The sequence below is a fragment of the Nelumbo lutea genome, chromosome 1 (genome assembly GCF_056320005.1).
Source record: "Nelumbo lutea isolate HS-2025 chromosome 1, American lotus-T2T, whole genome shotgun sequence".
In the NCBI taxonomy this organism is placed as follows: Eukaryota; Viridiplantae; Streptophyta; class Magnoliopsida; order Proteales; family Nelumbonaceae; genus Nelumbo; species Nelumbo lutea.
Genome location: NC_142684.1, coordinates 166,714,936 through 166,841,015, shown reverse-complemented (window position 1 = coordinate 166,841,015; position 126,080 = coordinate 166,714,936). Strand labels below are relative to the sequence as shown.

Genomic DNA, 126,080 nt, shown 5'->3' with positions numbered 1-126,080 from the left:
TTGAGTGCCTACACTATCTCTACGTAGGGGTGAGCAATGGGTTGGTTCTACTCAGAACCGATCAGTTCTCGAGCAGGGTCCAGTTCCAAATTCTTGGAACTGACCCCCACCCAGGCTGGTTCCAAGGTCTAGGGGTCTACCCTACTTGGAGAACCGACCTTGATTAGCCTTAGGATGATTTGAACTTAGCATATATGTGATCATGTATTGATTATGATGTATTGTTTGGGTTGATTGTTGATTATATTCTATTTGCATTGTGATTGCATTAAACTAAATTGCTGAATATGTGTGAAGTTGGATTATGGATTGGTAATAATCATGTAATATTATTTAGGTTGTTTATGGATATGTTTTATTTTCTTTGAGATTGATTGACCATATGGATTTGAAATGTGGAGTGTTTATGATAGATTGTTATCCAAGGCCAGAGCTTTGAAAGGGAAAACAATAAAAAAACAACATATTATTAATTTTTTTAAAGAACAAGTTCCATGGGTAGACCCTGGAAGGCTGGAACCGATCTTGACAGGGTTGGTTCTAGTTCCAAAAACCTGTAACTGACCCCTACAGGGTAGGTTCCAGGTCCTGCCTTGGAAATGAACCAAATTGATCCCTTCTCACCCCTAATCTCTAGTACAGATTCAAGTTTCTAGTGGTGTTTGTAACTTTGAGGAGCAGCTCCTATTTCCTCAAGGCACTTTTTCATAATGAAGATCTGGTGATCTTCAATCAATCACTTCATGGGTCCTTATTTCTCAGCAACTTTGGATGCTTGTTTCAGAATCTATGGGTTTAGACATCTTAGCTTATGTTGATGCTGACACAAAAGTAGTCATTTGGTGATTGAAAAGAACCCCTAAAGTGGCTACCATATATTTCAGAAAGAGTAATAATTTAGCCAAAAGTCTTCCATCTTGTCACTGTTGGCTCTGAAACTCATAAATCATATCCATTAGAGTTCTATTATATCACTTTTTCAAAGAAGGATAAAGTGATTATTGGAACCCTGAACTTACCAACTGGTTAGCTGTGTTCTTCAAAGACGAAGTTAGCAATCTTGTTTTCCAGCTTTCAGCCTGGTAAATCCAATTTGATTTAAACTGGATTTAGATTGTACCACTTGAAAATGAACCCATTTTTTTCATTGACTGATCTTGAGTCAGCTAAAGTTTTGTTCATAAGAAGGTTTTTCTATTTCAATCTGCTCCATTCTAACTTGCCATGTGTTCCATGTTCAAAGGATGATGATTCACCATCTGACAAGGGGCTTTCTCCTTTGTGGTTGTTCCCTGTTTTCTTCATTGCAATTGTTTTCAACAATGAATTTTCACCACAAACTATAGAAACAAGTTTTGTAATCAGGGTTTTAAGGAACACAGACACTGTATAAAATTTCGAAAGATCCTTATCAAAGCACTATGGTAGCAATAGCACACTCCATGAAACTCAGAGCCAATAAGCCTGTTACAGTAGAACAAAACACGAATATACATGGGCAATGGAGACATCTTAATTAAAGGAGAACTAACAAAACCAGAAGAAGATTTAAGGTGAATGGATCAGAGAGTAGTTAGGGTTTTCTTGTCACAAGATCTGAGACGTTTTAGGTTTACTTGAGAAAAAGCCATGGATGAAATGAGATACCGATTAAAGCTTTAAACATGAAAATTCAACATAAAACTATTGTAGAGAACACTGATGTGGACCCCACTGCTGTGGTCCCCACTGTGTTAGTTGGTAGTTATTTCAATTTGTTGTTATAGCTTGTTAGTTCAGCTTTATTATTTGTTTATTTGCCATGTAAGCAATAAGGGCAATTCAGCCTTTTACAATTAGTCAACATATATAAATATTAAGAGTGGGTCGGCAGATCATTCTGATCAACCCTCTTTCTCTTTTCTAAAACCCTTCGTGTGCTTCTTCTTTTCTTCTGAAATCTTTCTTTTTTGCTTTCGAATTCAAGACTGATTGTAGTCTTGATCGAATACTTGGTATCAGAGCAAGGATTAGGGTTTCTCATGTGAGTCTGGTCCAGCCAACCATATGAGAGTTGCCTAGGGCTGGAAGATTAAGAGGATCCCTTTTTCGGCTGATTCTCGGAGGTTATTAGAGACTGTAGCAGTTGTCCAAAGAGTGGATTGTGTTCTTGATAATTAGGAAGAATTAGAGGAAGATAAAGAGTCCAAGATCAATTTCTTTATCAGACTGAAGGTGGCGACTAGAATTTATGTTCAAAACTTAAAACTGGTTGCAGAGAAGGAGGTCTTATGTTAGTATAACTAGATTGACTACATGAGAAATTCCTAGGTTTAGAAGTTTTTCAACAAAGGAGGATCGACTGATTCTTAGAGGCTACGGGTAGTGTGCGGCTACTACTAAGAAGATTGTAGAAGGTTGGGAGAGTTCTAGTAGTTAGGAAGAATTAGAAAAGGCTTTGGATCCCCAAGATTAGGGTCTTGCATCAGACAGAAGGTGGCGGCCAGAGATTTTCTTTCATAAAGTAAGTTTTTTTTGCTTGAGAATAACCTTGAAAGAATCATCTTGGTTTATTCTGAGAGGTGTGGCTGGAAAACCTCATTTTCCTTTCTAGGTTTTGAGAGAAAACCCTAAAATTCAGAATTGTTGTTGGTTTCAGATAAGATTTGAACTGGTTTCATACAAAATTTTGTTTTTCCTTGTTTTTGGAAGACCTAGGTCGGTTGTTATCAGTTGTTTAGGTGTTGTTTTCTATTACAGTAGCTTCAAAAGTTTTTATTGCTAATTCTTGACCAAGAATGGAGTTCAAGAATCAGGGGGAAGGTATTTTTGAGACTAGCAATTCTGGTAACATGTCTGAGAATGCCTTTTAGATTACAACTGTGAAGTTTGATGGATCCAGCTACTTATAATGGGCCCAATCGGCCATGATGGCCATTGGGGGTAGAGGAAAACTTAATTACCTATTAGGAGATGTGAAAGAACCATCTAAGGAGGACTAAATGTATACTAAATGGGTTCAGGAAGACTATTTGGTTATGACATGATTGTGCAACTCTATGTAGCCACATATCGACTGAAACTATTTGTGGGCAAAAACAATCAAGGAAATCTGAGATATCATGAAAGAGACTTACTCCCAACCCCTTAATGTTGCTAGGGCCTATGAATTGAAGTGTGAGGTTAATAATAAGCAAAGAGAGAAACCAGTATCCGTTTATTTCTCTACTTTGAAATCTTTGTGGCATAAAATTGACCACCTAGAAACACTTGAGTGGGAAAGTTAGAAGGATGCGCAGACTCATAGAAAGCAAGTTGAAACTAATAGGGTACAAAAGGTTGTTAATATCGATTATGCATCATCATCGGGCACAAAAGGCACGCCTCTAAACACCTTAGTTGTTGTTCAGGCTACCCTAGCTCGGTTGGAAAAGGAAGTTGGGAATTCAGCTCAATCATCTCAGTCATCATCAATTCCTTCCACATCAGCCTTTGCTCATTCAGGTACTCGGGCCTCATCTTACCATGCTTCAGCTCCAGGTAACACTGAACATTGTTGGGTAATAGACTCAGGTGCATCTGACCATATGACTAGTTTGTCATCACTGTTCACTACCTATCACTTATCTTCAAATAAAGATAAAGTGTCCATTGTTGATGGTTCCCTTGTTCCCATTTCTGGCAAGGGAGACATCAAGTTGTCTAATACCATTTTCTTATCTTCAGTTCTGCATGTTCCTAAGCTTGATACTAACTTGCTTTCAGTCAGTAGTATTACGAAACATCATAATTGTTCAATAACTTTTTTCCCTGACCGATGTATTTTTTAGGACTTGGAGACAAGGTGATTGGGACTGGTCGTGAGACAAATGGGATCTATCTGCTTGGAAAGAATTCTCATTGGAAAGATTATGAAGATAGGAAGTCTTTTGTTTCTCAGTCTGTTAGTCCGGTTATGCTTTGGCATAATCGGTTAGGTTATTTATCCTTTCGGTCTTTGAAGAGTTTGTTTCCAAATTTGTTTGAGTCTGTTCAGATGTCAAATTTGAGATGTGAGAGTTGTGAGCTTGCAAAGCATTGTAGAACATCTTATTCCTTAAGTAATAAAAAAAGTAGTAATTCTTTTGATGTTGTGCACATCGATGTTTGGGGCCCGTATCACATCCCTTCTATGGGGGGATACAGATCTTTCTTGTTGTTTGTTTATAATTATACCCATTTTTCTTGGGTTTACCTTATGCGTTCTCGAGATGAGGTTCATGCTCTGACTTTCACTAGATGATTTTAACCCAGTTTGGGGTCAAAATCAAAATCTTCAGATCCGATAATGCGAAATAATACTTTACCAAGCCATTGGCCTCTTATCTACTTGATTATGGGATTATTCACCAGAGCACTTGTCCTTATACACCACAGCAGAATGAGGTTGCTGAGAGGAAGAATAGGCACATATCGGAGGTGGCTAGAAGCATTATGTTTAACTCCAATGTGCCTATCCGTTTCTAGGGCGATGCTATTTTTACAGCAGTGTATCTCATTAATTAAGTTCTTTCATAGGCTCTTGACATGAAGCCTCCCTTTATCCTTCTATACCCTGATAGAGAATTATTTACTGTTCCCCTTAAAACCTTTGGTTGCACTTGCTTTATTCAAATTCTTGGACCTCATCATTCCAAATTTGATCCTAAGGCCTCCAAATGCATTTTTCTCGGTTATGTACAAACTCAAAAGGGTTATTGCTGCTATGAACCTACTTTTGGGAGGAGATTTGTCTTGATGGATGTTACTTTCTTTGAGGTGGTACCCTATTACCCTAGGGTTTCTCCTCAGGGGGAGAGTAGTGAGAGTGGGGTTAATTCATCAGAAGTTCATTTACCTGTTCCATTGAGTGATGAGGGATGTAATGGGGAGGGTTGTCAAATGTGTCAGGATTTGAGAGTCTATCACAGGTGGTGGAGGCAGGTTGATTTCTGTCATCAGCAGTCCAGGCCAGCCCCAGTTCCTTTTGCGGATCCAGATTCAAGAACCACAGTCCCTTTATCAGATTCAGGTTCCCCTGAGATACCTTCCACTGTTGCTACTTTACCTTCTTTGGATGACCTTGACCTCTCCATTACAGTTCATAAAGGCAAACGGCGTTGCACCACATCCATAACTTACTGCATTTTCCAATTTCTGTCCTATGATCCTCTTTCCCCCTCTTATAGGTCCTTTCTCACATCCATTGTTGATATTCCTATTCCCAAAACAGTGCAGGAAGCCTTGTCAATTCCTGAGTGGAAAGATGCAATGAAGGTTGAAATGGATGCCCTTCTAAGGGATAACACTTGGGAGCTAGTTGACTAGCCTAAAAGAAAGAAACCGGTTGGATGTAGATGGATATTTACTGTGAAACATAATGTTGATGGTTTCATTGAAAGGTATAAGTCCCGGTTAGTTGCAAAGGGATTTACTCAGACTTATGGTATAGACTAGTTGGAGACTTTTGCTCTAGTAGCAAAGATGACCACTATTCGAGTTCTACTGTCCCTTGTAGCCAGTTATTCTTGACTCTTGTTCCAAATGGATGTTAAAAATGCTTTCCTCAATGGAGACTTATAGGCAGAAGTCTACATGTAGTTACCTCCTGGACTTTATGATGCAGAAACAGGTAAGAAGGTTTATCGGTTGAATAAAGTCTTGTATGGACTAAAGTAGTCCCCCATAGCCTGATTTGATAGATTCAGACAAGCCCTTGAAAAATTAGGCTATGTACAGGCCCAGTCAGACCATGCATTATTCATTAAAAGAGTTGACTATTCCTTGACTTTGCTTGTTGTATATGTGGATATTATTGTAGTGACAGGGAATGATAACAGTGAGATTGAGTCTCTTAAACAACTCCATCAAGAATTTGAGGTGAAAGATCTGGGAGAGCTACGATACTTCTTGGGTATTGAAGTTGCTAGATCTAAACATGGGATTTTTATTTCTCAAAGGAAGTATGTTCTAGATCTATTAGCAGAAACTGGAAAGTTGGGTGTTAAGCCTGCAGATACACCTATTGAACAGAATCACAAGATCAGTGCAGAGGGTGGAGAGCCTTTTGATGACAAAGCTATGTTCCAACGGCTGGTTGGAAAACTCCTCTATCTTTGTCTCACACGACCGGACATCAGTTATGTAGTTAGCGTTGTCAGTCAATATATGCACCCTCCTATAACTACTCACCTCCTTACAGTTGAGAGAATATTAGCATACTTGAAGAGATGTCCAAATAGAGGTATATTATTCAAGAATAATGATCACATGAAGATAGAGGTTTATACAGATGCTGATTGGGCTGGGAGTGTTGATGACAGAAGGTCTACCTTTGGATATTGTGCCTTTGTAGGAGGTAACATTGTCTCCTAGAGGAGTAAGAAACAAAGTGTTTCTCGTTCTAGTGCTGAAGTTGAATATAGATCTATGGCTAATGGTGTGGCTGAAATCCTATGGCTGAAGTCATTATTTGAGGAGTTGGGTATTGCTTATGAGAAGCCATTAATGTTGTATTGTGATAATCAGGCTGCTATTAATATAGCTCATAATCCGGTACAGCATGACAGAACTAAGCATATCGAAGTCGACCGACATTTTGTTAGAGAAAGGGTTTCGTCTCAAGAAGTGTGTCTCTCGTATATCACCTCCAACATGCAGCTCGCAGATCTTCTCACAAGGTTGTTCCAAGGAAGAAATTAGAGGCAAACCTATGCAAGTTGGGAATGACAAATATCTATTCCCAACTTGTTGTTACAGCTTGTTATTTCGGCTTTATTATTAGTTTATTTGCCATGTAAGCAATAAGGGCAATTCATCCTTTTTACAATTAGTCAACATATATAAATATTAAGAGTGGATCGGCAGATCATTAAGATCAACCCTCTCTCTTTTCTAAAACCCTTTGTGTGTTCTTCTTTTCTCCCTCTCTTCTTCTTTTTTTCTTCTGAAATCTTACTTTTTTGCTTTCGAATTCAAGACTAATTGTAGTCTTGATCGACTACTACTATCAACCTAATTATCAATAATACATTGAACATTTGGCTTGAGAAGAACCAGATGGATGTGGTTTGTTTCATTTTAGAGCGACAGAAGATGATAGGAGGCATTGTCTTGTTTTATAGAGGCAAAGAAGACGGTTATAGTACCTGGTTTTAGGGGGAATCATTTTCATTCCTGTATAGAAAACGTGGAAATTCTAGGCTTGGGTTTAGGTTTTGAGTTCAGGCCCTGCTTGGGGTTGGGCCTGCGTCAAGCTCACAAATTTCCCAGGCCCAATGGCCTGATCCACACACTTTTAGTTGACCAAAATACCGTTATTTTTTCTAATTGTGAGGATAGAATATGGAATTTGAACTACTAATTTCTCATTTAATTCCTTCTCATTGAGTCTTACATTTTAGCTATTAACTCTCATTCCCTCTCAATGAATTCTATATATTAGCTATTTTCTCATAAATAAATGTTATCAATTAGAACCATATCTTAATGATTTAAAACCATGCTTTTTATTTTAAAAATGACCAAAAAATGAAACAATTTTTCTGTCCTGGTGGGTAAGCAATTCAGCCATTTGGGTCAAATGGATTAACAAATTATGTATAGTTAAATAATAAAAAAAATGGAAAAGTATAGATAGGCCTAATGCAATTTTCTAAATTCCACTACAAATCTATAAACATTTAAAATGTCAAAAACCTACTCTATGCACCCATACCCGCCTGTGAATTGGCATCAATTCCAAGCTGGCACCTACCCCAAATGTACTTTGACCCTACAAATTCTGACCTTGGGCTGAATCGGCATTCACCCTAAAAAAAATTAAAATAAAAATAAGGGCCATTTACTATAACACCCCTATAGTTCCACAAATTTACTTAAACATACCCTATAGTTTGCATTTTACTAAAACATCCCTTATAGTTTGCAACCTATTTACTTAATCGACCTTTCATTAAGAAATATTTGTTTTGTCATTTGAATATAGTAACATGATCACCTAAACTAAGTAGAAAATTTTCACCCATGGTTGTTTATTCCAAAAGTACCCCTAAACTGAGTGGAAAATGTTCAAGGGTACAAATCCATGGTTGTTTATTCAAAAGTACCCCTAACACTTTATAGAAAACAAAATTGACCAAATAGAGAAGAATAGAGTGGTTGTCCATGTTTTACTAGGGGAAAAAATGGTATTTTTTGTTTTTTCATTAAATTTATTTGAATGGATGTTGGGGTTAAAACTGTTATTTTACACTTTCATCTAATGGAAGGTCAGTTAAGTAAATTGATTGCAAACTATAAGGGATGTTTTAGTAAATGATCCTAAAATAAATGCAAAAATATAGAAAAATTGGCATATCTCTAATATTTTATGTAGGTCATATTAAAGGAAAATAAGTGTGATAAAGAATAAATTTCTATTGGTGTTGGAATTGAAATACAAAATTTATAATCAACCCAAAAATGAAACAATTTTCTATTTAGTGGTTGATTGCACTCCTCTTTTTGCTCTCCTTAATAAAAGTATTTACTCATTCATCAAAAAAACAGTTCAACCTTTTGGGTTAAATGTATCAAACCTTGATATCAAAATTAAGTATTAAGAATGTAAAAAGATATAACACAAAATGATATAAAAAGTGCAAAAAATTCACTAATATTTTATATCGATCAATTTAAAGAATAAGTGTGATAAATAGGAATTATTTTTATTGATGATGGAAACGAAATGCAAATTTTAAAACCAACCCAAAAATGAAATTGTTTTCCTATCTGGTGATGGGTTAACAGTTTTTATCTTTTCGGTCAAATGTGTCAATCTTTATATCATAATTAAATAAGAAAAAACAAAAAATACAGTAAATTATGAAAAAAACGTTATATAGAAATCATTTGTACACATTTTGAATATTATATATTCATCATATCAAACAAAAATGAATATAAACATTGTATGACATATGATATGACACCTATAATACATATTATATATAATATTTTATATTATATAATATATAAATTTAATTTAATATAAGCATTGTATGACATATGATATAAAATATTATATAATATCTATTATTTTATACATAATCCCTACCTGGTTTGCGGTTGTTAATCCATATAGCTATTAGTTGCCACTAGTCCTATTAGCTCTCAACTCTAATTGAAGGTGTTTTCCAATTCTCAGCCATGAACAAAACTACAAAAGTAGTTCAAAAAGAGAGCACCAGTTTATTTTTCCTCTCATATTTTTTCACTTTTCTTTATGGAAGTAGGGATGCATGTATTTGAAGGGATCCCGTTTCTCTTATATTCAAGACTTTAAATCCATTTGATTTCTTTTCTTTGCCTCAACTGAAATTATACCAATGAGGGAACATTTGGAATCTTTTTTAATATTTTAAAATTTCCTTTTCTTTCAAACCAAACAGCTTTTAATTTAGGGTGTATAAAATTGATAATAAAAGAATATGTGAAGGAGCCTTATAAATCCAATGTTTTATTTTGGGCTACATGCCGGGTGGTAGTCCATCTCCCAAAAAATGCCACTTCCGGTTGAGGGCTCACATGTTCGTTCTTTTAAACATAGCATGATGAGAATCTCAAGATGCGAGAATCATGATTCTGCAAAGTGATTTTTTTTTCACTTCTCAAAATCTTGCCTTTGGAACTGGTTTCTCATCCGATTTTGAATGAGAAACACTTTCATAGTTGTGTCCGTAAGTGTTTTTCATCCTAAGAATCTAAATTTGGAGTGATGCCAATGGGGCCTTAGCCTCAGACCCAGCCTAAGGGCCAAAAAACCCAAACCAGCCCGTGCAAAAGATCAGGTGGTGTTGGGCTGGGTTAGGATGGAACCCACCCAAGTTGCACCCCTACATACATATATATATACACACAAGTACTCACATAAATTCGTATTTTTGTAAATTCATACATATAAACATGAAATAATAACAATAACATGACATAACAATATCATTTACTCCAATAAGATATGCCAGTTTATATCTTGTCATACATATAAACATGAACCCAACATGACATTTTCGAGTTGGGTTTGAGCTTTAACCCAACCCATGTTGCAGACGTAACAATATCATTTACTCCAATAAGATATGCCAGTTTATATCTCGGGCTTGCTAGTGTGAGAACGTGGGTTTGAGTTCAGAGCAGCTTCTTTATATAAATTTATACATATAAATATGAAGTTGAAGTTGGCTTCAGTTTGACCAAGGTATCAGTACTAATCCTAACCTGTACTTCAACCCAATCCGACCTGACCTTTTTGGGTCGGGTTGTTGCAGCCCTAGGCCCCTAACAATGTCATCTACTCCAATTGGATATTGTCAGTTTATATCTCAATTCTCAAGTTTGCTGGTGTGAGAACGTGAGTCTGAGTTGAGAGCATCTACTTTATGCCTCAAAAATAAAAAAGGGTAAAATATTTAATTGCCACTAAGTTTTAAGGAAAGGGATTAAAACTTTATTGTTTGAAAAATCCCTTAAAATATTTCTATGTTTTCTGACAATTGACAATTGGTAGCACTGTTTTCAAAACCGGACCAGATTGTACGGTCGAACTGGAAAAACCGAGAACCGGCCACCTGATCGGTTTCATTTTCCTCCAAAACCATTGATTTTGGTCAGCAAACCGCTGAACTGGCCGGTTAACTGTTCGAACGGTTTTGATTGTTTTCCAAATTTTTAAATTTTTTTTATTTTTTTGTTAGAACAGGTCAGCCGTTTGGGTCAAATGGTCGGACCATTTGAATCGGTAACCGGACCCCTGATCGGTTCAGTCACCGGTTCATTTTTAAAAACCATGATTGGTAGCAAATGTTAATGGAAAGATGGAAAATATTATTTTACCTTTTATTTTTCGTCAAATTTAAAAAATGATAACATTTGAATAAACAGCTAAGGAGTGTAAGTTGACAAAATATGGAGTGAATTAAGTAGATCACCGAGGAACAAGTTGAAGGGGAAATTTCAAACGGTGAAGGTGGGAGTAGGAGGAGATGGTAGCAGAAGAAAGGGAACCGATGAAGAAATTATTACTTTATTAGTGAGGGAGAGGTTCTAAAGGGTGGGAGTGGGAATGCGGCACTTGGCTGGTTTAGGGCTGGAAATCTGGAAATCTGACCATGAATGTGAGTGTTCCATGTATAAACGTTTGATTATTAGCATGAAAAGTACCTCTATTTAAAGAAGCAGAAAAGCAATGGTGGATCCAAGGAAGTAATTGGCATCTTCTCACAAAGGATCACACGTCTCAAATTCTTAACCAGACAAGCCAAAGAGCCTTTTGAGAATCAGAGGAGTTTCCTCTACTTAACTCTCAGTCTCGTAGGTTTTGATTTTTAAATGCTTAAGCATTTTCTCTGAAATAAAATAAATAAAAAAAAAAAAGTAAAAGGGGAAATGTAGCTAGCGGCATAATCATCATCTATGCTTTTCAAAAAATAAGACGTATTTAATTATCACACTAGAAACATCACCTGAACATTGGCGTAATTGTTATATGCTTTTCCAGAAATAAGACCTGGACCTTAACAAAGGAACCGGATTTTTATGCTAGACCGGTAGAAAAGAGGTACATTGTTGCGAATGGGGCAACCATTACAGGTAGGGGTGTTAATAGTATTCCAAAATTTGATTTTGAATTTGAGATTCGACATAATTGAATTGAATTCAGATATTTTGAATATCTAATTGATTGAATTCAAATATGACCTGATTCAATTCAATAAATATTTAGTTAATTAATTGAATTCAAATTGAACCAAACATTCAAATATTCAATCAAATTCAAATTCAAATATTAATTTTCAATATCTATCGGATATCAAATCGAATTTGGATATCGAATTTTCTAATTGGATTTGAATTTGAAATATTGCCTAATTCGATTTGAACTCAATCCGTTTACACCTCTATTAGAACGCTTCAACCCCTGCACAAAATCCAAAAACAATGACCCTTCAAAGAAATCGAGACTCGAGATCAGAGCTCAATTCTATATTTCTAATTTAGCACCGGCTTCACATTCATAAGAAACACAGGCCTCCTGTGGGGTTCTATTTGTAAGACACAATAGGAAATGTCAATGAGATAGTTAATTACGGGAGAAGGGGCTTGTCCGGGCTCTACTTCTAGTTATCACCATTTGTCAAACTGGTCTTGATGCTTTCTTTTCTCAAGCCCATATCTGAGTCATTGGCAAAACCCGTTGGGTTTTATTTGAAATTTTGAAAACCCATCGGGTAGTTTTGAAATTTACAAAATTTATATGTCACATGGCATAATTACATGCAAGGGGATTATAATGGCATACTAATAGCAGAGAGGGTTTTGTTAATTGTCAGGAAACTTAGGAATACTTTAAAGGAATTTTCAACAGTTGAGTAAGTTTTAGTCCATTTATAGTTTAAGTATTTTACCCAAAATAAAAGACAAAAGGTTAAAATATCCATCATAGTTGGGACCGACATTGCAATAAAACTCGATTTTGAATTGTTTCTTACCATTTTGTTGATGAATGAAATTGTCTCGGGACGTTTATTACATATGGCCGGTGTTTTATTCCTGAAGTGATAATAAGTTATCCCCCATACTCTCTCTTGTATACACCCTCGCAACTCTCTGAATGTTGTTTGAGCTATTAGCTATACTCTTGATCACTCTGTTTAGAATAAGAACAAGTAGCAGTGTCTTTCACTCTATTAATACTATCGTTCACCTTAAGAAACATTGCTCACATTTTGGAAGAACTAGGGGTGGCAAATGGGTGGATTGGGTTGAGTAAGGGTTGAATATATTGACCCACCAATCCATCATGATCCATCATCAATGCTTTTTAGATGATCATAACCCATCCTAACCCTGGGTTACCCTAACCCACCCATATTGACCCTTACCTACCGTCACCCATACTAACCCATCTACCTTACTTATATATATAGAAACGAAAATAACATTTTTGAGAGAATCATCTCTCAAGGCTGTCATGTGACACAAATGAGTCGGCCAACTCGTATATTCGAAAATAACATTTTTGAGAAAATAATCTCTATCAAGGCCACCACGTGGCAAAAATGGGCCGAGTCGACCTGTATACCCAAAAACGTAAAAATTATGCAAAAAAAAATACCAAAAACTTTGTAGAAAATGCAAAAATTTTGCAAAAAAAATACAGAAAATACCAGAAATTTTGCAAAAATATACAAAAATATCTGAAATTGCAAAATTTTTGTAGAAAAAATCAGAAAAAGCACAAATTTGCAGAAATGATGTAGAAAAGTTGCAGCAAATTCAGAAAAAAATATATAAAAATAACAGAAAACTGCAAAAAATGAAAAAAAAAACCAGAAATTTCATAAAATAGCATAAAGTGCAAAAAAAATGCATAGATTTTGCAGAAAATACAAGAAAATGCATGAAAACACCAGAAAAAATGCATAAATTATGCAAAAAATACTGTAAATTACAAAAATGCAGAAAATTGTAGAAAATACAAAAAACGATGCAGAAAATACAATAAAGTTTCAGAAAAATACCAGGAAATTGTAGAGAATAACATTAAATAGCAAACAATTGCAAAAACTATGTAGAACATACTAGAAAATTTCAGAAATTGCAGAAAAATACTAGAAATTTGCAAAAATATGCAGAAAAATACCAAAAATTATAAAAATGCATAAAATAGAAAAAATTGCAAGAATGCAAAAAAAAAACAAAAAAAATTGTAGAAAATACATGAAAACATACCATAAAAACATGGCAAAAAAATGGTAGGAGGAAGGCTCAACATTTACTCAAAAACCTTCGAGTATCAGGTATTATATCGGATAAAACTGATATGAATACACTTTAAAAATGCATGTATACGGACAAAAATATGGAAAAGTATGGATATGCTAGGGAAATACATACAAATTTTATAAATACATTAGTAACACTAAATTTAATATCAAAATAATCACAAAATAGTATATAAATACATGGAAAATGTAAATTTTAATGATATATAAGAAGAAATATACTACAATTAGTATACTGGGATGCATAGCTATCATATAATTTTATTTATAATGGATCAATCAAGAGTCCAAGACACTAAATATATGCACGTATTATATTTTAATTATTATATCAATTATTATTTTATTTTACTATTTTAAATTTTTAAAATTAATAAAAAATCAACTCAAATTAAAATATGAATTAAAATTTATAAAAATATAATCTTAACTTAGAGTGTATAAATTTTGTTAAAATTTCTATGATACATATCATATACAAAGTATTCTTTAATACTTTTGTTTATAATATTTTTATTTTTTGTAAATAATAAATATTTTATTATCATTTATTAATGTAAATTAAAATATTAGTTAATAATTTATAAAAATATATAAAAATTTTAAGATTTATATCATGTGCGAATTTATAGATTTTAAGTATTAAAATAATTATTTTATTATTAATATTCTATTTGTATAAATTTTTTATATTATAAATCATCTTTTTATATAAATGTAGATTTAATAGATTATTTATTCTATTATTTTATAAAATAATATTTTTTATATTATTTTTAAATTTTTAGTTAGAGTTGTTAAATATAAATATTTGTTTTTTGTTTAAATTGCATGCGAACAGAAAAGCTAATAAAATCATTTTTAGTCACAAAATCGCATTTGGCTTGGTGGCTTTAAATGGAATGCGCTAGGTGGGCTCAAGTTCAAGTCTCCTCAAATGCATTTTTTATTGTGAGGCTTGGCGAAATTGTCGACTCAACCCACCTTAACTCCTTCTCATTTACCCTAATGGGTTGCTCAATCGATATTGACCCACCAATAGAATGGATGGGTTCCAAGGTGGGTGGGTTAAATGGGTTGGGGTCAAGATTGTTAGCCCTAATTCCGACCTCCATGAACGCCTCCCTAGCTCAAAACTGAAAGGCACTATTTGAAAGCCTCCCAATCTCTCTACCTTCTTCCCTCAAGCCCTATTCTATCTTCTTTTTCCTTTTCTTTACATTATAAAACTTGAGTTGAACATACAATTTGCTCATGCTCAGAATGGGCTGAGGACAACTTTGTAGCTTTGCTTCCCAGACAAGCTGGTAGATGGAAGAGTCTGTTGTGGCCGATGTCAGCTAAGTTCAAGGAGGGCCGAGCCCGAGGACCAGTGGGGTCCGAGGAGGGCCGAGGCTGAAGACTAGTGGGGTCTGGGGAGGGCCGAGGCTAAGGACCAGTGGGGTCCAAGGAGGGCCAAGGTCGAGGACCAGTGGAATCCGAGAAGTGTCGAGGCTGAGGACTAGTGAAATCTAAGGAGTGTCGAGGCCGAGGACTTATGAAGAAGGGGATGTCAGAGGCCCTGGGCACTAGCCCAAGGTGGGGACTCCGACGGTCAAGTTAGCGAGGGCGTAGCAAAGAGGGCAGGCAAGGCCTGAGTAGAGTAGCTCAGACAAGGTCGCCCAGGAACTAGAGAGCTTGGAGTAACAGGTTTCCAACTCAGGTTTTTAGATAGTTACCTTGAGGGGGGTAGTGCCTATTTATACTTGAGACCGCCATCCGAGGTCACCGCGTTTGGTCGTGCCATTGGTCCCACGTTGCGCATCGCGCTCAGCCGCGTATCGACGTGCTATTGGCCTGACTAAAGTGCCTACATCACAATTCCTAAGTAGGAATTGTGTCCAAAAGAGGTGGAGAAGGGGAGACTCAAGTACCACCACCCTTATTGAAAATCCATTCTAAAAATTGGAATAGGGAAGTCTAGAAAGAGAGCAAATCTCACTCTCTCATCATTTAATTTTGTGTTTTTCATTATCTTTTAATATTAAATTAAGTATTTTGCTCAATTTTCCATACCTTATCTTGTTGTTAATAATGGCTTTTGGGAATGTTTTTTTGATGCATATTAGCCTTATTTTGTTTAATTCTTATGCAAAGGAGAGTGTTCAAATATAGGAGGTTTACCAAAGGGTACGCTTGTTTTCCAGTAAATGGGGGTAGATAAGTTGGTGGATTCCACGAAAACGAAAGAAACCTACGTTAGTCTTTTAGTATTAGTGTATTCCACAAAAAATAATGATTCCCAAGCAATTCATTTACCTGGGTAAGTAATACCCTCTTGAAACTTGGGTAAATCATTTTTCCATCCACACTGAAAATTGCTAACACATGATGAGATAATATTGACTCTGCGATAATGACACTTTTATAGATAAAACGGTCATTATATAATTTTATCTGGAAAACAAATGAAAACCAATAATTGCATTTATCCGGGAAAGTGATTCCCAATAAATATTTGTCCGACTAAACACATTTACCCAGGTAAATGACTTACCATTTATCTAGCAAAGCCTAATATGATGAGAGAGGATCTCTTCCCTCTATCAGCCTAGAGCCCTAGAATCCTTAATTTAAATAAGTCATTCATGGAGTTATCCAAAAAATAATAATAATAATAATTGTTTTGCAAAAAAGGGACTTACCACTCTTGTCTTAGTGAGTGGCGACACCACGATCAAAGTGAGGTCAGAAACCAGGTTATTGGGAGGCCTCAAATGAGCCAAATCATTTTATCATAAACCAGCAAAAAAGTTAGGCTCAGTTTGGAAGGTGTACAAATACAAATATGTACAGTACAAATACATATAAAATAATATAAAATGTAATGTTTTGTACTATACAAATTTGTATTTGTACACCTTCCAAACTGAGCCTTAGCAAATGACTTTGCCAACACAGAAGGCCCAAGCCACAATCCAAAAAAAGAAACAAACACAGCAAGGAACTGAATGAAAACAGGCACAGTAAAACGAAACAAACACACTAAGCAAGAGATGGCAAAGATCAACTAAACAAAAACTGCAGGTCTGCTACAATCCACTCTGCAAGACAAGCATCGATCCAACAACCTTCTTCACGAATACCCCTTTGAGCTGTAGCATGAGCTACCTGATTGGCAGTTTGACACCTCTTTGAACCCAGAAAAACTGAACATTTAAGTCCCTACCCAGACAAAAACAGTCCTCAACCTGGAAGAAAAAAATCTACATAGCAGGAAAGATCCTGCTTTAAGAAACAGTTCACAAGGTTCTTACAGTCGCTTTCTAGAAAAAATCCATCGTTCCAAATGCATTACTCCTTCCTAAACGCTTTTTTTAAGGCATTTCCTAAACGCAGTTGAAAAGATTATGTATGTATTTGATTCTGTAGGTGTTTTATGGATGAAGTGTTTTCTTGCTTTAAACATTTATTTGAAAGACTTTACCTTAAATGCTTATTACTTTTGTTTGGTTGGGTGTTTCATGGGGCTCCACCTCCCCCACCCCAGTCAGGGCAGGTTTTTTAAATATTAATTGGGGTTCGGGGCAGGTTTCATGGAAACCCAAAACTCTAGGGACCGAGGAGAGGTAGGGATGGTATTTGTCCACCTCACTCTGACCCTTGTCCCAAATTCGCCCCGACTATAAGTATGTATATATATATATATATATATATATATATATTAATATATTATATTATACCATATTATATTACATAATATAGTATAGTTCTTGGTAGCTTTAAAAAAAATAAAAAATAAACTTGCAAGTATGCAAGTAGGAATTACTAGAGCAAGGTAGGACAAATTTGGGGATCCTTGTTCCATATAGAGATGGGGATGGGGTTGGGATTTCTAGCCCTGATGGGGTTTGGGGGAGAAATGGGGTGGGGCATTTGAGTTAAGGGTTAGGAATGGAACATGCAAAACCAGGAATCGCCTAGGCCTTATAGTGGAAATGTGAAACTATTAGCCTATTGCCATAAAATAAATTTGAAAATATGAAGTCAAGGCCGACATTATTACATATTTTTTTACAAGATACCCAAATAATATCTTACAATCATTATTTTCGAACTGTCATTGACCTGAACGGTCGAATAGTTTGGCTTCGGCCGGGGAACCATCCAGGCTACAGGGTTCCGTTTTACCCCAAACCCAATCCATGGCCAAACCCCATTGAATTGGTCAATGACCCATTGACCCATGTGGTTGAATTGGTGACCTATTCGACCCGTCCAATGTTTTTTTACCGTTTTTATTTTAATTATTTTAATTTTTTTTCCAAATGAGCCATCCATTTGAACTGGATGGTCGAACTATTGACCCAGAAATAGGTGGCAAAAACAGTTCCAATTCTAGGTCAGTTTTTAAAACATTGTTTGACAAGCGATCACAAAAACAAGAATTTTCAAATACATCTTCAAGTGTAATTATTTTTTCATGCCACCTAATTCATTTGGCACTATAATGCAAAATTTTGTTTTTTTTTTCTTGTTTTGCAAATATGTATTTTCGGCACGGTTAATTAAAAATAAGCAAATTATAGATGGGCTTTCTAAGTTTTTTTTTTTTTGAAAATAGATGTTAGTTAATTCGTGTTGTCCATGTGCAAGGTGACTTGCCAATAATCATTTAAAGACAGTTGTATTGGCCTTGAACTCGAATCCAGTCCTCACAAGACTGTCTCACATCGTCCTTACAGTCACTTGTAGCTATGCATTGGGAATATCCCCCCACGAATAAAAATATACAGTTAGAGAGATATTTCCAATCCACGGTTGCAAAGTGGTTGTGAAGATAATGTGACCATGGTCTTGTGAGGACTGAATTCAATCTTGTTGACCCCTACCAAAGTTTGTCATTAATGGTCATTGAAAATTGAAGAAAAAATTTTGAGTAAATTATAAACCCCTGTATTATGGGGCCAATGATAACTAATGGCCTTAAAATTCTATTTGTGATAAAGAACCCCTGAATTTTTATTTTGTAACAAATACCCCCCCCCCCTTTGTTAGGTCCAATCAGTTAACTTCAGAATAGATTCTCATTCAACAATGTAAAACTTTTTAAATCCCCAAACTATACTTTTATCATTTATTTGAACAATTTATGATTCGATTTGTTTTCTAAATATAATATTGAAGTCCTCTTGATTGCTTTAATAGATCCTTGCATAGTTCTAGTTAATTCAATATTCAAATGGAATGGTAGAAGTTTCTTTATGATAGACATAAATTTAATATTTCATTTGGTTTTTCATGGTTCATTGGAAAAATGAGTGGATGATTTTTATATTTTAAGATAAAGATAGAGATTCATATCAATGAAATGAAACAAGAATTTAAAGGATCTTGTTTTTCTATGTCATTGAAATGGTTTTTGTAATTTTAGTCGGTTTTGTTTGGAAAAAATGGATGTATTTTTTGGTCAAATAGGGTTTAACAAAAAAGAGCAAAAAAGAGAAAATAAAAAAAGTTTAGATGGATAATTTGGTAATTTAACACATTTTGTTATCTGACTTGACATCTAGGGAGGCAATTGTCATTGACCCCATAGACTAATCTATTAATTGCAAGTTTAGGGGCTAGAGCCACATTATGGAACAAAAATTATTAACATAGGACATTGCAGTAAACAAACTAAGGTGGCAAGGTAAGATTTGTATAGCTAAATCTAAATGATTGGGGACAAGGCTTTGTTGAATTACATTATCATATAACTCAATAAAATTAGTAAAAGACTCACTAGTTTTGAGTCAGATTAGTTGAGAAGAATGAACAAATTTTCCAATATTACCTTTCATTGGAATGGACTATTCCCATAGTTTGTTTGGTTCAGACATGAATCGAATCAGAACTGGAATCAATTGGAATGGAATTTCATTCACAATGGAGGAGGAAGGAATGACCATTCTCTCAAATGGGGGAATGTCATTCCACCAAGAATGGGAGTGGGATTCTGATTTTGCCCAACCAAACAATTGGAATTTGAATTAGAATGGTCCATTTTGATTCTAATTCCGAAGCCCTATTTCCATGAACAAAACAGGGCCTTAGATCGAATTCCACTCTCACACTAAAAAAAACGCCTTTTTTTCAATGAAGGTAGTTTTAGATCATTTAAATAGGTTCAAAAGTAAATGTAAGGGTGAAATATCACCCCAAAGCTCATTTTCATCATTCCTCGAATCAATAGGCCCTAAGTTTTTTACTTATTAGAATGTTTATTTTTCTAATCAAAGAGACTTTCCATTAAAGAGGGTCATAACCCTAGAAAGAGGTACAAACCAAGGATTTCAAAAGCAAACCATAAAACAAGGAGAAAACAAATTGCATCCAATGTTTTAAAAACCGACCTAGAGGTAAAACCGTTTTTACCTCCTGGTCATGGGTCACCAGTTTGATTGTTTGGGTCGAATAGGTCAAACCATGCCATGTCAACAATATGTGAATTCATACATATATGTCTATATATGTGTGTGTGTCGATATGTATAAACATGTATTTTATCAATAAATAATGTATAATTATGTTTTGCATGTAATATATGTACTATTTTATATTTAATTTAGAGAAAGTTCCCGATAGGTACCATGTACTTTAAGTCAAGTGCCAATTTAGTACCCAAACTTTAAAACGCGACAATCTAGTTCCCGAACTTTCATTTTGGGATGATTTAGTACTTGACTTAACTCTCTGTCAGTCAGTACCATCACGTGATATCAGATGCAGGTTAAATATTTTCAAAATACCAAAACTACCCTTTATGAAAATATACAGACCATTTTACCCTTTTACCTTCCTATTTCTCTAATCCCCATTTCTCTTCAATTTGAGTTGAACGAACGTTTTAGGGAAAATAACCCAAAAGCATATGTTATAATTTAGGAAAAATTCCACAAATTTTCATGGTCTCACTCGATAAAAGCAAGGAAAATCGAAACCTTGGGACTATGATTGAGGCGATGGAAAAATGTAATTCTGATAAGAAGGCTTTTTGTGAGAGGAGCTGCTTTTGAAGCCTTGTAGACTGCACGGACAATAGCTGCAGAGGGAGGTTCAAGATTTGAGGGTGACTCAAATTCAATGACATGGTCAAACTTGAGTAGAAGGGGTTATAGCATGAGGAAAAATTCATGTCATGTTGTGGCCGATCACCTATTTTTGCATCACCAAAATCACGAACTATTGATTCTTTCATTGAATATAACTCACTGGCTGAATCACCATTGTCAACCACCTAAGTTTCATGCAACTTTGAATTAGAGACTCTGGAGAAATGAGAATGGGGAGTTGATGTGTCACTCAAGGACGGTATGTACTCAAAGGAAGAAAAATGAGAGCGTCAGCAATGCAATGGACCTTTAGCGCATGAGACTCGCAATTGAAGGTGTAGAATTGGGTAGAGATGTGGGGTTCGGGGTTAATGTACATCGGCGAATGTTGATGCATGTTAAAAGGAACAACTCCAGTAGAGGTGGTGGCAGCAATGGTAGTGGTGTTGTGGTTAGGATCGTCGGTATCAGAGGAGCTAGGGCTTGAGCCTATTGCCTTTTCCTTGTCTCCGTCTTCATCTTCTTCATCTCGGAAGACCATAATTTCGGGAATTGTAGGGAGAGAAAAGGGTTGTTCTTGGTGTGCCTGCTGCGGTTGTGGTTGTAATTCTTCCCCATGCTCTATGATTTGGTGGTGGAGATGATGGTGGTGGTCGTGGAGAAGGTCCTCGGTTTCGTCAAGATTCATGATAGACGAAATGATTGTAAATGACTTCAGAATCTACGCTTCATCTCTCTGATTCGCGCTCTTTCTATCTTTCTCTCTGACATTGGGATGTTGTTTGATCAAGGGTTTGTTTCTCTATTTCTTTTTCTTGTTTTTTTTTTTTTACTCTGATTTAGGGAAGGGAAACAAGACTCTTGTTTCCGGTGCTGACAAGAAGAGTTGTCCTCTCCGACAATGATTGAATAAAATAGGGGATGCAACAATGTTCCATTGATGGCAACAAAAGTCGTCTTCTCCGGCAATGACACTGGTTTCTTCAATTTCAACTTTTATGGCATTACGTTCGAGCATCGATTTCAAATTTTCTGGTGGTGCATTTGCTTGACATCATCGGCGTAAGGAGCTGATTTTCGGAATCTCAGGTAATTGCATGCATGAGGAGCTGGGGTCATTTTCATAATTTTGATTGGGAATCCATGCATTGTTGGAAATCGCTTATGGGTAATTAAGTCTTTTTGTTTTCTAATTGATGGTGAGTTAACGTCGGGTACTAAATCGTTGCAAAATGAAAGTCCGGGTACTAGATTGTCGCGTTTTAAAGTTAGGGTACTAAATTGGCACTCGACCTAAAGTACAGGGTACCTATCGGGAATTTTCCCTTTAATCTATGTTGTTTAATTCAATTATTATTTTTTTTATTTGTAAAAATATTAAAAATTGTAATTTTAAGCAAAGGGGGTTGACGAAAATAGCGGGCAAGGTACCCTGGGACGCATAGATCTCTAAAGTTACCAAAAAAAAAAAGGATCACCTCAATCGAACCTAGTCATCGAGTCGAACGGGCCAATGGTCCAACCATCTAGGTTGGATGCTTTTTACTATTATACGGATTTTATTAAAACTGGACCCAGAATCTTAGCCCGGTGACAATTAGAATATTTTAACTGGCTAGGCCAATAATGGGTTGAAAACACCGACTACAATGACTACAAGCAACAATAGAATAACGAAAGAGATAAACTAATAGTCTAGCAATAGAAATCCTGATCCATAAGTGTCAACACATAATTTTTGTTTGGTCCTTTAACCCTATCTATTTATACCCTCTTTTTATACTCCAAAACTTGAACACTTAACAATATTAACTTGAGACTTTCCAAAACCCAAAATTCCCTCTTTTTCAGCATGATCCACATGTTAAACACCCAACTAAACTACACCGATAAACTTAACATCTATTTGATATGAACATTGAGATCAATATCTAACACTACGTAAACTTTACCACCTCGATCAAACACAATCCCTACATAGGAAACTAAAACTTAGGTACGTGTTAAATTTTATAATCAAGGATACTAAGATACGATTTACCTCCAAATCCTATCTTAAATCTACAATGTTTAACTATAAAAATGTCAACATTCAATTTTGATGATCTTAAATGAATGAAACTAAACAACCAAGATAAACAAATTCTTTTTCAAATATGAACTTTCCACCCGACTTCATCATAATTCATGCCTACATGCCAAATTTCAACTCATTTTTTTTTGTGTTTGACTCTTCAACTTTCAAAGGTTCCAATTCGACACTTGTAATTAAATCACACAAGAAATTGTAACCCAAGCAACTAAATCCCTCTCATTAAGTCCAAAATCCTCAAAATAATCCACCCGTCCAATTTTAGCCTTAAATTCCTTCACTTCCTTCTAAAACAAGTAAGATATCATTTTTAAGTCTTTTCATTAGTTAGTAAGGCATAACCTAAAACCTTAATTTTAACCAAATCTTTTGGTGCACATTTATGATTAAAGATTCATCTCTTTCATTAGATTCAAATACATTCAAAAATGCCTTGCCACCAAGCTAAGATTTTGTTTCAGCAATTATTATTAATTAGAGCTTATCAATTGTAGATCTTCATCATCAAAGCCTTATTTGACCAATCAAAACTCACCATAATGATTAGAGAACAAAAAAAAAAAAAAAATTAGAACATCAAATTTCATGACCTAATTGATTTGTTTAACCATTAAACTAGAATCTAATTCATCGAATTAAATCACTTCTTCATTTATCACAACCTGAGACTTCAAGAGAGTGGGGGCAGGTGTCAGCCCTATACTTAGCCTATTAAAACACCTGAACCAATAGAATTGAGACTATTGGACTTAAAAAAAAAAACAAAGACACACCAACTTAAAGCTGGAAAAATACAAAATGACATTTATGGTTACCTCAAATTTGTATTTTATCCCATTGAAGCACCCAAAATCAAACAAAAATATGTTGGGCATGCCCTAGGCTCTCATTAGATGCACAAAACCCCAGGACATTAACCCTAAATTGAAGAAAAATGTTGCATCTTTAAGGAAAATTGACCTCAAACCCTCTTGAAACCCAAGCCTTTTGATTGGGTGAGTTTTAGTCCTAATTTTCCTTAAAGTCTCTATAAATAGGGGCCCAAATCAAGCCCAATAGGGGAGATGACCACAAAGAATTTCCAACCTCTATAGCATTTTCTTTTTTTTTTTTTCATTAGACACTCCTAAGTTTTGAACCCTTTAGCTTCCAATCCACTCCAGAAGATTTCCTTTCATCTAAGAAACACTCCTTAACTTTGATTGACTATCAAATAACTTAAGTCCTACTTCCATTTTTCCAAGAAAAACAATTAGAAGCATCTTACAAGCTCAAATATTCCATCAAACACCATTTTCAACTAGCTTTGGTTAGTGGATATAGATAGTTAAGGCTACATCTAGAAGGTAAGTTTCTCAGTTTGTTTGTTTAACTCTTTAGTTTGTTTTAGTTCATTTGTAATTTCATTTAGGCTTGAAGAATAAGGTAGAGAGGCAAGGAATTTGGGGAAACTAGTACCCAACTTCTGATAACATCATCTTGGACTAAGTCTAAAGGAAGTTAAGAATCTTTTCCTAAGGTATTGGTGTTTTACTCTTTTCTTGATGTTGTTCATTGAAAATTAAGCCTAAGCATCTCTCATATGGGGATCCTATAACTATATAACAGCTTGGAGAGAGGGTTACCAAATACATCTTCGCTCTTAATCCATTCGGATCCTGGATTTTTTGGTTAAATTCTTTTACAATGATAAAATGGAGTCACTATTAAGAAAATGAAGTCAAATTTCGAAGCTAAAATAATGACACATTTCCTCTTAAAAATGGGGGTGATTACTTTTTCTTGAGTTAGCATGAGCTCCATAAATCTCCTTTTGCCAACCTGGGGCACTTAGAAACAAAAAACTTCCTGACCATTAAAATGTTGATTGGAACATTTTAAAATTTAAAGTTCTTTTTTTTAGTGCACTTTTAGCTTATATTTCATTTGTTTAAAAAAAAAACTAATGAAATTAACCTTAGAGCACCAATCAAAGCGCATGTAATAACCTTGGAACATTTGAAGACCTTAAGATACTACATCTTAACACCAAATTCTCTAGATCTACATTTAATTTGCCAACTTGCAATTGAACAATCTTAATCAATCATCATCTACATGCTTACCACCCAATTAGACCTAACCATCTAATTTAGGTTCGTAAAATACCCAACCATCCATTCCTATGTATCTAACCCATTAAAACATTGCAACTATACCTTGAAATAACCTATATTACCCTACCATTTTTTTACAAAAACCCATCTATTTGACCCCATGAATCAGCCTAGATTTCTTTATGAGACCCTCGATTAGTGACCATTATTGATCTTAGAATCCTTTTAGCCAGCAAATCTCTCATACTACACATCTAATTAGAGACCCATCTTTTCCATTAGACCCCAACAACCTTAAAATTTCTATCCACCAAATTCCATTCAAGATATTCACCATTTAACCACCCATCGGAATAAGACTCCAATGGAGCTTATATCATTATCAAAGATTTGCAAACTTAAGTCTACCTAGTTGACAACCCTCTAGGGCAATCAAGAACAACATTAAACCTTAAAACACCTACCCACCAAATCTCACCCCAATCCCCATATCTCTTCCATTTGACTTACGGTTAAACAATGATTCTAATTTAAACATTTGCATTGCCAAAAACATTGTAGTGTAGATTTACATATTTGATATCACTGTGCACCGACCAAATCTCGTCATTAAACCCTCCAAACACCTTAAAATGGTTGCCTATAAAATTCAACCCAAATCTCCTTGATTTGACCCTGAATTAGACCAAGATTATAATTATAGCCTTCTAACTAGCTAAAACCCTCAATTCACATAGATTCTTTGAGATATCACTAAACTAACCATGTGCCATTCATAAACTCCATATACCTCAAAATACCCTTACCTACCAAATTCCACCCAAGATCTCCACCATTTGGCCCTTCATCAAACCTATATTCCATTTTAACCCCTATCCTTGGCCAAAGTCTTCAATCCCCAAATTAGCCTCTCAACCTAACTTAGACCAATAAAAAAATACCATTAAACTTAGAAATATTAAAACTCCTATATACTCAATTTCATCCAACATTTCTATCATTTAACTACCAATTGACTAATGATTCTATTTCACTCATTCCTATTAGTTAAAACTTTTCCTTCCAAAATCCACCTATTTTAAACCACTCAAGACCAATCAAACATGATCATTAAACCTAGACATTTTAAAATACTTATCTACTAAATTTCATCCCAAATCTTCTCCATTTGATGCTCAATCAAACAAAGAAGATTTCAATTCAATATATTTTATTGGTTAAAACCTTGCATCTCTAACCCACATCTAAACCAATAAGATATTATCATTATATTTTAAACACATTGAAACTCCTATATACACAATTTCATCCAAAATCTCCTACCACTTGACCAACCATTACACCTAAATTCTATTTTTACCTTAATCATTAAATCAACCTTTTTGACCCACTTACGGATGAATCAAATAATACCAAAAGACTTAAAACCCCCATCCACCAAACTTCATCCAAAATCTTCTCCGTTTTATCGTTCATTAAACAAAGATTCCACTTTGACCCCTTTCATTGATGGAAACCATCACCCATCAAAATTTCTCACCTCCTAACTGTTAGGCAGTTGTATGCCCTTAACTCCAATAAGAATGATGTACATTATGAATTTATTGTAAATGAATAAAGTACATATTTCATTCATGTTCCTGTGGTGTATTTATGTGTAATACCCTTAAACTGAACACTTATGAGACTCGTATTAGTTTAGAATGTTCACAGCCATTGGATAAGTCTGGGGAGATTTATTTTGCCAAGGCTGACACTGGTGTGCTATGGCCTGTCTCAGCCACCAGGGTGAGACCCAAGGCACATGCAATGTAGGATTAATTGAATCTTTGAACTGGACTAGATTTCTAGTATTGCCCTGGACCTTGGAGATTGATGGGCAAAACTGAAAAGTTACACCTGACCCCTAGACTCGATTATGATACAACACTAGGTGTCGAATTGGACTGTCTTTGATATGCCAATCAGCGAGATCCTTAGCAGGGGTCAAAACCTGGGTATGTTGGGACAGTCCAAGAATTCATTTGAGTGAGTGATCATAGTGACATGATCAGCCCCTTTGTCGGACAAAGGTAATGATCGAGGTGCACTCTCTCTAATGGAAACCAAGATTGCCGGCAACCAATTTCAATTGTTGAGATTTATTTTGCAAAATATATTTTATATATGAGATATAAAAGTATATATATATTATGGTTTCAAACATTTGCAAAAGGTTTTAATTCCCGGGATCCATGTGAGTAGAGAGTGAAGCACTGTTCCTTGCAGCCGAGGGAGAGGTCCCTTCTTGTCGGGCAGTATATGATCATTATGGGCTGAGAGATTAAGTGTAAGACCATTGAGGGTAATACCTGATGGGCTAATCTTGCATTTGCCCATAGTCCCTGGGTGTTACAAGGTGGCTTGGCCCAGGGACCACTTAGGGTAAGTGATGGGCCCATAGAGCCCATGTGATGGGTTTCAGGGGGTGCACTGTCCATAACAGTGTATTCGACCAGGCCTTGTAACAAAGGCTGGGCTGAACCCATGTGGTTGATGTATAGATCAATGTTTGGGTCCCACGCCATACAAGGAAGCCCCAATTGGGCAACAGTTTGGAAGGCTAAGTGAGCACATAACCTTAATGGGCTTAAAGCCCATTTCGAACTGGGCTGATTTGATCAGTTAAATGAGGGGCAAATTCTGAGATTAGATTAGCAGATGGGATTGGGTCTTAACCCTATCCACTCAGAGAGTCTAGATCTGAATGTGATCCAGATCTGGAAACCTCCTAATAAAATTAAGAGAAGGCTGATCTAATCTGCAGATAAGATAAGGGTTTACCCTTATCACTTGAAGGGAATTCTGATCCAAATATGATTTGGATCAACATCTCCTAATGGGATTAAGAACTGATCCCTTTAAGGTTATAAAAGGAGGAGGGGGCGGCAGCCTTTTGACACACAACACATCATGTCTTCAGAGCTAAAATCACGAAAGAGAGAATTCAGCATCACTATGCTAAAACTCTTTCCGCCTCTTTCCTGCCGCCGCCATACCTGCCAGTTCGATATTCTGTTCTCAGTGGGAGTGGTCAAGATTTGATCTTGATATCAGTCCTTTGTGAAAGGGCTGATTGGAAGTAGTGTTGACGTGCCATCCTGCTGATTCTTGCGAAGGGTCTGGTTCTTTTAAAGAGCGTTGCTGATCCTGCTCAATCCTGCAATGCGCCATCTTCAGTGGGAGCAATTTTTGGTTCATTCTCTAGGCGTGAATACCTTCATTGGGAGATACTATTTCTCTGAAATAGGGAATACAATTCCCAATAGGATGAAAAAAAATTTTTGAAATTCGCTCATTCTATTCCACAAGATTCGGACGTCCATACGATAGATATCTCATCCCTTCACTAACATCTTCAAACCCATCAAACTACAACAATGTATTCAAAGATCCCTAAAACCAAAGGCCACCAAACCTCATGTGAAAATGCCCCCTTTAACTTTTTGTGAAAATTCATTAGCTCATAAATACACATATCTACCAAATTCCACCTAAGATCTCTAGTATCTGACCCTTCGTCAAACCTAAGTTCCATTTTAAGCCTTCTTATTGGTCAAATTCTTTAGCTGTCAAATCAGCCTCTCCAACCTAACTTGGACTAATTAACGTTGCCATTGAATTTAAAAACATTAAAACTATCATATACTCAATTTCATCAAATGTCTCATACGTAAGATCATCCATTCAACATTGATTTCATTTCGGTCATTCCTATTCGCTAAAACCATCTCTTCTAAAACCCACGTATTTAACTCCATTAGACCCAACCAATAAACACCTTGGTTAAACCTAGACACTTTAATTTACTTATCTATCAAATTTCACCCAAATCTCTTTTATTTGGCCCATGATCGAACAAAAATTCCAATTTAAGGTCTCTTATTGGATGAAACCTTTCATCTCTAGCACACCTCTAGACCAATCAAAATTTACCATTGTATTTCAAACACATTAAAATTCTCATATACACAATTTCATCCAAAACCTTCCACAATTTGACCACCCATTACACCCAAATTCCATTATACCCTACCCATTGGTTGAAACCCTTATCCTCAACTCTACCTTTTTGGCCCACTTATGGACCAATCAAACAATACTAAGAGACTTAAAATCCCAATCTACCAAACTTAAGCCAAAAATCTTCTTCATTTTACCATTCATTAGACAAAGATTTCATTTTGATCTTTTTCATTGATGGAAACCATCACCTGTTAAGATCTCTCTCATCCTAGCATATTCAAATCCATCAAAATGCAACATTTTATTTTGAGACCCTCAAAACTTAAGGTTGCTAAATCTCATATGAAACCCCCTTAGCTGTTAAAACAACTTAGATTCAATTTTATGAAATCCATTAGCCCACACTTAAAACCTATCTTTTAATCTAATTCTACACCCAATTACCCTGAGAAAGTAAGGTAGAGAGGAGGAAGGGCCTTCACACACACACATACACAAAGAGAGAGAGATTTTTTCTTATGTGACTACCAAACTAGCCAACTAAAGGAATAAATGATAGATTTCCTAGTCAGATTTTCCATCCAATCGGCTGTAGGAATTAGAGAAAAGAAAGGCAAGGGCAAATTAGATAAAGATTCCAATCAGGCCCTTTTCATTAGCTAAAACCTTCAATCCACATTGATTCTTTGACCATCACCAAACTAGCCATTTGCCATTCATAATCCTCAAAATGCAATTACCTACCAAATTATACCTAGGATTCCACCACTTATCCCTTCATTAAACATGGATTCCATTTTAATCCTTCCTATTGGTCAAAATCTTTAATCCCCAAACCACCAGCCAACCTAAATCAAACTAGTCAAATATAACCATTGAATTTAAGAACATCAAAACCTCCATATACTTAATTTTATCCAAAATTTCCATCATTTGACCACCCATTCACTATTGATTCAATTTCAGTCTTTCCCATTAGCTAAAATCTTTCCTTCTAAAATCCACCTATTTGACACCAATTTGGATCAATAAAAAACCACCATTAAACCTAGATACTTTGAAATACTTATCTACCAAATTTTACCCTATATCTCTTCTATTTGGTCATAAATCAAATACAAACATCAATTTAAACTCTGTTATTGGCTAAATCCTTGAATCTCTGACAGACTTCTAGACCAATCAAGCATTATCATTATATTTCAAGAACATTAAAAGCTCGCATATACACAATTTCATCCAATATCTCTCACCATTTAATGACCCATTGTACTTAAAACCTCCATTTACCAAACATCACCCAAAATCGTCTTCATTTTACTATTCATTAAACAAAGATTTCACTTTGCCCCCTTTTATTAGTGAAATCCATCACCCTTCTACATTTTCCACCTCCTAGCATCTTCAAACCCACTAAACTATAACATTGTATTCAGAGCCCTCCAAAACCCAAGGCCACCAAGTCTCGTAAGAAAACACTGCATCTAGCCCCTAAAAAAAAGATTCCATTTTGTGAAATCTCATTAGCTTACATTTAAAAACCCCATCTCTTGAGTTGATATTACACCTAATCACCCCTAGAATAGATCTAGACCCTCTAGATTTTTCACTTGAACACTCCCCTTTTGATGAGAACCTTTTTTTATAGCCCTCCAAGAAAATTACCAAAGTACCCCTAATTTTACCAAAATACCCATGCCCCTTTACATATAAATATACCATGAGGGACAAAGTAGAAGATGCTTAGGAGATAAGTAGATAATCCACTTGAGAGTCTATAAGGTGAATTAAATAGAGTGAGAGTGAGAAAAAAATGATAAGGGAGAAAATGAGGTAGAAAGGGGTAGGCCTTCAAATAGAGTGAGTGAGTGTGTGTGCGTGCGCGTGTATGTTTGTGAGAGAGAGATCAATTTCTTCTTCTTTAAGCAATTGTAAAATTGACTGAAATATTTTCTTGATAGATTTTCCATCCAATTGGTTGCAATGATGGAAGGAAGGAAAGGTGAGTGTAGACTTCTGGATTGATTGACCGGTTGCAAGGAGGGAGGGCAGGAAAGAAAAACTAACTCAACAAAGTCCAATTGACCAAAAGGAAGGTGGGTTTGCTTTCGACACCCCCTCCATTTCATAATCTACTTTTGAACACAATTGCTTATAGATCCACCTGCTGAAACTATTGTTTCTCTCTTTTTCACTCTTAAACCAAAGCACCCAGTGTCACTCTACTTGCAATATTCATCACTATCGCCATTGCCTTCTCAACATAGGTTCAAGTATAATCCTTATCCAAACACAATACCATTTGTATGGACCTCTCTAACCAATATTCAATCTTATGGTTCTCTTAACCTAGATCTTCCATGTCAAGACTAATTTGATCCATTCACTAAGCTTTATAAATTCCTCTTAGTGCTTTGTCTTGTTCAAATCCATTGGGGAGCTTAACCAATTAGTCTCTTGCTACTGAAGGGCCAGCTCGCTGTAAGTTGGGCTTGGACACGATTTTAGGTTGTGGGCTCGGAACAGGGCCTAAAACACTGACTTTTTTCGGGCCAGGCTCAGGCTTTCTCAAAAAATCCCGATCCGAGCCCGAGCCCAAGCCTGACTAGATAATATATATTATATAATAAAAACCTATTTTATTTAATAATATATATATAATAGTTTTTCTTTGTTCATCGTAATAGTGAGATCTTTTATTATTTATGGGTTTTGAGGGATTTTAATATAAATAAAGCATTTTTATTGAACAACAAAAGAAAAGAATTTGTTATCAATTTTCTGGTCAGGCTCGGGTTCGGGCCCGGGTTTCGAGCTTTATACGAGGGCCGGGCTTGGGTTTTTGCCTAAATGTATTCTATTGATACAAAGTCAAATCCTAGCCTGAACTTAGCATCAAACTCATCCAAGAAGGCTACATATAGAGGCAGTTGAGCCCTCCCAAATTACTTGAAGTTGATCTAAGATTAGATGCCAAGTTCCTCTTTGGCTTGACTTTGTTCATATTTATGCCATTGTCTTATTTGGTCCGGTGGTCTTAGTATCATTTCTGGTCTTACCTCATCTAACTTGATAGGTTTCAATATGTTGAAATCCCAATTCTCATAACTTGATCCGATGTTTATGATTGAATTGATGAACTTGGTATTTCTTATGGCATGTAATTTGATGAAGGTTACTGGTGCTACCTAATTTGACAGATTTTTTGGTAGTCATAGAATAGACTGATGCAACCAGTTTTCGGGTATCAATTTTAGTTGATTATTAATTAAACAGTTCGGGTGGTGATAATTAGAGAGTTACCAGTTCATGTGAGGTTTTTCTTTTTATTTTTGCTGTTCTGCTTGAGTGCTATAGTAATTGACAGGATTAGCTTGCTTCTAGTATTCTCTATGGCTGTCCCCCTTTCTAATGTTGAATTATATTGTTAGTCCCCTTTCCATGATATTGTTCTCTTCTTTGTTTCTCATTAAAATGAATGTTTTATATTTGATGATTTATATGATTCTCATATTAAGTTTTTAATTGTTTTTATCTTCTTGTAATAGTTTCCCTCTCATCTTCTAGGTTGGAGTCTAGCGATGAGTGTTCTTGAACTATCTCTAACCATTTAATTATTGGTCTTAATGAGTAAAGATGATAAGGACCTTGGATAAAAAGGGAGAGAGAGTGAATACTCCTACCCTTTGCTCCTCTAAGGGTGCCTATATCCAAAAAGGGAAACCATGATTAGATGACTTGAGAAGTCTCTCCTCTAAAGGGTGCCTATATCAATCTAGATCTGGATGACAAGTTTTGTGTTCACATTTTACATGCAAGTTTTATTAGCTATGAGGCTAATCTGTTTAGAATTTCTTATACAACTAATGTATTGGTTGCTATTCAACCATTACAAACACTATAAATCGACCTTGTCATAACATTGTAGTACAATTGTTGTAGCATGGAAGGAAAGCAATGAATATATATGTTTTCCCTGGATTTGACTGTGTGGAAACAACATTGCAATTCATGCTTTTATGTGGAACAATGGAATAATGATGTTTGATGTTAAAAACCCAAGTCTTGAATTATGTTTTAACACTCATTTGCATCTCACATGAATTTAAGCTCAACACACAATACCAAACCAAATTGACTATTAGGTATATAAATGGTTCCATATGATCTATAATTCTATATGGTTTTTGTTTTCAAGTCCTATACAATATATCACAAGTTGTAGCATATAGCAGATTTTATTTTTCATCTTCGCCTGTCTTTTGATTATGAATTCTATATCCAACTTTGTTCAGATTTGTGCAAATCCTATCACTGATGGTTTCATTTAACAAGCTATAGCTACCTTGGATAGTAATAAGCTGATACCAGTGCCTACAATCTTCAAGCTCCATGAATTTTTGATGGGTTCTTATGAAACCCTAAAACCCAAATAGTGTAATTTAGAAAATGATTTTCTCCCAAATGACTCAGTTTCATAATTCATGGAAATATTTTTTTGAGAGCTTAGTTCCTAACCTGCTAAATAAGAAAAAGCTTACAGCAACCCATTTCATATAGATCAGATTAAGCTCAGAGAAATTAAGGTCTGAAGCACACCCAAATTCATCCAATTCCCAATTACATATATATCCCATATCAGCTTGTTCATCTTTGGTGATCTTCTGATTCAAATTTTTATAACCATTTCTGATCCAAATTTCATGATTCTTGAACCTATGTGTTTATTTGCTAAATCACTATCTATTATGATCAAAAGAATCGAATTTAGTGCCCAACATTCTCTTAAAATGACATTAAACTGCAATAGAGTCATGCTAAACCCTAGTCCAGACCAATGCAGCTTCGGAAGTAAATTTCTCCCAGATTCCTTAACTTTAGGAGACGATTAAATACTTATTGGAAAGCTGAGCTCTCAAGCTACAAATCAAGCCAAACCCCATTAAAATTCACCCAGTAAAACTCAATTTACAGTAAATGAAATCGAGGTGAAAAGCACAACCAAAGTTACCCCAAACCTCCATTTCCTTTAGAACCCATCCGAACCTCACCGATATAGACCGTGTGAACCGTCGATAAAGATTAATCCGAAGGCCCACATTTAAACTTTCAAAGTTGGAGATCCGAGTGAAAGGTCTGTGGACCAATCATCTCTCGCCTTCTTGACTATCGCCTCGACCCGGTGCGTATTTAAACCGTTCCCATACTCGGTCACTTATCAACGAAAAAGCCAGCACAACCACCGATCTTCTCCCTCATAGATATAGATCTCCTGTTTCTCCCTCTAAACCTTAATCCTAATTTCTGAGTCTCGATTCTCTGCTTCTTACACCAGCTATGGCGCCCACTGAAGAGCCTGCTGTCGCCGCGGAAACAGCCTCCGATCCCGCCGTGACCGAGCCGGTTGAGGAGAAACCAGCGGCTAAAGCTTCGAAGCCCAAAAAGGCTAAGGCCCCGAAGGAGTCCAAAGCTAAGAAGGCGGCCAGTCCTAAGAAACCCAGGAATCCTCCCTCTCATCCTCCTTACATCGAGGTAACTTACCAAGTGCAAATGCAATCCTTCCTTCTGTTCGTTTCTGCTTGTGTTCAATTTATCTAGCTTTGTCTATTACGTTCTTTAGGTCTGATTTGTGTTGGTTTATTTGAAACCCTAGATGATCAAGGAAGCGATCGTATCACTGAAAGAGAGGACTGGTTCGAGCCAGTATGCCATCACCAAATTCATCGAGGACAAGCAGAAATCCCACCTCCCACCCAACTTCAAGAAGCTTTTGCTCTTCCACTTGAAGAAGCTTGTTGCTGCTGGGAAGCTCGTCAAGGTCAAGAATTCCTACAAGCTCCCGCCATCTCGACCTGCAGCCGCTCCCGCCGCCAAGAAGCCAGCATCCGCTCCCGCTGCCAAGAAGCCGGCAGCCGCAAAGCCCAAGGCATCAGCCAAGCCCAAGGCCGCAGCTAAGCCCAAGCCTGCTGCAAAGCCAAAGGCCGCTGCCAAACCTAAAGCCGCCCCTGCTAAACCCAAGGCCGCCGCGAAGCCGAAGGCTGCTGCCAAGCGGAAGCCGGCGGCAAAGCCGAAGCCTAAAACAGCCAGACCAGCAAAGGCTGCCAAGACATCAACAAAATCGACTCCCGGGAAGAAGGCACCAGCTGCAAAGCCTGCTGCGGCAAAGAAAACTCCCACCAAGAACGTGAAGAAGCCCAAGAGTGTTAAGTCGCCGGCCAAGAAGGCTCCGGCGAGAAAAGCCAAGAAGTGAGGATTGATGTCGTGTTCGGTCAAGGGGTAGCTTTTGTAAATGCGTGAATGAATTGGGGTATTTTTACAATGCTCAAAAAAAGATAACGGAACAGGATTTGTACAACAATGCAGCTCTTCCTTTTTTTTTTTCTTTTTTAATTTTAAAATCTCTTTTTCTAGCCTATTTGTTTTTTCAGTGTTTAGGGAAATGTAGATGTAATTTGAGATCGGGAAACTAAGACTCAGATCGTTTCCCTCCTTTGTACTCACTTCCGATGCTGAAATGTGTTGATCAATTAGAATTAATAGACTTTCTTTTCTGCAACTGAGCTTGGTTTTCATCAAATAAGGTTTTGGTTCACGTTAGTATTTTCTCATGTTTCGTCAATCGTCAATGGTGGCGCGTACTGTTTCTCTCGTTACAGAGATGAACGTTTTGGGAGCTTCCTCTTCCAACTTGCGCACGTTATACTTTCTCGTATCGTTGCTAATGTCAGTATTAAATAATTCAATCTTAATATTCCTCAGCGATGTGTTTTTGGTGTTGACTAATCGCGGCGCATGTTTAATGTTTGCTGGTGAAAAATACGCCGTTGGGCAGTGGGTTAATGTTTGAGTTAGCCACCGGTGTACGTTATAAACAGGGGCGCGTCTTGGGCACGTAATGCTTTAGCGTGTTTTGTGTTTTTGAATAATCCACGTAATTTATCTGATTCAAGAAGTTTCTTGTTAGTCGTAGGATAAGCGGATGGGGTCTGTTATTTAATCCTGGTCGTTGGATTGGTGGGTCACGTTCGTTTTGACGCTTTTGGACTGTAGCCCTTGATCCGTGATAAGGTGATGATGGGGACCATTCAACGCAATAGCATTTTCCTTCGATTCTTCTTTTCTTCTCTGGTAGCGAATTCCCGCCTATCATTTTTGCTTTGAAGTAGGGTTTCCATTTCTATTTTCAAATCTCGGTTTTCGTTTCGAGCGGCTTTCGCAGGATTGCGCAAGAAACGGTTCTTTCTTTTTGTTTTGTTTTGTTTTGTTTTTTTTTTTTTAAATTTATTTGTAGACACAAGTGGTGTGCTTGTTTTTACAGGTTTGGAGCACTGTGATGAGATGAACACGCGATGACCGATGATTTCCCACCAATTTTCACTGGAGCATTGCAGATAAACTGGTGAATGAAGTACCTGATTTTTCGATCACAGAGAACAAAAAATAGGTTGCGATGCAAATAATCTTAGGTTAAACTTGGTTGAGCAATGCTCATACTTGCTGGTATTAGCTTCTAGAGTACCATCGCCTTCTTTCCTTGTTCTATTTGTTATTTAGAGGAATTGCAATTTCATTAGGGAGATTTGTTGAATCAATGTGAAATATTAAATGGAATATTTTAAGTATAGGTGCAACTCTTTTTGTGAATCTTCATTAGGAAAATTGATTGGGCAGGAGTCACGCATTGTCGTCAAGCTCTTCGTTAGTTCCTGCTGAAGTTGAAATATGGTGCTGGATTTATCATTTTTATGTTCAAATTTGTTTCCTGTGCACCGTTATCCGCTTGGTAAGTTTTTGTTTAAAACTGCGTGACTTTGTTATTGTTTAGATTGGTCAGTTTTTGTTTAAATTAATACTCACTTGTCAGTTGGTAGATTTTTATATACGTCAATAATTTTAAGACATTAAAAAGATATCCTTACTGTTCCACAGGTGATTTAAAGGGACGCAAGACATTATTATGATATCTCTCACTCAACATTTTTGTGGTAGCATGGTGGTCAGCCCGGTAACTATTTTGGAAGGTTCATTAATTCTTTTGTTGTTTATGCCAAGTGGTTGTGCACTTAGCTCTAAGTTCTTTTTGTCTCTCAAACTATAATATCTATTTCCTCTATCCTTTCAGAACGCAAAGTGGGAAAATGATGGTAAGGCTCGAATCAGTTGAGCATTCCAGCCAGGAGAGAAGGGTTATGACACTGATCAATGAGAAACCCTATAGAGAATGTATAAAGCATGTTAGGTTAAGTTACAAAGACAACTAAACTGGTAAAAATGCAAATTGCCAATACAAACTTTATCATGAAAGGTTTTTGACTTAATGCTGGGAAGGACTCTAATAGTTCCTGGAAGATGTGGGTTAATAAAGAACTAATATAAGAGCACATTCTATGCAAGTGTGTACGATTAAAGGATATAAAACAAACAACCTTAATTCCAATACTTTGTTTTAACTTTTATGACATGCATGGGAACTGAGCAAGTATGCACTTTATATAGTAAAGTTAAGAACATTGTGACACTGTTGTTTGTAGGCCTACCAAGTGAGCCAACAAATAGGTTATTGTTCAAGTGTCGGTTATAATCTTGATTAGGAACCAATGATAATAGGAGATAGGTTTGAAGGAATACAAAAGTTAAGAAAAACAAACCACCACGAAGGCCCAAAACCTTATCATAGTGTTGAGGAAACATCATGAAGGCAAGGATCCCCAAAAATGTTATAATTCTACTATCCCAACTTCTGATCCATCAACTCAACTGCCAGTCCATGTTTCTCAAAGAGAAGAAGCTCTAACGTTATGTTGAATTTAAAGTGGACATATGTGGAACCAGGGAAGAGGTCCTTTTGCAGGTATGCTTTGTGGAGTGGGGTTTTTAGACTGTCAATGGTGATCTTGATGTTTAAATGTTTTGGATAACTTCGCTCTGGATTTATAAAACTGAATTTTGATGGCAGTAGCTTAAGGAATCCAGGGTCTTCGGGGATTGGGGGAGTATTCAGGAATGAGGAAAGGATTATTACTGCTATGTTCTCAGGCCCAATTGGAGAAGGAGACTCTCTTAGGGCTGAGATCCTTGCAGCTTTGGAAGGAATCCAAAGAGCAAGAGAACTGAATATTGGACGTTTGGTCTTGGAAGGTGACTCGAAGGTGGTGATTAGTTGGCTAAAGGAAGAAAGACAGTGGTTTGTGGAGCTATAACAATGAAAAGAAAAAATTCAATTGGCTGTGTAGGGACATTGAGATGCAATACAGCAGGGTGAAGAGGACTACTAACTCATTTGCAGAGGGGCTGGCCAACACATTTTAAGGGAAATCAAATGCCTAGATAAGGAGATGCTGATGTATGTAACATTTAGGTTAGTAAGGAGGACTGCACATGGGATGGCAGACTCCTAAGCAAAGGAAGGGGTTTATAGGCAGCAGCTGTTCTGGGCAGAATTGTCACTGTTTTTTTGTCTTCTTTGGGTTGTTGGATTTATTCCAACCTGTGTTTGTAATATATTTCTTAACGTTTGCATTGCTGATAAAAAAATGAGAGAGGTACAAAATGCTAATTCATTCCTTTGATGGATGGGGTTGTTCATGTAGAATAAAAGATGGATCACAATAAGGGGTTTAAAAAAATGTACAGTTGGTAAGGGTTTGGGATTGTTTTTTTCTGGGTGGAGAGGAATATGCTAGAAAAGCTTTTATTGAAGTATGAACGAGAGTGCTTAAAAATTTTGCATGCGTAGGGGCATAGTTTTTAAGTCGCCAAGGCGAGGCAAAGTGACTGAGGGGTGCCTTGTCGCCTACTTACCTAGGCGGGCGCCTAGGCATTTCCTAGGCGATGGATTTTTTATGTAGAAAACATAGATCCCAGGGTAGTTCCCTAGGTACCATAACCATATTTCCTTAATAATAATTCATAATTTTCATAAGAAAAGTATAGAGTTCATGTTAAAGTATAAAAAATCAACATATTAATGAGAAGAAAAAGAAGGAAAAGAAAATAAAAAAAAATATAGGGGCTGAACCCTTATTTTTGTTATAGGAAAAGAAGAAAAGAAGCAGTAGTAGAAAATGTGTTGATTAGACAAAATTTTAAGTTGGTCCTTACTTATTGGTTCAGGTTTTAAAGTTTGAGGGTTCAATATAGCATTTAGAACCTATTAAAAGAATATTTTAGTTTAATGGTGCGTATTTTATATGTTTAAATACAAACATATAGGTTCTAAATAAGAAAATAATAAAAAGAAGTTAGTATATAAACATATAAAATGAATATTTTAGTTTAATAGTGCCTATTTTATAATTATAATGTCAAAAAAATAAAGAATAAAAAAGTATTTTATAATACATAGTCAAAACTGCTTGGTGATTAGGTGAGCCGAGCCTCAAAGGGCGCCTTGTCGCCTAGGCGTTGCCTTGACAACTTATGCGCAGGGGTAAGGTTGTGTACATCCCTCCCTCCCCAGACCCCGCATTAGAGGGAGCCTAGGTTTAGGAGTTCAATCTTCTTCATAAATTTAAGGATAATGTATGGAATGGAATGAATAAATTTTCTGGGCTGGGTGGGTGATGGAGGATGGGAAGCTTTTTTTAAGATAGAACATCTAGGGTTGGTCTTCTTTCTATATTTATTTACACATTTAAGCAAATGTTTTTTTTTTTTTTTTTAAATGTGTTTATGGAATTTAAGAACCCAAGGCTGGTTGGGAGGTGAGATGTTTATGGGCTACATAGAGGATTGGATAGATGTTGTGATGTGAATTTTGGAGGTGTCTTTTCTTTTTTTATTGAAAATTTCTTTTATTATCAAACAAAGAATTTTCTGTTCGGTTTTAACATGGGGCTCGATAAGATACCAAAAAATTGTAAAGCAATCATTTTTCTTTATGTTAATTATTCTACCTTGTTTCCTGATATAATAATCCCATAGGCCCCAATTTTGTCAACCAACTCAGAAATGTGGCACTGAATTAATATTCAGGATATATCTTCTTTGGTGTCAGTTATAACAGGAAAGACCTGTGGGGTTCATATCTCATCTAGCCAGTTGGGGAAACTGGAGAAGACTTCCATGGAGGCATTTCTAATGTTTTATCACCGTCCAGTTATCCTTCTGGAGGCATTTTGTGGGCTTATTACCTACAGGATTCTGGAGTCCATCCAAGTTGCATGGTGAACCTTTTGATATATCTTGTGTTCCAAGTTACATAGAGGCATTTTAAGTGAAAATTCATAATTTTGGAGAGTTGATGTAGTGTGCATTTTGGTAAATCTGCCTAGTTCTCATTGTAGCCTAGTTCAATCAATTTTGGAGAGTTGGTCACAAGTTGACTCATGAATGCCCTCCAAAGGTGGGGTGTCCATGTAATATTGCCTTTTTTGGATCAATAGCAAATAATTTTATTAATTGAAATCCATCGAGATGCACTGGGAGATATAACACATACAATCATTTAGAGATAAAACTTATCTCCACCTTGTTTCCAAATTATTACAATTGTGTTTCTGCCCTTTGAACCCGTTATACTCTTATTTCCATTTCTCTAGTTATGCATCTAAACTTTTTAATTTCATTCTTGTAAGCCCATAGAGCATCCTCCTCACTCTACATCCACCTTATCAGCAATTTTGAATCTCCTTCAATCACCAATTTGTTAATGTTCACCTTCTTTGCTATTTGTATGCCCTCCATTACTGGCAAGATTTCTGCTCTTAGTAAATCTCCTACACCAATGCAACCACAATACAATCCAATAATCTGTCCTTCATTACTAAGCATGCTACCCATTCTTGAGGGTTCTGAATTCCCCAGACTTCTCCCACCAAAGTTTAGTTTAACAAACCTTATTTTTGGTATCCAACTACTAGTTTAACAAACCCTAGTACCCTACTTAGGGATCCAAAGTCATTTTGGGCATGTGAAATTCATTTAATGTGGTTTGGCATTTCTTTTTGCTTACATCCACTGAAGATCCCTGTGAAATTGTCTATTCTCAATTAATTGAATGCAGGCATAGTAAACAGATAAGAGTTTTATATAATCAAATCAGGTCTCTCAAGTACCTTTGAGAACATAAGTCAGAAATGGCCTTAGTAGGGAGCTTTATTTAAAGGAGGAAATACAACTAGAAGTGAAACCATGGAGGCCAACGACAATGATGGCCGTTGTGGGACTAGCGAGGTTCTAAGAAGAGAAGTTGAATAAGGCTAGGCGGCTTTCCTGTCTGGTTGGACCAATCCTCAAAAACTCCAGTCCAAGGATTGATAACCCAGAATAACCCAAGCTTGTCCAACCCTAATGGCCAGGCCTAGTTCACTTTACCCTTTAAATGCCTCACATGGGCCAAAGTGTTGGCTCATAGGGAAAAAGGTTTATGTTATAACTGTAATGATAAGTTTGGGCAGGAACCCAAATAAGGCCCAGTAGGTCTTCTTGCTTCAAGGTAATGATTCAGACAGTGAAGGGCTGATTGGGCCCAATAGCTCATTGGAGAAGGAAGATGCTAGTGAGTTGCTGTGGATGGGGATCCCCTAGATATCAATACAGGCTTTGACCGGTCAAATTTCCCTGCAGACCATGAGGGTGAAGGGAGTTTTAATGGGATGGCCTTTTTCCATACTTTATAGATAGTGGCAGTTCTCAAGTACCTCTGAGAACATAATGGTAAAATAAATATTGAAAATACCCCTGTATGGATGATGTACGATTGAATTTTGCATATCCTTTTGGCTGGGGATATTCCCCTCAATGTCTTTTCATTGAAACTGCTGGGTAGTTCAGCTTGCCTTCTGCTTTTAAAAGTCTCCCCTTTGCTGCTGTTTTTTTTTTTTTTCTTGTAACTCATTCCTATACACAAGACCTTTTTATCACCTATGGTCCTAAAGGTCTATACTTGCAGGCCCTTCAAGAAGCCTTTGAGAGGATAAGATCTATCATTAGAGGCCTTCCTTGGGTCTGACATGATATTTGGAAGATCTCTCTCTCTCTCTCTCTCTCTCTGGTAAATGATACCAAAAGATCTTCTCCAGTAAAATCTTTAGAAAGTTTGTTTTTTTAATGGATATTTATTGTTTGATAGATCCTGGAGATTTTCTAAGATTTAAAACATTTATTGCTCTGGCTATATTCAAGATAGTCTAAGAATTGCTTAGTTTCCAGAGTTATTAATGCAGGGGTAGTAGATAGAAGGATAGGTCAATGTGTAGTTCAACAGATGCTCTAAATCTAGGGGACAATCCAGAGAATAGTTGTTGGTTTTCTTCTAGTAGCAGAGAACTACTAGAAAACAACAAAGAGAAGAAGAAATCACATGTTTCTTCAATACAGATTTCAAGAGGAGGAAAGAACAACCGCAGAGAAAAACAAAATCCTACTCATTCAATTCTTATTCATTTCTGCTCTTCTGGACAGATTTACATGCATACACACACATATTCTCAAAGCTTAGAAAATTGGCAATTTACTAATACTCCAGTTGATTTCTAATTAGAATCCTAGAAACTCCTAAAAGTATAAACTCACAAAATAGAAACATAGCCAAAATAGTAGTTGACTTAAATTAATAATTTTCCTAAGAAAAAAGGAAACTACTAATTGCAGATCTTGTAAAAAATATAGGGCACCCCCTAAATATAGCAATGACTGGTTAAAAAAATAGAAGCTATTAATGTGCTTTTAATGTTTATTATAGAAATCTGTTGGATCTCAGAAGAGTCAAAGAAATATCGTGTCTTGGATTAAATACCTCATTTAAAGGCCAGCAATTTGACAATGGATATGGTACTGACCCTATATAGTTGTTGGGACAAGGCTTAGATGATGATTTTATACTCTTGTGAAAATGATTTGTTTTTGATCAGCAAAGATAAGTTTTATTATAAGATCGAAGATTAAAGTTAATACAAAGAGGAAAGACTGCCAAACCAAAATGCTACACTCAATACTACTGCTACCATTAGCCCAGGAAACAATTAATTTTGTGTCTTCTTCCACCTCCACCTGTCTGTACCCAATTGTTTTACTAACCGAAGACCTTGTAGCAAAACTAATAATTTAGTGAGTTTGCCACTCCGATGGGTCCTGAATACAGAACCAAAATTCTGCTTTCAGAATTCCTGATCACACCACCTATTCCAGCCATGCCCAGATTTCCAAAGGAGCTCCCATCAAAATTCAGCTTTACTTTTGATGCCTTTTGGAGGTTTCACTCCAGCCCTATCTTTTCTTTTTCTCTAGAGGATTGTATCACTTCTTACCAAGCTCTAATGATATCAACAACTGCGAACACTTGAAAAGTTTCCAAGGTTTTTACCCAGTGTACAACCTTTACAACAACTCCAAGGATCTGCTGTTGCCTTTGTAACAGTAACTTTCCACAAGATCCTCCCTCTTTTCTTTGGTTGCCTCAAAAGTTAGGATTGAAGATACCAGCCACATCTTTGCGGGGGGGGGGGGGGGATCCATCTGCAACCAAAGAGAGGACAAAAAAACTCCCAAATAAAGGACAGGAAATTAGTACATGGGAAAGAGTTTCATCACTAGCTCTGCATAAAAAAAGCACATGCGAGGAGAAAGGCAAGTATTAGGCCTTATTCTCTGTTGCAAATCACAAGCATTAATCTTTCCATGGAAAATTTCCCAATGGAAGGCTTGAATTTTAGGTGGAACAGGCTTGCTCCAAATCTCTTCCATCGGGAAGTCTACCCGTACAGAAGTGGGCAAGTGATGAAACAATGTTGAGAGGAATCCTTGTAGACAAGAGCAATTAACCGTCTGTTTTTCCTAGCTTCAGTGGCCAAATGACAATACTTAGGGTGGATAAAATGTCATTAGTGTTGTCTAAAAAAACATTTGTCCTTGGTAAAATTGTGAATATATCCTGTGATTATATCTTGATGAAATTACACCATATCATTTATTCAAATGAGATGCCAGTTTATATCTTAGACTTGTAAGGTGAGAATGCGGGTTTGAGTCTCAGAGTGACTGCTTCGTGAAAATAAAAAAGCCAAAAGTTAGGACTGTATCCAGTCTAGCCCTTCCAAGACCCCATATACCTGGCACCAACATTGGGTAATGGCCTTATAATATATGCCAACTTATTCCATAATCCATACTAATACACACTTGAGCAAAGGCATAAATTGTGCTTGCCCTTATTTGTGCTTTTTCTAATTGTAACAAAATTTGATTTTGAATGGCTTCATATCATTTTTGTGGACTTGTAGTTTAGAATTGGTTTATAATTATTGAGGGTGTTTATTCCTGGAGGGATGTGTTCTGATACCAATAAGTTATCCTCCTGCCTCTACCTCATCTCTCTTGCCTTCACCCTTCTAACTCTCTAAATATTGCTTGAAACATTGGTTGAACCCTTGATCACTCTCTTTACATGGTAAACAGAACTGGAAGGGGTCACCTTGTTTTTGAAGGTTACAGTTTATACTAAGTTTTTTAAAGATTTAATGAAAGCTACCGTTTCCCATCAACAAAACACACACACACACACACACACACACAACTAGCAGTCTGTCCTTGTCATTCCACCCTCATCTCTTCAATCATCTCAAAACTCAAGTGATCAATACTTTTGTCCCCTTAACCTGATCTTACCTTTTAGTTTGAACCCAGTATCTAGCTGAAAATTTTCCGTAGCAACTTTAGGTTGAGATCATTTCAATCAAACTCTTATGTTCATTCCTGCAACATGAATTGTGTACTATTGGCCAGAATAGGTGGCCAGTCACTCTACATCAAGGTTCAAAATATCGATACAGTCTGATATGCCGGTAGGGGCGCATCAGACTGTATTGACTATTGAGGCTCACGTCCCTTTTTTTTTTTAACCTGGTTCAGAGGAATTGGTTTAAGGCCCATCTACCCCCTGAACCAGGTTAGACCCCGAAACACCCCCTTTAGGGGCATTTTGGGAATCCCATGGTATGATACGTATCAGCTGATACGGCTTGATACGTGTCTAGGGATGCAGATGGATCAGATCAAATTCAAATAGGGTATATTTGAATCTGATCCGACACTGTTCATGTCGGATCGGATTGGATCTGATAGGATCCGGTTTGATCCGACTTGTTTTCTTTAAAAATTAATAGTTTAATAAAAGAAAAAATAAAATATACCAATTTAAATAAAGTAAAAACAAAAAAGATGAAGATTTTGATTCAAAGATTTCAGCTTCTCTGAAAGAAGCCTGGGTCTGGAAGCTGAGGCTAGTCTCCTACTCCACAAGCCCGGAGAGGTTGAATCCGAGATATGCTTGGGACAAAGAAAAAGATGAAGATTTTGATTCGGGCTTGATCAGTCTCAATGAAGAATTTTCAGAGGATGAAGAGCCTATTGAAGATTACAGCTTAGGAAGTGTGGGAAGCAAACTTTCAGCCAAGCTAGGGGTTGCAGATGATGTGGGTCTGAGGCTCATGTTTTAAAAGAAAGGGAAAGCGGAACCTGTTGCAAGCAAACTCCAAGAGCAGGATGAAAGTGAGTGCAGTAGGGTAAATACACAGGATCAGGAAAGAGCTACAACGTACCCTTCTCCCCAAACTAGCAGTCCAAGGGCTGATTGCGACAACACTAACCCCAACACTCTCCCTCTTTTGGGTGTCCAGGGTAAACCAAATTCTTCAGGATGTCCTCCTCCTCCTCCTCCTCCTCCTCAAGGTACTGATTGTTTCTCAGTTTTTGTTGATACTGATTCCTCATCTCGTCCTAGTGTTGCCTTGGTTACAGGTGAAACCAGCCCTTCTCAGGGTTCTGCCAACTCGAGTAACTCCTTGACAAAAACAGCGGTAGTGGGAGTTGTGGAGGTTGAGGAGAGTAAGGAGGAGGAAGGGCCAAGGGGAAAGAATCAGGGAGCTGATAATGGAGTTGTTTAGAGTTCTTGAAACGGAGGAGCTAGGTGATATTCAAGAAAAGGATAAGGAGGGTGACACTCCGAGTCCTTCACCTTTGGAGGAGAAAGGGAAGGGTGAGGAAAAAGTGGTTTTTAAGAGGAAGTCAAGAAAGGGGAAGAAGAAAGGTTGTAGAAAAAAGGGAGTAGGCCAGGATAATCCCAGTGATCCAGCAAAGAAGTTAGATTTATTAGGCAGGAAAAGAAAGAAGAACTTAAGTGAAGTGGAAAGACTGAGGTGTGAAGTGGATTATGATAAGGGGGCTCTAGGGAGGAAGCGGAGATAGTAAAGTGAAGGAATTTTCCTAAGGGTATTTCAGCTTGTAGATTATGAAGGTAATAAGCTGGAGTGTAATAGGTTTGGGGAGCTCTAGGAAAAGAAGAGCGATCAAGGAGGGTTTGAGAAAAGAGAAGCTAGGGATAGTGCTGATTCAAGAGTCAAAGTTGGCCGATGTGGATAGAAGGTGGGTAAGAAGTTTCTGGTCTGCCAGAGGTTTGAGTTGGACCTTTCTACAATCTCTAGGGTCTTCAGGGGGAATTATAACTTTGTGGAGAACAAGAGCTTGGAATGCTTGGAGTAACTAATTGGAAATTTTACAGTCTCTGTCAAGTTTGGGTGTTGACTAATGTTTATGGCCCTACGTCTTACAGAGAGAGGGGAGACTTGTGGGAGGAGCTTGCAGCTATCAGAGGAATATGGGATGGACCTTGGTGCCTGGGGGGAGACTTCAATGTGATTAGATACTTGCATGAAACTAATAACCCCAACCATAGGATCACTTCAAGTATGAGAAACTTCAATATTTTTGTGGATTCCTTTGAATTGAGAGATATGCCCGTTACAAGCCAACTTTACATGGCCAAACTTCCAAGAGGTACCGATTTGTTGTTAGTTGGACAGATTTCCTGTCTCTTCAGATTGGGAGGAAGTTTTGGAGGGGGGGGATGGTAGCAAGAGCCTTACCAAGAACTACCTCAGATCACTGCCCAATTAGACTGTCTCAAGAAAGGGTGGGAGGAGGACCATGTCCTTTTAGATTTTAGAATATGTGGTTACTTCACCCTGATTTTATTTCAAAGGTGAAACAATGGTGGGAGGAGGATCAAGTGGAGTTTTGGTGGAAGGGTTATAGGTTTTATAAGAAGCTGCAAAGGCTGAAGCCAATATTAAGGATAAGAATAGGGATGTGTTTGGAAGATTAGAAGAAAGGAAATATTGGATTGCTCACAGAGTAGAACAACTAGATGATCTTGAAGGGGATAGAAGAATAAGGGCGTAAGAAAGGGAGGAGAGATGGAGGCTTAAGCAAGAATTGGAGGAGATTTTGAGAAAAGAGGAGATTAGGTGGAGGCAAAAATCAAGGTATAGATGGTTAAAGGAAGGAGACAGGAATACTAGCTTTTTCCATTTGTTGGCCAAGGAAGAAAGAGAAAGAATTTTATCTCCCAATTGGAGTGGGACGAACAATTTTTAACTAGGGAAGAGGACATAGCACAAGCCTTGGTGAACCATTTCAAATCAATCTTTGGTGTTAGTAGAGAAGTTAGAGATAGTGGGTGACTTTGAGTGGAGGGTCAGCCCCGATGATCTTTTGGTGGATATAGAAAAACCTTTTGAGACCCAAGAAATAAAAAGAGCAATTTTCTCGATGGAAAGGTCTAAAGCACCTGGTCCAGACGGCTTCATAGTGGCCTTTTATCAGGATTGTTGGGAGATTGTTAGTGTTGACCTTCTGGAAGTGTTTGCTGAATTTTTTGAGAGAGGCAAGTTCAACTCTGGAGCCAATGCAACCTTTGTTTCTTTAATCCCTAAGAAGCCAGAAGTGACCCACCCGAAAGACTATCGACCTATAAGCCTAGTGGAAAGGATTAATAAAGTCCTCCCTTGCTTGATCTCTCCAAACCAAGGTGCCTTCATTTTTGGAAGACAAATAATAGATCAAATCCTCATCACTAATGAATGTGTGGAGTATAAGGGCCGAAAAAAGGAGAAAGGCTTGGTCTGTAAGCTTGATCTTGAGAAAGCCTATGATTTGGTGGATTGGGAGTTTCTTCTAGAAGTTTTGAGGCGTAGAGGCTTTGGGGTGAGGTGGTGTAAATGGATAAAGGGATGTATCTCCTCTTGTCATTATTCCATTTTGGTTAATGCGGTAGCTAGGGACTTTTTTCCCAACTTAGAGGGGTCTTAGACAAGGAGATCCCCTTTCCCCCTTCCTATTCACCCTAGTAGCTGATGTCTTAAGTGTTCTAATTGCTAGGGCTGATTCTAATAACTTGCTCAGAGGTTGGAGAATTGGGAGGGACGCAATGGTGGTTACTCATCTTCAGTTTGCAGACAACATTATTGTTTTTATTTTTATTTTTTTGGGGGGGGGGACAAGAGGATTTAATCAATTTGAAGAGGTTGGTAAATCAGTTTGAAAAGGCCTCTAATCTCAAAATTAATTGGGGAAAGAGCTGTGTGGTGGGGGTAAATAAATTGGAAGAAGAGGTAGGAGTCCTTGCTAGAGTGTTGGGATGTGAAGTTGGTGAGTGGTGATTGGCCGTTAGAGTATCTAGGACTACCTTTAGGAGGGAACCCAAAGAAAGTTTCTGGTACCCAGTCTTGGAAAGATTCTCAAAGAGGTTTGACAAACCTACCAATTTACTTCCTTTCTACTTTCAAGATCCCCACTAGTGTGGCCTTTAAACTGGAGAAATTAATGAGGGATTTCTTATGGGAACTAGGGGATACAAAGAAAGACCACTTGGTGAAGTGGGAGGTGGTTCTAGAAGTAGAGATAGTGGAGGGTTGGGTATAGGAAACATAAAGCTAAGGAATACAGCCTTGTTGGGGAAGTGGTTATGGAGACTACCTCTGGAACAGGACAACTTGTGGCATAAAGTGATAGTGAGTATACATGGGGTGGTAGGAAACAGGTGGGATGTTGGTCTTGACACTAGGGCATCCTGGTCATCTCCTTGGAAAGCTATCCATGGCGTTTTGCCATCCTTTCTTCCGTTTATCAGACATGATGCTTGTGGAGGGAATAAAGTTTGTTTCTAGGAAGATGTCTGGTTTGGGGATGTCTCCCTCAAAGACAGATTCCTGTCCATCTACTCTCTTTCATTGAATAAAGAAAAAACCATTTCCTCTGTCTATCTGAATGGTAACTCTTGGGATTTGGGACTGAGGAGGGGGTTGAGGGAGTCCGAAATGGGTATGGTTGATGATCTGATTGCTTTAATACTCTGTTCCTTGATCAGTCTTGCTTGGATAGTAGAATTTGGTCAGCCTCTCCTTCTGGGTTTTTCACTGGTGCTTCTTTCTACAATGCTCTTCTCCATTCATCTAACATGGCATGTGTAGAGAACACTGATGTGGGCCCCACAACTACGGTTCCACTGTGTTCGTAGGGTAGAAGATGTTCTAGTCTACCTAGGGTTAGCTATTTGTCATTTAGTTGTTTCAGTTGTTATTTATTTCAGTCTTTGTTTTACTCTATTTGTTATGTAAAGACTAAGGGCAGATCTGTCCTTTCCATGTAATGAGCATAACCTATAAATATTAATTAAAGTGGCGGCGGCAGAACATTAAGCTTCTGCTCCTCCTTTCAACCCTTGTGTTCTACTGCTTCTCCTCCCTCTTTCTCTTCTCTCCTCTTTCTTTCTTCTTATCTTCGATCCTGAGATTCATTAGGGTTCAAGACTGATAATAGTCCTGAACTTCTAGTTGGTATCAGAGCCAAGTTCTTTCATGTGAGTCTAGTCCAGCTGACCACATGAGAACCATCTAAGGCTGGAAGCTGAGAAAGCAGAGTTCGTTGACTGGTTCTTGGAGATCTCCAGAGGATTAGCAGCTGTTTGAAGAAGTGTCACAGTTGTAGCAAGTTGGTGATCAGGAAGAATCAGAGAAGGCTAGGGTTCGGGTAACCTTGGTAGGCAGCGAACTGCATTCTACTGTAAGTTTTTACTTTCTGAGAGAAGTAACATCAGAAAAGATAGGTTGGACCTATCCAGTAAGGGTGGCCGAACTACTCTAGGGTTTTATCTCTCTATTCTCTAGGGTTTCTCTAGGGTATTGTCTTATCCCTACGGCAAGCCCTAGTATTAGGCCGAAACTTGTGATCTTATTCCTGCGGCAAACCCTAGAATTCTCCTCAACATTGATCAGTTTTAGGGTTTCATATTAACCCTAACACAAACCTTATCCGTACGACTCTTATGACTGATTAAAACCTCGAATTGGTTATGACATGGCTCTGTAATTCAATGCAGCCCCATATCAGCCGAAATTACTTATGGGCAAAGACAACCAAGGAGATATGGAATGTGATGAAAGAGACTTACTCCCAACCCCTTAATGTTGCCAGAGCATATGAGTTGAAATGTGAGGTGAATGCCCTTAAACAAGGAGAGAAACCGGTGTCGGTCTATTTCTCTAACTTGCAGTCCGTGGCATGAGATTGATCACTTAGAGACTCTTGAGTGGGAGAGTCTCAAAGATGCTCAGATACATAGAAAGCACATTGAGACAAACAGAGTATTTGAGTTTTTGGCAGGACTGAATTCAGAATATGATATTGTGAGGCAACAGATCTTGACTAGAGATAGTGTGACCCTCTCTCAAGCATACTCCTTATTGCACAGTGAAGAGACCAGGAGGAAAGTCATGATGCAACCTCAGCCACTTACACCTGCCTTGGTAGCTGTCAAACCCAAAACAGAGGGTGATTCAGAGAGGGACAGAAATAAGGAAGATAAAAGGGATGTGGTGTGTGAGCATTGCAAGCAACCTAAACACACAAAAGAAACATGTTGGAAGCTGCATCCACATTTGGTCCCAGCAAAGTTGAGAAATAAAAGGAGTAATGCTCATGTGGCTACGACTACTGATTCAGCATCCTCATTTGGCACGAGAGGCACACCATTAGAGACCTTAGCTGCTGTTCGGGCAGCTCTAATACAATTGGAGAAGGAAGTTGGCAGTTCAGCTCAATTACCACAGTCATCATCAGCTCTGGCTACATCGGCCTTTGCACACTCAGGTACTCGAGCCTCAGCCTACCATGCCTCCTCTCCAGGTACTACTGAACCGTGTTGGGTAATAGATTCAGGTGCATCTGACCATATGACCAGCTTGCCCTCTTTGTTTACTACTTATCACTTATCTTCTGGTAGGGATAAAGTATCTATAGCTGATGGCTCTCTTGTCCCTATTTCTGGCAAGGGTGACATCAAACTGTCAGATACTATATCCTTGTCCTCTGTCTTGCATGTTCCTAAACTGGATACTAACCTCCTTTCTGTCAGTAGCATTACCAAACATTTGAACTGCTCAGTAACTTTCTTTCCTGACCGATGTGTTTTTCAGGACATGGAGACGAAGAAGGTGATTGGGACTGGCTGTGAGACGAATGGGATCTATCTGCTTGGGGAGAGTTCTTGTCGGGAAGAGTCATTGGATAAGAAGTTACTTGTTTCTCAAGTTGTGAGTCCGGTTATGTTGTGGCATAACCGATTGGGTCATTTATCTTTTCGGTCATTGAAGAGTCTGTTTCCTACTTTGTTTGAGTCTGTTGAGTCATCTCAGTTGAAGTGTGAAAGTTGTGAGTTTGCTAAATATTGTAGAAACTCTTATTCATTGAGTAATAAAATGAGTAATAGTTCTTTTGATATTGTGCATACTGATGTTTGGGGGCCATATCACATTCCTTCTATGGGGGGGGTACAGGTATTTTTTGCTATTTGTTGATGACCACACCTGGTTTTCATGGGTTTATCTTATGCGATCACGAGATGAGGTGCCTGTCCTGACCCAAAACTTCCACCAAATGATCCTAACACAATTTGATGCCAGGATAAAAGTGCTTAGATCTGATAATGCAAAGGAATACTTTGCTAAGCCATTGGCATCGTACCTCCTTAATCATGGGGTTATCCACCAGAGCATGTGTCCTCATACACTTCAGCAGAATGGGGTTGCAGAGAGGAGGAATAGGCACATCTTGGAGGTGGCTAGAAGTATTATGTTTACCTCCAACGTCCCTATTCGCTTCTGGGGTGATGCTATCCTTACGACGGTATATCTTATTAATCGGATTCCTTCTCGGGTTCTTGATATGAAACCTCATTTTTCCCTTCTATACTCCAATGAGGAGTTGTTCACTATTCCCCTCAAGACATTTGGTTGTACTTGTTTGGTTCAGTTTCTTGGTCCCAATCACTCCAAGTTTCAACCCAAGGCCTCCAAATGCATCTTTCTTGGTTATGCACAAACTCAAATGGGTTATTGTTGTTATGATCCTGTCTCAGGGAAGAAGTTTGTATCCATGGATGTTACTTTCTTTGAGGATGTAGAGAAACTGAACAAAACAGGGTAGAATGTACCTAGTCTATTTGTTATGCTTTTCTGTTATTCTAGTTATGTTATTCTAGTTGTTATTTACTTTTCAGTTTTATATTGTTAAGTGTTATGATGTAAACACCAAGGGCAGATGTGTCCTTTCCTGTAACTAGCATAACATATAAATATTAAGTTGAAGTGGCGGTGGCAAAGGAGTTAGAATCTGTCCCTCCTTTCAGCAACTTGTGTTCTCTTGCTTCTCTTCTATTCTCTCATTTTCTCTCATCTTCTCATCTGTTTTACAAACCGAAAACCTTTTAGGATTCAAGACTGATTACAGTCTTGATCTTCTACATGGTATCAAAGCCTATCTAGGGCTTCTCATGTGTATCTAGTCCAGCCAACCACATGAGAACTAGCTAGGGCTGGAAGTCTTGAAGAAGTTTTTCGGCGGCTGAATCTTGGAGATTACCAGGAGAGGTTCGCAGTAGTTGAAGACTTTCCGCAGCCTGCAGAGAGTTGGTAATCAGGAAGAGGCAACGAAGGTTAGGGTTCAGGTAACCCTAGAAGACAGTACACCGAAGGCAGGTAATCAGTAAGTTTGTTTCTTTCTTTACTGATTTTTAGAGATTGCAATCAGCCGAGATAGGTTGGACCTATCTAGAAAGAGGGTCCGAACTGTGTTCAAGTTTGCTCTAGGGTTTGGCTTGCCGAACTGTGATTAAGTTTGTGTCTAGGGTTTGATTGTTGGGTCGAACCCTCCTTTTCAAAGGGGATTAGTTTTTAGGGTTTCACAGTGCCCTACGACAAGTCCCACTGGTGCGGACTGCTTGGGGAGTGCAGCTGAGCACTTTAGTAATTTCAGATCCTCAAACCTACAGTTGAAACCCTATTTTTGCTCTCACAGTAGTGGGCCCCACAATAGTGATTTCAGAGAACAACATCTCAGATTGATAGGCGATTGATTTCAGATCAGTTTTGTGTTGGTATTTTTGATCGGATCAGACCAGTCTCAGATCACATCGGTTTTGTGTTGGTATTTCTGATCGGATCATATCAATTTCAGATCAGATCAGTTTCAGATCAGCTTTCGGCTTTCAGTCATTTACTTTTCTAAGAAAAGATAGGTTGAAGTGATCTTGCGGCAAGCCCTAGTGCTGGACTGAACCTTGTGATCTACCTAGAGCTGTCCTCAGGTCTATTGTTGGCATTGATCAGATTCTAGGGCTTCACATTAACCCTACTGCAAGTCTATCTATACAGTACTGGTTAGATTATGCAACTGAATTGATCACTTTAAGGACTGATTAAAACCCTAATTCTGCAAAGGCAAATCAAACCTCCTTCTAAGCTGCTTTTCAGAGTTTTTTGGGGTTTTCAAACTTTCTTAAAGGGGTTAGAGCTCTACGGAGAGCCACTGTTGTGTTTGTTTGTTGGTTTCATATCAGAGTTATCCCAGCTGTGCACATACACTGTGAATACAAATCAGGCCTATACTGTTTTTGGTTGTGATTGGTAGTCCAAGTGCTGTTTTAAGACTTGACCGAGATGGAGTTTAAAAATCAGGCAGAAGGCAGCTTTGGGAGCATCAGTTATGGTAGTGTTTCTGAGATGGGTTGTCAGCTTACAACCGTAAATTCAGGTACTCTAGCTTCAGCCTACCATGTCTCTGCTCCAGGTATTACTGAACCTTGTTGGGTAATAGATTCAGGTGCATCCGACCACATGACTAGCTTGCCTTCATTGTTTACCTCTTACCATTTGTCATCTGGTAGGGATAGAGTATCTATTGCTGATGGCTCCCTGGTTCCTATTTCTGGGAAGGGGGACATTAAGTTATCGGATACGATCTCCTTGTCTTCTGTCTTACATGTTCCTAAGTTTGATACTAACCTCCTTTCAGTCAGTAGTATTACCAAACACATGAACTGCTCAGTAACTTTCTTCCTTGACCGGTGTGTTTTTTAGGACCTGGAGACGAAAAAGGTGATTGGGACTGGCCGTGAGACGAATGGGATCTATCTGCTCGGGGAGAGTTCTCGTCGGGAAGAGTCAGTGGGGTTGCAGAAAGGAAGAATAGGCACATCTTGGAGGTGGCTAGAAGTCTTATGTTTACCTCCAATGACCCTATTCGCTTCTGGGGTGATGCTATCCTCACGGCGGTCTATCTTATTAATCGGATTCCTTCCCGGGTTCTTGATTTGCGATCTCCTTTTTCCCTTCTATACCCACATGAGGAGTTGTTTTCTATTCCCCTTAAGACTTTCGGTTGTACCTGCTTTGTTCAGCTTCTCGAACCCTATCACTCCAAGTTTGAACCCAAGGCCTCCAAATGCATTTTCTTTGGTTATGCACGAACTCAAAATGGGTATTGCTGCTATGATCCTGTCTCAGGGAGGAGGTTCGTCTCCATGGATGTCACTTTCTTTGAGGAGACACCCTATTATCCTCGGGTTTCTCCTCAGGGGGAGAGTAGTGAGAGTAGGGGTTTAAGTCCATGTCTTCAGGGGGAGAGCAGTGAGAGTAGGGGTTTAAGTCCATGTCTTCAGGGGGAGAGCAGTGAGAGTGGGGTAGTTCCTTTACCTATTCCATTGGGTGATGGGAGCTGCAATGGTGAGGGTGGCCAGAGGGATCAGGAGTTGAGGGGGAGCTGCAATGGTGAGGGTGGTCAGAGGGATCAGAAGTTGAGGGGGAGCTGCAATGGTGAGGGTGGTCAGAGGGATCAGGAGTTGAATGTCTATCACAGGCGGTGCAGGCAGGTTGATCCCGATCATCAGTAGTCCAGGCCAGCTCCAATCTCATCTACGGCTCCAGGTCCAGGTCCAGGCATTACAGTCCCAGGACCCACAGAGACTTCTTCTATTGTTGCCATTTCACCTCCTACATATGACCTTGATCTTCCGATTGCAGTCCGTAAAGGGAAACGACATTGTACCACATCTACAGCCCACTGTATTTCCCATTTTTTATCCTATGAGCGCCTATCACCTACCTACAGGTTCTACCTTAGTTCCATTTCCAATGTCCCTATTCCAAGAACAGTGCAAGAGGCTCTAGCAGTCCCGGAGTGGAGAGGTGCAATGCAAGTTGAAATGGATGCCCTGTTGAAAAATAATACCTGGGAGCTAGTTGACTTACCCAAAGGAAAGAAACCAGTTGGATGCAGATGGGTATTTACTGTAAAGCACAATGCAGATGGTTCCATTGAGAGGAGGTACAAAGCTCGGCTAGTTGCAAAAGGGTTCACTCAGACTTATGGTATAGATTACTTGGAGACATTTGCCCCGGTAGCCAAGATGACCACCATTCGGGTTTTATTATCTCTTGCAGCAAGCCACACTTGGCCCTTGTACCAAATGGATGTTAAAAATGCCTTCCTGAATGGGGACTTGTAGGAAGAGGTTTACATGCAGTTGCCTCCTGGATATTATGATACAGAGACATGTAAGAAGGTCTGCCGGCTCAATAAGGCATTGTATGGTTTGAAACAATCACCTAGAGCTTGGTTCGACAGATTCAGACTAGCTCTTGGGAAGTTCGGTTATGTACAGGCCCAATCAGATCATACACTGTTCATCAAGAGGGTGGAGTCTTCACTGACACTACTTGCAGTATATGTTGATGATATTGTGGTGATAGGAAATGACAACCATGAGATTGAGTCCCTCAAACAGCTCCTTCATCAAGAGTTTGAGGTGAAAGATCTGGGTCCACTACGGTATTTTTTGGGTATTGAGGTTGCTAGATCTAAACAGGGGATCTTTGTCTCATAGAGGAAATATGTTTTAGATCTGTTGGCTGAAACTGGAAAGCTGGGTGTCAAACCTGCAGATACACCCATTGAACGAAACCACAGGATTAGTGCAGAGAGTGGAGAGCTGCTTGAAGACAAAGTTATGTTCCAGCGGTTAGTGGGAAAGCTCCTATATCTGTGCCTCAGTCGGCCAGATATCAGTTGTGCAGTTAGTGTTGTCAGTCAGTACATGCATTCTCCTAGAACCACGCACCTTCTAGCAGCAGAAAGAATACTGGCATACTTGAAGAGATGCCCGGGTAGAGGTATATTGTTCAAGAACAGTAACCACATGAAGGTGGAGGTCTATACGGATGCCGATTGGGTTGGGAGTTTTGATGACAGACGGTCTACCTCAGGATATTGTGCCCTTGTGGGAGGAAACCTTGTCTCCTGGAGAAATAAGAAGCAAAGTGTTGTCTCCCGGTCGAGTGCTGAAGCAGAATACAGGTCCATGGCCAATGGAGTGGCTGAAATCCTATGGCTAAGATCTCTACTTGAAGAGTTGGGTATTGAGTATGAGAAGCCTCTGATGCTGTATTGTGATAATCAAGCAGCTATTAATATAGCACATAATCCAGACAGAACCAAACACATTGAAGTTGACCGGCCTTTTGTACGAGAGAGGGTCTCATCTCAAGAAGTATGCCTCCCTTACATCACTTCCAGTATGCAACTAACAGATATCCTCACTAAAGCCGCATCAAGAAAGAAGTTAGAAGCGGATCTATCCAAGTTGGGAATGATAAACATTTACTCCCAACTTGAGGGGGAGTGTAGAGAAACTTATGTGGGCCCTACAACTGTGGGGCCACTCTGTCCGTAGGGTAGAATGTACCTAGTCTATTTGTTATGTTTTTCTGTTATTCTAGTTCTGTTATTCTAGTTGTTATTTACTTTTCAGTTTTATATTGTTAAGTGTTATGATGTAAACACCAAGGGCAGATGTGTCCTTTCCTGTAACTAGCATAACATATAAATATTAAGTTGAAGTGGCGGCGGCAGAGGAGTTAGAATCTATTCCTCCTTTCAGCAACTTGTGTTCTCTTGCTTCTCTTCTATTCTCTCCTTTTCTCTCATCTTCTCTTCTGTTTTACAAACCGAAAACCTTTTAGGATTCAAGACTGATTACAGTCTTGATCTTCTACAGAGGAGACACCCTACTATTCTCGGGTCTCTCCTCAGGGGGAGAGTAGTGAGCGTGGAGATTTGGGTCTTTTTCTTCAGGGGGAGGAGGAGTGCAGTGAGGACAGGGTTAATACCTTTGGGGCTGTTCCTTCACCTATTCCAGTTGATGATGAGGGCTGTAGTGATGAGGGCTGTAGTAGCGAGGGTGGTCAAAGGGATCGGGAGTTGAGAGTATCACAGGCGATGCAAGCAGATTGATCCTGGTCATCAGCAGTCCCAACCAGCTACAATCTCTTATGTGGCTTCAAGTCTAGATATTACAGTCCCAGGGCCCACAGAGATTCCTTCCATTGTTGCTACCTCACCCTCTGTAGATGACCTTGACCTTCCCATTGCCCTCCGTAAAGGAAAACGGCATTGCACCACATCTACAGCCCACTGCATCTCCTAGTTTTTGTCCTATGATCGCCTATCTCCCTCCTACAGGTCCTATCTCACCTCTGTTGCTGACGTCCCTATTCCGAGAACAGTGCAAGAAGCCCTATCAGTCCCGGAGTGGAGAGGTGCAATGCAAGTTGAAATGGATGCCCTGTTGAAAAATTATACCTGGGAGCTAGTTGACTTGCCCAAAGGAAAGAAACCAGTTGGATGCAGGTGGGCATTTACTGTGAAGCATAATGCGGATGGTTCCATTGAGAGGTACAAAGCTCGGCTAGTTGCAAAGGGGTTCACTCAAACTTACGGTATAGATTACTTGGAGACATTTGTTCCGGTAGCCAAGATGACCACCATTCGGGTTCTATTATCTCTTGCAGCAAGCTACACTTGGCCTTTGTACCAAATGGATGTTAAGAATGCTTTCCTGAATGGGGACTTGCAGGAAGAGGTCTACATGCAGTTGCCTCCTGGATTCTATGATACAGAGGCAGGTAAGAAAGTTTGTCGGCTCAATAAGGCATTGTATAGTTTGAAGCAGTCACCTAGAGTTTGGTTCGACAGATTTAGACTAGCCCTTGGGAAGTTCGGTTATGTACAGGCCCAGTCAGATCATACACTGTTCATCAAGAGGGTGGAGTCATCACTAACACTACTTGCAGTTTATGTTGATGATATTGTGGTGATAGGAAATGACAACCATGAGATTGAGTCCCTCAAACAGCTCCTTCATCAAGAGTTTGAGGTGAAAGATCTGGGTCCACTACGGTAATTTTTGGGTATTGAGGTTGCTAGATCTAAGCAGGGGATCTTTGTCTCTCAGAGGAAATATGTGTTAGATCTCTTGGCTGAAACTGGAAAGCTAGGTGTCAAACCTGCAGATACACCCATTGAACGGAACCACAAGATTAATGCAGAGAGTGGGGAGTTGCTTGAAGACAAAGTTATGTTTCAGCGGTTAGTGGGAAAGCTCCTATATCTATGCCTTACCCGACCAGACATCAGTTATGCCGTTAGTGTTATCAGTCAATACATGCATTCTCCTAGAACCACGCACCTTCTAGCAGCAGAAAGAATACTAGCATACTTGAAGAGATGCCTGGGTAGAGGTATACTGTTCAAGAACAATGACCACATGAAGGTGGAATTCTATACGGATGCCGATTGGGCTGGGAGTGTTGATGACAGAAGGTCTACCTCTGGATATTGTGCTCTTGTGGGAGGTAACTTGGTTTCTTGGCGGAGTAAGAAACAAAGTGTTGTCTCTCGATCCAGTGCTGAAGCTGAGTACAAGTCAATGGCTAATGGAGTGGCTGAAATTCTTTGGCTGAGATCACTACTTGAGGAGTTGGGTGTTGAGTATGAGAAGCCCCTGATGCTGTATTGTGATAATCAAGCGGCTATTAATATAGCACACAACCCAGTGCAGCATGACAGGACTAAACATATTGAAGTTGATCGACACTTTGTACGAGAGAGGGTCTCATCACAAGAGTATGTCTCGCATACATCACCTCCAATATGCAACTGGCAGATATCCTCACTAAAGCTATATCACGGAAGAAGCTAGAGGTAGATCTATCCAAGTTGGGAATGATAAACATTTATTCCCAACTTGAGGGGGAGTGTAGAGAACACTGATGTGGCCCCACAGCTACGGTCCCACTGTGTTCGTAGGGTAGAAGATGTTCTAGTCTGCCTAAGGTTAGCTATTGGTCATTTAGTTGTTTCTGTTGTTATTTATTTCAGTCTTTGTTTTACTCTATTTGTTATGTAAAGACTAAGGGCAGATCTGTCCTATCCATGTAATGAGCATAACCTATAAATATTAATTAAAGTGGCGGCGACAGAACATTAAGCTTCTGCTCCTCCTTTCAACCCTTGTGGTCTACTGCTTCTTCTCCCTCTTTCTCTTCTCTCCTCTTTCTTTCTTCTTATCTTTGATCCTGAGATTCATTAGGGTTCAAGACTGATAACAGTCCTGAACTTCTAGTGCATGAACCTTTCCAACAAAGGAGGTTTGGTTTAACCTTGTACCCCCCAAAAAAAGGGCCTTTTGCTGGGAGGTGGTACTCCAGAAAATAAGCACCTTAGATATGTTGCAAAAAAGAAGGCCAAACTACTGCCTTTCACCCTGCGTGTGTAGCCTTTGCTTGGCCTGCGGTGAGACCATTACACGCATTTATATCCTGTCCTTTTGTATCCTTTGTTTGGAATTGGTTTTCCTCTCTCTTTGGATTCAGGTGAACCCCTCCTTTAGATGTAGTAAGTCTTTTTGATCCAAACTTCTTTAGGCCTCCAAAGAAGAAGGGGAGAGCAATGTGGAGAGGAACAAGAGTATCTGTTTTGTGGTCAATCTGGGAAGAAAGAAACAATAGGATCTTCCTGGGTTCTGAAAGATCTAAGGAGCAAGTCATTGATTGCATATCTACCAAGGTCATTCATTGGTTAAAGCATATCCTTTATTTAAAGGTTGTTTAGCTGATGATTTGTTTAGAGGATGGTACACTGTGGCAAACTCTTCTTCATTAAGGTCTGTGATAAAGGAGCAATGGATCCCTCCTGCACATCAATGGGTGAAGTTGAACTTCAATTGGAGCTCCTTAGGCAACCCGAATCTTTTTGGGGTGGGAGGAGCCTTCAGAGACGGGGAGGGCAGACTGGTTACACTGTATTCAGGTCCGATAGGTGATGGAGACTCTTTGAGGGCAGAGATTATGGCCTTGCTACAAGGTCTAAGGCTGGCTAAACAATGGGGCCTACACCAAATAGAGGTAGAAGGGGACTCTAACCTATTAATTGGGTGGTTGCAGTTACATAACTGGGGGCATGGGTACACCGGCAATTCATGAGGGAAATAAATTGCTTAGCAAGGGAGGTTGGGGCACTGTTTAGGGAGAACTTGTTTTGGGCTGTTCTGTAATCAGAAAGCATTTTTCTTGGGGTAAACACCCTTAACTGGGTGGTGAGAGTGTATTCTCTTAATTTGTCTAATGAAAGTTATCGTTTCTAATAAAAAATTATAAAAATACAATATAAATAATATATTTATAAATAAATAAATAACATATATGTATTATATATATTTATAAATATATATCACATCAGGTCGGATCTTCTCGGATTGGCGGGGGGTTCCAAATCCAATCTAATCCGAAGATCCGACATGGGGTGATCCGAATTCGACCAAATAGGATCGGATTATGATCCAATCCATTTGCACTCCTATACGTGTTGAAATTTTGAACCTTGCAATATATATTATACCTACATGTTTATGTTATTGCATGCTAATTGTTAACTATTAAAGTAAAGATTAAATCATCAAATTTGTGTTGATCCAATATGAGACAAATGCTTGTGTCAATATATGAAAGGTGGGATTAAAAGTTGGTTCAAATCAGAATTTGGTTAAGGGAAATAAAGCTAAAGGCCTTGGGTATAATTATGAGAAAGAGGAAACAAGGTTCTTTAAACATTGAGGAGCAGAAGGAAAGGCACTTGGCTAGGGATGAATTTAGTAGGCTGCTCGCATAGAGGAGATCTTGTAGTTGTAGAGGTCAAGGGTGCAATGGTTATGTTAGGACTCCAACTGCAGGTCCTGAAGCCCAGGCCCATTTGGATGGGATCTTGATACCATACAATGAGGTGACTATAGTAGAGTGGACTAGTTGGAGGTTAGCTTGCACCGATTTTAAGGGATCTGAAGGAAACCAAGTAGGTGTTGGCAGTGGTGATAGCATAGTGTGAAAAGAACATGAACTCATGAGGTCAAGGAGTGGAACAAGAAGCTTCAAGCAGTGATGGGTCTAGACCAAACACGGACACTACAATTAAGTTGGCCATGCTCGATTTCCCCTACTTTTTAGGTGAGGATCATTTATCTTGGATTTTTAAAGCTGATAGGTACTTCAAATACCACAAAACACCAGGTTACCAACTGGTTTCTATTTCATTTATCTACCTGGAAGGGGAGGCAATCTCCTAGTTTTAGTGGTTTCGGATATCCCATCCACAATGCACCTGGGCGGACTTCATAGAAGTACTTTGTATTAGGTAAAGAGGTGTAAAACGATGTGCCAGCCTGTGGGTTGCATAAAGTGCAGGCCGTGTTGTGTTGGCCCGTGGGTTGTTCTGGGCTGTACTGCCCTCCCTAGTGACAATTTGGGGGGTATGCCCGTCATGGCCCACGACCCAAGCCCGTGCGGGCCCGTGCTGTTCCGCAGGCTTGGGCCAGGCGGATTGTAGGCTGTGTCGGGCTAGGCCATAGGGCGGACCTTGGGGCCTGGGCCGAACCGGGCCAAATCGTTTTTTTTTTTTTGACATTTTTGATTTTTTTATTTCTTTGCTAAGTAAAAGTAAAATATTTAACTTTCCTTTGGCCTTTGGGAACTATTTGAAAAAATAAGAAATCTAACAAAGAAATGAAAAATACTTAACCAAATAAGAAGTCAAAGTGACAAAGGCTCAAAGTGAAGAACAAATTGGAAGAAAAATAGGAATTTTATTTCGTTTAAATTTGATTGATACAAAGCATACAATGGTTGGATGAATGAAATATGAAAATTGGAAAGTGGAATAAATTAATAAAATATAAAAAACACAATATAGCTGCAAATTGAAAATAAAAAATTATGTTATTAAAAAATACCAAATAAATTAAATAAAATTAAAACAAAATTTAAAATAATTTGAAAAAATGCTATTCAACTATTGAGTATACAAAAAATATTGACTTCATCATTTTCTCCTATTGTTCTTGACGTTGATCATCTGCTTCAGGTGAAACATCAGGTGTGTGCAGTAGCCGAATGGTGTAGGGTTGCTGTGAGTTGTTGAGTGGTGTTAGGGCTGCTGTAGGTGGCCGAGTGGTGTTAAGGTGGAATGTAGTGACCTTGCCAAGCTCCTTGTGGTTGTGTAATGCCCTCTTAAGTGTGTTAAACAAGTCTGAACTGGGTGTAGCAGTTTGACTGTGTTCTGGTGCTTGTGATGCACAATTTTTTTTATTGAGTGGTTGTAAGAGGGCCTACTGTTGTGTTGTGGTGCTTGTGATGCTTATGTGGGTTGTAGGTGTGTGAAGTCAGCAGTAGTGTGAAGAAGAACAAGTGTGTGCTCCCGCTGTTGTGTTTAGGGGCTGCAATAGGTGCTGAAGTATCAAACTGTGAACAACATCAATCAGCTTGTAGCTGAGAAGTAAGGTTAAAGGCAACTGTGAAAGAGTACAATGGCAGCAATAGGAGATGGCTACAATGATCAGAAACCTAGTGTGGTAATTTCCTCCGACTACCTAGGGGTACAAATGACCTCAATTAAGTTGAATGGGGAGAACTATGCTCCATGGGCTAAATCAGTGGAAGTGTTTTTCAAGGCAAAGAAGAAAGTAAACTATGCTCCATTGGAAACAAGAAGATGCTCAAATCATGACTTGGCTGTAGAATAGTATGGAACCCAAAATTAGTGCCAACTTCATGTTCCTTGATACGGCTAAGGATATATGGGAGCATGCTAAGAAGCTATATTCTGGACAAGATAACACAACAAGAGTGTATCAACTTTATCAGGAGTATTTTGATTTACAACAAGGAACCAAAACATTAGAAGAGTACTATGCCTGTATGAAGATTATTAGGAATGAACTCAATGTCTATCACCCCCTTAAGATATTAAAGTTCAGCAACAACAAAGGGAGCAACTAGATGTTACAAGATTTTTAGTGGGGCTGAAGTCGGAATATGAACCAGTTAGAGCCCAAATATTGGGGGGCTCTACTCTTCTTACACTTGAGGAAGTATTCTCAAGGCTTCGTAGAATTTCTTTGGGACGGACAGAGAACTCCACACAGTCTGATAAATCAACACTTGTGACAGCTAGAGGGGTTGGACATAGTACAAGAGGGGGAGGTCATGCTCCCTGAGGAGGCCGTGGCAGTTCCATGATTAGTCGGGGTGGCCGTGACTCAGGGGGAGGCCGTGGCAGAGGGAAGAATAACTCTACAAGGAAATGTACTCATTGTGGTAGAGGGGGACACACAGTGAATTTCTGTTATGATCTACGTGGCCCTCCCTCTAAATGGGCTAATCATGCTGTAGCAGGTGAGGTTGATATCAGTGACATTAAACCGGCAGACCGAACTCCTCCCACATCTACATCTACCTCTAGGAGGGAGATGGTGAGCATACCATGTGATGAGTATGAACGATTCCTTCAAACTATCTCACAGCATACCACTGCCACACTTACCCAATCAGGTATTGCTTGCATGTCACCTAAAACCTCTCCCTAGATTATTGACTCTGGAGCCTCAGATCATATGATCGGGACTCCAGGTGTGTTCTCTTCTCTTTCTGAAACCTCCACATCACAAAATGTTACACTTGCCAATGGATCCTCATCCCCCATATGTGGTGTTGGTAATGTTGACATGGTTTCTGTGCGCTTATCATCTGTTTTATATGTCCCCAAGTTTCCATTCAATCTTATGTCTGTTAGTAAAATAACCAAAGCTCTTAACTGTTCTGTTACCTTATTTCCTTCCACTTGTGTTTTTCAGGATCTCAAGACGTGGAAGAAGATTGGTGGGGGGCATGAAGCTGGTGGATTGTATTATCTTGACGGTGGTGGATTTTCAATTGCTCTTCAGACTTCACTTACTCCTTTACAATGGCATTACCGACTAGGACATCCATCTCTCAAGGCTCTCACGATTTTGGTTCCGTCATTGAGTCATTTGTCAGTTTTGCAATGTGAGTCATGTCAGTTTGGGAAACATTGTCGTGCGTCATTCAGTCCAAGAGTTGAGAGTCGTATGTTGAGTCATTTTTCTTTGGTTCATTCAAATGTTTGGAGTCCAATCAAAATAGAGTCTTATAATGGATATAAGTATTTTGTCTCCTTTATTGATGATTGTTCAAGAATGACATGGATTTACTTAATGAAAGAAAGAAGTGAATTGTTTTCCATTTTTCGAAAATTCCATGCTGAAATACGCACACAATTTGGTGTTTCAATCAAAATTCTCCATTCAGATAATGGTCGTGAATACTTTCTTACTTCATTTCAACAGTATTTAGAACAGCATGGCTTTATTCATCAGACATCATGTGCATTCACCCCTCAACAAAATGGGGTAGCTGAACGGAAGAACCGTTAGCTTCTTGAAACTGTTCGGTCTATTTTTCACCACATGAATGTTCCTAAACGGTTTTCGTGTGATGCTGTGTTCACTGCATGTTTTCTCATTAATCGGATGCCCTCCTTCATCTTTCATGGTCGGTCCCCCTTCTCTATCTTGTTTCCCACTTTATCTCCATTCCCATTAATTCCTCGTGTCTTTGGTTGTGTGTGCTTTGTTCACAATCTGAGCCCTAGAATAGACAAGCTAGATGCACGCTCAATTAAATGTGTCTTCCTTGGCTACTCAAGGACTGAAAAATGGTACAAGTGTTATAATTCCATTACCCGGAAGTGCTATATCCGTCCTGATGTCACCTTTTTTGATTCAGTCCCCTTCTTCTCAAGTCCTGAAGCGCCTTCGTCTCCACCCGTCATTCTTCTTCCTCTTCCTGTTAGTGATCCAGTTCCAGATGCCGTTGTTGGAGTAGATTCATCACTTCATCCCGTGCAGATCACCACCGAACGTCCACTAATCCGGCATGTGTATACACGTCGAATGATACCGGCCTCTCCTCCAGCTTCTACCTCATATGCAGATCCTCTCATGGCTCCTATTGTTGAACTTTCAGACCTTGACCTACCCATTGCCTTACGGAAAAGTAAACGCAGTTCTACCCTCCATTCCATTTCCAATTTTGTTTCATTATCTTGTCTTTCTACCTCACATCGCCAGTTTGTTTCCCTTTTATCCTCTATTTCCAGTATTGGACTCAAGTTTAGAAGTGGAAGATGCAGCCGTACAAGTTGTAGAATTTTTATTAGTCCTTGTTACTTTAGATTGATATAAAAACTATAAATTTCAAATAATAAACTATTAATTTCTTCTTTTTTATTTCCAATTTCACTATTCTTATTTTCACAATATGTTTCAAGTAAAATATCTAAGCCATCTTTCCTAATCGTAGGATCTAATATTGTAGCTAAGCAATAAATAAGAGAAATGTTCTCCCAATATTTCTTAAATTTATTTTTCATTATTTTAATAATACTTTTAAATTGTGGATTGTTTCTATATTTTGCAAAACAATCACTAATCATCATTAATTGATAAGATAAATTATAACTAGTTGGATAATAAATACTCGATAATTCATTAGTTGCATCATAAAAATGTCTCAAGAAAATCTCTTATACAAATTGCCACTTCCCAGTCATCATCAAATATAATATCAGTAGGCATTTTTGCATTATAAAAATCACTAAGAATTTGTTTGTGAGAAACACAACTTTCTAACATAGCATAGGTACAATTCCACCTATGTTTAACATCTAATATAAAATGTTTATATTTTAAACCATAATTTTGACATAAATATTTAAATTCTTGTTTTTTTGCTCCAGAACTTTTATTATATATAATACAATTTCCAAATTCAGAAATATGAGTAAAAATAATATTTAAAGCATCCTAAATACATAAATTTAAGATGTTACATGCACATCTGATATGAAATAATTTACCATTTAAACATGGTTTTAATTGAGATTTTAAAATATTTATTGTTGAATCATTATTACTAGCATTATCAAAACTAATAGAAAATAATTTATTATCAATTCCATAAGCATGTAAAGTATTTAAAATACTTGCAGCAATAGCTGGGCCAGTATGTGGCTATTCAAGCCTAGTAAATCTTAAAGTTCTTTTATTTAAAAGCCAATTTTCATCAATAAAATGATTGGTAACACAAATATAACTCATGTTTAATTTAGAAGTCCAAATATCGGAAGTAATTACAACTTTAGAATTAAGATTTGATAACATATAAATTAAATTTTGTTTATATGAATACAAAATTTTTAAAGCATATGATCTAATAGTATTTTAGAAGCTTTTTTAAATTGTGGATTTACAGAATTACGTAACCATTTTTTAAGCTTAGTATCTTCAGCTAACAAAAATGGTTGTTCAGCACGTACATTGTATTTTGCTAATTCTTGCCTCATTTTTTCTTAAGAATATTTAAAAGTACCAAAACCCCCATTCCAATTTGTGTTTGTATTGTTTCTCTCCCTTCTTCTTCTTTCTTATGGGTGAGCAAATGTCTATCCAAATGGCCAGTACCACCCTTGCTACAATAGCTAAAGTCTTTCCTACATTTTTGGCAAACAATTCTTTTTCCCTTCTCTGAACCTCCTCTACATTAAATATTTTCCAAACCGGGCTAATCAACTTAGTGGCTTTCTTTTTCTTTCCCCTAATATCAGTACTAGGGGTGGAAGTTCCGTCAATTTCAATAGCATCCATATCGGTGCTAACACTACCATGCTTTGTCCAGTCAAAATTCCTTGCAAACCATGAGGGTGAAGGGAGTTTTAATGGAATGGCCTTTTTCCATACTTTGTTGGGAAGTTTTCTTTGAAAGATGTAATACCTGTGATTTACTCAAAAGGAAAAGGCCTTATTGGTGCTTATCTCCTAGTTGGTGCATTCTCTGTAAGGCTAATGGTGAAAGTTCCTACCACTTATTAATTTGTTGCCCTTTTGCTTCTGTTATTTGGGAGTGGTTTCTTTCTCTTTTTGGTTGTAGGTGGACCCCTCGGTCAAACATCCAAAGCTTTTTTAGCTCCTCATTCCTTAGATGGCCAAAGAGAATTGGAAGGATTATGTGGAGATGTGTGACGGCTGCTACTTGTTGGATTCTATGGGAGGAAAGGAATTCCAGAATTTTTTCTGAAAAGAAAAGAAGTAAAGAAGGTATTATTGAGGTCATAACAGTTAGGGTGGTGCATTGGATGAAATCTGTACAACCATTTGATGATGTTTCTATGATTATGTTGTTGAACAATTGGATGGAAGTGGCTAACTTTGCATTGTCTCGGTTTTCTGTTGCTCCTGTGTGGTCACCTCTTGGCAATGGTTTTATAAAGTTAAGTTATGATGGGAGTAGTGAAGGTAACCTAGGCCCCTCAGGTGTAGGGGTGTATTTAGAGATGAAGAGGGGAAGGTGTTTAGCAATGTATTCATGCTCCATTGGGGTTGGGGACTCTCTTAGAGCTGAGATCTACATTGTTATGGAGGGTATTAGAATGATTAAGGAATTGAACTTACAAAAGTTAATTATTGAAGGGGGCTTGAAGTTGGTGGTAAGCTGGTTACAGAGGGGAAGCGGTCTTTGGAAGTTTGCTAATGAAAGAAAGGAAATCAAATGGCTAACTAGGGGGGTGGACATCCAATTTAAGTGGGTGAAAAGAACAGTATATGCGTTTGCAGATGCTTTAGCAAAGCAGGGGGTGGGTAGGGATCAATAGTACTGTGCTGTAGAGAGTTAAGTCTTGTTCACTGGATTGCTATACCTTTTTCTTATTAATCTAATGAAATTCTGTTATTGATAAAAAAAAAAATTGTAAGGGGTTGCAATTGAGAATTCAGGGTGAGGTGTTTGAGGTTTATTTGCATCCCCTCAAATCTTGACAGTTGATGTTTATGAGTATAGGGATGGAACCCATGGGCTTGATCTTGTTAACCCCCCAACTTGAAGCTAACAACCCCTCCTATTCTATTGATTTGCAACAGCTATTGAACCAATACCTAACATCTTTTAGTAGCCCAAGGGCCTCCCTTGTCCAGGCCTCAAGACCATTAGATGCCCATATCCCCTAGAGCCCCCCCAACCAATGTATGCTCGTACCAATACCCCCTAGTTTCAACATTAGGAGATTGAGAAAATAGTGGTAGAGCTATTAGAAAAAGAAGCTAATACAACCTAGTACTAGCCCTTATTCATCCCCTATTCTTTTGGTAAAGAAGAAAGATGGGACATGGTGCTTCTACGCCAACTATAGAGCACTAAACCAGATTACCATTAAAGATTGTTTCCCCATACCCATCATAGATGAGTTATTGGAAGAACTGGGATTGGCCATGGTCTTCTCCAAATTAGATTTGAGGTCGGGTGATCACCAGATAGGGAACCACCTCGAGGATGTTCCCTAAATAGCTTTTCGTATGCATCACGACAACTATGAATTCTTAGTCATATCATTTGGATTGACAAATGTGCCATCAACATTCTAGGCAATGGTGAATGAAGTATTTAGACCATACCTTTGTTTTCTTGGCAAACATGCAGCAGAATCTTAGAATAGTGAGAGAAGAGGAGGGAGAAGTGAGAAGAGAGAAGAGAGAAGAGAGAAAAGAGAAAAAAGTTTTGGAGAGAAAAACGTCAGCTGGCGGTGCCAACCTTTTTGATATTTATATTAGGGTGATCACTCAAATAATAAAACAATGTAAAATTACATATGTGCCATTGCAGCACTAAACTAAAGTAAGACTAGTTTATTCAACACTGCCCCTCAAGTTGGGACATAGATGTCAATCATGCCCAACTTGTCACATAAGTTATCGTGTTGCGAGTGATGTAAGCCATTTGCAATTATATATGCAAGTTGCTCCTTAGAACTAACATATAGGGTGCACACTTCCCCATTAACAATTTTCTATTTGATAAAGTGTTTGCCAACCTCAATATGTTTAGTTCTATCATGAAGAACTAGGTTGGCTGCAATGTTGATGGCAGCCTTGTTGTCACAATATAAGGAGATGGGGCTATTAACTGAAAAACCAGTTTGCTCAACAAATTCTTTATCCACATGGCTTCAGCCACTCCATGGGACATTGCTCTATCTTCAGCACTAGACCTAGCCACCACACTTTGTTTATTGATTCTCCATGTGACTAGGTTTCCTCCACAAAGGAACAATACCCACTAGTGGACTCTCTGTTTTCAACTGATCCAACCCAATCAACATCTGTATACACTTCAATCTTCAAATGCCCATTCTTCTGGAATAGCAAACCAGCTTCTGGAAACTTGTTTAGATATCTGAGGATTCTCTCGGTTACCTCTAAGTGTTTGATCTTAGGAGCCTTCTCACAAGTCTCTAGAGTTTCTTTACATCCTTGATAACCTCACTCCAACAAGTCACCCAGTTTGTGATATGGATCAATGGGAGAGTCAGCTGGCTTAACCCCTAGTTTTCTTGAATCCTGTAATAGATCTAGGATGTATTTCCTTTGAGAAATGAAGATCCCCTTTTGTGAGTGGGCCATTTCATTTCCGAGGAAATACCGTAGGGAACCTAGATCGTTTACCTCAAATTGAGTGGCTAAGAGATCCTTTAGCCTTTGAATTTGAACTTTCCAATCACTTGTGACTACTATGTCATCAACATACACTATTAAGGGTGCAATATTTCATTCCCCCCTTTTTAAAAATTGTGTATGGTCAGTCTAACACTGTTTGAAGCCAATCTGTTGCTTTACCAGATGAAACTTGCTGAACCAAGCTCTTGGTGATTGTTTTAGACCATACAAAGACTTCTTTAATCTGCACACTTTTTGCTCTTTGCCTCGGGCACTAAAGCTATGAGGTTGTACCATGTACACCTCTTCTTCAAGGTCTCCATTCAAGAATGCACTTTTAATGTCTAGCTGATGAAGATCCTAATCAAGATTTGCAACAAGGGAGAAAAGAACTCTAGTGGAGTTCATCTTAGTTACTGGAGCACAAGTCTCCATAGAATCTATTCCATTCAAGAAGGCACTTTTAATGTCTAGCTTATGAAGATCCTAATCAAGATTTGCAACAAGAGAGAAAAGAACTCTAGTGGAGTTCATCTTAGCTACTGGAGCACAAGTCTCTACATAATCTATTCCATGTACCCTAGGTAAGCCCTTTTGCTACCAACCTGGCCTTGTACCTTTCTACTGTGCCATCAGCCTTGTGCTTCACTGTGAACACCCACTTGCACCCTATCAATTCCTTACCCTCAGGAAGATCCACTAACTCCCACGTACCATTTTTATGTAAGGAATTTATCTCTTTTTTCATTGCATCTATCCATTCAGGTACTAAGAGAGTTTCTGCCACATTTTTAGGGATAATGACACTGTCAATTGAAGAAAGGAAAACACAAAAAGAGGGTAAGATGTTATATTTGGAAACAAAATGCGAAATAGGATGCTTGGTGGTACAAGACCTAACTCCCTTTTTGAAATAGGGATGTCTAGGTCATTAGTAGATGAAGTATCAATAGCAAGAAGATCAAAAACATCAATAGGAATGGGAGTACCTGGTTGGATAGGATCTGTCCCCAGTGAATCTGATGATGTTGGTGGTACAATTTCAAGTTGCTCCACAACTCTTGAACTTAGCTGGCCCTTGTGACGACGAGAAAAAACACGGAACGAATGAGGGTCAGTCTGAGGGGGAAGAACCTGAACTAGTTTCTCCTCCACCCTCCTCTCCCCCTAAGGAGAAATAGAGAAAAAAAGGGTCACTCTCAAAGAAAGACACATTTATAGATAGTATTTCTTGGAAATAGGGTCAAAACACTGATAACCTTTTGAGAAGAAGGGTAACCCAAGAATACATAGGGAATGGTACCAGGATCAAGTTTACCATGAGTAGGAGATAGGTCTTGGACAAAACAACAACCAAACACATAGATAGGAATAGAGAAGAGGGGAGCCTTGGGAAATAAGAGCTGATGGGGGGGCCTTGTACCCTAACAAGCGAGATGGCATACGATTGATAAGATAGACAACACACAACACAACGTCCAAACAAAAACGTTTATCAACATTCATGTGTATGAGTAACCCACGAACAACTTTAAGGAGGTGGCGGTTTTTTCTTTTGGAAGTACCATTCTGTTGGGAGGATCTAGCGCAAGAGCTACGATGTATGGATCCACACAAAGCAAAAAACTCCGTGAGATCACTATGAAAGTACTCTTTGGCATTGTCTGATTGGAAAATTTGGATCTCCGTTTGAAGCTGAGTGAATATCAAGCGTTGGAAATCTTTAATGGTTTTGGGTACTTCATCTTTGGACCGCATAGGATACACCTATGTATATTGGGAGTAGTCATTAATAAGCGAAATGAAATACTTTTAGCCAGACTCAGATGTTAAAGTAACAGGACCCTAGACATCAGAATAAACAATATGGAAAAGAAAATCAAATTTATTATTCCTTGAAGTAAAATGATTTCTACAATGTTTGCTCAGTTTGACATGTGAAATCCAACACTGACACTGACTTAAATAAATTTGGTAACATTTTCAATGATTCAAAAGATAAATGACCCAATCGACTATGCCATAAATGGACTTGACTCTTACTAGACAAACTCTTAGACTCAGTGGCCGCAAGACTAGCTTTATTCTCTAGAATGTAAAGACCATCCACCATATGACCTCTACCGATCATCTTCCCCAAGGCCAAATCCTGTATCACACAAGAGGAAGGGAAAAAGGTTATTGAGCAGTTTAACGAATTTGTTATACTACTAACAGAGAATAAGTTTATAGGTAGTTTTGGAACATGTAGAACATTAGAAAGGGTGAGCCCAAGAGGAAGGGAGATGGTTCCTTGACCAACTATGGTGGGGAAAGAACCATCAGCAAGTCTCACCTTGTCTTGATTAGATAATACATGATAAGATTGAAAACAATTGGACTTACCGTCATATGGTTCGAGGCTCCAGAATCTATCATCCAAGGAGAGTCTGAGGGATGTGAGGACACATGGAAAGTTGTGGTAGAATTACTATTACCTGATGTAGATGCAAAGGAAGTCGAGGGGGGAGAAGCAGAATCCATCTGGCGGATTGCCCTCCCATACAGTTCCAAATGGTCACGGAAAGAATTAATGATATCTTCCCTAGGATCAGTCACGGAAGGGCCCATGGTTGTAGTAGATGATTGAGACTCCTGAGAGGCTAAGTTTGCTGCATTAAACTTCTTTTGACCTTGCTGTCCCGACTTCTTATTTTGGTATGATTTTTTACTTAGCTCCTGGGCCCACTTTGGCTCCCATAAAGTTCCCAACAAGTATTCCGAGTATGTCTAGATTTTTGACAATGTGTGCACCATATTATCCTTGTCATCAACTTTCATCTAAAAGTCACTCTTCTTGAAGGAGTTACCACCTCCTGTAGCAACTCTCCTTTTAGTTACCAATGCAATCTGCTCCCCCTCACAATTATTCATCACATTCCGTCTGCTCTCTCTGACTGTACTAGAGCATACACTTCTTGCACTGATGGGAGATCTTTATTCCCTAATATCTGAACCTTGATAGATTCATATGTGGAATTCATCCCTAAGAGGAAGGCAAACACCCGTTGCTGGGAAACAAGAGTCTTGTATGCTTTAGCATCTGCATCACATTTCCAGTCTATGTTCTGATAATGATCCTAGTTCTTTCCAAATAGAGGTCAATTTTGAATAGTAGACGGAGAGACTCCTCTCACCCTGCTTACAAGTTGAGGAGGTAGCTTGCAACTGATATATTTTGGCATAATGCCGTTGTTCTGATTATTATTATTTTTTTTGAAAAAAGTTAACTGATTTCATTAAAAGAAAGAGAGGTACACAAGAGGGTATACAAATACAGGTAGGGGCCAGACCCCTGAGAATTACACAGGAGGAAAAATATCACAGTACAATGTCTCTAGAATGACTCCTAATTTTGCTAGACCATCTGCAATGGCATTTAGCTCCCTTGGGAAATATATTGGATGTTAAAGACATTGTTCTGATTATGCAGATTTAACCTGCTCCCATATCTCATGAGCTGTTTCTGCCCACATGAAGGTCTTTCTCATTTGTGGCAGCATGGACAATGACAGCCATGACATCACCATGCTGTTTTCCTTGTCCCACCTATCATGTTCCACACCTCTAAATTGTGGTTCTTTAGCTCTACCTTCGATATACCCCACTTTTCCCCTTGCAGTTATGTAGAGCTTGATTCCCCTTGACCATTCTAGGTAATTGAGACCATCAAAGGGAATCACAGCCATGGGAAAACTCGTGTCAAAGCCTCCACTCATTCCACTTTGACTAGAGGTCACACCAGACATACTAGAATCCCTAGAAGACATTTTACTTGATTTCAATTCAGTCACAATTTAGTCAAAGAACTAGTTCTCAGTTCAGTTCAGACACATTTCATTAAAAAAAATTTAAAACGGTAATCATTCATGGAGAGAGAGAAAGAGAAGAGAAGAGACGAGAAGAGGGAAAAGAGGAGAAGAGGAAGATATGATTGAGAGACGCAAAAAAAAAAACTCTTCTAGCTGCCGCCAGTTTAGTTATTTATATTAACTTAATATAAAAGGAATGGGAGGTTACAAGTATGCCCCTGGTGGCACTCCCTAGTAACAAACTAATAAGAAAGAAAGTTATTCATAAAAAAAAAACTAATAAGAAAGAAAGAAACTAACTAGCTAACAACATCTTAAGCTGACAACACACTAACATCAACTGTAAAATAACAATTAAGTAATCCTTGGAGTTGACATAAGGGATGCAAATTTCCCTTTTTTTCCAATTTTTCCTTATGAAGTGTTTGTCCACCTCAATGTGCTTGGTCCTCTCATGTAGGACAAGGTTGCTAGTGATGTTTATGGCTACCTTGTTGTCACAGTTAAGAGACATAGGATTATGTACAACAACTCCAAGCTCCCCTAGAATATTTTTTAGCCAAAGGACTTCAGCCACCCCATGTGCCTTAGCTCTATATTCAGCTTCAGCACTTGACATTGCTACCACACTTTGTTTCTTGCTTTTCCAGGTCACTAGGTTTCCTCCCACAAATGTGCAATACCCAGTTGTGGACTTTCTATCATCCACAACACATGCCCAATCAACATCTGTAAAGACTTCCACCTTTAGGTAATTATGTTTACTGAATAGTAGACATGTTTCGGGATACTTTTTTAAGTATCTAAGAACTCTCTCTGCTGCCTCCATGTGTGGTTTCTTAGGAGAGTGCATGAATTGGCTTAGAACCCCAACTAAATAGGCAATGTTTGGACGGGTCATGGACAAATAAATCAACTTTCCCACTAACCTTTGGAACTGTTTCACATCTTTTAGAGGTTCACCATCACAGTCATCCAACTTGTGATCAACATCCATGGGAGTATCTGCTGGCCTTGTAGCTAATTTGCCTGTGTCTTGTAATAGATCAAGGGTGTATTTCCTTTGAGAAATGAAGATACCCTTTTTCTAAGCGGGCGACTTCAATTCCAAGGAAATACTTCGGGGGACCTAAATCTTTCACTTCAAATTTAGATGCAAAGAATTGTTTCAATTTTTGTATTTCTAAACTCCAATTTCCTGTAATGATGATATCATCCACATACACTATCAATACAACCACCTGTTCTTGACATCTCTTCACAAAGAGTGTATGATCAGAATGACATTGTTTGAAGCCTACCTACTGAACTGCCATGTGAAACTTACTGAACCAAGCTCTGGGAGATTGTTTTAAACCATAAAGAGACTTTCTCAGCTTGCACATCTTATTTTCACTTCCCTTGGCACAAAATCCAAGGGGTTGAACCATGTATACTTCCTCCTCTAGGTCACCATTTAAAAAAGCATTCTTTATGTCCAGTTGATGCAATTCCCAGTCAAGGTTAGCAACTAATGACAGAAGAACCCTAATTGAGTTCATCTTAGCTATTGGAGCAGAAGTCTCATCATAGTCAACCCCGTACACTTGAGTGTACCCTTTGGCTACTAATCTTGCTTTGTACCTTTAAACTGTCCCGTCTGCCTTGTGTTTAACTGTAAACACCCACTTACACCCCAGTGGGTCTTTCCCCCTTGGAAGATCCACCAATTCCCAAGTTTGATTTTTATAAAGAGCATTAATCTCCTCCTTCGTAGCATCTGTACATTCAGGGCATTTTAAGGCTTCTGCAACATTTCTAGGAACAGGGATGCAATCAACTACGGATAGAAAGGCTCGGTTTGAGGGGGAAATGTGATCATAGGAGACATACTGGGTAATGGGGTGTTTGGTAGTGCATGACCTGACTCCCTTTCTTTGAGCAATAGGAATGTCAAGGTCATCCACAATAGGAGTAGGAGCATCAGTAGGTGCAATAGGGTTTGGACTTACCTCCTGGGAGTCTGTTAGGAACCTACCTAACTCAGGGCTCTTCGAGGGGCCAACCTCCTGAATTCTTGGAAGAAGAGAGAGAGAGAGAGAGAGAGAGAGAGAGAGAGAGAGAGAGAGAGAGAGAGAGAGAGAGAGAGTTTAGTGCTGAAGGAATCAATGTCCTATTCCTTTTTTGCTCTACTACTTATAGTTTTACATTCTTGATTGTCTTTCTGTTACAGTTGTTACAAGTGGATGGTTAGTTGTGTTGACGTGGCCTCCTCTTGTAAAACTGATTAACTGCCTTCTGTTGGTTTGTTCCAGTAGTCTTGACAATCCCCCCTTCCTTTAGATCAACCTTGTCCTCAAGGTCTAATGTAGGAAAATTTGATTGCAAATCTATGTAGGATTCCCAGGTTGCATCCTCTTCCGGAAGGTTAGACCAAACAACTAATGCCTCTGGTATGACTCTGCCTCCCCTACGGACCCATCTGAAATCAATGATGCGGGCTGGCTCAGTCTGCACTTGTCCTTCTTCTGGAAATATGGGAAGGGTTGCACTTGTAATGACTCCTGACTTCAGCCCCTTCTTCAGTAAGGAGATATGAATACAGGGTGCAGTTTGGATGTTGCCGGAAGGTCCAATTTGTAGGCCACTGATCCTATTCTCTCTAGGATTTTAAATGGGCCAAAATAGCGCAGGCTGAGTTTGTCCAACTGTCGGTTTGCAACTGAATTCTGCTTGAAAGGTTGTAATTTGAGAGACACCCAATCACCTAATTCATATTGGACATTCTTGTGGTGTTTATCATAGCTGTGCTTCATCCATTGCTGTGCCTGTAAGAGATGTCTCAGTTCCCTTAGCACCTCGTCCCGTTGCGCTAGCTGTTCTTCAATGGCCGCTACTGTGGTGGTTCCTTTTTCATAAGGAAGTAGAGGGGGAGGGTCCCGACCATATAAAGCTTTGAAGGGTGTCATCCCCGCGGCGCTATGGAAAGTGGTGTTGCATCTCTGCCCAAGTCAGCCGTTTGAAAGGAACCAGTGGGCCTGGGCCCAATACTTCTTCCTCGTCTGGTGCTGTTGTCCTTTCTTGCTCCCTTCTTGCTCCTTGACCCCATGGTCGCTGCACCTTTCTTGCTCAACTGAACTTGTCCTCATACAATCTGGCTAGTGCTGCCACATTGATGACCAGAGTGGGCTGCATCGCTTTCACTTCCAGTCGCAGTTCTTCTTTTAGGCCGTCGACGAAGTTTCCCACCAATGCCTTCTCCGTCCACCCTTGGACTCTCACGGCCAACCTTTCGAACTCCATCTGGTATTCCTTTACTGATCGTGTGAAAAAATGATGAATTATTGTTTGGTGTGACTGATCAGACCTGACTTTTGCCATGTTTTGTACATATGAACTGGTTCAGCAGGGTTGTAATATGAGAACAAGAATTTTTTTTGTGCCTAGAACTGTGGTTGCACTAAGGTTTTTGTTGTGAGGATTATTTAATTGTTATTTTACAATCGTTGTTATTGTGTTGTAAGCTTAAGATGCTGTCAGTCAGTTAGTTTCTTTCTTTCTTATTAGTTTGTTACTAGGGAGTGCCACCAGGGGCATACTTGTAATCTCCCATTCCTTTTATATTAAGTTAATATAAATAACTGAACTAGCGGCACCCAGAAGAGTTTTTTTTTTTGTGTCTCTCAATCGTATCTTCCTCTTCTCCTCTTTTCCCTCTTATCTCTCCCTCGTCTCTCTCCATGAATGATTGCATGGTATCAGAGCAAGGTTTTGGGCTATAAAAATATGTTTTCCCATTTGAACTGCTCCATCCTCTTTCTTCTTTGATTTCTTGGACATGGAAGACAGAGAAACCCTAGCAGACTACTTGCGGCTCTTCCTTTGGGTTCTTCCTTGGTCGTAACATCAAGGAGACCCTAGCAGAAGAAGGGCGATGTAGTAAAGACTCCCTTCCTTATCTATTTGATGCTGTGAAGTTAATTTCTGGGTTGGCACCTTCGTACGGGTGCTGGACAGGATATGTGTTCTTGTGTTTTTTCTATGGCCAATGGTGTGAAGGCCTTACTTTTTAGTTTTATACCTTAGTTTAGATGTTGGGCTGTTAGATTGCATGTGCTGTAGTCGAACTGCTAGTATACTATTCTAACGGCTGGTGCTGGACTGATTACTGGGCTATTTTAATGGCTGAACCATCACTGAGTTGATTTCAGCAGTTCTTTTGTTTTTTCCACATTCCATAAGTAAATTTCTTGAGGGTTGGTATTCTGATTGTGGCTGTTGTGTAGTTGTATGGGATTTTAGAGGTTAGTCCTTTGGTAACTCAGGAGAGGCATCTCAGTTCTGACCCTAAGGAAGATATTATCAACTCCTTTCGTGAACATTTGGAATTGTATGGTAGGACTCTCCACCAGATGGATTCTGGTCCTACTCCCTCTACCTCGTTTGTGTCTACATTAGGATATGCTGCCACAACCTTCCATTTGTCATTTCATACCAATGATTCTCCTTGGATTATTGACTCTGGAGCCTCAAACCACATGACCGGTAAGTCAAATTTGTTTCAGACATATAACCTTCTCTCTGGGAGAGATAAGGTAAGACTAGCTGATGGTTCTTTTTCTACCATAGCTGACCGAGGTACCATACCTCTCCCACTTGGCCTTACCCTTCCTAATGTACTGCATGTTCCGAAATTACCTATTAATTTGCTGTCCATTAGTAGTCTAACTCATTCCTTGAACTACTCAGTCACTTTTTTTCCGTCTTCATATGTGTTTTAGGATTTGGCCTCGGAGAAGACGATTGGTAGAGGAAGCATGGTGGATGGCCTCTACGCGTTGGAGAATAATGCTGGTCTTGTGGCTACAGAGTCCATGAGTTCGTGAAGTGAGAGTCAAGCCTATTTATGGCATAGTTAGTTGTCTAGGTCATCTTTCTTTTGAGTCATTAAAAGTTATGTTTCCAACGTTGTTTGAGTCCTTGTCATTGAGTCGGTGACAGTGTCAAACTTGTCAATTGGGTAAGCATTGTAGAAGTTCTTTACCTTTGCGAAATAAAAGATCTGAATTTCCATTTCATATTGTTTATTATGATGTTTGGGGCCTTGTTACTCTACCTACTGAGGTTGGCTATAAGTACTTAATTACCTTGATTGATGATTATTCTAGATACACTTGGGTTTACCCTATGCGATGTCGAGATGAAGTGCCAAAAATTGTGAAAGTTTTTCAATGCATGGTGTTCACTCAGTTCCAAACGGAAATCCATATCTTCTAGTCGGACAATGCGAAGGAATATTTCCATAGTGATCTCACGAAGTTTTTTGCTTCGAGTGGGTCACTTCAGCGAAGCTCTTGTGCCAGGACACCCCAACAAAATGGTGTGGCTGAACGGAAGAACCGTCACCTTCTCGAAGTCGCTCATGGCTTATTGATTCATATGAATGTGCCAAAATAGTTTTGGATGGATGCAGTCTTGTGTGCGACATATATCATCAATTGCATGCCCTCTCGGCTCCTAGAGTATAAGGCCCCACATCAGCTTTTGTTCCCTATAGCCCCGTTGTCCACCATTCCGATGTGTGTTTTTGGGTGTCGTTTCTTTGTCCATAACCTATCCCCTATTCGTGGTAAGCTTGATCCTTGGGCTATTCCTTGTGTTTTTCTTGGTTACCCTTTATCTTAAAAGGGGTATCGCTGCTGTGATCCCACCTCTTGCAAGTACTATGTCTCCATTGATGTATCATTCTTTGAGAATCAACATTTTTTCTCGGTTTCTCCTCAGGGGGAGAGTAGGGTTGAGGAGAAACAGGCGATTCAAACTCAACTACCTCCTTTACCCGATCCTCCTCCATTCCGGGTTTTTCATCATTGCCATAAAAGCTAGCAGAGTTCAAGAGCCGTTGAACCTGACACTATGCAACCAACATCATTGGATTCACCCCAGGCAGATCAATCTCATCAGCCAGGTACACTTGCTCCTGTTGATATGTATGTTCCTCTAAATGTTGATTCTCCCGTCATCAATGATTTTAATATTCCTATTGCTAAGAGAAAGGGTGTTAGGTCTTGTACCACTAATCATCCTATCTCTAATTTTGTGTCCTAGGATCATGTTTCACCCTCATACCATGCCTTTCTCTCTTTTGTGGACAGTGTCCCCGTTCCTAAGAATGTGGTAGAAGCTTTGTCTAAACTTGAATGGACAGATGCAATGCAGGAAGAAATTGATGCTTTACACAAAAATGGCACTTGGGAATTGGTAGACCTTCCTGAAGGGAAGGAACGAGTGGGTTGCAAGTGGGTGTTCACAGTGAAACACAAGGCTGATGGAACTGTTGAAAGGTACAAGGCTAGACTGGTAGCAAGAGGCTTTACACAGGTATATGGAGTGGACTATGCAGAGACTTTTGCTCCAGTAGCCAAGATGAACTCTATCAGGATTCTTCTTTCATTGGCAGCAAATCTTGACTGGGAACTTCACCAATTGGACATAAAAAATGCTTTCTTGAATGGTGACTTGGAAGAGGAAGTGTACATGACCCAACCACCAGGGTTCTGTGCCAAAGGCAGTGAACAAAAGGTGTACAGGTTAAAAAAATCTTAATATGGGTTGAAACAATCACCTCGGGCTTGGTTTAGTAAGTTCCATTTAGCAGTTCAACAGATGGGGTTCAAACAATGCCAGTCAGATCATACTCTGTTTATGAAAAGAGGTGAAGGTAAAATTGCAGCTCTTATTGTGTATGTGGATGACATAGTGATCACAGGAGATTGGGAGGCTGAAATACGGAGACTAAAAAAATTCTTAGCCACTCAATTTGAGGTGAAAGATCTAGGCCCCTTACGTTATTTCCTTGGAATTGAAATTGCCCACTCTTACAAGGGCATCTTTATTTCCCAACGGAAATATGTACTAGATCTACTAGAAGATACAACTAAGTTGGGGGTAAAACCAATTGATTCACCAATTGAATCTAATCATCATCTGGGAGACAGTCAGGGAGAGCTTTTGAAAGGTGTGAAGAAGTTCTAGAGACTCGTGGGGAGGCTTTTGTATTTATCTATGACCAGGCCTGATATTGCCTATGCAGTGGGTGTCCTTAGTCAATTCATGCACAACCCTAGGACAACTCACTTTGAAGCTGCAGAGAGGATCTTGAGATACCTCAAGAAGTTTCTCGGAGCTGGTTTGTTGTTCCAGAAACATGGTCACTTAAAGGTGGAAGTATATACTGATGCAGATTGGGCAGGAGCAGTCAATGACCGAAAGTCTATCGGTGGGTATTGTGCCTTTGTAGGAGGAAACCTGGTCACATGGAGAGGTAAAAAACAAAGTGTGGTGGTTAGATCTAGTGCTGAAGCAGAGTATAGAGCGATGGCTCATGGGGTTGCTGAAATCATGTGGATAAGAAATCTGTTAGGTGAACTGGGTTTCGCAGTGAGCAATCCTATGTCACTCTACTGTGACAATAAAGTTGCCATCAATATTGCTGCTAATCCAATCCTGCATGATTGGACGAAACACATTGAAGTGGACAGGCATTTTATCAGAGAGAAACTTGAAAATGGAGAAGTGTGTACACCATATGTTAGCTCAGAAGAACTTGCAGATATCTTCACCAAAGGTCTTCATCATGTGCGGCACAAAGATTTGTGTGACAAGTTGGGCATGATTGACATCCATGCTCCAACTTGAGGGGGAGTGTTAAAATAATTTAGTTGTTGGTGTTAGGGTCTGTTTGGCTAGTTAAAGTGTTTTTTTTTTTAATTTCGTTTTTTCACTTTTGTTATGTCTGTTATTGTACTCAGGGGCACAAGGGTCTTTTCCCTTTTTATTTTTGTCGCCCTATATATATTATAATAAAGGCTGGCGCCGCCAACACTGTTACATTGCAAATCCCTTCTCCTCTGCTCTCTCTTCACTCTTCTTCTCTTCTCTTCTCTTCCTCTTATTTTTGGCCGGCCATACTGTCAAGAATAATAAAACAATGTAAAATTACATATGTGCCCTTGCGGCACTAAACTAAAGTAAGACTTGCTTATTCAACAGCCTTCAAAGGTCCATCTTGAATTTTTTCGATATCTTGATATACAACCCAGATTGGCCATCTCGCCTTCAAAGTCTCTCTGTTGCACTAAACTTACTTTGACAACACCAACTCCATGCAAAGGCAACTAAATGCACTTTTGGTCAGAATTAGATAAACTATTTGGGACACATTGTTTCAGAAGGTAAGGTTTGGGCTGACCTAACTAAATTCTCATGTTTGCTTGATTGGCCCCAACCTAAATAGCTAAGGGGTTCAGGGGGTTTTTGGATATGGGCTGCTAGCTGCACCCCTCACCCGACAGGCTTTTGACGCCCTGAAGAGGTTGTGACAACCCCTCCAGCCCTGGCCCTGCCCGACCTTTCAAAGATATTCATTTTGGAGTGTGATGCATCAAAGATGTGGGCTCGGGGCAGCTCTCATGCAATCTAGGCAACCCTTGGCCTACTTTAATAAGGTGTCTCCCAAGGATCAGACCAAGTTGGTGTACGAGAAAGAACTGATGGCCATAGTCTTGCCGGTTCAAAAATGGAGGACCTTACCTCCTAGGCCGCTGGGTCATAATAAGAACTGACCAAGAAGCTTGAGACACCTTCTGGAGCAATGCATTCATATGGATGAACAACAAATGTGGCTAATTAAACTTCTGGGTTTTGACTATATTAAAAATACAAGCCAGGGACCACGAACAAGGCAACTGATGCTCTATCCTGCAAAGAAGAGTTGTCACACTTGGGGGTTTCATAGCCCAGATTTCCTCTGCTGTAGGAACTTAAACAAGAGGTTCATGAGGACCCCACACTGACCTAGATCCGTGAATAGTGCAAGGATCCCTCCACTTCTCTGCTACTCTATCAAGGTTGATACCTTATTCTTTCAAGGCCGACTAGTGTCACCACCTTATTCTCGATTCATTCTCAAGTTATTAGGGCTGCTTCATGACACTCCTCTCAATGGGCATTCTGGGATTCTGTACACCTATTGCTGTTTAGCAACACATTATTACTGGAAATCCATGAGAAAGTCAATTGAGGATTATGTGGAAGCTTGCACTGTATGCCAACAACAAAAATGAGGCCTAGGCTCCGGCAGGCCTCCTTCAGCCCATCCCACTCCTGGATCAGGTATGGGATGAAATGTCTATGGATTTCATTTCTGGTTTGCTATCCTGCATGGGAAAAACAGTCATCATGGTTTTCTCAAATTAAATTGGGGAGTGATTGCAACTCTCTCTTTCTCCAAGAAAAAACTGGTAGGACTTTGGACCCCACCCACAGCTGATTTTTTCAAATTAAATTTTGATGGCGGCAGCTTTGGCAATCCAGATCCATCAGGGATAGGTGGGGTGTTATGAAATGGGAGGGGGAAAATTTTGGGTTTGTTCTCAGGACCAATTGGGGAAGGGGACTCCACGAGAGCAGAGCTGAAGGCTGTGATGTTTGGTATACAGAAAGCTGTGGAGTTAGGTGTTCAGAAGCTGATAATTGAAGGGGATTCTAAAGTGATTCTAAGCTGGCTGAGAAAAGAAGAACAACTTCCATGGTGGTTCAGAAATGAGATAAAAAACTTTAGAAAATTGTCAAAAGACATGCAGATTTTAGTTCTTTGGGTTCCAAGGTCAGTCAACAGCCTAGCTGAGCAGTTGGCAAAACAAGGTGTAAACAGAGACCAAGTGTTTTGGCACAGCTGTAACCTTGAGGAGCAGAGTCTCTGGGCTTTTTCTTTTTCTGTTGTAAGGAGTAGCCGAGGCTACTCAATGTTGTAAAGACATGTTTTTGTTACTAATAAAATTGTTCTTTTTTACTGATAAAAAATGGTCACCGTGGTTGTAGTGGACCGATTGACCAAATACGAACATTTTTATTGCCTTGGTCCATCCCTATACTACAGCCTAGGTAGCTGATGCTTGTGTGAAAAATGTAGCAAAGTTACACGACACACCCAAAGCCATCATTTCTGATAAGGATCCTACATTCCTTAGCCGCTTCTGGACCGAGTACTTCAAATTATAGGGAATTGAGCTTTATTACCTACATGTTATCATCCACAATCGGATGGTCAAATGGAGGTCCTTAACTTGCTTGGAGACCTATTTAAGGTGCTTTGCTGGGGAGAAGCCACACCAATGGGTATTGATAAAAAAAAAGCCACACCAATGGGCCCAATGGCTAACATGGGCCAAATTTTGGTACAACACCTTTCATTTAGATGTAGGGATGAATGACCCCATTCAAGGCCTTATACGGAAGGGACCCACCGGCCATCCTCCCCTATGAGAGGGGATCATCAATTGTTGCCTCAATAGAGGAGACATTCTCAGCTAGGGATGATTTACTTAAATCCCTCAAGACTAACCTGGTCAAAGCCCAACAATGCATGAAGGCTACCTATGACAAGAGACATCGTTTGGTATAATTCCAAGTAGACCTGTTCATGGGTCGGGCTTTTGCTCTTCATTAACATAAAATTTTCAGGTCCGAGCCCGAGCCTGGCTCGAACAATGGGCCTACAACTTGGGCCCGAGCCTGGCCCTCATAAAAAGCCCGAAGCCCGATCTGGAGTCTGAGCGTCGTCGTTGCCCTCTGAGATTGAGAGAATGGTGTCTAGGCTGAGTCCGTTGATTCCTGGGAGTCTAAGAGTGAGAATAGAAACTAAGAAAGTGAGAAGAAAGATGAAAATAGTGCTGGCCAGAGAGAGAGAAAGAGAGAGCTCATTGTCGGAGAGAGAAACAACCTAGATCTGGTGGCGCCAGCCGCCGGTGCCTGAATTTGTAGAGTGAAAACGGTGCGCCTGGGTTCTGGTGGCGCCGATTGGAGAGAGAACTAAGAAGATAGAAGACTTAGTTTTGAGAAGAGAGAGAATTGAGAATGAGATGATAGAAGATGAAAACAGTGCTTGCTAGGTTCGCAAGTGCAGCTGAGTTCGCAGATTGTGAGAGTTTGAGAGGGAGAAATGAGAGCCGACTAAGAGTGTGAGAATGAGAAATGATAACGAAAAGAAAAGATTTAAGAATTTAGGGTTAGGGTTAGGCAGTTTGGGAATTTAGGTTAACTTATACAAAGGTCGGGCCGAGCCGAGCTTGGGCCAGGCTTTTTTAACAAATCCCGAGCCCGGCCCGCAAAATAGTTGAGCTCGGGCTCTTAGTTCCGAGGTCAAGCCTGTGGGCTTAAATGCATGCTCAAGCCCGTTTGGGGGCCGGGCCGGGCCGGCCCGTCTGGCTACCTGGCCCATGAACAGGTCTAATTCCAAGTAGGGGATATGGTTTACTTAAAATATGAACCCTATTGTCATGCCTCACTAGCCAAAAGAATATGGCACAAATTAGCTCTATGGTCCCTTTAAGATCGCCGCTAGGTTGGGCACTGTAGCCTTCAAATTAGAACTACCGATGGGGTCAAAGTTGCATACGGTGTTCCATGTCTCACTTCTTAAGAAGAGTTAACTGCCCAGTTCTGCAGTAGCTCCCAAGCTTCCAGAATTCTTAGATGAGGGCATGTACTTGTTAGAGTCGACAATCCAGGGGTATTTGAGTCATTCCATATGTTTTACTTTAAGTCGTTTTGTCTATTGTGTCTGATATTGAATAGGGTGTTTCCATACATAAAGAGGGGCACAAAGGTCTTTGTACTTAAAAGTTTAGAAATCTATATATATTATTCTGGTTGGCTGGGAGATTGATTTTTTACCTTCTGGAGACCAGCTGAACCATCTCTTCATCTTCTCCTCTCTCTCTCTCTCTCTCTCTCTCTCTCTCTTCCCTTCTTCCTCCCTTCTTCTCTCTTTCCTTTTATTTCAGGAAGTAAATCAGGTCTGATAGAATAACTAACAGTACTCACTGAACCCACGACTATTATTGATTACAGATGGGTAAAAGTGGGCAAGAAGATTGTCCAAGAAGCCTTAGTAAATTGGCCTGTGGATTACTACCAGAAGAGGCCACCTGGGAACCATGTCTAGCTCAATAGTATCTTCATTTCGGCCTTGAGGACAAGGCCTTGAGGAAGGAGGAGATGTTAGGACTCCAACAGTAGGTCCAAAAGTCCAGGCTTATATGGATGGGGTCTTGATACCAGACGATGAGAAGGTGACTTATATTAGAGAACTAGAGCACCCATGTTCATACTTGGCCGACCTATGCTCGTGTCTACACTAGAAATTCCCTCGCCATGTCAGCTCAAGCCATTGAAACCTGCACATGTAACTCATAGTTATGCTTCTGTAATCAAGACTACAAGTAGTGGATGATCCCTGCAAGGGAGAGGAGAGAGTTATCATTTGTTTCATCTTCCTCTTTTTTCTTCTATAGGAGGTGTGCTTCCCATGAAGGAGCACCTGCATTGGGCAATAATCTCAACAGGTTAAGAGGAGACAGAAATACATGCTTCTTCTACAACATTACAAATGCAAGGGAGATGCTATTACATTTCCATCAAAATAGGGGAGAATACATTTGAGGAAGATCGGGAGACTGTGAAAGCCATTGTGGACTTCTACAACTACAAGGAATTATTTTTGGCCCATGACACAGACCTAAACTAGATGGACTTTTCTTTGACAGTTTGATAGAAGATGAGAACAAGGATCAAAATTTTTATATGATACGTGTATAATATCTTATTGTATCAACAATGCCCTGATACTCTAAATAAGCGGCTTTTTGTGGTTTTGACTAGTTTCAGGGGGTAGGCAGCCTAAGACTGACCCCTAACCAATTTTGAAAAATAAACTAAAAAGAAAGTTTCGTGCTATGGAAAATCTGATATGAAGTTCGTGCATATGAGTGTATTGATACTTTGAACCTTAGATGAGAGAACCTCCTTGGAAGTCATTTTGTTGAGGGTGAAGTGTTTGGAGCCATCAATGATTTGGTGGGTCATAAGGCATCCGCGCTATTGAAACACCTGATACACAAGTTCATGCATACTGGGTGTATTGATACTTTGAACCTTGGATGGGAGGACCTCTTTGGAAGTCCTTTTGTTGAAGATGAAGTGTTTAGGGCCATCAATGACTTGGTGGGTCATAAGGAACTCGTGCCGAATGACTTCCCCATTGAATTTTATAAGAAATGCTGGTCTTTCATTAAAGTGGAGCTATTGGAAGCTATGAAAGAATTCCACGAAGAAGCCACTATTATGCAAACAACCAATTCCACTATTATTTTATTAATCCCAAAGAAGCATGGTGCCATTAACGAAAGTCCTATGTAGGATCACATCTCTTGCAGGTAGTTTTTGTGGATGTAGGCTGAAACAAATGTATTGATTCAAGATTGAGATCGTGAACCCTGGATGTAGTATGCAAGTTGGACATGGAAAAAGCTTATGATCATGTCCAGTGGAGCTTCCTGGACTACCTTATGAGAAGAATGGGTTTTGGTGCTAGGTGGAGAGGGTGAATCTCAGCTTGTTTTTCTACTGCCAAATTCTAAATTCTCATAAATGGTTCTCTGACAGGCCACTTTAAGGGGAAGAGAGGTTTATGTGATGTGGTGACCCTCTTTGCCCATTATTTATCATTGTGGTGGAGGCTCTAAGCAAGTTGATTAGTAGAGTTGATGCAGGTGGCTTCATTGATGGTTTCAAAGTCATCTAGAATAGCCAGTCTATTGCCCTCCTCTGGTTTGTTGATGATTCCATCATCTTTAACAGAGCCCTAACCTCTGATTTGCTATTCCTTAGGGGCCTTCTGATTTGTTTTGAAGCAATCTTAGGCTTGAAGATTAATATTCAAAAGAGTGAGTTGATTCCCATTAGGTCTTTTCCTGACTATGACACCTTGGCATCATCCCTTGGATGTAGGAAATGATTCCTCCCTTCAAAATTTCTTGGAATTCCATTATCAAACCTCCCAGTTTATTTTTTGTTTATTTTTTGTCTTTCTTCTCAGCCCCCAACCTTTGTTATAAATCATATGGAGATCAGGTGGGATTTTCTGTGGAAGGGCTTGGGGATCAGACATCTAAATCTTCTAAATAATTCTCTCCTTGCAAAATGGCTATGGAGATAGTCTCGAAAAAGGAGAGCTGTGGATGAAGTTGATTCATCATAAGTATGAGATGGACTGGTTCTCTAATGTTCCCCAAAATTCATATGGTGCAAACATTTGGAAAGGAGTTGTGAATGTTTTTTGTTAATAAACTAAAATTTATTTAAAGAAAAAAAAAGATTAATACAAGGAAGGTGACCAGAGATCACCCGAGAGAAAGACAGAAAAGCTCCAAAACCCACCTTCCCCTCAACGAAAAGCAATCAAATAAAACATGTACCCAAAACTCTCCACCCTAAGAAAAATAAACAACTACAATCAAATGGTGAAACCCAAAACAGCTAAACTTAGAAATAGTAAACACAACCATAACGATACCTCTCCACCTCTTTTTTAAGATTTTCATGGGTTTTATCAATTTCTTGTTTGGTCCAATCCCAAATAGACCCCCTTTTAATCTTGCAAAGATAGATGATACCAATTACCAGAACATCTCAATGTTTCCTGTCTTCTAAGCCTCTATCTGCTAGAATAGTTTACCTAAGTTTCTCCACATCCTTAACTTCTTCAGAACCGGGGTCTTCTCAAAAAATGGGCTTGTATTCAAAGCCTGATTCTTCTCCTTGACAGCACTGGCAAGATCAGCTAATCCCTGGTCACCGTGACTTTCCTCAGAAAATGAAAAATTTTCTTCAGCGCCTACAGTATTCTTCTACAGGGCAAAGAATATTTCTCTTCCAATTTTTTGAATGTTTTCCTAGCAAATTCCTCACCCCAAGTTGAAGGACAACTATGCTATACACATTTTTAGACTGGGCAGTGCTCATAATATCCTTTTCTGGAGGGATCCTTAATTAGATGTTTCATCATGTTTGTTTCTTTCTTTTTTTTTAATTTCTTAATAAGTTGCCTTTTTATTTTTTTCTGCTAAAAGGATTTTTTTTTTTTTGTTTTTACATGGGCAGGGTAAATTTAAACATGCAATATATTGCTTGTGATGCATTTGACAAACAATTATTATTTTGAGAAAGGAAAATATTCATTCAATTCAATCCAAAGAGGGAGGAGGACGTTTAATTGAAGGAGCTTTCTGTTTACTGCCTCTTCCCCCTTTATGCCTTAAAGCCGTTTAGTTTTCATAATATAATAGATTGAGCTAAATGTCGGTACTTGGTTCTTTAAAAACTCAATGATTACTTTGTGTTAGAGATAGCTTAGAAAAGGAGGCATAATAAAAAGAAATCTTTCACTTTCTCATTCCTCTTGCTTTCTGTAGGGAAGTGTACCAGATAGAGCGAAGAACTTCAAACTGCTATAGATTGAGTTAATGTGCACTTCATAAATCATACTGCTTGCATGAATTTGAGTGGCCAGCATCGCGATGGCTGTTCAGCTGGCCAATGAATTCCCTTGTATGAGCCCGCACCTTTCAATGAGTGGATGTACACAACCACCATGAAGTCACAGGTTCAACACCAATTTACTTTGCAAGTTGCAGCCGAATACTTGAAGCTATAACTGTAGTGTCACCCCGATTGAAGACGACCAACTAAACCTCCCACAATGTCTTGTACTCATGCCGACTAGAAGAGCTTTGGCTGCCTGTTCCTTCCTTGTAACTTGTAGCCGTGATAAGAGGCGGTGAAATTTACAAATATTATATAAAGATTAACGTGATGATTGACTTTGCTGCTGCTGCTGCTGCAGATGATGATGTGGTACTCAATTAAATTTACGTGGATTTCTGATTGGTTAAAGTTTATTATTACCTTTCCTTGCAATGGTAAGGTGATAATGTAATCTCCATGTCACTCTATTCTGGATGGTCCTGATGGAGTTCAGAGAATCAGATTATTGCCTCACAGAGTGTGCCTCACATGCACATCTCAGCATGCATCGGTAAGCATCTCCTGTACTTGTAATGGAGAGATGTTCTCAATACATGACTGGGATGGACTGTGGGGGCATCCATGCGAATTCTTCTTGATGCTTTTTTGGCTGAAACATTGCTTTCCTTATGAAGTCGAGCCTTAATGTTATTGATAAAAAAAAAGTCAAGCCTTAATGATGATTTGATCGAGTTCACTAGGGGGTGCCTCACAACACCCCACAGCACATCCCAATCATGTATTGGGAACATCACCTACACGGTTGGGATGTGCTGTGGGGCATTGTGGGGCACCCCTTTATGCATCAAACTTCTATTGGTTAGACTTAGTGGTTGGTTAAGCAGTCCTTAGGGGTACTTAACCTCCTGATACTTTCATTTGTGATGAAGGCCCGCCCTGAGGTTCCAAATTCTAGCTCGTTGACCCTGCTGTCAACATTTTGTTGGTTAACTTCAGAAAAGATTCTCATCTTACTGTCACGTGCATATTTAAACCATATTAAAAGCCCCAAGCAACCTTTATATTTTTTTATGAGACATTGTGGGGGCACCCCCTTATGCATCAAACTTCTATTGGTTAGACTTAGTGGTTGGTTAAGCAGTCCCTAGTGGTACTTAACCTCCTGAAACTTTCATTTGTGATGAAGGCGAAAGGCCTACCCTGAAGTTTCAAATTCTAGCACGTTGACCCTATTGTCAACACATTTTGTTGGTTAACTTCAGAAAAGATTCTTACGTGACTGTCATGTGCATATTTTAAACATTTTAAAAGCCCCAAACAACTTTGTATCATTTATGAGACATTTCGTAGAAAATTGATAAAATAAAATTAAAGAAAAAGGGCAAAACATTAACATGGCAAAAAAGTTACAGCAAAATATAAGATAAAATGTAGAAAAAGGGGAAACTGAAACAAAATGCAGAAAAAACAGAAAATTGAAGGTAATATAACAAAGAAAAAGAGGAAAATGCAAAACACTAAGGCGCCGTTCACTTTTCGGTAAATTGCTTACTCAAGTAAAGTTTTTCCTAGGAAACACTTACCCGGGTAAGTGCATTTACCCATGTTCTTTTATTTCTCATGTAAACAAAGCAATGACCATTTTAGCCATAAAAATTCATTATTAAAAGGGGCATTTTTGTCCCATTCAAGTGTTGACAATTTTCCCCCTAGGTGGGAAAGTTATTTACCCACCTAGGAGATGGATATTATTTACCCGGGTAAGTGATACACAGGAAAATAAACTTTCCCTAATCCCCACATAAATCTGAAAAAATAACATGGGATTCTTGGTCTTCCCATTGACCAACTTTCCCCCCTCTCAAAATATGAAAAAAGAATGCCCCCTAAAAATACAGAAATTTACTAGGGATGGCAATGGGGTGGGTTTTGTAAATTCTAGACCCCTACCTAGCTTCCCTAAACCTCTCAACCCATACCTGCCCCAAAACTCGCAATGGGTTAGATTTTGAGAATCTAAACCCTCTCGGCACATGAAAGTGCAAAACCCTCCCCAACCCTACCCTTTGTGCATTCAAGGGTAGGGGCGGGTTGGGTTTAAAACCCACATCTAATTTCCTATTATTTCTTGTCATATATAAGCAATAAACAAGTAAAAAAAACACAAGTAAATATCAAGATTTCTAATTATTTGATTAAGACATGTAAAAATACATAAATTATCAATTACCATTGACATAAAATTCAAAATATTATTTAATTCAACACATAATACATAAAGGTTATATGTTTTCTAACAATATGCGGGTCAGGAGGGTTGGGTTTAGCCTAATACCATACCTTACCCATACCTGTATGTGTTGTAGAATTCCAAAGCCCATACCCAGTCCCCTAAAAAAATTTGCCTTGTTGGGGATGGTAGAGGTGGGTATCCACTGAATAGGGTAGAAATTGCCATCCCTAAAAATCACAGACAAAAATAAAAAATACAGAAATAGAAAAAAAAACAAAATAATACATAACTTTGAATGGGTATTTTTGTAATTTTATCATTATCATACATAAAGCCTATTAACTGGGTGGGATGGGGTAATGTGCTGAAATCTGAAAATTCATGTGGCTCTTTGTCACAAATAAAGTTTTTTTGTTTTGTTATTTAACACAATACTTTAACAACTCTGACAAAGGTGGTAATGGCAGGACTCCATTCGTGTATCTACTGAGAGTTTGAGACTGCCCAACTAACATACCACTACCCAAATGGTTTGTCGCAAATAAAGTTTGGGGCCAAATGCCACTTCCATGAAAAGTATAGGGCTGCAGTATCTAATTTACCTCCTAAAATATTCAAAATTTAGTTGTTTTGGTCACATGCTTTGTTATTTAAAATTTTATACTTAGAATTTCAAAAAAACAAAGTTCGCTTCAACAACTATTTGAAAAATGTTCTGAAATTTTGGTGAAAGTAAATTTGTAGAGCCTATTGAAAGTTGAAATCAACGTATCCTAAGAAAGGCTCGTTTGGGAGGGCTTTATTTGAATACATCTAGTGGCTTTAGGTTATGTTTGGTGATTAAGTGGTTGTTAAAATAAACATTTATTGTATAAGTGCTTAATTTAACAACCATTTAAGGTTGTTTGGTGACCCATTTGCCAAATCACTTATTGTGTTTTTTAAGCACTTATTCCGGTGGGAATGTTTGGTGAACTACTTTCTCTATAAGTTCTTATGTTAGTGTAAATGACAATTTTAACCCTCATTTCACTCATACATATAAACAATACTTTTCACATATTATATTATACATTTCAATGAAAAATTGCTACATCAACGCCTCGTGACACATGAGAGTCCATGTGGGCTCACACTTTGAGTTCCACGTGGACCCAAATAATAATAATAATAATTGTACTTCTAGAAAGTATTTTCAAGGAATAATTTTCATAAAATGCTTTCAAAAAATACTTTCAAGGAACAACTTTCACAAAATACTTTCAAGGAGAAATTTTCATAAAATAATTTTAGGAAGTACTTTCAAGGAGTAGTTTTCACAAAATACTTCTAGAAATATGGCCAATATTTTGGATTTTGGCGGATGTGTGAATAGATAATATTGAAGGGGGGGGGGTTATTATTGACGATGAGAGTTTAACCACAGCCATCAACATGTTATTAAAAAAATGACTAATCATTTTGTCGGAATGGTGGAATCATTCTTGTATCACCCGGTTCCTCTTATTATGTCTAATAACATGAAGAAAAATGGCTAATTATTCCTCTACCAAGCATCCTTACTGTTTTCAATGAGGCCACACTCTTTCAATGTATTGAATAGTTGTACAAACACGTGCTTGTCCATACGACAAAGTTCATATAGTTGACCATCATGTCCTTTGAGGAGAGATTGTGTGTACATTGCACCAGTGTAGTCTATGGTGTGCTCGGGTTTTTTTTGTGAATCCAAGTATCATAGTAAAATTTACTCACCATAGAGGCAACCTCCATAATGCATTCCATCCTCCTCATCAGTGTCTAGCACTCCATTGTAAGATAAACTACTATTGGGATTTGACTTGGCATTTGATACTACCTCAGTCTCGGTTTTGATTTTCTTATTAGTATTCATCTCTTATACTATCATGCAATTTAATAAATACAACCAATATTTATAATCATAGAATGGAAGGCATAATGGAAAAAGAAACAAATACTTCATTACCATTAAAATGTAAAGTAAATCAAGTCCAACGATACTAATCCTAACACATACTTAACCAAATAAAGAGTACTCAAGTTCTCAAGTTTGTGAGACAAAAAACAAAACACAGATGAATAAACATATATCACACTCTCTTAGGATGCTCGTACAACTCTTTAATCATCTTCAAATGCAAAGCAGAGACTCAATTGCAATAATCAAGTTACGGAATTTATCCTTCATGAACTAGAGACTAGCAAATATGAATAGAGGACTCCCCTCCTCAATTTTAGGGATCTCACTTAGGAGGTTCATGCAATGTTCCATAGAGCTTAGCCTTGTGCCCTTGGCAGCTCTTTGAGCAACTATTAGCTCAAATGCAAAAGAAATTCTTTCTAGGTTCTTTCTAATCCATATAGCCCCCGTTGTCTTCTTTCTCCTAGTAGAGTTGTTACACTCTCCTATGTCTCTAGGGATAACCCTATGTGGGTGAATGCTAGCTAGGACCATTCCAGCCTCATCCATCCGGTCATCATCCAGAGTCGGTTGTGTTAACAGTACCACCTTTGGTAGTACACCCTTGTTTGGTGCCTAACTATTGTAATCGTGGACAACCGTGCCACTAAATATGATGTCCAAATCTGCCACATGGGGAAGATCCTTGTGTAGTTTTGGGAGTCCACATAGCCTAGGACCTCCCCCCATTTTTCTCTTGACTACTAGCCATAACCTACAAGTTATAATAATAATAACAATAACAATAACAATAGCAATGAGAATTAAAAAAAATAGAATAAAATTTATTATACATATTAATAATAAAGCAATAAATGAAATTTTGAATTATTAAGAAAAATAAAAACATCATCAATATGCAATGAGAATTTAAAAAAATAAAATAGGATGCATATTAATAATAAAAAAATTAATGAAAATCTTGATTATTCAAAAAGAATATACAAAGAACATCCTAATATTCAATGATGAGTTGAAAAAGAAAATATGATAAAATTTATTATACATATTAGTAATAAAGCAATGAATGAAAATTTGGATTATTCAAATACAGTAAAAAAATCATCACCATTAAATTTAACAAATAAAAAATGCAATGAGAATTTAACAAATATTCATATAAAAATTCAAGAAAAAAGTGCAATCACAAATCAAGAAAAAATGTAAATATTTAGTTAATTATTAATCACAACAACATATAAGACATCACAAATATTCATATAAAAATAAAGAAAAAATGCAAACATTTAACTAATTATTAATCACAACAAAATATGAAAAACATTACAAACATTCATATAAAAAATCAACATAAAATGCAATCACAAATCAAGAAAAAATGTAAACACTTAACAAATTATTTATACAAAAAATCATGAAAAAAATTCTATAACCACATATTTCAGCATATTTTTTGCATGATCTTCAACAATACCCAAAAATCCTACTTATCCATAAAAATCATCACACAAACAATGCACAAAAACCCTACATAAATATTTTGGATTTTTCATTTATGAATATCTGAAAAAATCGATTCAGCTAAATATTCATCCAAAATAACTAAAACACAACATCAAACATGGTGGGGGTTTATTTGGGCGAACTAACCTTCGTTTGCCGACTTCTGGATGGTGGGTTGTCACCATTAAACACGCCCAAAACAGATTTTAAAACGCAAAAGAGGAGTTTTAGGCGTTTAAAAAGTCAGCAAAACTAGTTCATATCTAAATAAAAATGCATAAGACGGTGGACAATAGCAAAACGACCTGATCACCGACCGTTTTCCTCACAATGCCGGTCGTTGCTCGTCGCGAGATGTTTTGTGTGCCACCCCTGCATCTCTTGTGTTCGAATGGAATCACGGGGTATAATGGGGATTTAAAAAATCTGAGGGCTGAATCGTCCCATATTATTTTTCAAGAAGTGTTAAAAAAGAAGCAACTCCCATGTCACTTTTTGTTTAAATGTTTTTTTTAAGAAAACGTACTTACTGACTTTTTTTTACCAAATATGCACAATTACTTAATTACCACTATATGATCTCAGTAATTAAAAATACTTATTAAAACAAGTGCTGTGAAATAGTCCGAGCTTTGACAGGGAGTCGTCTCGTCACCAGACAGTATAAACATGGGCATTTGGGCAACATCGCTGTACTGTGATTGCCACCGCTCATTAACCATTGTTTGGCAACGAATTTGGATTTGACAATTTATTTGGAAATTGAAGAATCCAAAAAGGGAAGTGGTCAGTTATCACACGAGTGCGGTTTTCAGCTCTGACTGAATCGGTGCAAATAAGGGTAATCTAGCTTTAAGTGATTAGTTATGAACTTATCAGTACAGACTACAGAGCCTCGGGCTTTGCTGCAGTTCAATGCTTTATGTCTTATTGGGAAATTTATGTAGTAAGAGTAAAGAGAGAGCTAATCCCAGGGTAATCTAGCACAAGGGACCATTGTGATTGTGCAATGGAGGTATTTGCTAAAAAGTCCTGTCCATTTTCGCAGTTGGCACAACTCGGAATTCCTCACCGAACTCCGCCAAACAAGACAAAGTGACAAACTAAAGGTAGAGAACGTGGTTGCAGAGAAGTGCTTTCGTAGTTGATGCTCCCGGCTGCTGGTGTGGGTGCTACAGTTGCTTCATCTTCCCAGCTTCAATGATGATAACAAGGGTATTTATCACCCTACTGCCTTATTCAGGTGCCACAAAAAATAATGCTTTCGTTTATCAAATTCAAATGGGTGGTACTACTACTACTACTACTACTAGTGTTCTTTTTCTTCCATCTTTTCGTTACAAAACTATGAGAAATTCAGCTCGTGATCTTTCGAATCGTACTCAGCAAGAAAATTTAATGATTAGTCGGTGTAAATCGGGTTTACTTATTCTTGATGACGCACTAGGTTTCTTTGATAGCATGACTAAGACGAAACCCGTTCCTTCAATTTATGTTTTCAATCACATACTGGGGGCTATCGCCAACATGAAACAGTATCCTTATGTTCTCTCTCTGTATAAGCAATTACACTCTTTTGAAATCCGACCGGACGTATGTACACTCAACATCTTAATGAACAGTGTCTGTCACTTGTCCCGGGTTGAGTTGGGTTTTTCTGTCTTGGGGAACATCATTAAACGTGGTTATGAGCCAAATGCTGTAACTTTCAGTACACTCATTAGGGGGCTCTGTATAGAAGATAGAGTTGCACAAGCGACGGAATTGCTAAGCAAAATATTGGAGAATAGTTACCCATGCAATGAAGTCATCTATGGAACAATGATTAATGGACTTTGCAAAACAGGAAATACTGGTATGGCTCTTGGGTTGCTCAGGGAGATGGAGAGGAAGGGGAATTTGAAGCCTAATATAATAGTGTATAACACGATTATTGATGGTCTTTGCAAAGACAGACTAATAGATGAGGCTCTTGAACTTTTCTCGGAAATGATTTCCAAGGGTCTATTTCCGAATGTCATCACTTGCAACTCTTTACTTCATGGTTTGTGCAATTTAAACCGGAGGAAAGAAGCCACATACATTTTACAAAACATGGTTGATTGTGGAATCTCACTAGATACAATAACCTTTAACATTCTGATTGATGTTCTTTGTAAGGAAGGGAAAACCTCTGAAGCACAATCCCTGCTAGAAGTAATGTTACAACGCAGTGTGAGGCCTAATATCATCACTTATACTTCTTTAATTCATGGTTTATGCAGTTCAGGTGAATGGAAAGATGCCATGAGGTTATTCAATGAAATGGTTGGACATGGAATCTTGCCGAATATTGTCACATTTAACACGGTGGTAGATGCTCTCTGCAAAGAAGGGAAGGCTAGGGAAGCACATCAGCTGTTAGACATAATGATTCAAAGAGGTGAGAAGCCAAATACTACCACATGCAATTCATTGATGGATGGGTACTGTTTGAAAGGAAAAATGGATGAGGCAACAACAGTCTTTTATTCCATGTTGAGTATGGGCTGTGAGCCAAGTATTGTTACCTATAGCATTCTGATCAATGGGTATTGCAAGAATCGAAGGATAAATGATGCAATGAAGGTCTTTAGAGGAATGACTCTCAGGGGAGTGCTGCCTGACATTGCTACTTATAACAGTCTTATAGGCGGGTTGTGCCAAGTTGGCCAAGTTGGTTCTGCACAAGAACTCTTCAGTAACATGCATTCTTATGGCCACAGCCCCGGTCTACATACATACTCTATATTGATGAATGGGTTGTGCAATAACAATTGTCTTGATGAGGCAGTGAATTTGTTTCAGGAGATGGAAACTAAAGGAGTTTTTCCTGATATTGTAATCTTCACCATCCTTATTGACGGAATGTGTAGAGCTGGTAAAATTGAGGATGCAAGAGGATTATTGAATTCCATCTCTGCTAGAGGATTAGAGCCTGATTTTAAAACATATGGTGCAATGATAGGTGGTCTTTGTAAAGAAGGTTTGTTGGAGGAGGCTGAGGATATGCTAATGAAAATGGAAGAAAAGGGTTGTTTACCAGATGATCTTATTTTCAACACTATGGTTCGAGGATTTCTCCAATGGAATGAAATTAAAAAGGCAATGCAGCTTCTTCATGATATGGTTAAAAGAGGTTTTTCACCTGATGCATCTACCACAACTATGATAGTGAATTTGATTGCCAGTGATGGGCCAAATAGTAAATATCTTGAAATGTTCCATAAAGTTTTTCCAAAATGATATATATAAGCTGGTGATACGTGCTCAGAGCCAAGTTGATAATCACTGACTCTAAGTTTTTTTCTTGTCTTCTCAAGTCACCTAAAGGACATTTGCCACTGGATGGGGTGGGAGTGGTGGGATTCTAGGGAAGGGTGCTTCTGTATGACTATCTCTTTCAGATATGGTCTTTTTTGTCTCTTGAGTTCACCTTATTTCAGTGACAAAACAGTAGCAGCTGGCTGAAAATTAGAGTTTGAAGCATGCCTTTTCCTTCTCTTGGTTGAGACTGTTAAGAGAGGTACAAGATGTTTTATGTTTGGTTTCTGTGAGAAAAGGTTTTGACATTAGTAATGGGTTGTATAAGCACAGGTCTTTAGCCTTAGAGACTCTTCAACTTACAATATTGAGGAGTTTTCAACTTGCAGCAAACCCTATTCATTTCTCATCATTGCTTTGATGAAAATCTCACCCATTGATTTCCAACTTCTTGGATGAGTTTAGGTTCTACTTGTATTGGATCCATTGGGATATGTACATAAAACCTGTGACCATGTTATAGACTCACTTGATTTCTACTAGGTGCAGCAATTGGAATTTGTTGTTGTAAATTATTGAATCTGTTACAGAGATATGGTGAGATACCTTAACATCTGGAACTCGTTTTTATTTGGACAATAACATTTTTCCTTCTTTGTAGGACTCTAGTTGCATAGTTGTAACTGTTCCTTTTTGGGTAAGATGAATCAAGCATACAACCTCTTGTATGCAGTCCAATTTGGACAATCTACTTTGAGTGCATTTTTTCCCTCTTCAAATCGTCTTATCACAGTGGCAAACAATTGCAGCTGCAGAAAATTTGTATTTCAAACATTTGTATCCTTTCTTTTTGGCTTCGGATTAGTTAAAGCTTAAAAGAGGTACAACAAGAAAAGTTTGACTTGTTTTATCATAGGCATATCTCTATGTTCATATTTTAACAGATTAGGGGCTGATGTATTGTGCTCAAATCTACAGCTCATAATTTGGTTAATTCCTGCATTAGAACTATGATGTTGAAGATTCCAACTTAGTTGATCTTTTAAGAGAAGATTTATGTTTTATCATAAACATAAATTGGTGATTGTTTCTTTCCCCAATCATATACCGTTGAGCAAGGAAGAGTGCTAAGTTTGTTAGAATGGATGGGAAAGGATTTCAGTATTGCAGTTTCCTTTTTCTTTTTCTATTCCTTTTCTTCTTTTCTCCTTAATGTAGATGCAATAAGCAAAGGATTCCTATGTGCAAGCAGGGGCTTTGCCAGCGTACAGAAGGGGGGGGGGGGAGGAGACAATATTTTGTGAGCACTGTGCCAGATAAGGCTCTGGATTTTCTTTTTTGTTTTTTTTTTCACAAATGGCTTGTTTTTTTTTAAATAATGAAGGGAAAATCTCAAGAAGAGTGTGTGACAGATGGGATAGAGGTTGTAGGGGCCTGGAAGGGCAAGATGTGGCAAACCCTTTGAAAATGTTGTGAATTGATATGATCTCTTAAGTGATTTCTTCTAAGCATTTTTCTGATTCACTACCATTGCTTTATTTAGTAGGTTTTTCCTATTTCTAATGTTTGACTGGAGCTGGTTTATCTGCACCTGGTGCGTTCCCCCCCAGGTTCCTTGTTGAGCTCTGATTGCTCTGGTACACTTCTTTCATGCTTTTAATTTATAAATTTACTTTGCTCCTCGTACTGTAAAGTAAAAAAGAAACATCTTTTTATTCAAGACAATTGGATGGTAGAAAAGACTGCCCAAAGTATTCAAAATTGATAAGTTTTAGTTCCTTGTAGGCCCCATAAGATAAAAACTGAAAGATATAATCATACAACGTATTAGCATGAGGAAAATTAAACCTTATTCAAATCAAACCAAATCAATAGGTAAGAACTCCTTTGGGTCCCTTGGTGGAAAGTCAAATAACTTAATAGACTCCTGAGGAGTAACTGATGCTGGGAACATGATTTTTTGCAATCTATTCAGAAAGAGTGAATTTGGTGCCTTTATATCATGATTTTGAGACAGATTGCTGCTGAAATTGTAATGGTCCCGAACTGCTTAATTTTTTTTTTCTTTGTAAATTTTAAATGCTTATGTGGCCTAATTTTCTTTACGTAATGTATCATTCTCAACTTAGTATTTTTCTGGTTAAATCCTCCATATACATGAAAGCTGGATAACCATAGCCTTTAATCTATACATAAAATCATAATAAATCATATTTATCTACTGTAGAAAGTGAACCAAAAGGAGGAGCTTCAATATTTGAAGAAAATAATATTTAATGTGCTATTTACTTGAAGTGCAAGATTACGAAATTTCACTAACACCCCCTATGCTTTCAAAATATTTTACAGCTTCCCTTATTTCTGTCAAAATGTTTTTGACCACCCCTGTCTTCTTATTACTGTCATCCTATGAACGGAAGGTGCTCCAAGAAAAAAAAAATCCTAAGGTTAAATTTGGTTTGATAGAAAATAAGAGAGGAACAGAAAGTTGAGGGAAAGTTCTTAACATTTTTAAGGATTTCCTTAAGAACTTCCCCTCAAATTTCTCCTTCTCTTATTTCTACCAAACCAAACACAGCCTAATGCGTAGTTAGTCAAATATTAGATTAACAAAAATGCAACGCAAGTTGGTTATTTTGGAGTTCTAGAAATATTTTACAGGTCTTGTGATGACTGATGATGTGCCGTTTATCTCATTGACATATTAATAACAGAGAAGGGTGAGTGCTGTCAAAATTCTTGTTACAAAGGTGATCAAAAACATTTTTCAAAAATTTACTTTTTTTTTGTAAGACAGGAAAGTAAATTAATATTGAAGAATGAAAAAAAAAGGAAACACGAGATATAAGAGCATTGAGGGAAATATCCAGTGTATTAAATTCCGAATTTCAATGGCAGAAGCTTTAAGTTGATGGCCATTTTGCTTGTTTCATGTGTTTTAATCTCTTCCAACACAGAAAGTGTCTCCGTAGAAGTATTGTTGGAAATTGTATTGGCATGATCTACACAGATTTACAAGAACAAATTTCACAGTGAATCTGAACTCTGAAGCACGCGGCTACCCCCTACAAACCTGGGGTTATATATGGAACTTGGTTAGGGCTATCTCGTTGGTAATGGATCATGATGAGTATGCTACTCCATTATTCTGAAGTCTGATTTTCAGCCTTCTTGATGGCCATCTTTAGTTCCTGTTGAAAATTCCTCCTTGAAGGTGACAAAACAATGTCTTTCCAAATTGAACCATCTTCATATGTTGGATCTGGGTCTGTGTAGAGTTCATCTATAGATTCTGCCTCTTCATTCAACATGCATACTGCCCTTAAGCACTGGAATTCTTGTGGATCAACCAGCAAACTGCTGTCTCCGTCTTTCCATGCTATTAGCTTCACCAACACCAATTATGTCAGTGATATTATAAGTTGGGAAAATCACCAAAAAAGGGTATCTAATACATCAAAGGAATGTAGTCAGGCAATAGCCCCTCCCGTTCAGACATGTGGCATTTCAACTTTTCAGAAAAGAGGATCTCAAAAGTGGTTAATTCTACTTTCAAATAGAATTATCTTATAAGTGGTTTATTTAAACACATTCAATGCACTTTGAAGTGATACAAACACGACTATTTATAAAAAACACATTAAAAACTTAAAATAAATTTATCAAATAAATAGTAAATACCAATTAAAATGGGTTTTTGTTTACAAATAAGACCTCATTTAATCTATTAAATTATATTAAAAATAACATAAATTAATAGGGATTTTCAAACATAGTAGGTCGAAATAGATTGTGAATTATAAAGATGTATGACTCGTATTAATTTTTCTAATTTAATTTTTTATCATTAAATAATAAATTTCAAACTAAATGATACTGTAGTTGCCCCGTACTTAGTATGGGGTCATTCTCTAGCGAATATTTCAAAAATGGGTTTTAGCGTTTAGGGGTTACCCTAATGCCTAATTGCTTTTTAATGATTAAGGATCATGGAAGAATTACTTTTGAAGGTAAAACATGAAAGAATAAAAACCGCCGTCTTACTTTTAGAAACAGGAAAGCTTACTATTACTACGTATTGTAACATGTGAGACCTTGTCGAGGGGCCAACCAACATGCTTTAGTTCAAAACTCAATGCTACTACATCTCCAAATTAAGCCAGGCACTTGTTTTTCTTTTTTGAATAATTTTTAAATGAAGGTTAAAGTAGTCAGTTTTCAAAAATCCATTTTCCTTTGGTAATTTGTATTCCATTAAAGGCCAAAACAACAATTATGTTAAGCCCCAATTTGGGAGTCTTTTTTTTAATTAAGCGCCTGTTGGAATAATCACTTACTTAAGGTTGGGTCCAATCGATAAGAATATTTATTCAGAGAAATAAGCCCGTTTTAAACAAGCATCCAAGAAGGTGCTTAAGTATTTAGTGAAAAAGCACTTATTAATTTTGGATCTGTTTTGACAGAAGCACCTATACTACTACTCTTTGAAAGAAGCACTCATTCTAAGTTTCTAACAATAAGCACTAAGAACCTTAGCTCTAAAAGCAATAATGTGGTAAGATTAGCCCTAAAGATAATATTTAATAAATATAATCAAGAACACATGGTCATATATAATACCCAGCATGATTATAGGAATTGCACAAAAAAACAATCCACTAAAAAGTGGCACCCACTAGATATATAAAACACCAATGTTTTTACAAGATTAATTTGCAGACCAGAAAGAGAATAATCAGTACTTAATATTAACAATAATGGATAGAAGATATATACCTTAGGTGGGCCTCCTGAATCGTTGGTGCAATATAGCCTGGCATTGTCAACTAGCATACAGTATCTTTCAAATGCGTTTGCAAATCTCTTGTGAGATTTCAACTGTGACTTCACTCTCACAGCTCTTCCCTTTATAATTGCTCTCCTGTGGAATATTCCCCAATATCGTATTAGTCTTGCATGATCAAATGAACATTCTTACATATCTGAATAAACAAAGGAAAGGAAAAGAAAAAGAATGAAGAGAAAATTCTGTATCAAATATATCATACAATCTTTATAATTAATACCTGATGCCTCTGACAACGGCCAAATAAGCATCGCAAACAACTCCAACCAACTCTATTCTGTATGGTTTCCTTGGCTCGGCTTCCTCTCGAACCTGTTTTCGTTCTTCTACTTCTTCCCAGTAGTTTTCAGTTACAGACCCATCACTGGCAACCTTGTATCCTACTCCCATACGGTACCGTCGGCGGTGAACGTTCCTAACCATTGCGATTGTCTGCTCGACAAAGGGTTCCCACGACATAGTACCGTCCATGATCACATCCCGTCCTTCGTTGAGTGCTGTCACTAAGAGAGATGATGCAGCATCGGTAGACGATTGGTGCACCTGTTATGATTTGATTTTGTTACGTTATAAAGATGATTTAAAATCAAGTTAATAAGTGGCATCGAAGATCCAACCCAGAAATCATTAGGCATTTAGGATGTGTTTGATTGCAATGCAGATAAATTTGCACTGCTGCAGAATTATGGCAGTGCAAATGATTGAGTGTAAATTTTGATCTATTTTTGTTTCAAATTTTAGTTTATTTTGTTTGATTGCAGTATAAGTGAAGTAAATTAAGACAGATAGCAGAATAAAGTAAAACCCAAAACAAAATTAAATAAAAATTTGCATTTCCATGCATTTATACTAGTACAACTAAATTTATACTGCAATCAAATACAGCCTTATGTGTAATTTTATTTGCACTAATGCATTAGAAAGTGCAAATTTGATTCACTTTGTATTTGGGTTTTACTCTATTTTGCATTCCTCTACTTCTGTACTATAGGCTGTATTTGGTTGCAGTGCAAATTTATAAAACCATGTCAATGTAAACTTGAACTTATTTTTGTTTCAAATTTTAGTTTATTTTATTTGATTGCAATATAAATAAAATAAATTATACATGAAATGAAGCAGAATAAAATAAAATCTAAAACAAAATTAAATAAAAGATTATATATTTTTTCACTTGCACTTCTATGCATTTATATTAATACAAATAAAATTGCAATGCAACCATAACAAATGAAATTGCAGAGAGAGAGAGGAAATGACCAGCTCAACGGTTTGAATCAAGTCGTGGTGGCCCTTAGAGTTAAGGGCTCGAAAAATGACGTCCGACTCTTTGAAAGCATCTGCCTCGACCACCACCGCCTTCGCGGCCGCGTCCTTCCAGAAAGCTCTGCATGCAAAGTCCCCAAGTTTTCTAAGCACAGAAACCATCATCACATGCTATTTTATTTTCATTTTGTTAAATTTGTATACACTCAAGTGAGTGATTATCTATTTACCAAAAAAAGTGACTGATGATCGCTCGCAGTAAAAATATTGTATATTCAAAGTATTTGATTAAATAATTAGCATGGATTAATTAGCTTCAGTCAGCTTTGGCCTTTGTGTTTACTGGTCAATGTGTATGTGATTTGTACTTAGAAATTTTAGATGAGGGTAGTATTATATATAATTTTTCTCACTTATTTTTTCTGTATTTTTTTATATATTTGAGCATAAAAATAATTTTTATTTATTCAGTTTTTTAATATGATGAATATAGTATATTACAAATGTATTTCAATGATTTCTATATTTTATGTATTTTTTTTATAATTTGTGTGTTTTTTTATCTTTTTATATGATAAACGACTTAAACATATCCTGAATTTTGGTTAATTAATTTAAACATACCCTAAATTTTGCGGAAGGACTTATACATGCATTGGCACGTTACTTCCTCTACTCAAATGATGAAAATGGTAACAATCTCTCTTTTTCTGTATATATAACAGAGTAATCAGTTTCCTGGCTTTTGGTTGCTGGCCTTATTGTGGCATTTTTATGAACAATGGGGTGGGCTGGTGGGTAAGTAGGGTAGGGGTGGCCTAGCATGTGGGCTGGGCGTGCCCAGGGGTGGGACACTAGGCGCAAGGGGAGGGGGTCTTTTGTTTATGTTGCACTTAGAAAAGGGGATGTTGCGCCAAGAGAGGATTTTTATGGACTTGGTCCATTCATACAATTCGTCGAACTGGTGGTGGCTATCTCTGTTTTCTAACCCAGATCAATTTGTAGTCATTACTGATTATTAGGGGTGGATTCGAGCTAAACTGAGCCGAATAACTAGCTATTCGAGCTCAGTTTGTCAAGGTAGTATGAGGCTCAAGCTCAGTTCGAGCTAGAATCTTGAGCTCAATCTCGATTCGAGTCAAAAGCTTATAAGCTCGAGCTCAATTTGAGAAAAATGTTTTATAAAACAAATTATATATAAAAAATATTTTTATTTGGTATTAAAAAATTAAGAATTATAATAATTAGTTATTATTGTATATAAAAATAAAAATATTCTATATATAATATCATTATATATATATATATATTATTTTCTATAGTTTTATATTATTATATGTATGTGTATATGCATATATGTATGTATGTATTTATATAGCTATTCAAGCTCTGCTCACGTGCCTCACGAGTCGAGCTTTATTAGGCTCAAGCTCGGCTCGATTAATAAGCGAGCCTGTAAATTGGGCTCAAGCTCGGATGAAATTGAGCCGAGCTGAGCTTTTCACGAGCCAAGCTCAAATAGCTAGTGAAAAGTTCAGCTCGTGGCCACCCCTACTGATTATTAATAGGGTAGAGAAGGGTAAAATGGGGTTTTTAAAAATTAAATAGGCCACATAACCTCATATTTAACTGTTATTAACAGTTTTTCAATAGAGGGTATATTTAAGTTGTGGGGTCAACCCACAAGGTATGTATAAATCCATTTGTAAAACTCAAGGTATGCTTATGTCAATTAACCAAAATCCAGGGTATGCAAGAGGTGTAAAATGGGCCCTGTCGCCCTCCCCAGGGATAATTTGGGGGGTTGGCCTGGCACGGCCCATGGCCCAAGCCTGCGTGGGCTTGTGTCATGGGCCTGGGTCGGGCGGGTTACAGGCCATGCCAGGCCTTGGGTGTGGGCTGAACCAGGCCAAACTATTTTTTTTTTAACATTTTTGTTTTTTTATTTCTTTGTTAAGTAAAACTAAAATACTTAACTTTCCTTTGGGAACTATTTGAAAAAAAATAAGAAATCTAACAAAGAAATGAGAAAAATACTTAACCAAATAAGAAGTCAAAAAGACAAAAACTCAAAGTGAATAACAAATTGGAAGAAAAATAGGAATTTTATTTCATTTAAATTTGAATGATACAAAGCATAAAATGGTTGGATAAATGAAATATAAAAATTGAAAAATGGAGTAAATTAATAAAATATAAAAAACACAATATAGTTACAAATTGAAATAAAAAATTATGTTATTAAAAATGTCAAATAAATTTAAATAAAATTAAAAAAAATTTACAATAATTTGAAAAAATGCTATACAACTATTGAGTATACAAAAAATATCGACTTCATCATTTTCTCCTATTGTTCTTGACTTTGATCATTGTAGGAATTGAAAATGGTGGAGGATAGGGATATTTATAGGAATTGTTAAATTGGTGTGATGAGAATGGTGGAGGATAGGGCTATTTATAGGAGTTGAAAATTATTCAATTGCCCAAAATACTCTAAAAACTAGTCATTTTTTAGTTGTTAGGAGGGGTATTTTGGTCATTATAAAGTTATTTATCACTTTACCCAAAATGCCCCTTAGGCCCCTAACTAGCTGTTATATAGTTGTTGGGGGGCATTTGTGTCATTCTTTCTCCCCGAAAACCAAAATACATAAATACCCCCTACATAGTTGTTTATTGCTGTTGGGGGAGGGTATTTCTATAAAAAAACCCCATATATAGGTATGGGCCCATGGACCTAGAACCCTCGGCTTCGCATGGCCCAAACCATTTGTTGGACCTGGCAAGGCCCATGTGTTGTCATGCCGTGCTGGTCCAAATTCGTGCCAAGTCGTGGGCGGCATGACCCAATTTACACCTCTATGTATGTTTAAGTCTTTTACCCTAATTTTTATTATTTAGTTATAAAATCATTGGTTAAGGGTGGGTATTGGCGCAATGGTTGGGTTGCTCCAATTTGACTTGGGTGGTTGGGGTTCAAATTTTGGAAACAACCTCTTTATATGTGTAAGGATAAGGTTGTATACACCTCTCCCTCCCATACCCATATTGCCATGAGCCTTGTGCACTGGGCTACCTTTTTTTATAACATAATTGGTTGACCCATTTAACCTGAATGGTTGAATTGCTTACTTGACACTTAGATAGAAGAACAATTTAGTTTTTGGGTCAATTTTAAGAAAACATGGGTTTTATATTATTAAAAGTATTGGATATAGATCTAATTAATAAAATTTATTGATGAGAAAAATACCTTAAATAAAGATTTTAATGAGGAAAAATAGAAAGAGTTTTTTTTTTTCGGTAATAAGAATGGAAGGAGTTAATACCTTAAGCATATGACTTGGTGATAGGGAATTAAATGAGGTGAAAAATACTAGTTCTCATTACATTGTTTGCCCTCATAATTAGAGGGGGACTAAATTTAAAAAATATGGGCATTTTAGTAAAAAAAAGTTCCACAAGGTCATTCATACTTTTAATAGTAGATAGATATAAATGTGCTCAAATTTTTTACAATTTCTTTTTATATTTCTATGCATAAAACATATTTCTTATTTATATCACACTTATTGTTTCACCAAAAAAAATTATCACACTTATTGTTGTTCAATATAATGAATGTACAATATTAGAAATTTGTCTAAAAGTTTTCTACAAGATTTATGTATCTTTTTATTTTTGTATTTTTCTCTTTCTTGTAATTTTTATTATTTAATTATGAATTAAAGGTTAAAACATTTAACCAGAAAGTTGAACTATTGACTTGCCACCAAACATGAAAATAATTACATATTTTATTTGGGTTTTAAATTTTGTATTTCATCTCCATCTTCAATAAAAACTCTTCCAAATAAAAATTTGACCTGTAGTAATGTAATCTGAATTTCATTTCATAAACTTATTTATCTACAAAAGCAAAGAGATGTAAAGTGTTATTTTAAATCCTGCCTTATTTCATAAGATCTAGAAGCACTTTTACAACCTTCTCTTTGTTTGAGGATATTTCAATTGCACTCTTTTTGAATTGAGAATGAGGGCCTTTCTTAAATTGTCCCTCGATCAAAAGGCATAATGCAGATGAAGCATTAACTTCATAAACTTATTTCTTAGGTATAACATTTGCTACAATATCAATGGCTTTTCTCATCATTCTTTCCACATGAATGAGCAGATAATGAAGTGTTGTTTTTAAGATCAACGTGTGGATTTATGGATAGGATGCAAACGGATCGGATCGGTTTGAATCGGGGTATATCCAAATCTGATCCAATACTATTAATAGCATATCCAATCCAAAAATTCAACCGGATCTCATAAACATGAATTTGAATTCAAATTCGATGAGGAAGTTGGATATTCGGATTTGATACTTTCCAATTTATTTTTTTAGAAACATTAATAAATTATTAAAAGAAAAATAAAATATAACAATTTAAATAAAGAAAACAAAAAAATACAAGTATGTTTTCAATTATTTTCATCATATATATACATGTTTTTTATAAAAAATAAATAATATAACAAATTTACAAAAATGCAATATAAATAATACATTTATAAATAAATAAATAACATACATATGTGTTATATATATTTATATAAAAACATAAATATCATATATATCGGATCGGATAGGGGGGTGGGGGATTAGATTTCTGATTGGATCCTTATTATCCAATCCGATCTGATCCGAAGATTCGAAATGGGGATATTTGAATCCAATAAAAAAGGATCAGATTGGATCATGATATGATCCATTTGCACCCCTATTTATGGATTCTTGTTTATTGCATTTGTTTTTATTTAATATGATCAATATAAAATATTAGACATGTGCCCAATTTTTTTCTATATGTATATATTTTATTTTTATATGTTTTATATTTATTTCTATTAAAAATATTATTTAATTATGATATCATGGATTGACCCATTTGACCTAGATGGTTGGATTGCTTACCCACCACCTAGATAGAAGAATGATTTCATTTTTGAGTCAATTAAAAAAACATGGGTTTTATATTGTCAAAAGTATTGGATATAGATTTAATTAGTGGAATTTATTAGTAAGAAATACCTTAAATTTAGAACTTAATGAAAGATAATGAGAATTATTATCTTAAATACAAGATTTCCTAAAGATGAATTAAATAAAATAAAAAATAGTAATTCAAGTTACAATTTGAGCCTTCACAATTAGAGATGAAGTAAATTAAAAAATAAAGGTATTTTAGTTAAAGAAAAATTTCACACCCTAATTTGTACTTTCAATAATAATATAGATATAGGTTGTATTCATCATAATATTAATGCAATTCATTAGTTAAGCAATAAAAAAGTTTAAATGAGTTCTTACTGGTTGAGTATCTCCTTGATGATTGTGCTTTTTCCGGCTCCCATTCCACCACCCAACAACAGTAGCACCGGACTTCTCTCACTATGGGCCGCTGGTACCATCACGTCTGTTTGTGGGTTCCCAATCGCTTTCATCTCCTCCACTAATGTAGAGAACAATCTTGTAATCTTCAAGTCCTTGGTCACCTTATCAAATCTCTGTTTCCTATAAACCAATCAAATAAATCTTGTATGATTGTGATGATAAAATAATAACAATACAAGTGCAATTTAGGGCTGTTCATGAGTTCGGTCAAATCGGTCAATCCGATCCAACTCGAACTGAGTTTGGCAGCTTTCTTAAATTATTTGTCGTTTTCGATTCTTCAAATACGTTAACCTTAGATGATGGGTCGACTTCAGTTTGAACATGTGTAAACTGACCAAAATTGGTCCGAATCGATTATAGACATATATTAAGTAGGGCTTAAAAAGGATAGTGGGGATGACCAGCAGACCAAGGTAATCAAATCGTGAAATTGGCCCTTCATGGTTGGGTCGGTTTTTCTTTATGATCGATCGGTTTCAATTTGATTGTTCAGCAACCAGAAAGGTTAACTCGGTTGGTCAAAATTCTTGCAACCAAACCGACCAACCTGTGTACATGCCTAATAATCTTATATTCTTATTGAAAACCAAAACAGTGGACATATAGTTTAAGCTTTCTAGAGGAAGAATACTAGGGTAAATTATTTCTATCTAGGCCTGCATTTCCCCGTCTATAGACCCACATCAAATCTAACGCAAGTTACCTGAACACAATGACTGTTTAGTGGGCTGTGAAATCAATGATAATGTTCTCACTGATCATAAAATTGTGGGTTTTATGTATTTTATTACTGACATGGGGCGTTATGCCGTTATCAGTGGTTCCACAACCCTGCTGGGCCATATTCTCAAAACTTCTGGGCTCTAATAGAAGTCTTTCTTTCAAGCTTGAGCCTGCCTAGACCCACATCACATCTAACTTTGATTAGTTGAACGCAATGACTATGTAGTGGGCTATCGAACCAACCAATGATAATGCCTCACACCAGTCATAAAATACATGGAACCCACGAGTGAGAGATTGAATGGTGTGGGTTTTATGTATTCTATGGCTTGTGTGGGGCGTTACCAAGTATCACAGCTTTGCTGGGCCTGGACATATATATATTATGGGACCTGGGTACGGTTGGGCCGGGTTCAAGCAGCCCTATATGTATGTTGTCTCTATCCCAGAAAAATCCAACCTGGGCCCGGTCCACTGTTTCATTATTGAAGCTCTTTGATGGGAAATATATGTAGTTGCATCCACATAACAGCCATGTCTGTCACTAGCTAACCGTTGACACTTTAAACAAGAGATGTCAATTTTGATCTCTCTTCAAATACTCAAGACAGATTTCTATACAAAACATTTTTTGGCCATTTTTAATTCAAAATGGTCTTAAATCAAATAGCTTTTCAGCCATTGTAGTCAAAACATCTACTACTTCAAATGTCAACCATGATCAAATAATAAATTAAAATAAAGATGATATGGAAATATAAAATGTAAGAAAACTTGTGAGTTGTGATGATGATGATGATGATAGACAATGTCTTAATCACAATTATTAATATAATATAAGCTTTTACCAAAAGAATTATTAATATATAGGCAGTCTTTTACCAAAAGAATTATTAATATATAGGCAGTCTTTTCACTTGTATGGCCCTGTAGAGAAGGATCCTACTAGTTTCATGCAAAAGAAGAAGAAGAAGAAGAATTAAAAAAAAAAAAGAGTAAATTGTTTGAAACCTTAGTTTGGTAATTTCATTCATCTCCTCTGAACTGTCTGACATAGTTGCAATTAGACCTCTTTTGTTGGAATCCTCTAAATAGGTATGAAAACGTCTGAAATATTTATGCAGTTGTTTATGAACCAAAATGTTTATTTTCTAAATTTTCTCTTCATATGAATGGCTAGCCCAAAGGCTCCAAACCCTTCTAATCTTTTGTCAAATTTGCCTTTGATATCAATCACTTAAAGGTAAAAGTGCAACCTTAAATTCTTTATTTTTTTGTTGTTTATAAAGTTTTTATTATGGATACTTTGGACATTTTGTGCCTCTTGTTAAAGGTTTCTAAAAGTCAAAAAGTTCAGGAGAGGTAATTGCAATTACCAAATTTTGGAGAAGGTTTCAGTAATTTACCCAAAAAACACACTTCTGTCAGTCTGTGGATTAAGAAAACCATATTAGTTAAACCATGCCACCCGACCCGAGAGCTCTGTGGCTGCAAATTGACCAGACAGAACCTGCTCCATCTATAAGCTCTCGCTGAGGTAGTTATTCAGTTGGAGAGGTCCTGCATGGATTCGGATCAACCCGATCCAACCGTAGGTTGGTAGGATACGGATTACGGATAAACCCATCCGGAAGAGCTGGCAATTGAGATCTACAACTCTAGAAGATGTAGGTGGGAGAAGTGTTCTACAGGCGCTAATGCCGCAGGTTGACGACGACGAATGAAGAACGTGATCATTGCCTGTGAACCAGCACAGTTTTCCAACTTCCAAGCCTACGGTTATGATTTCTGAGCTCTGAGCTGGGGCTCAGCTCTCCAAGCCCAAAACTGATCGAAGTTCATTTTCTGAGGCCCAGAACTAGTAATAAAGATAAAGACTCTGAGGGCCGATAAGGCGATAAGGTCATAAGTCAAAACCAGTAATAAATAGTTAAATACCCACCTGGTAGCTGCCATAACCATGTTTTTAAGCTTTCCTTTGGGTTCAGAATCCGCAGTCAGTACCTGAAAATAAAACAAAGAAAGAAAGATTGAAGTTGTTGGTTATTTCTCTTAAATTGATTAATGTCTTGGTTGTGAAGCTTGAATGCTTGATTACCTGACTGATCATGAGCGAAGCATGGCTCCAATGGAAGGCAAAATAACTGAGAATGCATTTATCAAATTCCTCTACCAGCTTTGCAAACAGGGTATCGGCATCTGGGTCATTAGCGAAGAAGGCATAGATTTCATCTTCACACCCTTTTGATTTCCTCAGGTAATCGTTTGCTAACTTGCGCAGTTGCGGGCACTCGTTTTTGTCTGTAAAACCAATCTGTCTACCTGCATCCCCAAAATGGAAAAAAAAAACAATTAAAGAAATTGTAAATTGTTTTGATCAAGAAAAGGGCAATCTCCATTTATGGCTTCTGTGTCCGTTTCATCTCTCAGTTCCCATCTCAATTGAATCAAAAGTATCCGACAATTGAAAAAGAACAAGTAATCAGAGAACCCCGGTTCCTGTTCGTTGCGTTCGGTTCCTCTTTACTGATTGTTGTAGTAAAACCTGGAAAGAAGGAAAGAGAAAACAGATAATTCGAGGTGGGTATAGGCGGAATTGGATCATCACATCATTACCTACATAGGGAGAGAACCTTTCGAGCTTATCAACGTGACCGGAATCCGTCAGGCATAACAGCGGAATGATCTTGCGATCAATAACCGGGTGATTTCGACAAGGATAGTGCATCGCAGAGGCAGCGGCAGCGGCAGCCGTGATGATTCCGATGGAAGAGGCGGCGAGGATCGGTAGGTTGAGGGTGCTACTGCTAGCTCCATCTATAGAAAGGGGTGAGATGGAAAGGAAGAGAAGATCACTACGATTGGTAACAGTGAGATAACTGAAGAAAGAGCCAAAGGAGAGGTCAATTCATGAGTGGAGGGTGACCCAGAAGACCATTCCACCCGTCATTGCTGCACTCCAAAACTTACCTTTCTCCATGCCTTATTTGAATACTAAGAAGAGACAGCAGAAAGAAGGAGAAGACTAGAGGAATTAGAGTGAACAGAGAGACTCTTTGATTTGAGAATGGAGAAACGGCAATCTGCCATTGCCCATCTCAAACTTCTTGTAGGGTCGTCGATTCCTGTTTTATATTACTTGGGATGATTGGATGAAGATAGGGACATGCATGGATCATGCATCCAAACAGTTGAGAGATGATCAGGTGCACGTCCACCGATACTGGTGGGGTTAATTTACTACGGTTTGATGCTCTCTTTTACGGTGTGGGACCCACATCGCATTTGTGATTCTTTGTGATCTGTCTTATAATGCGGTTATGCCTGTTGGGCCATTTCCTGAATTTGATAACCATCATGTTTGACTTCTTCAGGCATGGGAGGTGGTGGGGGAGAGTTGATACTTACTCTAGCTGAACATCCAGGTCTACAGTTATAGTGTAGACGTGGACCACGTGGTATCAGAACCATTGGGTTTTTTAATAGGTCTAACCTCTAAGGTTGATTCAAATTCGGATATCCAGATTCCATTCGGATCCAATAAATCGGATTATTGAGGGGACTCGGATAAAATCGCCAACCTACGATACTACAACTCTTGGCTATAGTAAAACATGTAATACCCTACCTTTTAATAAGGGCTGTCAACGGTTTTAGTTCTTAATCGTTTAGATTAGGGAAAATCTATGATGATGCGGAAAAAATATGGTAGGGGAAGAGTTTTGACCAATCAAAATCCATCTATGAATTTTGATAAATCACAGCCAATTGGCTATTATGTTTATAATTCTAGTTGATTGGTCAGAAAATTTTCAGATATCATATCTTTTTCATATCATAGTTGAATATTATCTGTTTGGAATTAGTTATATTCAATCCCGAATTGATTCAAACTCGATCCGAGTCGTTATATATATAGTGGGGTCCCATGCAAGGATAGACACCCCTCCTTGTCTCTCGCCCCCATAAGTTAAGACATTCTACTCTATCCCTGCCCTAACCCCAATGGTGGGGTAAGGCACCCATTCCCCGTCGCCCATCGGGGATAGAGAATCCCCAAATTTTCCCTACCTTGAGACAACTATCTAAAAAAATCTAATTTATGGATGTTTTACAAATATGATTACGGGAATTAGGGGGTATTTTAAGAATTTGATTATAGAAATTTGGGGGTATTTTATAAATGAAACTATGGGATCCTAAGATTATAAGAATATGAGAAAAACTTAGAGATATTTTAAAAATCAATATTAAATCTATGGATATTTTACTAATTTACCATCGGGTTTGGGGAATTATATGCAAATCCCATCCCTAATTTGGGGAAAAAACATTTTCCCTGTCCCCACCTCGTCTTTGCCCCTTTTCCATTTAAGATTTAAGAAAACTTGCCCCGTTCGGGGTGGGGTAGGGTAGGACCTAGTTTTATAGGGAAAATTGCCACCTCTACAATTCTAATAATTTTCTATAACTAATTAACTACAGTAGATTAAATAATAATAAATTACAATATTTTATAATAATTTCCGTAAAATTATTGAAATTGTTACTAATTAGTAGTAATGTATAATAAATTAGTTATTTACGGTAACAATAAATTGATATAAATTATTTACTATTAATCAACGTAAATGTAATTATAATAAATTAATGTAATTATGGTAAATTACATTATTTTTAATTAAAAGTAAACCATTTGTTGTTAATTAATGTAAAATCAGGTATGGTCAAAGTCAACCAAATGGTCTAGATCAGTGTTGATAGACTTAATAATTTGCCTAAATTTTTTAATATTTATTTAGTTGAATAATAATAATGGATTATTATTTAAATAGTTTTGGAGAATATTTTTTTCATAGACTAATTTCTTTATTTTTTAATTACTTATTTAAAAAATAATTATGGATTATCAGTTAAAGAGTTTCCCTAAATTGTTTGATAATTGTTAACTATAATTAATAAATTATGCTAATTATTAATATCTTTCATCAATAAATTATTGTTGTAAAAATTTTAATATAAATTATGCTAAACGTTGAAATTTTGAACATTTATTAATAACCAAAAAATATTAAATAATGGTTTGTTTATTAATTTTTGGTAGATTATTAAATTATTTAATATTTATTAAATAATACATTATTTCTGAAATAATTATTTCATAATTTTTGGTAGAATATTTTCCAAAATTTTTTAATAATTTTCATAACTAATGGATTATTTAACAATAGATTATTATTTAAGAATATATTATTTAACAATAATGGAAGATGCCATGAATATATCTGAAACATCGAATTCCCCTTATTCCCCTCTCTTTAATTTGCTTGAAATCACATCTATAGATATAAATATTATTTGGTTTGAAAAACCAAATCTTAATAAATTATGGTTCTATTTTTAGGGAAGTGGAGAGAGTCAAGGGGAATTAGATATAGAAGTGAAGGAAATGATAAAACATATATTGAGCTAATTAAGGAGAGAAGTTAGGGCCCTGTTTGGATAGACTTTCAAAAGCACTTTCATACTTTTGAAGTATGAAAAACACCAGATCGTGTTTGGATGGCATACTTCCTACTCTGGCTTTCATACTTTTTAAAAGCACAAGACCCCCAAAAGCACAAAGTCGACTTTTGGGGAAGTTTTGCTTCCATTTCGTGTGAGTGGTTTTATGGTCCTATTTTGGAAAGCATACTTTTCAAAATTTTTTACCCAAACGGTTTTCAAAGTAAAAATACCAAAGTAAATGTTGTATTTGTACTTTGTACTTTCGTATTATTAAAAGTACAAAAGTAGAAGCCTACCCAAACATAGCCTAGGTTGTTATAGAAAGTAAGAGACCCGAGTTTTGCGGGAGAGAGAGAACCCAATGGGAAGGGAGATGAAGGAAGAGAGAGAGTGGTGAGATGGCAAATTGGGAGTGGTGGGTGATGAGGGGTGATTTGGCCCGACCTAGTAAGTAAAGGACACGTGGATGCGGCCTGCCAGCAGGATGAAAACTCAACGCAAAGTGCCATGTCAGCAGATCGGGGAGCTTGGGTGCACGGTCGCCTTGGAGCCAAAATCACTTTGGTACCTAATGCAACCGGTTCTGGTCACGTACCAATTTTTTTTATTTTTTGTTAAGTACCTCGTCATTTGACCTGCTCCTAGGAGAGGATGGTGGAGTTCCCTGGTGGCGAACTGTCTGGGGGAGAGCTATGCCGAGCTCCCTGATGGCGAACTGCCTGGGGGAGAGCTATCTTGAGCTCCCTGATGGTGAACTGCCTGGGGGAGAGCTATGCCAAGCTCCCTGATGGCGAACTGCCTGGGGGAGAGCTATGTCGAGCTCTCTGAAGGCGAACTGCCTGGGGGAGTGCTATGCCGAGCTCCCCTAATGGTGAACTGCCTAGGGGAGAGCTATGCCGAGCTCCTTGATGGCAAATTACTTGGGGGAGAGCTATGCCGAGCTCCCTGATGGCTAACTGCTTGGGGGAGAGCTATGCCGAGCTCCCTGATGGCGAATTGCCTGGGGGAGAGCTATGTCGAGCTCCCTGATGGCGAACTGCCTGGGTGGACTCGTCATTTGCCTTGCTCCTAGGTGGCCTATGACTCAGAGAATGGTGGAGCTCCCTGGTGGTGAGCTATCTTGGTGGACTCGTCATTTGCCCTGCTCCTAGGCAACCTGTGACTTAGAGAATGGTGGAGCTCCCTGGTGTAGCGCAACCCGTCTACCCTCTGCATGAGGTGATCTTCTCTCATTTTTAGGCGGCGGGAGCTAAGGGACTTATGAGAACTCCATCTTTTCCTCCTCTTTGTAGGCGGCGGGAGCTGATGGACCTGCAAGAACTCCATCTTTTCCTCCTCTTTGTAGGCAGCGGGAGCTGAGGGACCTGCGAGAATTGAAGCAAGGGACCCAGGGGTATTTACCCAATGGGGACTCTCCGATGCTTAAGTTAGCACTTCGATTGTAGAGAACTTGAAGACGATATTAGAGAAATGAGAGAGCTTGGGAGCAGGGATTGCCTCCATTTTTCTTCTGCCTTGTCTTTGGGGGTCAGAGTCCTTATATAGTGGTGTCTTGTCAAATCAGGTGTAACAGCCTCTGTCAAGTCAGGCATAACCGCCTCTATCTCTCTACCGCAGCCATTACTGCTAGAGCTGAAGTGGCGGGTGCAGGCAGCTGTTGTAGAGTACAACTCTACCAGGCAAGGGACAACTCTCAAGGCTGGTAGGCACGGCATCGCCTGGCAAGAGATGTGGGCGCAGGTCTCCGGATCTGTTAGGTACAGTTGTCAGGCAGGAGATCTTCTTGTGATATGCTGAACTGCTCTTCTATACCGAGCTAACTTGCAAGTGGCGAGCTGCCTGGGGGGGGGGGAGCTATGCCAAGCTGCTTGTGGAGACCTCTGTTGAGCTGCCTGTAGTGAGCTATGCTGAGCTGCCTCTGGCGAGCTGTGGCAAGCTTTGCTGAGCTGCCAGTGGCGAGCTATGGCAGGCTCTACCGAACTGCCTGTGGCGAGCTATGCCAAGCTGCCCGAGCTGCCAGTTGTTAAGAGGCTGCACTTGGCTTGCATGAGGTGCTAGGTGTCACAATTTCACTAGAGGGCCAAATCCGTCCTCATCATTTGCCCCCCACTTCCGAGCTGAGAGTAACTCAACGAAGGGAGTAGATTTCTTCTTTTGGCCCGTAAGTCGACGAGCTAGTAAGTGCCGATCCAATTCCTTAGGCTTTGGGAGTTGCCTGTATGTGGCGAGCTGCCTGTAAGTGGCGAGCTGCCTACAACTGGCGAGCTACCCGTAAGGTGAGGAGGTCTCCGCTAGTTCAGTAGTGTAGCCCTTAGGCTCTGGGAGCAACTTATAGTTCACTTTTGCTGATTTTGCCCATGCTGAGGAAGCGACTGAGTTTTTAGCAATAATGTGGCCCGTAGCGACTCGTAGTCCACTCTTCTTGACTTTGCCCATGCCGATGAAGCGACTGGGTCTTAAGCAGTAATGTGGCCCATAGGCTTTGGGAGCGACTCGTAATCCACTCTTCTTTGACTTTGCCCATGCCGAAGAAGCGACTGAGTCTTAAGCAGTAATGTGGCCCATAGGCTTTGAGAGCGACTCGCACTCCACTCTTCTTTGACTTTGCCCTTGCCGAAGAGGCGACTAGGTCTTAAGCAGTAATGTGGCCTGTAGGCTTTGGGAGCGACTCGTAGTCCACTCTTTTTTGATTTTGCCTATGCTGAAGAGACGACTGGGTCTTAAGAAGTAATGTGGCCCGTAGGCTTTGCCTGTGAGGTGTCGAACTGACCAGGTGTTGAGTTGCCTGCGAGGTGCCGAATTGACCAGGTGTTGAACTGCCTGCGAGGTGCCGAGTTGACCAGGTACCGAGCTACCAGTGAGGTGCCGAGCTGACTAGGTGCCGAGTTGCCTGCAAGGTGCCGAGCTGACCAGGTGCCGAGCTACGAGTGAGGTGCCGAGCTGACCAGGTGCTGAGTTGACCAGGTGGGTGCCTTAGAGCTATGATTGCGTTGCATCAGCTTCGTAATGCCAGTCACCTACTCCTACAAGAAGCTACTAGGAGCTCAAGCTTTGGGGGCAGCACTACTAACTTTAGGTCACCAGCTCACACGAGAGCCTTGGAAGGCTCGAACAATAAGGGCGCCTATGTAGTCTGTTGGTCGCCAACTCTCGCGAAAGCCACGAAGAGATCAACTTTGTAGGGGGGACCTTGCGAAGAGGACTGATGAGGCTTTATCCGAATTGAAAGTAAAGTTACTTAGTATGTTAGCTCCCTGCATAGTCTTTGAGTTCATAAAAAATGTAAACTATAGAGCGAGAGCTTCGATTTCTAAGAAGTGAGGACTTAGCTTTCTAGGAGAAGAGGACTTAGCTTTTGTAAGATGAGAACTTGGCTTTTGTAGGATGAGAACTTAGCTTTTTGTAGCGTGTTTCCACAGACGACGCCAATTGATGCAACCGGTTTTGGTCACGTACCAATTTTTTATTTTATTTTTTGCTAAATACCTTGTCATTTGACCTGCTCCCAGGAGAGGATGGTGGAGCTCCCTGGTGGCAAACTGTCTGGGGGAGAGCTATGCCGAGCTCCCTGATGGCGAATTGCCTGGGGGAGAGCCATGCTGAGCTCCTTGATGGCGAACTACCTGGGGGAGAGCTATGTCGAGCTCCCTGATGGCAAACTGCCTGGGGGAGAGCTATACCGAGCTCCCTGATGGCGAACTACCTGGGGGAGAGCTATGCTGAGTTCCCTGATGGTGAACTGCCTGGGGGAGAGCTATGCCGAGCTCCCTGATGGCAAACTGCCTGGGGGAGTGCAATGCCGAGCTCCCTGATGGCGAACTGCTTGGGGGAGAGCTATGCCAAGCTCCCTGATGGAGAATTTCCTGGGGGAGAGCTATGCCAAGCTCCCTGATGGCTAACTGCCTGGGGGAGAGCTATGTCGAGCTCCCTGATGGCGAACTGCCTGGGGGAGAGCTATGCTGAGCTCCCTGATGGCGAACTGCCCGGGGGAGAGCTATGCCGAGCTCAAGAGGCTGCACTTGGCTTGCATGAAGTGTCAGGTGTCACAATTCCACTGGAGGGCCAAATCCGCCCTCATCATTTGCCCCCCAGTCCCGAGTTGAGAGTAACTCAACGAAGGGAGTAGATTTCTTCTTTTGGCCCCGTAAGTCGACGAGCTAGTAAGTGCCGATCCAATTCCTTAGGCTTTGAGAGTTGCCTGTATGTGGCGAGCTGCCTGCAAGTGGCGACCTGCTCGTAAGGTGAGGAGGTCTCTGCTAGTTCAGTAGTGTAGCCCTTAGGCTCTGGGAGCAACTTATAGTTCACTTTTGCTGATTTTGCCCATGATGAGGAAGTGACTAAGTTTTTAGCAATAATGTGGCCCGTAGCGACTCGTAGTCCACTCTTCTTGACTTTGCCCACGCCGATGAAGCGACTGGGTCTTAAGTAGTAATGTGGACCGTAGGCTTTGGGAGCGACTCGTAATCCACTCTTCTTTGACTTTGCCCATGCTGAAGAAGCGACTGAGTCTTAAGTAGTAATGTGGCCCATAGGCTTTGAGAGCGACTCGTAGTCTACTCTTCTTTGACTTTTCTCCTGCCGATGAGGCGATTGGGTCTTAAGCAGTAATGTGGCCTGTAGGCTTTGGGAGCGACTCGTAGTCCACTCTTTTTTGACTTTGCCCGTGCCGAAGAGGCGACTGGGTCTTAAGAAGTAATGTGGCCCATAGGCTTTGCCTGTGAGATGCCGAACTGACCAGGTGCTGAGCTGCCTGCGAGGTGCCGAGCTGACCAGGTGCTGAGCTGCCTGCGAGGTGCCGAGCTGACCAGGTACCGAGCTACCAGTGAAGTGCCGAGTTGCCTGCGAGGTGTCGAGCTACCAGGGAGGTGTCGAGCTGACTAGGTGGGTGCCTTAGAGCTATGATTGCGTTGCATCAACTTCGTAATTCCGGTCACCCACTCCTATAAGAAGCTACTAGGAGCTCGACCTTCGGGGGCAGCACTACTAACTTTAGGTCGCCAGCTCACACGGGAGCCTTGGAAGGCTCGATCGGTAAGGATGCCTATGTAGTCTGTTGGCCGCTAACTCCCGCGGAAGCCACGGAGAGCTCATCTTTGTAGGGGGGCTTTGTGAAGAGGACTGATGAGGCTTTATTCGAATTGAAAGTAAAGTTACTTAGTCTGTTAGCTCCCTGCATAGTCTTTGAGTTCATAAAAAATGTAAACTGTAGAGCGAAAGCTTCAATTTCTAAAAAGTGAGAACTTAGCTTTCTAGGAGAAGAGGACTTAGATTTTGTAAGATGAGAACTTAGCTTTTTGTAGCGTGTTCCCACGGACGACGCCAATTGATGCAACCGGTTCTGGTTACGTACCATTTTTTTTTATTTTTTGCTAAGTACCTCGTCATTTGACCTGCTCCTAGGTGAGGATGGTGGAGCTCCCTGGTGGCGAACTGTCTGGGGGAGAGCTATGCCGAGCTCCCTGATGGTGAACTGCCTGGGGGAGAGCTATGCTGAGCTCTCTGATAGCGAACTGCCTGGGGGAGAGCTATGCCGAGCTCCCTGATGGCGAATTGCCTAGGGGAGAGCTATGCCGAGCTCCCTGATGGCAAACTGCCTAGGGGAGAGCTATGCCGAGCTCCTTGATGGCGAACTACTTGGGGGAGAGCTATGTCGAGCTCCCTGATGGTGAACTGCCTGGGGGAGAGCTATGTCGAGCTCCCTGATGGTGAACTGCCTGGGGGAGAGCTATGCCGAGCTCCCTAATTGCGAACTGCCTGGGGGAGTGCTATGTCGATCTCCCTGATGGCGAACTGCCTGGGGGAGTGTTATGCTGAGCTCCCTTATGGCAAATTGCCTGGGGGAGAACTATGCCGAGCTCCCTGATGGCGAACTGCCTGGGGGAGAGCTATGCCGAGCTCCCTGATGGCGAACTGCTTGGGGGAGAGCTATGCCGAGCTCAAGAGGCTGCACTTGGCTTGCATGAAGTGCCCGGTGTCACAATTCCACTAGAGGGCCAAATCCGCCCTCATCAGTACACATATATGTCGAGGTGGCACGTAATTGATTCTAGAAGCTTCTTAGCGAACTCTGAACTACCTGGGATCACATCGTGTAACCGTAGGCCTTATCTTCTCCCACCCGAGTTGGAGGGAAACGATAAACCTCATTAATTGTTGCATTACTCCCCTACCAAAGCGGAACGGACCCCAACATCACGGGTCGATGATTTCGAGAACGTTTTGAGAGACCTACGACATCCCAGGTATATAAGGACATCAACCCCCAAGACTCAGGTACACGTGATTAATTTGCTCACTAGCTTACTAGCATATAAACTTTTAGCTCGCACAACCCAATACTGATTTAAGCATCGAAGTGACCTCGCCAGGTTAGCCACCCCAGGTTCTCTGATCCTCTTGTCTTGCAGCTTGGTCCAGCTCACTACACGACTAAGGTCCAGGTCATCTTCTAGCTAGGAGCTTACAGATTGTGCACAATTAGTGGGAAGGGGGAAAGGAAAGAGAGTTAAGGAGAATGAAGGTTGCAGTAATGGAGCAAGGAGAAGCAAGGTGACGTGGAATGTACGTCTTGTTGTGTATATGTATAAGCTAATCCGAGGAAATTAGCAACCCACAAGCACATCTCAGTGTGCATTGGAAACATCTCCCATACTTTTCATGGGGAGATGTTCCCAATACACGAATGGGAGGTGTTGTGGGCGCCAACCCGAGATCCTAGTGAAATACGTCCATAAATCAAAAATATATTTATATTATATGAGTATTTTAAACAAGTATGGTGCATGGCACGTATACTTCATAGTTATACTAGTAAATCAAATGGAAACTTGGTTTTGCAATCATATCTAAGCTCTGGATCTTCATTTTGCCACCTATAGAAACCACTAATAAAAGGGAGAATGATGGTTCAACCCACGTTGGCCCTGGGGCGCCAATCCGAGATCCTAATGAAATATGTCCATAAATCAAAAATACTAGTAAGAGTATTTTAAACCACTAATAAAAAGGGAGAATGATGGTTCAACACAGGGTTAGAATTTTTAAGCCCAAAGTACAGTTGGGGTAGGTGCCAGCTCGGAATTGATGCTAATTCATGGGCTAATAAAAAGGCATGAACTGGAATCTGGTTAGGGATTCGATTCGGATCAATAAGAACTAACCCAACCCCAACTTAAGTTGTGAACTTGTATTTTAAGATCCAATTCTTAAAAGGAATCCAAGGGTCTAAAATTTGATAAAAAGAAAGGGAAACATTTGCTAAAGATCCAATGGTTGAGGAATTTGAATTTTATTCTCACAAAATCTATTTTTATACCGTCCTTCCAGCCCTTGCAGCCGTGTATTAGGAACATCTTTGTATTTGTATATTTCTATTTATAGGAGAGATTCTTAATGCATGGCTGTAAGGGTCGTGAAGCTGGTGTAAGTTGGATTTTGTGGGAACGAGATACGAATTCATAGTTGAGATGGTCATTTGGTGTCACTCCCCAAAAAAGGAGGAAAGTGGATTGGCAGAACTTGATGGTTGTGCTATCATGCTTATGCGATGTGGAACTAATGATAATGCTCCACTAAGGTTCAAAATATTGATACGCCTGATATGCCAGTAGGGGTGTATCGGGCGGTATTAATATTGTTTTTTATAGTTTTTTTTTATGTTTTTTGAAACCGGTTCAGAGGGGTCAGTTTAAGGCTCCTCCATCCCCTGAATCGATCAGAACCCTGATACACCCACTGTAAGGACATATCAGAGAAGTCCCGAGATGATACATATTTGCCAATACAGGCCAATACGTATCGATACTTTTAACCTTGTGCTTCACACCAGTCATAAAGTGCATATAACTATTCAATCTCTCAAATTCGACTAATCATCATTTCTAAAAAGTGTGGTGCAAAATCAAACTCGGGCTCTCTCTGATACGGCCAGTGGGTCTCGTGTGCACTCTGGTGCGACCCCACCAATACTCTTACTCTCTCTCCAACCTAAGTCACAACATGTGAAGAAAGAATGAGAATGAGAAAGGAGAAGTGGTCAATAAATTATTCACCACTGAAAGAAAAAAAAATGATAAAAAAGAATTAAGAAATGCCCCAACTGATCAACTTTGAGCGTGACCACGGAAAGAATGAAAAAATACATACATTAATTAGACTATTGTTGCCCAGCAGCTAATTTTATTAAGAATACTCCTTCCATGGAAGAAACCTTGCTACTAACAATAACTGTGCCAGTGTGTCCTCTGTAGCTAGGCCAATCATATCCAATTCAAATCAAGCGACCAAACTCATTATGAGGCTTGAGAAGTGTTCTAGTTTCTACAAGCATAGATGAACATCATTACAAATTTGAGGGAGTTGAACAAAAAAAAATTAAAATTACGACCCAAATAATTTTATAACTTAAGCGAGGGCAGATAAAAAAGGACATGGGTTGAAATGGTAAGAAATGATTTATGGGCTTATAATTTAACAATGGTTATGACCATGGTTTTTAAAACCAAACCGGTCTAGGGTCCAGTTACCGGTTCGAACGGTCTGATCATTTTGACCCGAACGACCAGTCTGTTCTGACAAAAAAATAAAAAAAATTTAAAAAAATTAAAAATTTTGAAAAACGATCAAAACCATTTGAATGGTTCAGATGGTTAACCGAATGATTCAACGCTTTGCTGACCAAAATCAATGGTTTTGGGGAAAAAAACGGGTTTGGGGAAAATGGAACCGGTTAAGTGACTGATTCCTGGTTTTTCCAGTTCGACCATCCAGTCCGGTCCGGTTTTAAAAACCATGGTCATGACACTGAACAGAACGGAATGGTAGAACAAAATTCATGTACAGCATATAGTTGTTGGGATAAAGCTTAGATTAAGATGATGAAGATGACATCCATAAAAAAAAAAAAAGTGAGGTCTAGGGGTATATCTCACACCCAAATCTCTTTGCCAGATACCTTTAACAAAAATGGGTGAATTTTTGTTAAAAGTGATTCCCTTAATTAATTGCTTAAAATATGTTGTCACATAGGTTCTTAGCACATGACAGCTTTCTAAAAAAACCTTGACCCATTTACTTTATTTACAATACAAATGGTTAGGATAGCATGCTATTTCAATGAACCATAGTTCTTTGCTCATGCTATCAGCATTATTTCCAGATGCTCCATTCTTCTCAGTCCTATGGAAGTTTGATTACTTTGCCTGTTGGCTTAAAATTAGAAATAATAGTGACAAAATATTTACTTAAAACTATGTGAGAGCATATGTTGATTGCAGGCAAAAAATCATTTCTCACATGATCTACAGAAGAAGTTGAACAAAACCAATGTTTTAAAACATGGAGGCGTGACACAATGCATTCTACTACTTAGAGGTGTGAAGTGTAATTCAAAATGTAAGAAAGAGGCATAAGCCTCCTTAAGAGGAAGGGGATGAGGATGGAGGAGGGGGAGGATGAAGAAGTGGAGAGATGATCTCATTTTTTTATTTTTTATTTTTAATAAGAATCTTTATATTAAGAAGATTGAAGATGCATAACATTAGAGCCATGGGGTAGATCCCCCAGCTCACTTTCTTTCGCCTTTTCGTTTGGTAGAAACTAAGAGCAAAACCGAAAGTTGAGGAAAAGTTCTTCAGGAAATTTGTGAAAGTTCTTAAGAATTGTCCCTCAACTTTCTGTTTCTCTCTTATTTTCTATCAAACCAAACATAGCCTTGGAGAAAGAAAGGAAATTATGGTTGATGAGTTGAAATGGGGTTTGAATGGGGCAACAGGTTGTACAAAAAAAAAGGTACAATTACAGATAATGTATAGCTGCTTTATATACTTTGTTATAAAGGCATTAATATTGATCTTGAAATGAGCCTTATGGACACTCCTAATTATGCCACCATATATAGAAAAATAAAACCCCTGCACTCAGAAATTTTCTAAAGAGCACTTTTGATCTCTTAATGCAAATAAATTATAGAAAAAGAGAACAGAAAGAAGGAAACAAAGATGACATAAAAAGCAATGTTTAAAAAGGTGAATGGTTTTAGGCAGTCTAGGGGCCATTGCATGGTACAACGGAAATTTTTCTTTCCTTCTGTCTAGTGTGAAAATGTTGATTTGAATATGAGAATGGCTGGTATGAGAAAGAAAATGCTTAAGGCTAGGATTATATCCTGGCTACCCCTACAAATAC

The 126,080-nt window shown here is 38.6% G+C and overlaps 3 protein-coding genes and 1 long non-coding RNA gene across 7 annotated transcripts; 3 read left to right on the top strand and 1 right to left on the bottom strand.

Annotated features, from left to right (window-relative positions):
* Positions 1 to 34,309: 34,309 nt before the first annotated feature.
* LOC148878983 (uncharacterized) lies at positions 34,310 to 35,645 on the top strand. Its single transcript, XM_088960344.1, has 2 exons — positions 34,310 to 34,621; positions 34,743 to 35,645. The coding sequence occupies exons 1-2, from the start codon at positions 34,427 to 34,429 to the stop codon at positions 35,337 to 35,339; spliced, it is 792 nt and encodes a 263-aa protein (XP_088816470.1). The 5' UTR covers positions 34,310 to 34,426; the 3' UTR covers positions 35,340 to 35,645.
* Positions 35,646 to 35,923: 278 nt separating this feature from the next.
* LOC148878982 (uncharacterized) lies at positions 35,924 to 89,551 on the top strand. 3 transcript variants are annotated; one of them, XR_016104086.1, is made up of 5 exons: positions 35,924 to 36,217; positions 36,408 to 36,589; positions 36,761 to 36,872; positions 37,019 to 37,094; positions 89,071 to 89,551. It is a non-coding gene; the product is annotated as an uncharacterized LOC148878982 (long non-coding RNA). The 3 variants fall into 3 exon arrangements; XR_016104084.1 differs by having other exon boundaries at positions 36,173 to 36,251; XR_016104085.1 differs by having other exon boundaries at positions 36,188 to 36,324.
* A 5,902-nt stretch (positions 89,552 to 95,453) lies between these two features.
* Positions 95,454 to 98,640, top strand: LOC148878981 (uncharacterized). The gene is made up of 2 exons (XM_088960343.1): positions 95,454 to 95,662; positions 95,870 to 98,640. Exon 2 carries the CDS (start codon positions 96,022 to 96,024, stop codon positions 98,083 to 98,085), a length of 2,064 nt encoding a protein of 687 aa, XP_088816469.1. The 5' UTR covers positions 95,454 to 95,662; positions 95,870 to 96,021; the 3' UTR covers positions 98,086 to 98,640.
* A 2,316-nt stretch (positions 98,641 to 100,956) lies between these two features.
* On the bottom strand, positions 100,957 to 113,494 carry LOC148878980 (calmodulin calcium-dependent NAD kinase-like). Of its 2 annotated transcripts, XM_088960341.1 has the most exons (10): positions 113,358 to 113,492; positions 113,004 to 113,204; positions 112,879 to 112,932; positions 112,486 to 112,709; positions 112,330 to 112,391; positions 109,578 to 109,781; positions 104,210 to 104,336; positions 103,170 to 103,492; positions 102,880 to 103,024; positions 100,957 to 101,489 (listed from the first exon to the last, which is right to left on the bottom strand). In XM_088960341.1, exons 1-10 carry the CDS (start codon positions 113,365 to 113,367, stop codon positions 101,247 to 101,249), a joined length of 1,593 nt encoding a protein of 530 aa, XP_088816467.1. In that variant the 5' UTR covers positions 113,368 to 113,492; the 3' UTR covers positions 100,957 to 101,246. The 2 variants fall into 2 exon arrangements, with proteins under 2 accessions (XP_088816467.1, XP_088816468.1); XM_088960342.1 differs by lacking the exon at positions 112,879 to 112,932 and having other exon boundaries at positions 113,358 to 113,494.
* Between the last annotated feature and the right edge of the window lie 12,586 nt (positions 113,495 to 126,080).

Coding starts and splice junctions, on each gene's coding strand:
- LOC148878983 (XM_088960344.1), top strand. CDS start 34,427: ATGGCGCCCACTGAAGAGCCTGCTGTCGCCGCGGAAACAGCCTCCGAT. Junction 34,622..34,742: donor CTCATCCTCCTTACATCGAG/GTAACTTACCAA, acceptor TTGAAACCCTAG/ATGATCAAGGAAGCGATCGT.
- LOC148878981 (XM_088960343.1), top strand. CDS start 96,022: ATGATGATAACAAGGGTATTTATCACCCTACTGCCTTATTCAGGTGCC.
- LOC148878980 (XM_088960341.1), bottom strand. Junction 112,933..113,003: donor AAGGTTCTCTCCCTATGTAG/GTAATGATGTGA, acceptor CCTTCTTTCCAG/GTTTTACTACAACAATCAGT. Junction 103,025..103,169: donor GCCGTTGTCAGAGGCATCAG/GTATTAATTATA, acceptor AATATTCCACAG/GAGAGCAATTATAAAGGGAA.